We start from the raw sequence: 144,179 nt of genomic DNA on the forward strand, positions 1-144,179 counted from the left end.
TCCAGAAACTGCTCTAGAGCTCCAGAGATTTTACCAGTAATCACTTTACTAATTTAAATTAAAATACATGTTAAAAAAAACACCCAGGAGAGTGTTACATGGTTGCATTTGGGGATTGAACTGTAGTGTTATGTAGACACATTATAGGAGAACTATTTAGATCCTGCATATTATTTTATCATTCTGTGGCTGTATTATATTGTAATATTATGATGGTATTATGTAGATAGAGTATAGTAATATTATAAGAATATTTTTTTTTTGTGATATGATTCCAGCATTTGTGGTCAGAATTACCATATTTGGCATTGTATGACAATATTCTGGTATTTTTTGACTTATATGCCCCCTGATGCCCAGTTATTGTAAACGTACATGCATTACCTGTCAGCGCTGGATCGGCCGTTTTTATTAATACTTTCTGCTGAGACCCCCCGCGATCTCCATGCAGCACCCGCATTCTATGCGGGTGCTGAATCTCCAGTTTAGGAAACCTCCAGGTTTCCGAGACTGGTGACGTGAAGTCACGCCAAGCCCCCTCCATTCATGTCTATGGGAGGGGGCGTGACGCCCGTCACGCCCCCTCCCATAGAAATGAATGGAGGGGGCGTGCGTGACGTCCCCAGTCCCGAAAACCGAGAGGTTTCCGAAACTGGAGATTCAGCACCCGCATAGAATGCGGGTGCTGCATGGAGATCGTGGCGGGTCTCAGCAGCGGACCCCCCACGATCAGACATCTTATGCCCTATCCTTTGGATAGGGGATAAAACGTTTTTGCCCGGAATACCCCTTTAATTTTTTATTTCGGAAAATCATCTTTGACCATGACATGTTTAGGATTTACACTTACAGTATTGTATGTCCTGTATATCTATTTTGTTGCCAGAGGCGTTTACCAACATTGATCCTGTATACTTTTATAGATTTGCTCTTTCAAACTAAACGTATGCATTCTGATTATATTACTGGATTTTTTATTATTTTTGTCTTTATTTTTGTTTCGGTTAAATAGTGCAGCACAGTCTATTATTAGAGAACAATGAAGAGGTTCTTCTGTATGCCTTGGCATGAGTTTTCATCCAAACTAATCCCAATTTCTGAAACAAAATTATTTTGTTTGTGCTGCCCACATTTCCTATGATTCCTCTGGCTTTGCAGAGAGAGGGGGTGAAGTCTCATTACTGCAGTTCACCTCATGAGACAAATCTAATCGCCTGGCTTCAGCACCCAGAAGCTTAAACTGCTGAGACTGAGGCTTGGTGTCAGTTCACTTTACATGCAGTTTTTATGCATTTTCTTTTTCAAACTGCATTTATTTTGATCAATATTGTCATGAGGAGAAAGTGATTTGACCTATGATCGTAATTGAGGTGTTTTATGAGGATTTGACGCCTTGAGGCTGTGTTCACACGTTGCATTTTTGACAAATTTTCACAGTTTTATGCCTGTATTTTTGCTGCAATTTTCCACAACTGCTTTAAAAATGACAAGTTTTAACAGTGAATTACGCAATTGCGGTAAATAACACAACAAAAACAGAAATAGCTCAGCAAAGATGTGAACACAGCATATCAGGAGAGGTATATAACTGCTGTATATATCCTGAATCCTCAGGAGAGGTGTAAAACTGCTGTATATATCCTGAAGCCTCAGGAGAGGTGTAAAACTGCTGTATATATCCTGAAGCCTCAGGAGAGGTGTAAAACTGCTGTATATATCCTGAAGCCTCAGGAGAGGTGTAAAATTGCTGTATATATATCCTGAAGCCTCAGGAGAGGTATATAACTGCTGTATATATCCTGAATCCTCAGGAGAGGTGTAAAACTGCTGTATATATCCTGAATCATCAGGAGAGGTGTAAAACTGCTGTATATATCCTGAAGCCTCAGGAGAGGTGTAAAACTGCTGTATATATCCTGAATCCTCAGGAGAGGTGTAAAACGGCTGTATATATCCTGAAGCCTCAGGAGAGGTGTAAAATTGCTGTATATATATCCTGAAGCCTCAGGAGAGGTATATAACTGCTGTATATATCCTGAAGCCTCAGGAGAGATGTAAAACTGCTGTATATATATATCCTGAAGCCTCAGGAGAGGTTTAGAACTGCTGTATATACTGATCTCATAGAGATAGCAGCGGTATACAGGTATAGCAGGGTGGGGAGAGGTTTGGGGGCTGCCAGGAAGTCTGATGATTTCATCCTGTAGGTTACAGTTAGATTGCTGAGCCAGGACTGACCACTTCTCTGACACATCAAACACTGTGATTTTATGTGGGTCAGGCTGGTGATCACATGACCCAATTACAGTAATAAATGCATGGATGCAACTGTTCTCAGGGGTGTGGAAATTTTATTAAAAAAACTACTAGTCCACGGGACTAAAATGGAGCAAAATCTACTTGTCCCTCATGACGATCCACTTGTCTCGGCCAATTTTCGCTTTTACGCTCTAATTTTTTCCTCCTCGCCCTATAATAGCCATAACTACCTACTATAATGATACCTTTTAATTTTTCAATAACATATTCTCCGAAACAAAAAATATATATTAAGGGAAGTGAAATTGAAATAGTAAAAGATTATTTTGCAGATTTGGTGGTTTTTCTTTTCTGCGCCATTTACCTTGTGGTTGAGGCAACATGTTAGTTTTATACTTTAGGTCGCCTGATTACAGCAATTCCAGAATTGTATCGTTTAAGTCATGTTTTACTAATTCTGGACTTTTTCTAATTTTTTTAATTGCCATTTTTAACCCCTGTAGCTTTATTTTTTTTCCACATACCTGGCGGGCTCATTTTTTGCGCCATAATCAGTTTTTTGTATCGGTACCATTTTGGTATTGATCTGACTTTTTAATCGCTTTTTAACTTTTTTTTCTGGGATATTATAAAAATTGCAAATCTGTGGTTTGGTATTTTTTTTACATTTACCGTACGGGATACATAATGTTATATTTTAATAGGTTGTACAATTACGCACGAAGCGATACCAAATATGTGGGGTGATTTGAACTTTTAACATGGAAGGGGTTAATGCAGCGGTTTTCAAACTGTGGCCCTCCAGATGTTGCAAAACTACAACTCCCAGCATGCCCGGACAGCCAACGGCTGTTCTGGCATGCTGGGAATTGTAGTTTTGTAACATCTGGAGGGCCACAGTTTGAAGACCACTGGGATAATGTGTGTGTTTCAAACTTTTATTAAAACTTTTTTTTTTTTTTTTTACACTTTATTACATGAGGAATCATTAGCTTCCTCAGACAGATCAATAGAGTTCTATTGAACTCTATTGATCTGTGTGCTCTGTGATCCATTGATAGTCTGGTCCAGCCAGGCTCCATCAATGACAGAGCGGGACAGCAGGGAACAGAGGTAAGCCCTCCGGCTACCTCTATAGTAGATCTCCCCCCCAGATCGCGCTGCGGGGGGGGGGGGGGGGATCCACCCCACTAGCCCACCAGGGAGCATTCACATGTCCCTTTAGACGCCGCTGTCAGCTTTGACAGCGGCGATCTAAAGGGTTAATAGCCAGCCGCGGCAATCGCTGCATGCTGGCTATTAGCGGCTTCCCCGGCTACTGAGAACAGCCTGGGGCTGAAGAGTATGGAGCGGGCAGGAATCCCGAGCCCGCTCCATACATACTGCAGAGCGCCGCATGCATCTCCCTGTGCAGACGCGCCTCCTCCCCTCAGCTCTCCGAAGCTACAGCTGGGGGGAGCGAAGGCAGAGGACGCAGGTCTGCACGGGGAGCAAGAAGCCACGCCCCTTCATCTCCCCCCGCACGTCTGCAGAGCAGGGAAGAGAAGACAAATACACAGCTTCTCATCTCCCCTGCTCTGCTTCCGAGGACACAGGTTTTTACAGCCGGAGCTGCAGGAGTCGGCAGCCCGCTCCATACAGACTGCAGAGGTCCGGGCGACTTGTCAGGTCCGGCCCTGCTTGCCCGAAGCTGGGCTAAGGGCCGGACAAATTCACCTGCCCGGCGCCCAAAACTGCTTGTCCCGGGCGTCGGGCGATAGGAATTCCACATCCCTGTGTGCTAGAATGAAACAGATGACACTGTAGGACTAGCAATGGTGATTTTGCATGATATGGGAAAAAATTATATAAAAACCTGGAGCGCTTTTTTTTTTTATACCCCCTCCCCAATCTAATCTGCTATTTTCTGAATAGAGGTTGCTCAATTTAAAGGGTTATCCAGGAATAGAAAAAGAGAGCTTATTTCTTTTGAAAACAGCTCCACGTCTGTCCCCAGGTTGTGTGTGATATTACAACTTGGCTCCATTCACTTCAATGGAACTGAGCTGCAGAACCACATCCAACCTGGAGACAGACAGGGAGCTAGTTTTGAAAGAAATTAGCTTTGTTTTTCAATTTGTAGATAACACCTGAGGCAGCACCAAGTGTGAACACATCCTTGTAGTAAGATGTAACCGTGAACTTCATGCTCTGCAGCTGCATTCCTGACATGTTTCCTGTGCTGACTGCAAATAATTTACTCCTTGTCAGCGCTGGACTCCTGTGTCAGCTAATAACAGCCTTGACCTGAAGATAACAAGAATGCTGGGTGCACAGGAGCACAATAAGGATATCATTACTTTTATTTAAGAGCTTTGGGGAGCTGGGAGTTATGGTGGATCATTTTTTCGGAGGCAAAAGGGTCTATTCACCCAGCAGAATTTCCGCCTCAAATTAAAGCCCATAGACTTCTGGGATTCCGCACTCCCATTCACACTTCTGAATTTCCGCTTGTGGAATTCTGCTAGCGGAATACGGCAAGCGGAAATTCAGAAGTGTGAATGGGAGTGCGGAATCCCAGAAGTCTATGGGCTTTAATTTGAGGCGGAATTCCGGAGATGGAAATTCTGCTGTGTAACTAGACCCAAAGAGTGCACGCCATGGAGAATCCACATTCAAATAAAATGTGCATTGGGCAAGAACTTAACTGTGCCGATGATTTACGCCATTTGTAAATTGAATGTTACAGGTCTTTTTTATGTAATGTATGATTGGAGCTGTAGATCCTATTTGGGATCACTGGTCTGCTGGGTGTTATAGTACTTATTGTAGGGGCTGGTCTGATGGGAAGTATAGTTCTTATTTTGAAGCACTGGTCTGCTGGAGTTATAGTTATTGTAGAGCACTGGTCTGCTGGAGTTATAGTTATTGTAGGGCACTGGTCTGCTGGAGTTATAGTTATTGTAGGGCACTGGTCTGCTGGGGTTATAGTTATTGTAGAGCACTGGTCTGCTGGGGTTATAGTTATTGTAGGGCACTGGTCTGCTGGGGTTATAGTTATTGTAGGACACTGGTCTGCTGGGGTTATAGTTATTGTAGGACACTGGTCTGCTGGAGTTATAGTTATTGTAGGACACTGGTCTGCTGGGGTTATAGTTATTGTAGGACACTGGTCTGCTGGGGTTATAGTTATTGTAGGACACTGGTCTGCTGGAGTTATAGTTATTGTGGGACACTGGTCTGCTGGGGTTATAGTTATTGTAGGACACTGGTCTGCTGGAGTTATAGTTATTGTAGGGCACTGGTCTGCTGGAGTTATAGTTATTGTAGGGCACTGGTCTGCTGGGGTTATAGTTATTGTAGGACACTGGTCTGCTGGGGTTATAGTTATTGTAGGACACTGGTCTGCTGGGGTTATAGTTATTGTAGGACACTGGTCTGCTGGAGTTATAGTTATTGTGGGACACTGGTCTGCTGGGGTTATAGTTATTGTAGGACACTGGTCTGCTGGGGTTATAGTTATTGTAGGGCACTGGTCTGCTGGAGTTATAGTTATTGTAGGGCACTGGTCTGCTGGAGTTATAGTTATTGTAGGGCACTGGTCTGCTGGAGTTATAGTTATTGTAGGGCACTGGTCTGCTGGGGTTATAGTTATTGTAGGGCACTGGTCTGCTGGAGATATAGTTATTGTAGGGCACTGGTCTGCTGGGGTTATAGTTATTGTAGGACACTGGTCTGCTGGAGTTATAGTTATTGTAGGGCACTGGTCTGCTGGGGTTATAGTTATTGTAGGACACTGGTCTGCTGGGGTTATAGTTATTGTAGAGCACTGGTCTGCTGGGGTTATAGTTATTGTAGGGCACTGGTCTGCTGGAGTTATAGTTATTGTAGGGCACTGGTCTGCTGGAGTTATAGTTATTGTAGGACACTGGTCTGCTGGGGTTATAGTTATTGTAGGACACTGGTCTGCTGGGGTTATAGTTATTGTAGGGCACTGGTCTGCTGGGGTTATAGTTATTGTAGGACACTGGTCTGCTGGAGTTATAGTTATTGTAGGACACTGGTCTGCTGGAGTTATAGTTATTGTAGAGCACTGGTCTGCTGGGGTTATAGTTATTGTAGGGCACTGGTCTGCTGGGGTTATAGTTATTGTAGGACACTGGTCTGCTGGAGTTATAGTTATTGTAGAGCACTGGTCTGCTGGGGTTATAGTTATTGTAGGGCACTGGTCTGCTGGGGTTATAGTTATTGTAGGACACTGGTCTGCTGGAGTTATAGTTATTGTAGGATACTGGTCTGCTGGGGTTATAGTTATTATACGGCACTGGTCTGCTGGGGTTATAGTTATTGTAGAGCACTGGTCTGCTGGAGTTATAGTTATTGTAGGGCACTGGTCTGCTGGAGTTATAGTTATTGTAGGACACTGGTCTGCTGGAGTTATAGTTATTGTAGGATACTGGTCTGCTGGGGTTATAGTTATTGTAGGGCACTGGTCTGCTGGAGTTATAGTTATTGTAGGATACTGGTCTGCTGGAGTTATAGTTATTGTAGAGCACTGGTCTCCTGGGGTTATAGTTATTGTAGGACACTGGTCTGCTGGAGTTATAGTTATTGTAGGGCACTGGTCTGCTGGAGTTATAGTTATTGTAGGGCACTGGTCTGCTGGAGTTATAGTTATTGTAGGGCACTGGTCTGCTGGAGTTATAGTTATTGTAGGGCACTGGTCTGCTGGAGTTATAGTTATTGTAGGACACTGGTCTGCTGGAGTTATAGTTATTGTAGGGCACTGGTCTGCTGGGGTTATAGTTATTGTAGGACACTGGTCTGCTGGGGTTATAGTTATTGTAGGGCACTGGTCTGCTGGAGTTATAGTTATTGTAGGGCACTGGTCTGCTGGGGTTATAGTTATTGTAGGGCACTGGTCTGCTGGAGTTATAGTTATTGTAGGGCACTGGTCTGCTGGAGTTATAGTTATTGTAGGACACTGGTCTGCTGGGGTTATAGTTATTGTAGGGCACTGGTCTGCTGGAGTTATAGTTATTGTAGGACACTGGTCTGCTGGAGTTATAGTTATTGTAGGGCACTGGTCTGCTGGGGTTATAGTTATTGTAGGACACTGGTCTGCTGGAGTTATAGTTATTGTAGGATACTGGTCTGCTGGGGTTATAGTTATTGTAGGGCACTGGTCTGCTGGAGTTATAGTTATTGTAGGATACTGGTCTGCTGGAGTTATAGTTATTGTAGAGCACTGGTCTCCTGGGGTTATAGTTATTGTAGGACACTGGTCTGCTGGAGTTATAGTTATTGTAGGGCACTGGTCTGCTGGAGTTATAGTTATTGTAGGGCACTGGTCTGCTGGGGTTATAGTTATTGTAGGGCACTGGTCTGCTGGGGTTATAGTTATTGTAGGACACTGGTCTGCTGGAGTTATAGTTATTGTAGGATACTGGTCTGCTGGGGTTATAGTTATTGTAGAGCACTGGTCTGCTGGAGTTATAATTATTGTAGGGCACTGGTCTGCTGGAGTTATAGTTATTGTAGGATACTGGTCTGCTGGGGTTATAGTTATTGTAGGGCACTGGTCTGCTGGGGTTATAGTTATTGTAGGGCACTGGTCTGCTGGAGTTATAGTTATTGTAGGGCACTGGTCTGCTGGAGTTATAGTTATTGTAGGACACTGGTCTGCTGGAGTTATAGTTATTGTAGGATACTGGTCTGCTGGGGTTATAGTTATTGTAGGGCACTGGTCTGCTGGAGTTATAGTTATTGTAGGATACTGGTCTGCTGGAGTTATAGTTATTGTAGAGCACTGGTCTCCTGGGGTTATAGTTATTGTAGGACACTGGTCTGCTGGAGTTATAGTTATTGTAGGGCACTGGTCTGCTGGAGTTATAGTTATTGTAGGGCACTGGTCTGCTGGGGTTATAGTTATTGTAGGGCACTGGTCTGCTGGGGTTATAGTTATTGTAGGACACTGGTCTGCTGGAGTTATAGTTATTGTAGGATACTGGTCTGCTGGGGTTATAGTTATTGTAGGGCACTGGTCTGCTGGGGTTATAGTTATTGTAGGGCACTGGTCTGCTGGGGTTATAGTTATTGTAGGACACTGGTCTGCTGGAGTTATAGTTATTGTAGGACACTGGTCTGCTGGAGTTATAGTTATTGTAGGACACTGGTCTGCTGGAGTTATAGTTATTGTAGAGCACTGGTCTGCTGGAGTTATAGTTATTGTAGGACACTGGTCTGCTGGGGTTATAGTTATTGTAGGACACTGGTCTGCTGGAGTTATAGTTATTGTAGAGCACTGGTCTGCTGGGGTTATAGTTATTGTAGAGCACTGGTCTGCTGGGCTTATAAGTATGGAGTTCTGTTCACACGAAGTAGTAATTGATGTAATAAACAACAAAAATTTAAAACTTTTCACAGAATGTTTTAAGTGCAAAAAATGGCTACAAAATTGATTGAAAGAGTGCAGAGCTCTGGTGTGCTGGGACTTATAGTTCCTATTGTATCTTTCTTTTTTTCTGGGAGTCCTAGTTCCTATGTGGAGCTCAGACCTGCTGAGAACTAAAGTTCATATTGTAGAGCTCTTTTATATTATGCAGAGCTCTGTCAATGCTGGGAGTTGTAGTTCTTAGTGTAGGGCTCTTTCTTGCTGGGACTCATTTCTATCATGTAGAGCTCTTTCAATGCTGGGAATTATAGTTCTTTTTGCACAGCTGTCTTGTTAGAAGTTTGTGGTTGTTATTGTAGAGCTGCTTTGCTGGGAGTTATAGTTCTGATTGTACAGTTCTTTCTCACTGGCAGTTGTAGTTTTACCGTAAAGCTCTGTCTTGCTGGGAGTTGTGGTTCTTATTGCAGAGCTCTGCCCTGCTGGGAGTTGTAGTTTCTGTTGTAGATCTCTGTCTTGCTGGGAGTTGTAGTTCTTACTGTAGAGCTCTGCCCTGCTGAGTTGTAGTTCTTATTGTAGAGCTCTGCCCTGCTGGGAGTTGTGGTTATTTATTGTAGAGTTCTGCCCTGCTGAGAGTTGTGGTTCTTTATTGTAGAGCTCTGCCCTGCTGGGAGTTGTAGTTCTTATTGTAGATCTCTGCCCTGCTGGGAGTTGTAGTTTCTGTTGTAGAGCTCTGCCCTGCTGAGAGTTGTAGTTCTTATTGTAGAGCTCTGCCCTGCTAGGAGTTGTGGTTATTTATTGTAGAGTTCTGCCCTGCTGAGAGTTGTGGTTCTTTATTGTAGAGCTCTGCCCTGCTGGGAGTTGTAGTTCTTACTGTAGAGCTCTGCCCTGCTGGGAGTTGTAGTTTCTGTTGTAGAGCTCTGTCTTGCTGGGAGTTGTAGTTCTTATTGTAGAGCTCTGCCCTGCTAGGAGTGGTGGTTCTTTATTGTAGAGCTCTGCCCTGCTGCGAGTTGTAGTTTCTGTCGTAGAACTCTGTCTTGCTGGGAGTTGTAGTTTCTGTTGTAAAACTCTGTCTTGTTGGGAGTTGTAGTTCTTATTGTAGAGCTCTGCCCTGTTGAGAGTTGTGGTTCTTTATTGTAGAGCTCTGCCCTGCTGAGTTGTGGTTATTTATTGTAGAGCTCTGTCCTACTGGGAGTTGTAGTTCTTTATTGTAGAGCTCTGCCCTGCTGGGAGTTGTAGTTCTTTATTGTAGAGCTCTGCCCTGCTGGGAGTTGTGCTTCTTTATTGTAGAGCTCTGCCCTGCTGGGAGTTGTGGTTCTATTGTAGAGCTCTGTCTTGCTGTGAGTTGTAGTTCTTATTGTAGATCTCTGTCTTGCTGTGAGTTGTAGTTCTTATTGTAGAGCTCTTTTTCGGCGGCAGTGTTTGTTTGGAGGTTGTGTAGAGCCATATCTGACTGGTAGTTGTAGTCCCAGAGCTGTGTGTGGCTGGGAGTTGTAGTCCCAGAGCTGTGTGTGGCTGGGAGTTGTGGTCCCAGAGCTGTGTGTGGCTGGGAGTTGTAGTCCCAGAGCTGTGTGTGGCTGGGAGTTGTAGTCCCAGAGCTGTGTGTGGCTGGGAGTTGTTGTCCCAGAGCTGTGTGTGGCTGGGAGTTGTGGTCCCAGAGCTGTGTGTGGCTGGGAGTTGTAGTCCCAGAGCTGTGTGTGGCTGGGAGCTGTGGTCCCAGAGCTGTGTGTGGCTGGGAGTTGTTGTCCCAGAGCTGTGTGTGGCTGGGAGTTGTGGTCCCAGAGCTGTGTGTGGCTGGGAGTTGTTGTCCCAGAACTGTGTGTGGCTGGGAGTTGTGGTCCCAGAGCTGTGTGTGGCTGGGAGTTGTAGTCCCAGAGCTGTGTGTGGCTGGGAGCTGTGGTCCCAGAGCTGTGTGTGGCTGGGAGTTGTTGTCCCAGAACTGTGTGTGGCTGGGAGTTGTGGTCCCAGAGCTGTGTGTGGCTGGGAGTTGTTGTCCCAGAGCTGTGTGTGGCTGGGAGTTGTGGTCCCAGAGCTGTGTGTGGCTGGGAGTTGTGGTCCCAGAGCTGTGTGTGGCTGGGAGTTGTGGTCCCAGAGCTGTGTGTGGCTGGGAGTTGTAGTCCCAGAGCTGTGTGTGGCTGGGAGCTGTGGTCCCAGAGCTGTGTGTGGCTGGGAGTTGTGGTGCGCAGGTGTCTGTGGTAGTTGTCCTCCTGCCCTGAACGTTCTGGATGAGACTGACAACACGAATGAGTGTGTAGGGGCGTGGCCCCGATCTCTAGTCACATGACCGGAGTGTGTGAGGTGCAGACTACAGGTCCCGTCATGCCGTGCGGCGGCCGCTGAGTAGTTGGATTGAGCCGAGCACAGAGGGGGCAGCTCCGGGAGCCGGGAGTGTGGGATTCGGTACCCGGTGCGGAAGTGCTACGAATAACCGGAGCGGAGGAGGGGGGAGGCTTCGGGAGATGAGCGCGGTGCCTCGGCCTGAGGTGGCCGGTAAGGGACATGCTTCTCTGGGACTACTACCGTACTCAAGTGCCCGGCTTTGGCCTGGATTAAGCGCGGAGCGGCCGGACAGCGCAGTGACTGTGTGACCCCGGAGACAACATGACGTCCAAAGGTGAGTGAGAGCTGGCGGGGCACTGAGGGCGAGCTGCCCGCCTGACACTTACCTGGCACGGCCAGGAGGGGGCGCTCCCGCAGACGGCATGAAGTTTTGGTCCTGTGTAGAAGAGGATGGGGCAGGTACCTGCTCTCATGCCCGGGCACTGTGCTGCTTCCTCCGCTGAATCCTTTGTTGTTGGTGCCCAGGTTGATTGTCCACATGAGGGGGCACTGTGTGGGGCACGTTCATAAGTGGCATCAGGTCACAGGGCTCCTACCTACGACTGTGTTGGAAGTACAGATGTTGCAAAACTACAACTCCCAGCATGCCCAGACAGCCAACGGCTGTCTGGGCATGCTGGGAGTTGTAGTTTTGCAACAGCTGTAGGTCCGCAGTATGGAGACCACTCATGTAGGGTCAGGTCTTGTTGGCAGTGGGGTAACTGGTTGTGCCACTTGGCTGCCCCCTGGTGAAGGCCTTTCTTATGGGCGTCCATTGATTCAGAGATTGATCTTTTGTTGGTGGCATCCAGGTTGGGCTCGGAGTTCAGATTGGGGTTTTTAGGGGTTGATCAAGTAGTTGGCACCCAGGTAAGTGTGGGCGCTATTCTCTTACACGTAGGGCGGATGATTACCTATTAGTGGCCTCCGTCTTGAGCTGCTGCCTTGGTTGGTGGTGGCACCTTTGGCATGAGGAGGATCAGTCACCAAAGAGCACCCCTGCTGGTTGGTGGAGGATCTGCATGTTGTCTGACGCCCATTGTTGGGCAGCACCTTACGTCCATCGTTTCAGCTCTGCCCTCGTACCACAGGGTAGGACTATTGATGCCTTTATCCGTGACCCTTTTTTGTAAACCCTCCTGGTTTTGCCCTGGACTTTCTGCAGATTATGCACAAGTTTGTGGAGTAAAATGCCACCATATATGAATCCATGGCAAATGCGAGGGCATCTATGGACAGTAGCTGCAGCATGGCATGGCTGCCTCCGAGGAAAAGGTTCTACCAGCTCTTTGGTGTCATGGCGTTTTATTGCTGTTTGTTTTAGGTTGTTTGCTCTAAACCAAACGTCTCCTTTTATTTGTCAGGCTGGCAGAGCGTCCTTTGCCACCTGTATTCGACAGGTTGGATGCCGGGGGCTGTTTGAGCAGGTGTAGACGCTGTGATAAACCTTCCCCCACCGAGAACGCCACTGAACTCTTATTATCCGGTCGTATAATTGGACTCTTCAGGAGTCTGGGAAACTAATACTCCCAGCATGCCCTGACAGCCACATCTCTAACAAAAATAAATAAAATAATGGAAGCAACGTTATAATCAATCTTTAATAATCCTCTCTTACGATTTTACGTATGCAACTCCTGTGCAGATGTATCTGTTGCCACGGTTACCAAGTACAAACAACATAACTATGTGAATGGGAGGTGTGATCGCCCTTGTTGCGTCTGACTGGCATTGGAGCGTCATCACTCATATCATTGGATGGGTTCGTGCCCAAGACAGCACTTTTAGTTGGAAGGTCTCCTGAGGTCACGCTCCCATGTTGCAAATGGTGAGTAGATGCAATTTTGCAGATAAAGCTACCATGTTACGTGCAAAATTGCACATATACAGTCACGGCCGTAAATGTTGGCACCCCTGAAATCTTTCAAGAAAATGAAGTATTTCTCACAGAAAAGGATTGCAGTAACACAGGTTTTGCTATACACTTGTTTATTTCCTTTGTGTGTATTGGAACTAAACCAAAAAAAGGCAGGAAAAAAAAAGCAAATTGGACATAATGTCACCAAACTCCAAAAATGGGCTGGACAAAATTATTGGCACCCTTAACTTAAAGGGGTAGTCCAGTGGTGAACAACTTATTCCCTATCCTAAGGATAGGGGATAAGTTTGAAATCGCGGGGGGTCCGACCGCTGGGGCCCCCTGCGATCTCTCTGTACAGGGCTCTCCGGCCAGATAGCGGGTGTCGACCTTCGCACGAAGCGGCGGCCGACACGCCCCCTCAATACATCTCAATGGCAGAGCCGGAGATTGCCGAAGGCAGCGCTTCGGCTCTGCCATAGAGTTGTATTGAGGGGGCGTGTTGGACGCCGCTTCGTGCGGAGGTCGACACGCCCCTTTCCCGCGGGCTCTCGGGGCCCCATACAGGAGATCGCAGGGGGCCCCAGCGGTCGGACCCCCGCGATCTCAAACTTATCCCCTATCCTTAAGATAGGGGATAAGTTGTTCACCACTGGACTACCCCTTTAATATTTGGTTGCACACCCTTTGGAAAAAAATCAGTCGCTTCCTATAACCATCAATAAGCTTCTTACACCTGTAGGAGTTGTAGTTTTGCAACAGCTGGAGGCACGCTGTTTGGGAAATACTGCTAAACACGTAGATGTCCTTATTGAACGTTTAGCTGCATTGAATCCTTGGTCTCGCCCCGCGATTTCTTCTGCTCCAGCGAAGGCACCATTGGCATTCCTCAGACATGACTTCTTAGCCATGGTGTTGGGCAAACCTTGACTTTTCTGACATATCTTGACGATGAGAGAATCTCTCAATGATTCAGAGGGCGTGTTGTACTCTATTGCCGTCCTGAGGGGCGAAATCATTGACGAAATTGTATATACGTGTAACAACATTATTAGTATTCTTCCACTGTACATTGAAAACATTCACAACTCCGCTGTGTCAGTGAATGGGAACGCCCAGAAGCTAATATACAGCCACTGTAACAAACCATGGATGTTTGATTCACTGTCAGCAAGCGGAGGTTTTGAGGTTTCCATTATGCGATCGTCAAGCTTATTTACATAAAGCTAGAAAGGCGATAGGCAGCGTTGGCATGTGCCAACCACACACTGTGAAGCAGGGACCCCCGATGTGACCCCTGGTATATTGTCATGGGAGGAGGAGGGAGGTGGCATTGTGTAACATGTCATAGCTGTATAAATAGGTTAATGATAGTGATCACAGTAATAATAAATCTCATGCCCCGGTGATATCAACCACAGCAGAGATATTATGTAACCTGCAGTTATAGATTGGGAAACTGCATTAATGGCAGCCACCCAATATATCTTCACCCATATCCTGTGCCATTCAGGGCCTCAGCAGATCACTTATATTAGGACTTGTGCCCAGGCTGCCTTGGCATTCCACAGATTAGTCTGTTGGCTGTCCGGCCAATATATAAGTAGAGAACACTCCTCTATAAGGCTGGGTTCACACTATAGAATTCCCGTCTGGAATTTTGCTTAGGAATGCTTGTAATGTGTTTCCGCTGCCCAGTGCACACTACAGAATTTTTTAAATGGCCACTGTAAGATTCAAAAATGTTTTATATGTTGTACATCTTAGCAAAACATTTACCTTTCTAATATACTTCATAAGAAAATTTTATTTCCTTTTTTATTGAAATCATGGCTTTGTCCATGCCCGTGCTTCAGCTTGGACAAAGTCTAGTTAGTGAGGGTGGGACTAGTACTACTCTGTGCTCTCTCCTGTCTGATAGCACTCCTCTGTGCTCTCTCCTGTCTGATAGCACTCCTCTGTGCTCTCTCCTGTCTGATAGCACTCCTCTGTGCTCTCTCCTGTCTGATAGTACTCCTCTGTGCTCTCTGCTGTCTGATAGCACTCCTCTGTGCTCTCTCCTGTCTGATAGCACTCCTCTGTGCTCTCTCCTGTCTGATAGCACTCCTCTGTGCTCTCTCCTGTCTGATAGCACTCCTCTGTGCTCTCTCCTGTCTGATAGCACTCCTCTGTGCTCTCTCCTGTCTGATAGCACTCCTCTGTGCTCTCTCCTGTCTGATAGCACTCCTCTGTGCTCTCTCCTGTCTGATAGCACTCCTCTGTGCTCTCTCCTGTCTGATAGCACTCCTCTGTGCTCTCTCCTGTCTGATAGCACTCCTCTGTGCTCTCTCCTGTCTGATAGCACTCCTCTGTGCTCTCTCCTGTCTGATAGCACTCCTCTGTGCTCTCTGCTGTCTGATAGCACTCCTCTGTGCTCTGTCCTGTTTGATAGCACTCCTCTGTGCTCTCTCCTGTCTGATAGCACTCCTCTGTGCTCTCTCCTGTCTGATAGCACTCCTCTGTGCTCTCTCCTGTCTGATAGCACTCCTCTGTGCTCTCTCCTGTCTGGTAGCACTCCTCTGTGCTCTCTCCTGGCTGGTAGCACTCCTCTGTGCTCTCTCCTGGCTGACATCACTCCTCTGTGCTCTCTGCTATCTGATAGGACTCCTCTGTGCTCTCTGCTATCTGATAGGACTCCTCTGTGCTCTCTGCTATCTGATAGGACTCCTCTGTGCTCTCTGCTATCTGATAGGACTCCTCTGTGTTCTCTCCTGGCTGATAGCACTCCTCTGTACTCCCTCTTGGCTGATAATCAGACAGAGGAGTATTAGTCCCACCCTCACTTACTGGACTTTGTCTATGCCTGTACTTCAGCTTGGACAAAGCCGTGATTTTATAAGACAACATTTTTTTTCTAATGAAGTGTATTAGAAAGGTCAGTGTTTTGCCAAGATATACAACATTTTAAAAGTTTTTGTATCTGACAGTGCCCCTTTAAGCATCTTCTGTCAGTGCTGGGTGCACTCAGATGATCCCTGGGTGATCCCTAGTAAGCGCCGTCCCATTTACTGCAGCGTTTTGCCAGGACTTGACCATGTTGAAAGATTGAACATATGTTGAGTCTTCTGACAGAATCTGATTCTACATCTGGAGTTCTGCTGTGAAGCATCTGTAGTGTGCACTGCACAACAGACTCCCAAAGACATCAATGGGGGGCTGCTGCAAGTGCAATTTCTTTGCAGAAATTCTCTAGTGTGAATGGCCTTAGGTAATCTGGAGAGAGTGAAAAGAGGTGTCCAAGATCCCAATGGTCAACTATTAGTGCAGCACGCAAATTCTGGCGTGTGAACATAGCCTAAATGTTATGTGTGGAGATAACCAGGCACTGCTCATCCCTACAGTGAGGCATGGTGGGGGCAGCCTCCTGCTGTGGGGGTCCTTTTCAGCAGCTGGGACAGGGAGACTAATCAGGATTAAGTAAAAGCAAAATGGAGCAAAGTACAGAGAGATTCTTATTGAGAACCTGGTCCAGAGCGCTCTTGACCCCAAACTGGGCAAAAAGTTCACCTTTCAACAAGGCAATGACCCTAAACACACAGCCAAGGCAACACAGGAGCGGATTTGGGAAAACTCTTTGGATGTCCTAGTGGCCCAGACAGAGCCCTCACTGATCCAAATCAAACATCTCTGGAGAGACCTGAAAATGGTTTCCTTGGACGTTCTCCATACAACCGGACAGAGTCTGCAGAGAAGAATACCAGAAATCCCCAAATCCATCTGTAGACCGTGTGCAGAAGGGCCTTCATCTGAGTACTGAGTTAAAGGGGTACTCTGCCCCTAGACATCTTATCCCCTATCCAAAAAATTGGGGTTAAGATGTCTGATCACTGGGGTCCCGCTGCTGGGTATCCCCACGATCTCTGCTGCGGCACCCCAGACATCCGGTGCACGAATGACTGGCAATGCGGGTCAGAGGCTCGTAACGTCACGCCCCGCTCGTGACGTTACAGCCATGCCGCCTCAATGCAAGTCTATGGAAGGGGGCGTGACAGCAGTCACGCCCCCTCCCATAGACTTGCATTGAGTGGGGGGGGGGGGGGGGGGGTGGCCGTGACGTCACAAGCCTTCGGTTCTGAACCCGACGCTCTAAAGGAACGCCGGGTGCAGCGTGGAGATCGCAGGGGTCCCCAGCGACGGGACCCCCGCAATCAGACATCTTATCCCCTATCCTTTTGAATAGAGGATAAGTTGTCTAGGGGCAGAGTACCCCTTTAAGGGTCTGAGTACTTACATCACTGCAATATTTAAGTTTTTCCTGATCAATAAACTTGTAACATTCGGTTTTCACTTTGTCCTTATGAAGTATTGAGTGCAGAATGATGAGGGGGATTTTTTGTTTCTTTTAACACTTATTTTTAAAGGGGTACTCCGGTGAAAAACTTTTTATTTTTATTTTTTTAAATCAACTGGTGCCAGGAAGTTAAACAGATTTGTAAATTACTTCTATTAAAAAAATCTTAATCCTTCCTGTACTTATTAGCTGCTGAATACTACAGTGGGAATACTTTTCTTTTTGAAACACAGAACTCTCTGCTGACATCACGAGCACAGTTCTCTCTGCTGACATCTCTGTCCCTTTTAGGAACTGTCCAGAACAGCATATAATTGCTATGGGGATTTCCTTTTTATTCTGGACAGTTCCTAAAATGGACAGAAATGTCAGTAGAGAGCACTGTGCTCGTGATGTCAGCAGAGAGCTCTGTGTTTCAAACAGAAATTTCCACTGTAGTATTCAGCAGCTAATAAGTACAGGAAGGATTAAAAAAATTTAATAGAAGTAATTTACAAATCTGTTTAACTTTCTAGCACCAGTTGATTTAAAAAATAAATAAATAAAAGTTTTTCACCGGAGTACCCCTTTAAGTCTACAGCATAACAAAATGTGAAGAAAGTGGAAGGGTGTGAAGACTTTGTGAATGCATTGTATATTGGGGAATTACATCTTATGATGGAGTGAGCGTCCGGGCTGCGGCCTTGTGTGTAATGAAGTGAACGTGAGGTGTGGCTGCTGGATATAGAGGGGGTATAACACCGAATGTCCTATTCGCCCTGAGTATTCGGGTGGAGCAGGTGACCCCGGTGACGCAGCGTCTCATACCTTCTGGAGCTCCCATGCTTTCCTCCTGGACCGCACCTCTTCCTGGTTTTGGACTCTGCTCTGGGTTGTGTAATCCTGTCTTATCTTTATGACACAATAATATTGGCCGCCCACCCTTCTCCTTTACAATCCCTGTAAATCTGTGCCGCTGTACTGTCAATCATGTTTGCCTGCAATGGCAGATAAATGAATAATTTGGTATTCTGAAAGCGTATTACGTGTTTACCTTTAAAATCCATTGCCAGCCCTGAGGAACAGCCCTCATCTTGGTGTATAATGACCAGTCCCCTCTTCTAAGGCAGTGTTTCCCAACCAGAGTGCCTCCAGCTGTTGCAAAACTACAACTCCCAGCATACCCGGACAGCCAAAGGCTGTTGTAGTTTTGCAACAGCTGGAGGCACCCTGGTTGGCAAACACTGTTCTAAGGAGTAGATGGTGACTGGAGGGGTCAGGTTAGGTCAGTGTTTCTCAACCAGGGTGCCTCCAGCTGTTGCAAAACTACAACTCCCAGCATACCCGGACAGCCAAAGGCTGTTGTAGTTTTGCAACAGCTGGAGGCACCCTGGTTGGCAAACACTGTTCTAAGGAGTAGATGATGATTGGAGGGGTCAGGTTAGGTCAGTGTTTCTCAACCAGAGTGCCTCCAGCTGTTGCAAAACTACAACTCCCAGCATACCCGGACAGCCAAAGGCTGTTGTAGTTTTGCAATGGTTGGAGGCACCTTGGTTGGCAAACGCTGTTCTAAGGAGTAGATGGTGACTGGAGGGGTCAGGTTAGGTCAGTGTTTCTCAACCAGGGTGCCTCCAGCTGTTGCAAAACTACAACTCCCAGCATACCCGGACAGCCAAAGGCTGTTGTAGTTTTGCAACGGTTGGAGGCACCCTGGTTAGGAAACACTGTTCTAAGGAGAAGATGGTGACTGGAGGGGTCAGGTTAGGTCAGTGTTTCTCAACCAGGGTGCCTCCAGCTGTTGCAAAACTACAACTCCCAGCATACCCGGACAGCCAAAGGCTGTTGTAGTTTTGCAACGGTTGGAGGCACCCTGGTTGGCAAACACTGTTCTAAGGAGTAGATGGTGACTGGAGGGGTCAGGTTAGGTCAGTGTCTCAACCAGGGTGCCTCCAGCTGTTGCAAAACTACAACTCCCAGCATACCCGGACAGCCAAAGGCTGTTGTAGTTTTGCAACGGTTGGAGGCACCCTGGTTAGGAAACACTGTTCTAAGGAGAAGATGGTGAATGGAGGGGTCAGGTTAGGTCAGTGTTTCCCAACCAGAGTGCCTCCAGCTGTTGCAAAACTACAACTCCCAGCATACCCGGACAGCCAAAGGCTGTTGTAGTTTTGCAACGGTTGGAGGCACCTTGGTTGGCAAACGCTGTTCTAAGGAGTAGATGGTGACTGGAGGGGTCAGGTTAGGTCAGTGTTTCTCAACCAGGGTGCCTCCAGCTGTTGCAAAACTACAACTCCCAGCATACCCGGACAGCCAAAGGCTGTTGTAGTTTTGCAACGGTTGGAGGCACCCTGGTTGGCAAACGCTGTTCTAAGGAGTAGATGGTGACTGGAGGGGTCAGGTTAGGTCAGTGTTTCTCAACCAGGGTGCCTCCAGCTGTTGCAAAACTACAACTCCCAGCATACCCGGACAGCCTTCGGCTGTCCGGGCATGCTGGGAGTTGTAGTTTTGCAACAGCTGGAGGCACCCTGGTTGTGAAACACTGGGTTAGGTTAAAGGGGAATTCCGGGCAAAAACATCTTATCCCCTATCGAAAGGATAGGGGATAAGATGTATGATGGCGGGTGGCCCGCCGCTGGGACCCCCCCCGCGATCTCCCTGCAGCACCCGCATTCTATGCGTAGCTGCATCTGCAGTCTCTGAAACTGCCGGGCTTCCAAGACGGGGACGTCACGCCACGCCCCCTCCATTCATGTCTATGGGAGCGTTGCGGCCGTTACGACCCCTCTCATAGAAATGAATGGAGGGGACGTGGCGTCACGGAAGGCTGGAAGTTTCCGAAACTGCGGACACAGCTACGCATAAAATGCAGGCTGCTGCAGGGAGATCGCAGAGGGTCCCAGTGGCGGAACTCCCGCGATCAGACATCTTATCCCCTATCCCTTTAATAGGGGATAAGATGTTTTTGCCCGGAATACCCCTTTAACCACTTCACATAAGACTCAAGAATTACACTGGGAATGGTTAAAGCGTACCCGTCAGATCTAACAAAAAAAATACTTTTTTTTTTTATATATCACTCGGTACCTAATCCTGACCATGTACATCTTATTTTTATGTGTCTAGCACCTTTATTTATTTTTTTATTACACTTTTAATTTAGCTCACTAGTCTGAATTCCTCTCAAAGGGAGGGGGCGTGGCCTCACTGTGCAGGTCTCCGCCCCCTCCCCCAGTATACTGTCTGCTCACATCTCCCCTTGCATTATCAAAACTACAACTCCCAGCTTGTCCTCACTGACAGTAGCGGGACACAAGCTGACAGTAGGAGGATTTTCCCTCCAGCTGTGAGCCCTGCACTCACAGCTGTCAATCAAGGAAGTGTGTCCATGACATAGGTGATGATGCATGGACACAGCAGGACTAGTATGTGTCCAAGCAGGCAGGGGGGGGTAGTTGTTTGACTGGCTTTTCAGTAGGAAATACTGGAAATTTTCTAATGAAAGCAATTGCAAAACCTATAGGTTATACAGGCTTTACAACATATCAAGTGTTTGTATCTGACAGTGCCCATTTAAGTCTTTTACTGGGAATGTTAGGTGACAACTGATATGGTCACCAACAACTTGTTTAGCTACAGTCACACAGCTTTTTTGTCATCCTGAAAGGGAGCAAAAAGGTGTCATTGCTGCCTGGATCACGGCATTTGTAAAACGGTTCCTATTAAACCAAATGTGCATCCATAGGAGAAGCCTTCATCATCTTCAGAGCGGATCCTAGCACATGGCACTGCCCGGACGCTTGGCTGGTGACTCTCAGGGCTTCATAGAAGACGTTTCATAGAGAAGAATCTGCGTTGTTGCTATTTTCTGTGTTGTCATGAGCTGAGGCCCTGCTGAGCTTATACTTATATGGAGCAATTCTGCAGTGTAAAGCATGGCTGTCTGTTTACTATTTTCCCTTTATAACACGACGGCATTTAGTGGCTGAAGCCTTGTTGTGTAATGAGTCTGGGGTTCTCTGCTTAGACTTGTGCTGTTACACTGTGCCTCATGCTTTACACTGAAGCTTTGCTTTTCTGGCTGCTTAAAGGGGTACTCCGCCCCCTGGACCTCTTATCCCCTATAGAAAGGATAGGGGATAAGATGTCTGACCGCAGGGGTCCCACCTCTGGGGACCCCTGCCATCTTGGCTGTGGCACCCCAGACATCCAGTGCACGGAGCAAATCCCGCTCCGCTCCGAGCCGGATGACTGGTGATGCGGGGCGGAGTCTCGTGAAGTCACTGCCATGCCCCCTCAATGCAAGTCTATGGGAGGGGGCGTGACGGACGTCACGCCCCCTCTCATAGACTTGCATTAAGGGGGCGCAGCTGTGGCGTCACGAGCCTCTGGTGCTGCTCCCAACTCTAAACGAATGCCGGGTGCAGCAGGGAGATTGCGGGGGTCCCCAGTGACGGGACCTCCGTGATCAGACATCTTGTCCCTTCTCCTTTTGGATATGGGATAAGATGTCTAGGGGCAGAGTAACCCTTTAAGGTCATTTAAACATGATCTCGATACCAGAAGAAAGATGGTAAATCTCAGATACCGTGTATGAGTTTTTTGGGAAGCCACCACAAAGTTTCTATATTGTTGTGAACTGCAGATCTACCCAGTAATCCAGCCGTTCTGAGGAGAACATAAGCAGTATATCTGATGGTGGCGGAGGCCATATTGGTTGTCATCCAACTTTTTCTGAAACAAAGAAAAGAGGCAGCCGAATTCTTACCAAGGTCGCTGCAGAAGGGTATGGCCCCCGGTGGGGTTGGGGAGTTGGTTTTACATGTATGATCTGAGGGGGGCTCATACTTTAAGGTATGTACTGGATATCAGTCCAAGTGATGTATGCAGCGCGGGGTCCTGCTCCGTGACATAGACAGCGAGGTGTCGCTAAGCGTTGGCAGATAATTCAATCAACACATTGAGAAATCTATTTATAATAAGCTATTTGTGTCCTGGCCCCAGATTTCTCTCTGTCTAGTCTGAAGGGACTGGATCAGTACAACTAGTGCGAGAGTCCAGGTAATCCACCGCTTATGGCCTCTTCCAGGAGCCCCCCATAGATTTCAGCTATTATTACTGTATCTCATGTCTATATGCAAGAAAATTCACGGGACATGGGCCCCAACTTGTGCTGTGTTCCCCAATGGGTTTCTTTGCACCTGTTGCAAAACCACAACTCCCATCATGTCCTGACAGGTTGTAGAACACTGATCCTGAGCGTCTGCATCCTGAGTCCAGTTCAGGACTATAATGCTAAAACTACAGCACAGACCAACACTGTATCACTGTTGTCGAAGATGTGGCCCAGTGTCCGAAGACCTCGAATAGCGTATAAGTCCAATTGCCTCTTCTCTCTTTTTGCGCTGCTGCCAATTTCAGACTTCCTTTTGATTCATTATTAATGAACCAGGAAGCCCAGGATGAACAGAGTTAGGAAGAATGTTTTACACAGCTAAAGTGCAAGGAAAGGAGAGTAATGGTATCTCAAGCATAGTAATCATATTAGACTGGGATGGAGGACTGTCAATCGTGTCTCCTAAAGGGGTACTCCAGTGGAAAACTATTTTTATTTTTTTAATCAATTGGCTCCAGAAAGTTAAACAGATTTGTAAATTACTTCTATTAAAATTTTTTATCCTTTCAGTACTGATGAGCTGCTGAAGTTGTTGTTCTTTTCTGTCTAAGTGCTCTCTGATGACACGTGTCTCGGGAACTGTCCAAAGTAGAAGCAAATCCCCATAGCAAACCTCTTCTACTCTGTGCAGTTCCCGAGACAGACAGAGATGTCAGCAGAGAGCACTGTTGCCAGACAGAAAAGAGCAACTCCACTCCAGCAGCTGATGATTATTGGAAGGATTAAGATTTTTTTTTATGGAAGTAATTTACAAATCTGTTTAACTTTCTGGAGCCAGTTGATATAAAAAAAAAATATATTTTTTTCTTCAATCAACTGGTGCCAGAATTTGTAACGACTTTTATCTAAAAATGTTAATCCTTCCAGTACTTATGAGCTTCTTTATACAACAGTCGAGTGGGTGAAAAAAAAATCCCTGTATAGGCGCTGCTTCTCCCAAATGGATGATTCGAGTCAGAAGATCGATTAAAAGATGAATTTTATTGAACCAATGACCCGTTTCGGGTATTAACCCTTCCTCAGATTGGCACCTGAGGAAGGGTTAATACCCGAAACGCGTCATTGGTTCAATAAAATTCATCTTTTAATCGATCTTCTGACTCGAATCATCCATTTGGGAGAAGCAGCACCTATAGAGGGATTTTTTTTTCACCCACTCGACTGCATGCACCATGGAGAGCCCTGCACCGGCTTCCACTTCCCTACAGCTTCGCAGCGCTCCCGGGACACAAGTACCCCTTGCATTGGGGTGATATGCGCATATTTGTTGCGCTCTAGGTGAGCACAATATTAACCATCTCTTCTTACCTGATTGCTGTCTTGGGATAATGCACTAGGCGCCTGTGCGGTTTCTCTTTTTTTTTGTCTCCTATTTCTTTATACAACAGAGGAAGTTCTTTTCTTTTTGAATTTCCTTTTCGTCTGTCCACAGTGCTCTCTGCTGACACCTCTGTCCATTTTAGGGACTGTCCAGATCAAGATAGGTCGGCTATGGGGATTCTCTCCTGCTCTGCACAGTTCCTGACATGGACAGAGGTGTCAGCAGAGAGCACTGTGGTCAGACAGAAATTCAATCAGAAAATAACTTCCACTGTAATATACAGCAGCTGATAAGTACTGGAAGGATGACATTTTTTAAATAGAAGTCATTTACAAATCTGTTTAACTTTCTGGCACCAGTTGATTAAAAAATGTTTTTTTCTACTGGAATACCCCTTCAATGGCAAGGAGTACTCCTAATGCCTTGATGTCTGCCCAGGTACCAGCAGAGCCCCCTCCTCACCTCTCTAGGGACCTATCTCTTTCGAGGAAAAGGAAGATTGTACATGTCATGGTCGTTCAGCACACGTACACCAAGCCCCCGCCTGTCAATAATACGAGCAGCCTGACATTGTGAACGCTGTAAATGCTCCGTTTTCTGAACAGAACCGCCACAGGCTCGCATAGCTGGGAATCCAAGATGACAAATGTAGTGTTAAATTACTCAGATGCTAGAAGTCCCATGCAAGGAAACATTGGGAAAGATGGCCGCTATCGGGAGTCTGGCTGGTGACCTGCATTGAGCTTTAATTGTGTAATGAAAATTATTGCTCACTATTTTTCAAGATCTCTGCTTACTGTAAGAAGAATGAAGCATTTTTATTCACATCCTTAAAAACCTGTTTAGCCCTCATTTGTCTGACAGCTGAGGTCACCATTGTATTTAGCCTAGCGGACAAAACAGTGTGGACTCCAGACCTGTGCTGATACATTGTAACAGAGTTTGTGCAGTTTATGTATTAAGCCAGTGCTTCCCAACTAGGGTGCCCCCAGCTGTTGCAAAACTACCACTCCCAGCATGCCCGGTTTTGCAAAAGCTGGTGGCACCCTGGTTGGGTCAGTGTTTCTCAACCAGGGTGCCTCCAGCTGTTGCAAAACTACAACTCCCAGCATGCCCAGACAGCCTTCGGCTGTCTGGGCATGCTGGGAGTTGTAATTTTGCCACTGCTGGAGGCACCCTGGTTGGCAAACACTGTATTAAGCTCACAAAGAATTGTCTAGAATGTATACCCTTTTAATAAATCCTTAGGCCAGTGTGCTGTGTGCCTTCCACTGTTTGAAAACTACAACTCCCAGCATGCCTGGAAACAGATTAAAGGGATTATCCAGAGGGAGTTTTTTTTTTTTTAATAACTTAATTTTTTTTAAAAAATAAGAACAATGCCCATACTGCAGTACTTAGTAAAAAATAAATAAACGTGTTCTCTCCTCCAGAGTTCCCACGGTGCCTCTGGTGTCCTGAGCTGCAGCTTGACGGGGCACACTGTGTCAAACTGCTGCTAAATCATTGGCCACCATGACGTCCAGCCTCGGCCAATGATTGACACATGCAGTATGACACACTGGGCCCCAACATCGCTCCGGGCATCATGCTTTCTCTCAGGAAGAGGATTGGAGCCGGGGATGGAGCAGGACACCAGAAGCACCACAGGAGAGCTGGAGGTAAGTATAGGTTTATTTATTAAAAATATATATATACACACACACACATGTGTACTGTAGTATGGACAATGGGGGAGATTTATCAAAACCTGGTTATGAGGAGGAGATTTACGGCGATCCACTGCTGAAGTAGCCGGAGGGCTTACCTCTGTTTCTCTGCTGGTCCCGGCTCTCGCATTGATAAATTCCTGGCAGAACCAGGCTTTATCATTTGAGTGCAGAGCACACAGGTCAATGTAGTTCCATAGAACTACATTGACCTGTGTGCTCTGCACTCGATTGGTAAAGCCTGGTTCTGCCAGGCTTTATCAATGCGTATGAGGAATCTAATGATTCCTCCTAAAAGTCCCCTAAGGGGACTAAAAAAAATAAAAGTTTAATAAAAATGTAAAAAAAAAACACATTAACCCCTTACTTATTAAAAGTTTAAATCACACCCCCCTTTTCCCAAATTCCATATAAAAACGCAATAAAAATAAACATATTTGGTATTCTCACATGTGTATATGTCCGAACTATAAAAATATGTTAATTAAACAACATGGTCAATGGCGTAAAAAATAAAACAAAGTCCGAAATTGCATATTTTTGGTCACAAGTCCCATCAAAACAACAGATTATGGTGCAAAAAATGAGCCCTCATACCTCCCCGTTTAGGGGTCAAAAGAGGAAATTTTAAACCTACGAATTTTCATTTTCATAAAGTTATAATTCAAACCTATATAAGTTGGGTATCGTTTTAATCGTATGGACCTCCAGAATAAAGATTAGATGTCATGTTTACCGAAAAGTGAGACGAATGCACCCAAAGGTTACAAAATGCAGTTTTTCCTTCAATTTAGCCCCACAAAAAAACTTTTTTTCTGGCTTCACCATAGATTTTGTGGTAAAATTATTGATGTCATTACAAAGTAAAATTGGCGCAAAAACAAGCCTGTAGGTGGAAAATTGAAAGCGTTATGATTTTTAGAAGGTGAGGAGGAAAAAATGAAAGTGCAAAAAAAAAAAAAAAATTACCTGGGGTCCTTAAGGGGTTAAAAACAGCTCAGGAAAGGTGGCTGCCCTCATGTACTTTAAAGTAAAAAAAAAAATACAGTCAGAAAATAGAAACGCATTACAAAAACGAATCAGTAACAAAAATAAGAGGTAACACATTGACTTTAAGGGGCAGTGCCCTGTAGCTGCTGCCAGTACCGTGCCCTCCCCGCATTGCCATCTTCTGACTGTCGGTGGTGACAAGCCTTCTGCTGAGCTGCGGGCACACGCCCGGGTGTCATGCTGTGATGCAATGTGCGGTCATGTGTACCAGTCCTACAACACCCCGTGTGTCCTCTTTATTACTGTAACTTTCCATATGACATCAGTCCTGTAATAACTCTTCTCACCAGCCGTGTTATGGCATCTATGGCATGGCCAGTGTCTCCAAAGCAGTGTTTCCCAACCAGGGTGCCTCCAGCTGTTGCAAAACTATAACTCCCAGCATGCTCGGACAGCCTTCGGCTGTCCGGGCATGCTGGGAGTTGTAGTTTTGCAACGGCTGGAGGCACCATGGTTGAAAAACACTGACCTAACCTGACCCCCTCCAGTCACCATCTACTCCTTAGAACAGTGTTTCCCAACCAGGGTGCCTCCAGCTGTTGCAAAACTACGACAGCCTTCGGCTTTCTGGATATGCTGGGAGTTGTAGTTTTGCAACAGCTGGAGCCACCATGGTTGAAAAACACTGACCTAACCTGACACCTCCGGTCACCATCTACTCCTTAGAACAGTGTTTCCCAACCAGGGTGCCTCCAGCTGTTGCAAAACTACGACAGCCTTTGGCTGTCCGGGTATGCTGGGAGTTGTAGTTTTGCAACAGCTGGAGGCACCCTGATTGGGAAACACTGACCTAACCTGATCCCCTCCAGTCACCATCTACTCCTTAGAACAGTGTTTCCCAACCAGGGTGCCTCCAGCTGTTGCTAACCTACGACAGCCTTTGGCTGTCCGGGTATGCTGGGAGTTGTAGTTTTGCAACAGCTGGAGGCACCCTGATTGGGAAACACTGACCTAACCTGATCCCCTCCAGTCACCATCTACTCCTTAGAACAGTGTTTCCCAACCAGGGTGCCTCCAGCTGTTGCAAAACTACGACAGCCTTCGGCTTTCTGGATATGCTGGGAGTTGTAGTTTTGCAACAGCTGGAGCCACCATGGTTGAAAAACACTGACCTAACCTGACACCTCCGGTCACCATCTACTCCTTAGAACAGTGTTTCCCAACCAGGGTGCCTCCAGCTGTTGCAAAACTACGACAGCCTTTGGCTGTCTGGGTATGCTGGCAGTTGTAGTTTTACAACAGCTGGAGGCACCATGGTTGAAAAAACACTAACCTAACCTGACCCCTCCAGTCACCATCTACTCCTTAGAACAGTGTTTCCCAACCAGGGTGCCTCCAGCTGTTGCAAAACTACGGCAGCCTTCGGCTTTCTGGATATGCTGGGAGTTGTAGTTTTGCAACAGCTGGAGCCACCATGGTTAAAAAACACTGACCTAACCTGACACCTCCGGTCACCATCTACTCCTTAGAACAGTGTTTCCCAACCAGGGTGCCTCCAGCTGTTGCAAAACTACGACAGCCTTTGGCTGTCTGGGAATGCTGGGAGTTGTAGTTTTGAAATAGCTGGAGGCACCCTGATTGGGAAACACTGACCTAACCTGATCCCCTCCAGTCACCATCTACTCCTTAGAACAGTGTTTCCCAACCAGGGTGCCTCCAGCTGTTGCTAACCTACGACAGCCTTTGGCTGTCCGGGTATGCTGGGAGTTGTAGTTTTGCAACAGCTGGAGGCACCCTGATTGGGAAACACTGACCTAACCTGATCCCCTCCAGTCACCATCTACTCCTTAGAACAGTGTTTCCCAACCAGGGTGCCTCCAGCTGTTGCTAACCTACGACAGCCTTTGGCTGTCCGGGTATGCTGGGAGTTGTAGTTTTGCAACAGCTGGAGGCACCCTGATTGGGAAACACTGACCTAACCTGATCCCCTCCAGTCACCATCTACTCCTTAGAACAGTGTTTCCCAACCAGGGTGCCTCCAGCTGTTGCTAACCTACGACAGCCTTTGGCTGTCCGGGTATGCTGGGAGTTGTAGTTTTGCAACAGCTGGAGGCACCCTGATTGGGAAACACTGCTTTGGAGACACTGGCGCAGTGTAAAGGGGACCCATCAACTATCAGCAAGTTCCCCATCTTCCTGTCGGAATTTTCCAACATTTGGGTCAACAAGAGCCACCTGTTCCCTGCCACAGTTTCCTACTAATCAAGTGGTAATTGTAAATATATATTTGCGTCAATCGATACCCAGCTTTCCCAGAAGCAGATAAATGCCATAAATGTCTAAAGAGGTCATCTCAAGGACTTGTATGTATGTGAATGAGGCTGCAGAGAGTTGTTGGAGCAATTGAACCTAACTAGATCCAATCTAGACTCCATAATGTCCGACTCCTTGATGCTCTGTGTCGGCACATGGACCCTTGTTCCGGTGCTGCGGGGGATGAGTGCAGAAATGCCATTAGCTTGAGACAATCTAGCAGGCTCCTGAGGTATTCTGGGCATACTTGGACTCTGATCTCATAGATCAGGGGAGGACTGCTGACCTTTCTCGAGATTCCTGGCCGCTTACCACTTTTAATGTTTAAAGAGCGAAAAAAAAAACAAAAAAAAAAAAAACCCTTTTTTTGGGAAGGAAAACTACGTGTCAGGATTATGTACTTAATGGGAAATCACTGGGTAAAACGGACATGGAGTCAGGAAGTTTTAGGCTACGTTCACACTAGGGATCGACCGATTATCGGTTTGGCCGATATTCACGATTTTGGACATTATCGGTATTGACAATTACCTTGCCGATATGTCTATAATGCCCCGTCCCCCTGCCCCGCCTCCACAGTTAGAGACCACCAACGAGACAGCCGCTGCCCCATTGCCTCCCCCATCCCCGGTTTTATAATTACGCGCTACTTCTGGCTGCTGCGCAGCGCAATGACAAGTGACGTCCTCAACGCGACGTCACTGCGCACAGTAACGGCTCAGGACGACGTTGGAGCCAGAGGTAGCGCGGACCCCGGGAACAGGTAATTATAAAACTCAGGATCAGGGAGGCAATGGGGCAGCGGTGGTGGTTGGACTAGGGAGGACCCCAGGACAGGGAGGGGGAGAGAAGTGGGTGGCGGTGGCGGTCTCTGGCCCCGCAAAAGCCGCTGCAGTTCAATGATTTCAAGCGGGCGCTCTAAATCAATGATCTGCGTGGGGGAATAGCCGATAACTTATAACGATATTCCGGTATAAGTTATCGGCTATCGGCCTGAAAGGCCGCAGATTATCGGTATCGGCCCTAAAAAATCGATATTGGTCGATCCCTAGTTCACGCTACATACTTTACAAGCAACATTCTGCTTAGAAATCCACTTCTAAACTCTGGTGAAGCAGCCTCCTAATGTTTTCAATGGGATTCTGCTGCATCGTTCATATTGAAGAATTTCCATGGCGGAGAATTCTGTCATTCTGCTGGATGAATGAACATGATCTGACATCCAGATGGTCTGAAATGCCGTCAGTGGTGACAGTATGTGTCCGCGCTGCCCGGGCATTGAAGGATTTAGGAAAATGTAACCTTAAAGGGGTATTCCAGGAAAAAAAAATGTTTTAATATATCAACTGGCTCCAGAAAGTTGGAACAGATTTGTAAATTACTTTTACTAAGAAAAAATCTTAATCCTTCCAATAATTATCAGCTGCTGAAGTTGAGTTGTTCTTTTCTGTCTGGCAACCGTGCTCTCTGCTGACACCTCTGCCTGTCTTGGGAACTTTAATTTGAAGTGGAATTCTGCTGTGTGAATAGACCCAAAGGCTAGGTTCACACTAAGGAATCTACGGGCAGAAAATTTCCACCCCGAGATTCCGAGTGCGGCCAGATTCAGTTGCGTCTCCAATAGACCGCAATGTCTTCCGCGAGAATTTCCACCTGAAGAATGAGCAACGCCATTCTTCATGCGGAAATTTTCAAGCTGATTTTCTGTTCATAAATTCCGCTTCACAAATTCCGAAACCCTTTCACTATACAGTACATTTTAGTAAGCGGAATTACTGCCTGCACTTACAAAGCGGAATTGCAGGTGGAAATTCCATAGTGTGAACCTAGACTTGGGGTATGTTCACACTAAGGAAATGCAACAGGATCATTTTCTCGCTTAATTTCCTCTGCGCTGCTCTAAAATGGTACAGAATCGGCGCTTATACAGTGGTCAAGTTACAATATTAATTGGTTCTGGAACAACCATTGTATGTTGAGACCAGAACTCTATGGAAACCTGGTAATTGGTTCTAAAGGCACCAAAATGTCATCCAAAAATAGGAAAAAGTGAGGATTAAAGAAAAATAAGTAGATAACTAATATAGCTAAAGCAAATCCTTACATATAAAAGTAAGAAAGATCTGCTGAGAGCTGTAATCACTGTCTATTTCAGTGTTTCCCAAGCAGGGAGCCTCCAGCTGTTGCAAAACTACAACTCCCAGCATGCTGAGAGTTGTAGTTTTGCAACAGCTGGAGGCTCCCTGCTTGGGAAACACTGGTCTATGTAGAGGACAGGAGCTTCTTCAGGGTCCTGTACAGAACACATAATGTCCTAAAAAAAAAAAATTGGAGTCGCCCTCACCTGGTGTCCAAAGGAGCAGGTAACCCTGGTACAGGTAAAGTGTACAGAACATGTAATACCTCCCTGTACTGTAGGGGGCGCTACCAGACATCAGTCAGTGCATACACCTCAGTAATACAGGTAAAGAGTACAGAACATGTAATACCTCCCTGTACTGTAGGGGGCGCTACCAGACATCAGTCAGTGCATACACCTCAGTAATACAGGTAAAGAGTACAGAACATGTAATACCTCCCTGTACTGTAGGGGGCGCTACCAGACATCAGTCAGTGCATACACCTCAGTAATACAGGTAAAGAGTACAGAACATGTAATACCTCCCTGTACTGTAGGGGGAGCTACCAGACATTAGTCAGTGCATACACCTCAGTAATACAGGTAAAGAGTACAGAACATGTAATACCTCCCTGTACTGTAGGGGGCGCTACCAGACATCAGTCAGTGCATACACCTCAGTAATACAGGTAAAGAGTACAGAACATGTAATACCTCCCTGTGCTGTAGGGGGCGCTACCAGATGCTTCAGTTAAAGAAGATGGAGTCCAGCGTCTGATAACTCAGAGGATGATATTTATTTCACCAGATGGTAACAAGGTACAGTGACGCGTTTCGGCCTTAGAACAAGGCCTTAGTTATACACAACCAGGTGCTACCAGATGCTTCAGTTACACAGGTAAAAAGTACAGAACATGTAATACCTCCCTGTACTGTAGGGGGAGCTACCAGATACCAGTCAGTGCATGCACTTCAGTAATACAGGTAAAGAGTACAGAACATGTAATACCTCCCTGTACTGTAGGGGGCGCTACCAGACATCAGTCAGTGCATACACTTCAGTAATACAGGTAAAGAGTACAGAACATGTAATACCTCCCAGTACTGTAGGGGGCGCTACCAGACATCAGTCAGTGCATGCACTTCAGTAATACAGGGGTTTTACCAGTGAAATATCCATTCTGATTGGTCAGTTCTTCCGGCCATTGACACGTTTCACAGATCCCATAGCATTGTATGTTGAGTCTGGTTTCAAGTTACAATGTTCCAGAAAAGACCATTGTATGTTGAAACTATTGTATGTTGAGGCCATTGTAAGTTGAGGGATCACTGTATGAGGGTCTATTCTAACCTCTATGGGTTGGGGATTTATCAAAACTGTTTGCAGAGGAAACGTGGAGCAGTTGCCCATAGCAACTGATTATTTTGCTTCCTTCATTTTTCAGAGGCCTTTGTTAAAAATAAGAGAAGCGATCTGATTGGCTGCTGTGGGCAACTACTACATACGTACAGTGCACTGGAAAAGCTGAGTAACAGCTAATATCGCCCATCTTTCCTAGAGTCCAGAACAGCAGATATTCCTACCTGTGCAGTAGTGAGGCGGTGTTGACATGTATTATCGCCGTTCAGAAGCTTGAGAAAGCTGCTTACACCCCAAGGTTGTGTATGTGTCTCGCTTGGTGTCGTATATAATTGATGTGGTTTTCTCTGGACTGCTTTCAGGTGTAGTTATCTCTACGCTGTAGTTTGGTGTAGGATTTCAGTGTCTGAATGGAAACAGGAATTTTCTTATTCACTGACAGCAAGCAGGAGGCTTAAAATGGCATAAAAGTAATAAAGGTAAAACCCAGTTATTAGTTTGAGGGTTTAATTATACAATGATTGTACTTAAAGGACATCTGTAGTGCAATATAACTTATCCGAAGGATTGCGGGGGGTCAGAGAAGAGTACTGCCCCCCCCCCCCCCCCCCCCCGGATCTCCTGGACGGGGCCGCGGCAGTATGCTGGAAAGGGGGCGTTCCGTCCCCACATGACGCGGCAGCTTACACGCCCCCTCCATGTACCCTATATAGATTCATGAAGGGGCGGGGGTGTCTGCCGCGGTTTTTTGCTGGGGATGAAACTGCACTTCCTGCAGACTGCCGCGGCCCCGTCCAGGAGATTCCGGGGGGCCCCAGCGCTCGGACCCCCCGCGATCTATAACTTATCCCCTGCCCTTTGGATAGGGGATAAGTTATGTTGCGCTGGAGTACTCCTTTAATTTGGGGGAGATTTATCAAAACCTAAAGGAAAAGGTGCTGAGTTGCCCATAGCAACCAATCAGATCGCTGCTTTCATTTTGCAGAGGCCTTTTCAGAAATGAAAGTAGTGATCTGATTGGTTGCTATGGGCAACTCAGCACCTTTTCCTCTGGACAGGTTTTGATAAGTCTCCCCCAATGTATATAGGCCCAGATTTATCAGAGAATGTCTACGGTAGAACTATTTTCCCATGTTTATTTGGGTGTTGGGTTTGACTAGCGTGCATCTTATTTATCTAGAAGGTGCAGCAGGAGGATGAATTTTGCGCAGCTCTGCTGTGGTGGGAGAAGCTCTACCACATAAACTTTATCTAGACGCTTGTGAGGGAGGGAAGTAGTAGACACTTTCCCGGGTCCTGAATTTGGCAGGTTAGGTGTTTTTAATTACTTTCACAGAGCTGCCGGGACATTTTTACTCGCATTTTAGATGCTACAATCAAATTTGATTGCGGTGTCTAAGGGGTTAAAGCCGGGCATCGCCGTGATCAGTGATGTCTGACATTAGAGATGGGTCCTGGTGGCAGATAGCTGCCAGGACCCCCCAGCTATGACCTGCGCTCAGCTCCTGTCATAGAAGGGGAGTGGGATGCTGTCGTCCACAAGGGGTTAAAGGTTTAATTGGGGGAAAGTAGAAATTATTCTCACGCCTAGTGGTAGGTGGTGTAGCTTTGCGCCTAAAAAAAAAAAGTACCTTTGCGCGCAAAATAGCGACTTTTGACAAAAGTTGCAAATGGTAAATACGTGACCACTGCAGGGTCAGAAAAAAAAAAGTTCTACGAGTAGGAAAAAAGAGTGAAACGGTCTATATCAAAAGACGCATAAAAGGCGCCAAATATGCTGCTTGCGCCTGAACTGCGCCAAAACATAGGGAAAAAAATGCTCTAAAAGCAATGATAAATCTCCCCATAAAACCTGAACACCATCTCCCTCCCTTTATGTACATCTTAGGACAGCTCACTAAGACAGTACAATAGAGGCCAATGGTGGGGGGTGCATAACCTTGGACCCCCACTGTTCACATTAAAGGGGGTTGTCCCACTCCAGTGAATGGCCTGTATATTCATAAGCCCCTTCATTCTCTTGATCAGCGGGATGGTCCTAGCTCACAGAACTCCTCCTCTTCTGATGTCCCCCTCGATGTCGTCCTAATGATGATTACCAGCGTTCCCATTTTGAGGGTTTAAAACAGTGTTTCCCAACCAGGGTGCCTCTAGCTGTTGCAAAACTACAACTCCCAGCATGCCTGGACAGCCTTTGGCTGTCCAGGCATGCTGGGAGTTGTAGTTTTACAACAGCTGGAGGCACCCTGGTTGGGAAACACTGGTGTTATATTAGCAGAAAAAAAGTTATAGCTCTTGGAAGGAAAGATGAAAAAGCAAAGAAAATTGCTTGGTCATTAAAGGGTTAATACTGGGATAGGCCATGACTCCCAGCTCATTAAAGGGTCCGCTTTCTGGCGGGCACAACTCCTTTAGTCTGATTTTTTTTAATACAAGATAGATAGATGGAAGGATATAGATAGAGATATAGATAGAGATAGAGATATATATATATAGAGAGAGAGAGAGAGAGAGAGAGAGAGAGAGAGAGAGAGAGAGAGAGAGAGAGAGAGAGATCTATGTAATTATTATTATAATTTTTTTAATCTGTAAATTTAATTTTTTTTTAATAGTGTGGAAATCGCAGAGTTAGCAACTTTATAATAAAAAGAATAAAAAGCTTAATGATTGGAGGCCATTCATGGATATGGGGTATCTGGGCCGGTATTCTAGCATTCGATGTAGTCAAATTACTACCTTTATTGATGGATATGGGGTACCACAAAATTCTATGGCAGCGTTTCTCAACCAGGGTGCCTCCAGCTGTTGCAAAAATACAACTCCCAGCATTCTGGGAGTTGTAGTTTTGCAACAGCTGGAGGCACCCTGGTTGGGAAACACTGGTTTAAAATGAAGTATATGCATGTGAAATAGCACATCCCTCAGGACAGATAGACTGACTCAGGGGTACGTTCCCACACGGCGTATTTTGCTGCGTATTTGGTGCTGCGTATTTTCCTACCCATTGACTTCAACAGAGAAAATAAAATACGCAGCAGCAAATACGCCGTGTGGGAACGTACCCTTAGGGCGCGTTCACACAGCGTCTGTCCCCATTTTTTATTTTTTTTTATCCCCGTTTCTGTTCCGTTCTTGCAGGCTGTAAACGGATTAAAAACGGTCTAAAAAAAAATCCCATTCATGTCAATGGGATTTTTTTTTTGTTTACATCCGTTTGTACTCATTTCGTTTTTTTTTTTTAAAGACTCATCCGTTTGCATCAGTTTTTTCAATCCGTTTTTTACTTCTGAATGTGCGCAGAACAAATTTTTTTGGGTTTATTAAACTGAACAATAACTGATCCAAGCGGATAACATTTGTTGTTGTACGTTTTTTTTATTTTTTTTTAAATATTTTAAAGTCCTGTTTTTATTTTTGACGGGAGAAAAACGGGACGGGTCTAGATGGCCGTGTGGACGCAGCCTAAGGGAAATCACCTGCCTGACTCTTCTCTTTGCTGGACCTGGGGGCGGGCTGTTGGTTATGGGCGTTACTTGGCACCGATAGTCGTACATTCTGGACGTGTTAGTAAACATTACACCTGTTTGGTCATGAAGCTGTCGGACATGATTAGGTGGACAACACGTTGTGCTGCGGGCGGCAGAGCCTTGTCATTGATATAAGCCGCACCGCAGCAGCTAGACGACCATTGTACAAAGGGTTAAGTACATCTGTGCTTCAGGGAACAAGGTGTCCAGCTTGTGTGCGCCGTGTATTACGTTTCCGGTGGTTAAATAGCAGCATGCCATCTGCTGCGGGCAGGGCCAGTTGTGGTCACTTGCAGGCTAAGCTGATTTACCACCACCCCCCCAGGGCCAAAGCTGCAGCAGAGCCCCGGGCTTGGCGATCCGCTTCTTGTTCAGTGACATGAATAGGGATTATATCTACTTTTTCATGTGTGAATGATGGGACGGGCAGTGGGGGGATGCTAATTGTGGAACTGGACAATAGTGGACACAGCCCTGGCCATCTGCTACGCACAGCGACCCCTTACAACTGCGGCCCTCCAGATGTTGCAAAACTACAACTCCCAGCATGCCCGGACAGCCGTTGGCTGTCCGGGCATGCTGGGAGTTGTAGTTTTGCAACATCTGGAGGGCCACAGTTTGGACTCCACTGCCTTAGAGTGTAGATATCTACAGAATGCTGACATATAATGAAATCCTAGGTGCATCATAGGTCGTGGGCCAGGTCTCTTTAAGGGGTACTCTAATAAAAAAAAAAATATATATATATATATATATATATATATATTTTCACCAAAGTGGTATTCCATGAAAAAAATTTATTTATATCAATTGGCTCCAGAAAGTTAAACAGATTTGTAAATTACTTCTATAAAAAAAAAATCTTAATCCTTTCAATAATTATCAGCTGCTGAAGTTGAGTTGTTCTTTTCTGTCTGGCAACAGTGCTCTCTGCTGACATCTCTGCTGGTCTCGGGAACTGCACAGAGTAGAAGAGGTTTGCTATGGGGATTTGCTTCTAAACTGGGCGGTTCCCGAGACAGGTGTCATCAGAGAGCACTTGGACAGAAAATAACAACTCAACTTCAGCAGCTCATAAGTACTGAAAGGATTAAGATTTTTAAATAGAAGTCATTTACAAATCTGTTTAACATTCTGGAGCCAGTTGATATATAATAAAAAGTTTTTTCCTGGAATACCCCTTTAATGTTCTGCTGGGGCGTGGGGGAACCATAAAAAAAATAAAATGATGCTTCCAAAGCCCTGATTCCCCCGTAGCTCTGCCGCAAACCCCGTTCTCCGTGCAGTCTGGTGTCTTATGGGCCATACAGGACCTTCCTGTCCTGAGACATTACACCTCTGTGGCCACTGATTGGCTGAGCGGGATAAGATGGCTTATGTCAGCCTAAACTGCTAGGAATTAAAGGGAACCTGTTATATTAAAAATGCAGTCCACTGTCCACTTATAGAGAAGAAGGAACTGAGCAGATTCATATATAGTTTTGTGGCAAAAGTTCTAGGATAACTTCATTTATTCATATAAATCTCTACTTGGTACTCCGGTGGAAAACTTTTATTTTATTTTAATTTTTTAAATCAACTAATGCCAGAAAGTTAAACAGATTTGTATATTACTTCTATTTAAAAAAAAAATAAAAATCTTAATCCTTCCAGTACTTATAAGCTTGTGCATACTACAGAGAAAATTCTTTTCTTTTTGGATTTCTTTTCTGTCCCGACCTCAGTGCTCACTGCTGACACCTCTGTGCATTTTAGGAACTATCCAGAGCAGCATAGGTTAGCTATGGGGATTTTCTTCTCCTCTGCACAGTTCCTGACATGGACAGAGGTGTCAGCAGAGAGCACTGTGGTCGTGACAGCAAAGAAATCCAAAAAGAATAGAATTTCCTCTGTAGTATGCAGCTGCTAAGAAGTACTGGAAGGATTAAGATTTTTTTTTTTTTAATAGAAGTAATTTACAAATCTGTTTAAACTTTCTGTCATTAGTTGATTTAAAAAAAAATAAAATAAAAAAGGAATTTCCACCGGAGTACCCCATTAAAGGGTACCTCTCATCAAAAAAACTTTTGATATATTATAGATTAATGTGTGCAGAATAACTTTACAATTGCATGTTATTGCATCTATTTAATTTTCCACTTTGAAGAAATGACCACTAGGGGTCTCCCTACCAGTCCTGGCAGCAAGCATTTCAGACTCATGCTGGAGTCCTAAACACTACGAGCTGCCAGTCTGCTTTGTTCACAAAGGAGAACACTCAGAGCTGCCAGCCTGCTTTGTTCACAGCCTGTTTGGCTGTGAACAAAGCAGGCTGGCAGCTCTGAGTGTTTAGGACTCCAGCATGAGTCAGAAATGCTTGCTGACGGGACTGATCGGGAAAAATACAATAGAAAGACGCCTATTTTTCATTAACATGCTATTGGAAAGTTATTCAACATTCATTAATCTAAAATATAGCAAAAGTTTATCTGATGAGAGGTCCCCTTTAAGCCCAGAATTAGTAGAGATTTATATGAATAAATGAAGTTATCCTAGAACTTTTGCCACATAGCTATCGATCAATCTGCTCAGTTCCTTCTCTATAACACAGTGGGCTGCATTTTTAATAGAACAGGTTCCCTTTAATTCCTAGCAGTTTAGTCTGACATAAGCCATCTTATCCCCCCCCCCCCCCCCCTGTTATCACTGGAGCTCATCAGTGTTGTTTGGGTTGTAGACGGTCCTCTTCAGTGCTGCGTGGTGTGCGCCCAGCACAATAGCCGTCATGTGCTTAAGATATGCCCCAGAACAGAGATTTATTTGTCCGCCTCATGGGCCCATCCACTAACCCATTGTAAACCCGAGTTGTAGAATGCGCCATCCTCACAGCTCCGCCAGCACGTTCATAGTCCAGATCCTGACATTCTTCACCAAGAGGGAGGTTTCCAGTCACCGGGTGTGCCGGCGGGATCAGGAGTAGGAGGCTGCTGCAATGTCATTTATTGCTCTGCGTCCTCCAGTCTGCTGCGGAACATATAGAAGCAAGTGTAGGTGTAGGTGCCAGAACCCATATAGTAGAGATAAACAACAACAACAGGACGCGCTCCGTAGTGTAAGACCAAACCGCAAGGTGTAAACGACTCCATCCGAGTACAACCATGGCAAGAACGGGTGTCTGCAGCCGCTCCACGCCAAAAGGATTCAGATAATAAAGGGATTTCATCCAACCCCGGCAGAGTAAAACAAAGCTGAGACCAGGATAAAAGTAAGGGATATTTTATTTCCCACAATGCAGCGCGTTTCGCGGGAGTTCAGCTTCAGGCGAAACGCGTTGCAGTGCAGAACCCATATAGGGCAACCTGACTCGCGTTGAGGGGCTCTAGTCCTGACACTAGCAGGAATTTTAGAGCAGCGTTTCCTAACCAGTGTGCCTCCAGCTGTTGCAAAACTACAACTCCCAGCATGCCCGGACAGCCAAAGGCTGTCCGGGCATGCTGGGAGTTGTAGTTTTGAAACAGTTAGTGGCATAAGGGTTAAAGGGACATTCCGGTGAAAAACCTTTTTTTTTTTTTTTTTTTTTTCATATCATCATCTGATTTATAAGTTACTTCTATTAAAAAATCTTAATCCTTCCATTACTTATGAGCTGCTGAAGTTGAGTTGTTCCTTTCTTTCTGACCACAGTGCTCTCTGCTGACACCTCTGTCCATGTCAGGAACTGTCCAGAGCAGGATAGGTTTGCTCTGGGGATTTGTTCCTACTCTGGACAGTTCCTTAGACAGACACAGGTGTCAGCAGAGAGCACTGTGGTCAGACAGAAAGGAACAACTCAAATTCAGCAGCTGATAAGTACTGGTAGGATTAAGATTTTTTTTTTTTTTTAATAGAAGTAATTTACAAATCTGTTTAACTTTCTGGAGCCAGGGGATATGGGGAAAAGGGTACATTCACACGGACGGAGCCACAGCGTATTTTACATTGCAAATCCGCCGTTGAAGGACCCCTGCATGGTGGCTTTACATGCACTATTCCACTACGAGCAGACATACTGCGATGTGCGAGTCGCAGCGCGCATGCGAAGTATTCTCGCACATCGCAGCAGCTCTCGGCCTAGCTCATGGAGTAAGGGGAGCGTCCGCAATGTGTGCGAGTACACCCGCATACGCAGCTACTCACACATCGCAGTGTGTCTGCTGGTAGCCGCGTATTTCCGTTCCGAGCAGGCACATGTAAAGCCACCATTCAGGGGTCCTTCAGCAGCAGATCTGCAACGTAAATTATGCTATGGGTCCGCTCGTGTGCACGTACCCAAAGGCTACGTGCACACGGCAAAATGTCAGTACGGAATTCTGCTGGAATATTCCGCTGCAGCAGAGTCTCATTGATTTCAGTGGAGCTCTGCTGCACTCTGCACCTGTCTATTCTTTCTGCAGATTTGGCTCACAAATGCATTGCAGCCCATGAGACAGGACATCTCAAAGGGGGTCCTAGCTCCCGCCAGAACCGGACGGACATTCCTCATATATGACTACTGTGTGAACATTAAAAAGGGAGGAGAAAAAGGGAACAAAAGACCAGCGCACCCTGTGCCGTTACCTCGTGGGGACAAGAGAAAAAATGGGGGTGGGAAGTTGCTCACCTTATTGCGTCGCGCTGCGAGCGCGACACCGTTGTGGGCTTGGTATCGAAATAGTGCGATCCGCGGCAGCCTGTATCCTTCCGTTTCTCGAGATGGCCGAGGCGGTTTTGTCAAGATGCGCGTTCTGTGCCCATGGCAGAGGTCACAGAATAGAAAATCAGATACTCATCTGGCGCTCGCAGGATCCGTCCAGGTGGTCAATAAGGTAAAAGACTACAGGTGTGGTAAAGAGTTCAGTCTTTATTTCTTCATAAAGGACAGACAACGCGTTTCGAGGGATCGCCCCTCTTCCTCAGGTCATGGGTACAGAGACAGGTAACATAATGCTTTTTATATGCTCAAAAAGACCGCGAAAATCGGCTGGTTGGGTGACGTCACAGTCAGGTGTGCTGGTCAGGGAGGGGCTACTTGCTACTTTTTCGGGATATGAAGCAGGACATATGTACGATAATGTTTCCGTTTTGGGATATGAAGCAGATAAACGGAAACATTATCGTACATATGTCCTGCTTCATATCCCGAAAAAGTAGCAGGTAAAAAGAGGGAGGGGAGAGAGAGAAGAGGAAAGAAGGGAAAAAAAAAAAAAAAAAAGAAAAGAGAAATTATTTTTATTTTCTTTTTTCTTTACCTTTCCCATTGCCCCTCCCTGACCAGCACACCTGACTGTGACGTCACCCAACCAGCCGATTTTCGCGGTCTTTTTGAGCATATAAAAAGCATTATGTTACCTGTCTCTGTACCCATGACCTGAGGAAGAGGGGCGATCCCTCGAAACGCGTTGTCTGTCCTTTATGAAGAAATAAAGACTGAACTCTTTACCACACCTGTAGTCTTTTACCTTATTGACCACCTGGACGGATCCTGCGAGCGCCAGATGAGTATCTGATTTTCTATTCTGTGACCTCTGCCATGGGCACAGAACGCGCATACTGTGTGAACATGGCCTTAGAGGTCCAAGCACTGTCTGTCTGCCCCACGCCTTCAGCATTTACCTGGTGCTACGGCCTTCGGTGGGTGCTGTGTGGAAGGCCTGGAAAAAATTGGGGAAAAAAAAGAAACATGATTTTATTTTTTTTTCTGGTATTTTTTTCTGTTTACTAGCAAAATAGTATAGAATGTTGTATTTTTTCTAATTATTATTTATTTTATTTTTTTATATACATACTGATAAATATAATTAGATTTTTTTTTTTTTTTCGGGTGGAAAAAAAAGCATTTATTTATTTATGTTTCATTTCCCGGAAATTCTACATCTCTAGTGCTGCCATCCCAGTAATGATTTTAATACAACTATTGTGAAACTACAGCTCCCAACATGCATTAACAGCTGTCTGAACATGCTGGGAGTTTAGTTTTGCAACAGCTGGAGATCCACATGTTGTAAACCACTGCTGTATACGGGAACTGCTACCTCTTTACATTAGGACTATCTATGTGATGGTCTAATCCTTTCCCTCACGTGGCTCCATAGGCCATTTTCTTTTCACATTATAGACTGAATTACTCTAAACCTCGGACCTTCCATCCCGTATAAGGTAATACATATGTCGGAAGTGATGGTCAGATAATCATTATTAATTTGGCTGAACGTATAGGGCAGCGGTGTCCAAACTGTGGCCCTCCAGATGTTGCAAAACTACAACTTCCAGCATGCCCGGACAGCCAACGGCTGTCCGGGCATGCTGGGAGTTGTAGTTTTGCAACATCTGGATGCCTGCAGTTTGGACAGCACTGGTATAGGGGGTTGAATGGGTAATAAAATCCTATTAGATTGTCCCGTGATCCCATCAATCATTGGGATCTAAGAAACACCAGACCCCAGGGCCATAGCCCGGGGTGAAATCCTCCTATTAGACTTCCCCTAAAATATTCACACGTACAGTATTCTGCGCAGATTTGATGCTGCAGATTTCAATGTGAACTCAATGACTGAGCACAGCTTCAAATCCTCCGCATCAAATCTGCACAGGATACTGTACGTGTGCAGAGACTCTAAGGGTGCGTTCACACGCTCTTTGTTTTTGCGGGTTTTCCGCTGCGTATTTGAAAGGGTGCAGGCTCTACTCGGCTGTCCGCAGCAGATTTTCCACGGAGGAATTTACGCTGCGGAAAATCCGCCGCAAGCCCCATTGAAGTCAGTAGGGACTTCGGCGGATTTTCCGCAGCGTAAATTCCGCCGCGGACAATCTGCTATGGACAGCCGAGAAGAGCCCGCCCACTTTCATATACGCAGCAGGAAAACCCGCAAAAACTAAGAGCGTGTGAACGCACCCTAAAGGGGTTCTCCGGTGGAAAAACTTTTTTTTTTTAAATGAACTGGTGCCAGAAAGTTAAACAGATTTGTAAATGACTTCTATTAAAAAAAATCTTAATCCTTCCAGTACTTATTAGCAGCTGTATGCTACAGAGGAAATTCTTTTCTTTTTGAATTTCTTTTTTGTCTTGTCCACAGTGCTCTCTGCTGACACCTCTGTCCGTATCAGGAACTGTCCAGAGTAGCATAGGTTTGCAATGTGGATTTTCTCCTGCTCTGGACAGTTCCTGATACGGGCATCAGGTGTCAGCAGAGAGCACTGTGGTCAAGACAAAAAAAGAAATTCAAAAAGAAAAGAATTTCCTCTGTAGCATACAGCTGCTAATAAGTACTGGATGGACAAATATTTTTTTAATAGAAGTCATTTACAAATCTAACAAGCTAGAAACACTATCCGGCACTGCTGTAATGGGAGTGAACATAAGTCCGCACATAAAGTGCAAGTGTGGATACAGTCCTAAGGGTGGTGCTCAATCTTGCAGAAATGTAGAAGAAATGATGGCACTCACCCGAAAACGGACTTGCAAGGATGACTTTTATTTTGTGCTTGTCAACCAAAGTGCATGTGCATGGCAGCGTACAGCATTCAGGCAGGTGGAGCGGGCAAGGACGCCGGGGGTTACAGCTGTCTCGCACTTCCGTGCTTCATGAGACCGGGTGAAGTGCCAGAGGCTCGTTCCGTCACGGCCACACCCCCACAATGCAAGTCTATGGGAGGGGGCATGACGTCCATCATGACCATTCCCATAGACTTGCATTGAGGGGGAGTGGCCGTGACATCACGAGCCTCCGCATCGCCAGTCATCTGGCATGGAGCGAAGTTTGCTCCGTGCGCCGGATGTCTGGGGTGCTGCAGCCGAGATCGCAGGGGTCCCCATCGGTGGGACCCCCGCGATCAGAAACCTTATAAGATGTCTAGAGGCGGAGTGCCGAATGTTGTCAGAAGCTAGTACGTTTAGCACCTTAGCTGGCATGTACTGTTTTTCTGTAAAACTAAAAAGTGTAGTTGGCCACAATTTTGAGTCCCACTAAAACCAATAAACTCTCCGAAATGTGCTAAATGAGGTTACTTTTAGACTACATGTGGCAAATTCAAAAGAATGGATCCTGGCGGGGTCCCACTGTGATATGAGAAGTAGGAGGAGTAAAAATGGGGGGGTATGTTGAGAGCACTGTTGTCAGATGGCGAAGGTTGGAGTCAAGAAACGGTGTGAGCCAGCACTTATGCAGGACTAAATTTTATTGACAAAAGAAGTCAAGACAGTAAAAACAGGACAACGCGTTTCGGCGCTCGCTGGCGCCTTCCTCAGGTCCACAATTATAAATATGTGCAGTCCTAGCCGGAGTTCCGCAGGAACTCCGGCTAGGACTGCACATATTTATAATTGTGGACCTGAGGAAGGCGCCAGTGAGCGCCGAAACACGTTGTCCTGTTTTTACTGTCTTGACTTCTTTTGTCAATAAAATTTAGTCCTGCATAAGTGCTGGCTCACACCGTTTCTTGACTCCAACCTTCGCCATCTGACAGCAGTGCTCTCAACATACCCCCCATTTTTACTCCTCCTACTTTGCATGTTTGTCCGTCCTCCTTGGAAAGACGGAATAATAATGGGTGAGAGCAGCAGACTGTCGCCATTTGCTTCCCACCACCATTTTGTACTATCGACTCAAGGTCAGTACGTTACCATAGGTGTTGGTGACGGGTATTTCCATTTTTTGCTTTTCCATAAAATACCACACTGGGAGCACCCCACTCTTTATCTCCTCCTCTCTACTGTGATATGAGGGCCTCCCATTCTGCTCGGCTGACTGTGTATACCACAAACGTTTTCATTGGATAGGGGTCAACCCTACCTTACTTGAGTACAGCTCCCACACACACAGCCAATGGACATGAGGGGAGATGTTTCCCAAACCTGGATAAGTTGGGCTGTTTATATCCCTCCCATTTGAATGGAAAGCGGTCACCTATAAATACGCTCCTGTCTGCCGGCCCCAGGTTATAGAGCAGGAGGAGCAGAACAGATGGATTGTAGAGTGTGGGGGGAAAAGGCTCCTGGATAACTTGTTTATTTATAGAAGTCTCTGCTCATTCTGGGCTTAATAGTCAAGTGGGCGGTCCTACTCCATGATTGACAGCTCTCTGCACGCATACTTATACACAGTGCAGAGAGCTGTCAGTCACAGAGTAGGACCGCCCACTTGACTATTAAGCCCAGAATGAGCAGAGACTTATATAAATAAATGACAAGTTATCCAGGAGCTTTTTCCCCTCCAATATATACGGTCGGGATCAGTTATTTTGCACTGCAGTATTCCTTTAATGGGGCGGACTTACTTATCAGGGGCCCTATCCACCTAATGGGGTGACATACTGGTCTTCCTATCAAGTTTTTATTAATAAAGACCTTATTTACATACTATATTGGTAAAAATTATTTTGTACCAGGACAAGTGGATCGTTACGAGGGACAAGTATATTCTTCTCTGTTTTAGTAGATTTTTTTCTCTTTTAATTTCCACCCCTCCCCCCGACACAGATAGCTGTCAAGCACTGATAAGCACCGCCCACTTGACTACTTAGTCCAGAATTTGCAGAGATTTAAAGGGGTTAGCCAGGGAAATTTTTTTTTTCTTGTGTATCAACTGGCTCCAGAAAGTTAAACAGATTTGTAAATTACTTCTATTAAAACATCTTAATCCTTTCAGTACTTATGAGCTGCTGAAGTTGAGTTGTTCTTTTCTGTCTAAGTGCTCTCTGATGACACGTGTCTCGGGAACCGCCCAGTTTAGAAGAGGTTTGCTATGGGGATTTTCTTCTATACTGGGCGGTTCCCGAGACACGTGTCTTCAGAGAGGACTTAGACAGAAAAGAACAACGCAACTTCAGCAGCTCATAAGTACTGAAAGGATTAAGATTTTTTTAATAGAAGTCATTTACAAATCTGTTTAACTTTCTGGAGCCAGTTGATATATAAAAAAGTTTTTTTTCCCCCTGGATAACCCCTTTAAAGGGGAATTCCGCTGCTCAACGTATGGAACAAACTGTTCCGAAGGCTGGAGCTGGCGACATCATAGTCACACCCCACCCCCTCAATGCAAGTCTATGGGAGGGGGCGTGACGGCTGTCACGCCCCCTCCCATAGACTTGCATTGAGGGGGCGGGGCGTGACATGAAAGGGTGGGGTTTATGACGTCACAAGCACCCGGCGCCAGCTCCAGCGTTCGGAACAGTTTGTTGAGCAGCGGGGTACCCCTTTAAATAAGTTATACTGAATATTTCCCCACAAAGTGATATATCAATCTGCTCAGCTCTCCCTGCTCCACAACATGACACCTGCAGATTGGACTTCATGTTCAATGCGACAGATTCTCTTGTAAAAGGTGTTTGCAAAGATTCTCAGAACTGGAGATAAAGTGATGATCATGGGGGGTTGAAGAGTTTGGGGGGGGGGGTCATTTCCTTAAATTCCTATTAATTACATTATTGCTAATTGCTACCGTCTGATACCAGGGGACAATAGATGTCTCGGCAGCAGAGAGAGAGTGAGTTTTGGATGCAGCGTCCCTTTAAGCGGCGCAGGCCGCGGACACGGGTACGCGTTGTTTTGAGGACGGCAGCACCTGTAGGAGTTAGAACAATGTCCCCCTTCTGAGCGGGGAGGCGGGGTCACACACAGCGCTTTTGTGAAAAATGTGAACAAAGGGAAACCAGAGAGCGTCTTCAGCCAGACGAGATCGCCCAGAGGGGTTATTTATATCCCGCTCGTGCTTTGTTTGTCATTGGGCTTTTTTTTTGTTTTTATTTTTTTTAATTTATTTTTTTGTTTTTTTTTTGTTTTTAACTCTGTATTTGAAGCAGCGCAAGTGACACGGAGCGTCCTGCCTCGTACGTCTGCCGGGTGTGTAACACAAAGCTTCTGTGCATTCTTTCAACCGTAGATTGAGGAGCTAAACTTTGATCTATGACCAATCGGTGTCCTCCATCCGCCCGAAAGGAGTTCATGATCACATGACCTGTGGACATGGATCTCGTCCTGTCAGATTTTGTGCGTTCCACCGGGGCGGAGCCTGGGCTGGCTAGAGATCTTCTGGAAGGTAAGGTTTGGATGGTCGCTGATGTGTTCTGCTTTAGCCGGGGCGGGGGTTACCTGCTGTTATTGGTAACAAAAATAAAAAATCTGCAGTAGAGAAAAGTCCTTGAGTTGTCCTCTTATACATTCCATTCTGCGGTTCCTGGAAAAGCTGGGTGACAACTACAATAGCTGACGCCACGTCTTCCAGAGTCTTCAGTCACAGTTCTACTTAAAGTAAAAGAAGCCGGCACCACCTGACCTGTCTGTTTTAATAATTTTTATTTTATTTTTTTCGTGAAATAACAATCTTGGATGCGGTCTGCTGGTCCTGCGTTGTTCCTCCTGGAAATGTATGTATAAATTGACAATAGGGTGAAACCATTCCCTGTGTCTAATTGGTTTGTCCAATCAGCACAGATTGGACAGTGTCAGACTGTGTAGAGTAGTGTTTCCCTTACCAGTGTGCCTCCAGCTGTTGCAAAACTACAACTCTCAGCATGCCCGGACAGCCAAAGGCTGTCCGGGCATGCTGTGGGTTGTAGTTTTGCAACAGCTGGAGGCACACTGGTTGGGAAACACTGCTGTAGAGGCTCATCCAGTTTTCTGCAAAACTACAACTCCCAGCATGCCCAGACAGCAGAATCTGTGCTTGCTGTAAATTTTAGTTTTGCAACAGCTGGAGGCACACTGGTTGGTAAACCCTGTTGTAGAGGCTAATCCAGTTGTTGCAAAACTACAACTCCCAGCATGTACAGACAGCCGTATCTGTGCTTGCTGTGAGTTGTAGTTTGGCAACAGCTGTAGGAACACTGGTTGGGAAACCCTGTTGTAGAGGCTAATCCAGTTGTTGCAGAACTACAACTCCCAGCATGCCCATGCAGCCAAATCTGTGCTTGCTGTGGGTTGTAGTTTTGCAACAGCTGGAGGCACACTGGTTGGGAAACCCTGTTGTAGAGACTAATCCAGTTGTTGCAAAACTACAACTCCCAGCTTGCCCAGACAGCCGAATCTGTGCTTGCTGTGAGTTGTAGTTTGGCAACAGCTGGAGGCACACTGGTTGGGAAACACTGCTGTAGAGGTTCATTCAAACACAGTCTGCACCAGGTTGCCCAAGAAAGTTGGATGGCAAATCCAAGTCACATTAGAGACACCAGGTCGAAGAAGTAGCTGCCATATTTCACTCTCCATGGTTCTCGCTGCTTAAGTAGGTCTATTTCCCATTCAGGAGCCAGGGAAAGTTGGATTACAGTTAACTGATGACAGACACAGTGTTCTCTTTCTTTACTTTTCCAGAAACTGCTATAAAACAATGTTTACCCTGGTACCAAGTGCGCTTTAAAAATAAATAAGAACAATAACGAGCTATTAAAATTAAGGCAAAAGACAACTTAATGACGACCTGTGGAATCTCCTTTTATTCAGACCTGTCTTTACACAGTGGACCATGGAATCTGCAACAATCAGCAGTGTGTGAACATACCCCAATACAGAAAGTAATTCAGCAATCAGCACAGAGCTGTACTCACTATTCTGCTGGTGAGGTCACTGTGTACATACATTACATTACTTTTCCTGTACTGATCCTGAGTTATATCCTGTATTATACTCCAGAGCTGTACTCACTATTCTGCTGGTGAGGTCACTGTGTACATACATTACATTACTTTTCCTGTACTGATCCTGAGTTATATCCTCTATTATACTCCAGAGCTGTACTCACTATTCTGCTGGTGAGGTCACTGTGTACATACATTACATTACTTATCCTGTACTGATCCTGAGTTATATCCTGTATTATACTCCAGAGCTGTACTCACTATTCTGCTGGTGAGGTCACTGTGTACATACATTACATTACTTATCGTGTACTGATCCTGAGTTATATCCTGTATTACACTCCAGAGCTGTACTCACTATTCTGCTGGTGAGGTCACTGTGTGCATACATTCCATTACTTATCCTGTACTGATCCTGAGTTATATCCTGTATTATACTCCAGAGCTGCACTCACTATTCTGCTGGTGAGGTCACTGTGTACATACATTACATTACTTATCCTGTACTGATCCTGAGTTATATCCTGTATTATACTCCAGAGCTGCACTCACTATTCTGCTGGTGAGGTCCCTGTGTACATACTTTACATTACTTATCCTGTACTGATCCTGAGTTATATCCTGTATTATACTCCAGAGCTGTACTCACTATTCTGCTGGTGAGGTCATTGGACCATTACAGGATAAGTAATGTAGTGTATGTATACAATGACTCCACCAGCAGAATAGTAAGTACAGCTCTGGAGTATAATACTGGATATAACTCAGGATCAGTACAGGATATGTAATGTATGTACACAGTGACCTCACCAGCAGAATAGTGAGTACAGCTCTGGATCAGTACAGGATAAGTAATGTAATGTATGTACACAGTGACCCCACCAGCAGAATAGTGAGTACAGCTCTGTAGTATAATACAGGATATAACTCAGGATCAGTACAGGATAAGTAATGTAATGTATGTACACAGTGACCTCACCAGCAGAATAGCGAGTACAGCTCTGGAGTATAATACAGGATATAACTCAGGATCAGTAGAGGATAAGTAATGTAATGTATGTACACAGTGACCTCACCAGCAGAATATTGAGTACAGCTCTGGAGTATAATACAGGATATAACTCAGGATCAGTACAGGATAAGTAATGTAATGTATATACACAGTGACCTCACCAGCAGAATAGCGAGTACAGCTCTGGAGTATAATACAGGATATAACTCAGGATCAGTACAGGATAAGTAATGTAATGTATGTACACAGTGACCTCACCAGCAGAATAGTGAGTACAGCTCTAGAGTATAATACAGGATATAACTCAGGATTAGTACAGGATAAGTAATGTAATGTATGTACACAGTGACCTCACCAGCAGAATAGCGAGTACAGCTCTGGAGTATAATACAGGATATAACTCCGGATCTGTACAGGATAAGTAATGTAATGTATGTACACAGTGACCTCACCAGCAGAATAGTGAGTGCAGCTCTGGAATATAATACAGAATGTAATTCAGGATAAATTTAAATGCCAAAATTGCTAATCATTTCCCTTTTTTTTTTTTTTTTTTTATAAAAAAATGATTAGAAAGTCAATATGCTAGAACTTTAAATCCTGTCTCCTGACTCCTAAGTAATGTATACACAGAGAGTGCAGCTTTCAGGATCAGTATAGGATAAGTAACGTATATACTAGATTCTGTATGTTGTGTCTCAGATCTACAGTACAGCAGTTTATGTTGCAGATTAGCTGCAGTCAAAAATCCTCAATAAATCTGCCGTGATTTTGCTGTTGGAACGGTTTATATGTCACAGCAAAATCCTCAATTGCAGACTTTTAATAAATTTTACTTTCATTTTTTTAAAGTTTTTATGGAAGATAACGCTATACACTACTTGTAAACTATAAGATGGCGTATGCGCTGTAACCTTACTTTGCCCTTGCCATAGATGGCCGTGCCATAGACTGTGTGGAATAATCAGTTTCTCTGCCTGGTGTTGGTTTTTCTACTTTTGTGTGTTTGACCCTTTGGAGCCGCTATGATAAGACTTCTGTACTTTGCCTCTCGGAGCTGCAGGAATGCAGGGTACATATTACTTTCCAAGAACAGTCGTCCATTAACCCCTAAAGGACGCAGCCCATTTGGGCCTTAAGGATAGACCTGTCCCGTTCTTCTCCCGTCAAAAAAATAATAACGACAATAACGGATTAAAACGAATGTTATCCATTTGGATCCATTATTGGTCATTTAATGTTCAGAGCATGCTCAGAAGTAAAAACAGATTGAAAAAACGAATGCAAACAGATGACATTAAAGGCTTCAATGTAAAATTTACTGTATCCGTTTTTTTCAGAGAAGAACAAAATACTGCATGTGCCATTTTTTCTGCTGTCCAAAAAAAACGGAAATGAGTGCAGACGGGTACAAACGGATGTAAAAGGATTGTAAAAAAAATCCCGTTGACATGAACGGGATTTTTTAAAACCGCTTTTAATCCGTTTACAGCCTGCAAGAACGGGACCAAAACGGGGATAAAAAAACGGGCACAGACGGCCGCACGAGCGCACCCTAAATCTGGGCCATAGTATTTATTAGATTACTCCATTACTGGCCTCACTATACAGCCGTATTGGGTCTCTAAGGTTTTCAGCTTCAAGATGCAAATAGAATGTTTTAATTTACAGCAAGCAGAGATCTTGAAAATGGTGAGCGTGTGAAACACACAGTATATTGGAAGTTTGCTGAATCCTTATCTGCTTTAACCTGGGAAACGTTAACTGCGGTGATTTTGATAGGGAACTGTTCACACATGCTGGTTTTGTGGCGATTTGCACTAATTGCTGGACAAGAAGCCACAAAACGAATGGTAATTCTAGTCCTGTGTATTGTGGTGTTTAGACCTGTAGCCTTTCCTGACCTGCTTCTTTAGTAAGTTGTTGTATTGCGCATGAAATAGGATCCATAAAACATCTCTTCCTTAAGCTCTGTTGTGCCTTATATCTGTTCCTAATGAATCAGTCCGCAAAGGACCACCTCAGATGACGTGCAGGTCTCCGTCCAGTTTGCCAAGGCCGGACTAACATACCAAATTCTCCAAAGAAGACGCAGCGCTGAGCATGAGGTCCAGTGTACAAAAGAGCTAGAAATTCATTGTTCCAAACTAAAATGCATGCACCCTTTCGACTTAAAGGGGTATTCCAGCCCTAATAGGGGATAAGATGTTTGATCGCGGGGGTCCCGCTGCTGGGGACCCCCACAATCTCTCATGCAGAATCATCAGCCTCACTGAGCAAAGATCCCTCATTTACCATCACGGGGCTGTATCGTGACGTCATGCCCCGCGCCCTTGTGACGTCACGCCCCGCCCCCTCAAGCAAGCCTCCCGTAGGTTTGCATTGAGGGGGCGGGGCGTGATGTCAATAGGGGGCGGAGCCGTGACATCACGATACTCCGTCCCCGTGATCATGAATCAGACACTGAGTGATCTTCGCTCCGTGAGGCTGATGATAGGGGGTGCTGCATGAGAGATTGCAGGGGTCCCCAGCAGCGGGACCCCCGTGATCAGACATCTTATCCCCTATCCTTCGGTATAAAACAGAGAAATTTGTGAATTTCTTTTCTGTCTGACAACAGCGCTCTCCCGTGCCAGGAACTGTCCAAATTAGAAGCAAATCCCCATAGCAAACCTCTCCTGCTCTGGACAGTTCCTGACACGGACAAAGGTGTCAGCAGAGAGCACTGCGGTCAGACAGAAAAGAAATTCAAAAAGAAAGAACTTCCTCTGTAGCATACAGCAGCTGATAAGTACTGGAAGGGTTAAGATATTTTTTTTTAATAGAAGTGATTTCCAAATCGGTTTATCTTTCTTTCAGTTGATTTAAAATATTTTTTTTTCCACCCGAGTACCCCTTTAACTCTAGATGACTGTGGCATCTAGATAGTTACTTGACAGGTGCTGTGCCTATTGGATACTGATGGGCACCCCCCCCCCCCCCCCCCACAACAGTATCATGTGCTGCTGATTGGTCTTCATGGTAACCAGTAAGGTCTACTATTATAGCCAGAATACTACAGCTGAAATCACAGTTCTTCCCAATGCTATGGTATTGCAGTGAACTATATAACACAGTGTTTACCAACCAGGGTGCCTCCAGCTGTTGCAAATCTACAACTCTCAGCACGCCCGGACAGCCAAAGGCTGTCCGGGCATACTGGGAGTTGTAGTTTTGCAACAGCTGGAGGCCCCCTGGATGGGAAACATTGTTATAATTAATCACAATAATTACTAATAATATAAATATATCCTCAATAAAAACTTACATTACCCCCTTCTTCCCATTTTCTATCGAAAAAACTGCATCCCAAAAAATTAGCTTTTTGGTATTGCTGTGATCTAGTACAACGAACGCCCAAAAAAATGTAATTTACCCCCCAAAACAAAAAAATTGGTGTTTATCAAAACCTGTGCAGAGGAAAAGTTGCTGAGTTGCCCATAGCAACCAATCAGATCGCTTCTTTCATTTTTCACAGGCCTTATCAAAAAGGAAAGCAGCGAGCTGATTGGTTGCTATGGGCAACTGGGCAACTTTTCCTCTGCACAGGTTTTGATAAATCCCCCCCCATTGACAATAAACTTTAAAGGCGTACCCTGCTGCCCCAGCATTCGGAACATTTTGTTCCAAATGCGTGGAGCCGTGGGGGGAGGGGTGTTGTGACTTCATGGCCACACCCCCTTAATGCAAGTCTATGGGAGAGGGTGTAAGGGACGGCCACGCCACCTCCCATCTACTTGCATTGAGGGGGAGTGACCGTGACATCTCAACCCCGCTGCCTGCACCCAACGTTCTAAACCAACGCCGGGTGCTGCACAGAGATTGCTGGGGTGCCAGTGGCGGGACCCCTTGCGATAAGACATTTTAGTCCCTATGCCCTTTAAGGTGCCAGTTTCACCAAGCAGGGTAAGTGACGTAAAAACAATACCGCCTCCAAAAGGGCATGGGCAGTAGAAAACTTGCGTCAGCCCCTTCATTCTCAGGATCAATGGTGGTCTCATCTGCATAGATCGGAGTACTCTTTTACCATATGTGCTCATAGTGACATCAACTGTCCCAGAACGGCGGGGGGCTGTAGATTTATTTGATCTTCAGGTGGTCTCAGGCCAGGCTTTCAAAGTGGGATTGACCTGAGGTTACTTTATTGGATATTCCTGGTTGTTGAATGATTATAGAAGAATTCATATAGTTAGGGATGTCCCGATACCGATACTGGTATCAGTATCGGGGCCGATATTAGCCATTTGCATGGTAACCATGCCAGATACCTGGTGCCGCTCTGTCGCCCCGTTCTCCTGTCCGTACCATAGTGTTCCATGGAGGAGCATGTGACACACACGTCACTCACTACTTATGTCTACAGGGGGGCTGCTACTTATATCTACAGGGGGGCTGCTACTTATGTCTACAGGGGGCTGCTACTTATATCTACAGGGGGGCTGCTACTTATGTCTACAGGGGGCTGCTACTTATGTCTACAGGGGGGCTGCTACTTATATCTACAGGGGGGCTGCTACTTATGTCTACAGGGGGGCTGCTACTTATGTCTACAGGGGGGCTGCTACTTATGTCTACAGGGGGACTGCTACTTATGTCTACAGGGGGCTGCTACTTATGTCTACAGGGGGCTGCTACTTATATCTACAGGGGGGCTGCTACTTATATCTACAGGGGGGCTGCTACTTATATCTACAGGGGGGCTGCTACTTATGTCTACAGGGGGACTGCTACTTATATCTACAGGGGGCTGCTACTTATATCTACAGGGGGGCTGCTACTTATGTCTACAGGGGGGCTGCTACTTATGTCTACAGGGGGGCTGCTACTTATGTCTACAGGGGGGCTGCTACTTATGTCTACAGGGGGGCTGCTACTTATATCTACAGGGGGGCTGCTACTTATGTCTACAGGGGGGCTGCTACTTATGTCTACAGGGGGGCTGCTACTTATATCTACAGGGGGGCTGCTACTTATGTCTACAGGGGGGCTGCTACTTATGTCTACAGGGGGCTGCTACTTATGTCTACAGGGGGCTGCTACTTATGTCTACAGGGGGGCTGCTACTTATATCTACAGGGGGGCTGCTACTTATATCTACAGGGGGGCTGCTACTTATGTCTACAGGGGGGCTGCTACTTATGTCTACAGGGGGGCTGCTACTTATGTCTACAGGGGGGCTGCTACTTATATCTACAGGGGGGCTGCTACTTATGTCTACAGGGGGGCTGCTACTTATGTCTACAGGGGGCTGCTACTTATGTCTACAGGGGGGCTGCTACTTATATCTACAGGGGGGCTGCTACTTATGTCTACAGGGGGGCTGCTACTTATGTCTACAGGGGGGCTGCTACTTATGTCTACAGGGGGCTGCTACTTATGTCTACAGGGGGCTGCTACTTATGTCTACAGGGGGGCTGCTACTTATGTCTACAGGGGGCTGCTACTTATGTCTACAGGGGGGCTGCTACTTATGTCTACAGGGGGCTGCTACTTATATCTACAGGGGGGCTGCTACTTATGTCTACAGGGGGCTGCTACTTATGTCTACAGGGGGCTGCTACTTATGTCTACAGGGGGGCTGCTACTTATGTCTACAGGGGGCTGCTACTTATATCTACAGGGGAAGCTGCTATCTACAAGGGGGGCTGCTGTCTACAGGGGGGGGGGGGGGGGCTGCTACTAATGAATGCCAGGGGGCTGCAGCTAATATCTGCAAGGGGATACTACCTAATATTAAAGACAATCTTACAGCAGAGTCACCTGCACTAAGTTGAATTTATAGGTAGATAGGTCAGGTGATCCGGTTTCTACCGCTGCTCATCATGTGATCATCGTTCTCACCGCCAATGCAAATTCCCTGTTCTGTCCAATGGAGAAGAGAGAAATCTTGGCTCCTACTACAGCAGCCGCCTCCATTGTACACAACAAGGACCCACATATCATACGGTAAACAGCGCCAGAATCCGCGTCACCCTGCTGTCAGATTCCCTTTAAAATATAAGTACTCGTACTTGGTATTGGCGGGTACTAGAATTTAAGTATCGGTACTCGTATTTGTTCTTAAAAAAATGGTATCGGGACATCCCTACATCTAAAATACAGTACCTGGTGCGATCCCTTTAGTCTTTATCATCAGGAGCCTCATATCTGCGCAGTCTCAGGGTCCTAGGAGGCTGCTGGAAGTATTTGTCTGTAATATATGAGATTACAAAGAGTGCAGGACTGTAGTATATACTGCACAGATAGTGATCAGGGGTGAGTGTCCTATACTGTCATATATCCATCCTGTAAGATAAGAACTTGTGACACAATTGTAGTATACCCACTTGTATCATTATATGTAACCCTGTTCTTAAAGGGGATGTCCAATAAGTCAATCCTACTGTTCAAACATATATGTGGTGGTGTTGTTTATGGGGATCCATGGTAAACTAGAAAGAGAGCTGATTATTGTATCACTTGTCCACACTTGGAAATAGAGGGGGCCCTCAACGACACCTCCCCTTATAGTCACGTCCATGTCCCATATTAGAGAGTTCTACATTGTGAAATGTGCATTACCCTCACTGTATGTGCTGGACACTCAGGACAAAAAGACTTTATTAAGGATTTCTTTATACAGGTAATTTCTGATGATCTTTAGAACCTCTAAAGTGCAGGGTAAATGGTATTCTAGACCTCCGGAATAGAGAATTGTATATGTCCTTGACAACTTATCCCTTATCCAAAGGATAAGATGGCTGATCAGGGGGTCCTGCTGCTGGGGCCCCCGTGATCTCTGTGCAGCACCCGGCATTCATTTAGACCCCCGCCAGCCGCTCCAAGTGTTCAGAACAAAATGTTCTGAACACTGGGCAGCAGAGTGCCCCTTTAATCTCAGCATCTCACCTCAGTTTTATCACCTCAGCAAGATCCTATATGTCTAATAAAGAGGTTTAGAGATAATGGGGGAGGGGCTGTCCGCGTCCTGTATGTCTTATAAAGATATAGAGAGATTATGGGGGAGTGGCTATATACCTTCTATATGCCTTATAAGGAGAGAAGTAAATAATAGAGGAGGGGCTGTAAACCTTCTATATGCCTTATAAGGAGAGAAGGAAATAATAGAGGAGGGGCTATATACCTTCTATATGCCTTATAAGGAGAGAAGGAAATAATAGAGGAGGGGCTGTATACCTTCTATATGCCTTATAAGGAGAGAAGGAAATAATAGAGGAGGGGCTGTATACCTTCTATATGCCTTATAAGGAGAGAAGGAAATAATAGAGGAGGGGCTGTATACCTTCTATATGCCTTATAAGGAGAGAAGGAAATAATAGAGGAGGGGCTGTATACCTTCTATATGCCTTATAAGGAGAGAAGGAAATAATAGAGGAGGGGCTGTAAACCTTCTATATGCCTTATAAGGAGAGAAGGAAATAATAGAGGAGGGGCTGTAAACCTTCTATATGCCTTATAAGGAGAGAAGTAAATAATAGAGGAGGGGCTGTAAACCTTCTATATGCCTTATAAGGAGAGAAGGAAATAATAGAGGAGGGGCTGTATACCTTCTATATGCCTTATAAGGAGAGAAGGAAATAATAGAGGAGGGGCTGTATACCTTCTATATGCCTTATAAGGAGAGAAGGAAATAATAGAGGAGGGGCTGTAAACCTTCTATATGCCTTATAAGGAGAGAGGGAAATAATAGAGGAGGGGCTGTATACCTTCTATATGCCTTATAAGGAGAGAGGGAAATAATAGAGGAGGGGCTGTATACCTTCTATATGCCTTATAAGGAGAGAAGGAAATAATAGAGGAGGGGCTGTATACCTTCTATATGCCTTATAAGGAGAGAAGGAAATAATAGAGGAGGGGCTGTAAACCTTCTATATGCCTTATAAGGAGATAATGGGGGAAGGGCTGTCCATATTTTGTATTTCTTATAAAGATAGAGATATAATGGGGGAGGGGCTGTCCATATTCTGCACTCTAACTTCAAATCCTGACTGTTTAAAGGGGTATTCCAGAAAAAAAATAAAAAATGTTATATATCAACTGGCTCCAGAAAGTTAAACAGAGAGCACTTAGACAGAAAAGAACAACTCAACTTCAGCAGCTCATAAGTACTGAAAGGATTAAGATTTTTTAATAGAAGTAATTTACAAATCTGTTTAACTTTCTGGAACCAGTTGATATATAAAAAAAAGTTTTTTTCCAGGATAACCCCTTTAAGCACTGCCGTCACTGCATAAAATTGTCCATATTAACTCTCCTAACTTTTATTTTGGTGGATGGGATTTGCTAAGAGATTTGCTGCACTACAGCAGAATATAAAGTCCTTCTCTCCTGGAGGAAAGAACAAAATGTTGTTATAAATACAAAGAATCATTGTGAAGAAGAGTGGACCTCAGGGATTAGCGTCGGCTCACTCCGGCCTCTTGTCTCTTCTCTGTATTTAGGAGGGATAATGCTGCAATGAGGCACCCTATAGGCTGTATGAGCGGTGGCGGCTTTTACTGGACCCTTACACTATTGTTATGTTTTGTTTTTTTGTTATGTGTTTGGCTTTGAATAGTAAAGAATCATTGGTGGGATTCCTCTGCTGATTCTCCATTTGGTAGGTCTAGCTCTTCTGGGTATTTTAGTGCTTTGTTTTCGAGGTTACTTTTTTTGTTCTTGATTTTATGCCAGCTTTGATCTACTGATAGGGTCCCACACCCCCTGATGAAGCAGAAGAGAGTGAAACGTACGTTGGGTTGCATATGTGATGGTGGTTAGACTTTGTGCCTCGCTGGTAGACCTTTCACATGATGATTCTAGATTAAAGGGATTATCCAGGAAAAAACTTTTTAATATATATCAACTGGCTCCAGAAAGTTAAACAGGTTTGTAAATTACTTCTATTAAAAAAAATCTTAATCCTTTCAATAATTATCAGCTGCTGAAGTTGAGTTGTTGTTTTCTGTCTGGCAACAGTGCTCTCTGCTGACATCTCTGCTTGTCTAGGGAACTGCACAGAGTAGAAGAGGATTTGTTTGTAAACTGGGCGGTTCCCGGGACACGTGTCATCAGAGTGCACTTAGACAGAAAAGAACAACTCAACTTCATCAGCTCATAAGTACTGAAAGGATTAATATTTTTTAATAGAAGAAATTTACAAATCTGGAGCTAGTTGATATATAAAAAAAAGTTTTTTTTTCCTGGCTAACCTTAGCTTTAACTTCTTTGTGCATTCTTGTGCGAGGACCTTATTATAAGTGCAGCACCTTGTAGTTCTTACTTGCGATGGTCACAGTAAATCACTGCCGTGTTGCTATAGGTCAAGAATTGCACCAGATTTGTTGTAAGTCCTTGTGGTAGAGGCTGCAGAGTGGCGGTGCATATCTCGGAGTCCTTGGTGACTCTATGACCATATAATAGACCTGTAGTTGATAAATATGGCCGCTGTAATGTAGCCACTTGCTCGGCCTTCAGCCTCTTCCCCCGCTCTGTTTATTTCTCATCCGTCGCCTTTCTCTTTTAGGCCTCCTCGCTGTCACCTTGTGCTCTCTTGTAAATGAATGGTTAATGGCCGCCTCATTACCGCTCCTTTTCTTTGACTTGTCGGGGCCGAGCGGTGACTTCATCTCTTGGCTGACTCCGGAGGTGCGGGGACTTTCCAGCAAGTCCAGATGGGAGGTGAGACTAAATTCCGCTTCTCACTGAAGGGCCAGACATCGGAGCGGATGGAAGCAGAGCCAGCTTTGTCGGCTTTCTTTGTCGCACTTTAACCTTTTTTGTGAGGTTTTTAGAATTTTTAAATTGCAGCTGTGTATTTCAGGAAAATTTATTTTTTATGATAATTTAAAGGGGTACTCCGGTGGGGGGGTGGGGGGGTGGAGGATATATATATATATATATATATATATATATATATATATATATATATATACACACACATATACACAACAGTCACTAGAGGGGCTTCAGCACAGGACGGCTCTGGTGTGGTGCGGCGTAACCCCCAGTGTGCCACAATGGATCCACATAAATCTTCCTCATATATATATATCTATATATATATATATATATATATATATATATATATATTTAAATCAACTGGTGCCAGAAAGTTAAACAGATTTGTAAATTGCTTCTATTTAAAAATCTTAATCCTTCCAGTACTTATCCGCTGCTGTGTGCTCCAGAGGAAGTTCATTTCTTTTTGAATTTCTTTTCTATCTGACCACAGTGCTCTCTGCTGACACCTCTGTCCATGTCAGGAACTTTCCAGTGTAGGAGCAAATCCCCATTGCAAACCTTTCCGGCGCTGGACAGTTCCTGACATGGACAGAGGTGTCGGTCAGACTGAAAAGAACTACACAACTTCCTCTGGAGCATACAGCAGCTAAGTACTGGAAGGATTAGGATTTTTAAATAGAAGTAATTTACAAATCTGTTTAACTTTCTGGCATCAGTTAATAAAAAAAAAAAAAAAAAAAAAAAAAGTTTTTTTTACTGAAGTACCCCTTTAATGGAGGAGGCGCGTGTGGCGGACATCATTACATCTGTGTAGGTTGTGAAGGGCCTCATAGTTTTGGGGCCACAGTGATTCATATTTGTATTGTGACGTATACAGTGTGCCTCCAGCTGTTGCAAAACTACAACTCCCAGCATGCCCGGACAGCCGTTGGCTGTCCGGGCATGCTGGGAGTTGTAGTTTTGCAACAGCTGGAGGCACACTTTAGGTTTTACATTAAAGGGCTACTCCAGTGGAAAAACATATATATATATTTTTTTTTTTAAATCAACTGGTGCCAGAAAGTTAAACAGATTTGTAAATTACTTCTGTTAAAAAAAAAATCTTAATCATTCCAGTACTTATTAGCTGCTGAATACTACAGAGGAAATTATTTTTCTTTTTGGAACACAGAGCTCTCTGCTGACATCACGAGCACAGTGCTCTCTGCTGACACCTCTGTCCATTTTAGGAACTGTCCAGAGTAGGAGAAAATCCCCATAGCAAACATATCCTGCTCTGGACAGTTCCTAAAATGGACAGAGATGTCAGCAGAGAACACTGTGGTCATGATGTCAGCAGAGAGCTCTGTGTTCCAAAAAGAAAATAATTTCCTATGTAGTATTCAGCAGCTAATAAGTACAGGAAGGATTAAGATTTTTTTAATTGAAGTCATTTACAAATCTGTTTAACTTTCTGGCACCAGTTGATTTAAAAAGAGTTTTCCACCGGAGTACCCCTTTAAGGGGGTTTTATGTTATCCTGATCCTATATTTATCCTCATTCAAAGATAAGCCCCCCCTTTCTTGCTGGTTGACACCACCACCTTCTTCTCCTGCAGGTAAGAGGTTCTGGAGTAATGATTTCCAATCAATGTTGGGAAACTACAAATCCCAGCATGCCTGACAGCCACAGGTTGGAAGTCACTACTCAAGGGGGTTGTTCACCCTTCCTTTCCATGTGTCCGCGTCCCCTCTTGCTAACTGTCCCCGCTGGTCCACACTACCTTGCCCCAAACTCTCTGCTGGGGCCCCTTGTGTATGGGCCCTATCCCAGCTCCGAGGACCTTCTTTATGACCGTCGCACCTTTTTCAGGACGCGTGGTGGAGCGCATACAGCTGGCTGCCGCACATCGACTTGGCCGAACGTATCTGCGTTCCTGCTGATGGGAGACGCTTTGTTTTCTGACGATATAAATCAGGCGGCTGACGTCTCCGTAAATACAAGATTAAATCATCCAGCGCTATTCAGCAGTGTCAGACGGGGACTCTCCGAGCCCCTAAGTGGCTGGAAACTGTGCGCTTGAAACGTTTCACCGGTGGTTTGATGGAAACTATAATAGATATAGAATGAGAGCTGAGATGTGGAGTCGTTCTTCTTATTTGTTGAGGCCCATTACATCTGGCATAAATCGGACTCTGAGGTAGAGATCGGCGTGATCTTGAAACGCGTTATACTTTACAACAATAAATGTTTTAATAAAGTGCTTTGTTTGAAGTGCCTATTGCCCCCCCCCCCCCCCCCCAACGCTTCATAGTACCTGTTAATAACCTATGGTGGGCTCTGTTTTATTTTATTACTTCTTATTAACTTTCTAACCAGGCATCAGAAAGACCCTAATAACAGACCTACATAGAGCTTGGGTGCCCAGTCCTTTTGGCCTTTATGAGAGTTCTGTGGAGCAGGACAACTTAGGGGATAAATGTCTGATCGTGGTGGGTGAGTCCGACTGCTGGGACCCTCAGCGATCTCCTGTACGGCGCCCTGGCTCTCTGCAGGAACGGTGCTATGTCGACCCCCGCACAAAGCAGTGGCCGATGCGCCCCCTCCATGCATCTTTATGGGTGAGCCAGAGATTTGTGTATATTCAGGTCTTCCAACGAGATACATGGAGGGGGCATGAAGACAACCTCTTCGTGCGGGGGTCAACAGTCTCCTTGCACAGAGCGGAGATCATTCCATGCAGGAGACCACGAGGGGTGCCAGTGGTCAGACTTATTAGGGGATAAGATGTCTAAGGCTGGAATACCCCTGTAAATGGGTTCTCCATATGAATCATTTTATCCCCAATCCAAAGTTAAGATGTTAGATCGCAGGGGTCCTGCCACTGGGGTCCCCCACAATCTCTGCTGCGGCACCTCGTCATTCGGTGCACAGAGTGAACTCCGCTCTGTGCCCGATGACTGGCGATGCAAGCCGCCACTCCCCCCTCCATACACTTCTATGGGAGGAGGCGTGACGGCCCCCTCCCATAGACATGAATGAAGTGGGCATGGCGCAATGCCGGGCCGGAGATCGCCTCACACCGGCGTCCCCAGCGGCGGGACCCCCGCGATCTAACATCTTATCCTCTATTTTTTGGATAGGGGATAAGATGTTTCCAACGGAGTAACCCTTTAAGTCTTCCATAACGGAGGGATAGTTTTGGATGTCTGCTTAGTTTACATACTAGATACTATTGTGTTGTGAGTCGGGAATCCTGTTAAGTTTCTTATTATTAAGGGTACGTTCCCACACAGCGTATTTTGCTGCGTATTTTGCTGCGTATTTGGTGCTGCATATTTTCCTACCCATTGACTTCAACAGAGAAAATAAAATACGCAGCAGCAAATACGCAGCAAATACGCCGTGTGGGAATGTACCCTAATAATAGATAAAACTCCGGATCACTACAGGATCAGTCACATAAGTCTTTAGAACATTTCACTTTTTCCACAATGTTATGTTGAGGCCTTATGCTAAAATAAAGTTTCCCCCATTGTTCTGCACTCAAACCCCCATAATGACAAAGTTTAAACAAGGGGGGGGGGGGGGGGGGATTTATCATTGTTGTCTGTGGTCGACGCGTTTTACAGTCCATAATGTTTAGCTGTGTAAGTGCTGACGTACATCATATTTATGACCCGGCGCAGAGCATATGATAAATCTAAGAAAACTTACCTCAGCACCGTCACTTCTGTAAGTGTCTGTGATAAGTGCTACGTGTTAACCCTCTACTGACCCCCTATTGCTTTCTTAATTTTCTCTGCTGACCCCTATAACTTTCTTATTTTTCCATACATGGGGCTGTATGAGGGATGATTTTTTTTGTAATGAGAGCGCGGTGCCGCAGCGGGGATCCCGGGGGTCCCCAACAGCGGGACCGCGGCCATCTGACATCTTATCCCCTATCCTTTTGGATAGGGGATAAGATGTCTAGGGGCGGAGTACCCCTTTAATGGAACCCTGAGGAGTTTTTGCTGAGATACAGTGGTCCCTCAAGTTACAATGGTCGTCCTGGAACCAATCAATATTGTATGTTGAAACCATTGTATGTTGAGACCAGAACTCTATGGAAACCTGGTAATTGGTTCTGAAGACACCAAAATGTCATCCAAAAATAGGAAAAAGTGAGAATTAAAGAAAAATAAGTAGATAACTAATACAGATAAAGCAAATCCTTACATATAAAAGTAAGAAAGATCTGCTGGGAGCTGTAATCTCTGTCTATGTCAGTGTTTCCCAACCAGGGTGCCTCCAGCTGTTGCAAAACTACAACTCCCAGCATGCCCGGACAGCCGTTGGCTGTCCGGGCATGCTGGGAGTTGTAGTTTTGCAACAGCTGGAGGCACCCTGGTTTGGAAACAATGGTTTATGTAGAGGACAGGAGCTTCTTCAGGGTCCTATACAGTACACACAGTGTCCCAAATGGAGCCGCCCTTACTTGGTGTCCAAAGGAGCAGCTAACCCTGGCACAGGTAAAGTGTACAGAACATGTAATACCTCCCTGTACTGTAGGGGGCGCTATCAGACACCAGTCAACCAGCCATGATCTGTATTTTTTTAGCAGTGCAACTTTTGCCTATATCTAATGTTTTGTTCACTTTTTTTGCCATGATTTTGGGATATGAGAAATCGGGTATTTTTTCCCACTTACACCGTTGACCGCAACATTTTACGTTAATAGTTTGGACATTTCCACCCATGGCGATACCAAATGTGTGTGTGTGTGTGTGTATGTATATATATATATATATATATATATATATATATATATATAATATAATATAATATAATATAATATATATATATATATATATATATATATATATATATATATAATATACACATATATACATATACACACTGAAGAAAAGGACAGGCGTCCTGCACTAACCGCGTAAGATCTGGTTATCCGGCCTCTGAGCGCCCCGCGCCGTCTTGAAGTCCCTACCGGAGGAGCAGCCCGAGATGGGAGCCGGATAACCAGGTCTTACACGGTGAGTGCAGGACGCCTTTCCTTTTCTTCAGTCTTTCTATTGCTGCTTACTGTTTGCATTGTCCTAGCACCGCCGTGTATGGTTTAAGCTGGTTGCCTACCTGGAGTGAGTATATCCATCTCGTGGTTTTTGTGGGCTAAAGGTATCGGTGCCACTGTTTGTTCTGCATATATATATATATATATATCTATCAGCTCTAGGGAGAGTCCCAGTTGATCCAGACTTCTTCCCTATTAAGAATGTATTGTATTATGGAGGCCACTGTGCTCTTGGGAACTTTTAGTGCAGCAGAATTATTTTTGCCCTCGTCTAGACCTGTGACTCCACACAATCCTGTCTCTGAGCTCTACAGGCTCCCTTTTCCCCTCATGGCTTATTGTCAGCTATGATACCTTTATATAGACAGAGCGGTGTCTTTCCAAATCCCATCCAATCACCTGAATTCACCACAGATGACTCCAGTCAAGGTGTAGAAACATCTCAAAGATGATCAAGAGAAATGGGAGGAGCCAGAGCTAAATTTCAAGTGTCAAGGCAAAGGGTCTGACTCCTTATGTCCATGCAAAATTATTATAGTTTTTCCTTTTTTTAATAAATTATCAAATTAGAAAATGTCCTATTCTGTTTTTACGTTCATCCAACCCCCAATCCAGTGGCCCTCCTAGGTTTCCTTCCTTATCAGTTGTGTCTGTTCCAGGAACGTTAAAGGGGCACTCTGGTGGGAACCTTTTTTGTAATTATTTTTATTTTTTCAAATCAACTGGATTCGTAATGGATTTGAAAATTACTTCTATTTAAAAATCTTAATCCTTCCAGTACTTATCGGCTGCTGTATGCTCCACAGGAAGTTTTTCCTTTTTGGATTTCTTTTCAGTCTGACCAAAGTGCTCTCTGCTGACACCTCTGTCCATGTCAGGAACTGTGCAGAGCAGGAGAAAATCCCCATATCAAACCTATCCTGCTCTGGACAGACAGAGGTGTCAGCAGAGAGCACTGTGCTCAGACAGAAAAAAATAAAATAAAAGAACTTCCTGTGGAACATACAGCAGCTGATAAGTACTGAAAGGATTAAGATTTTTAAATAGAAGTAATTTACAAATCTGTGTTTGATTAAAAAAAAAAAAAAAAAAAAAAGTGTTTTCCACTGGAGTACCCCTTTAACTAGAATAATCCCTAATACTTCCAGTAATGCGGAATATATTTTTGTCTCCTAGGTAAACAATGGGACGTCAGCGCCGCTCTGAATGACTATGATCAGCTCCGACAAGCCACTGTGGGTGGACTGGCTCATAACTTCAATGACACTCGGAGCTTTAAACCCCCAGAAGCAGCTCGCCCCATGAGACCGGCCCTGCAGAGGCAGGAGGACATTGTGCAAGGTAATTGTTACATGTTGTTTTAGGACATTCTGCATCATGTTACTCTTATTGGAGGTTTCTCTCCTTCCAGATGGTTGGTCTCTTGCTACTTTAAATGAGGAACTCTGTCATGTCTTGAGGACATTTTATCCTGCGGAATCCTTACTTATGCCTCATTCACACGTGAGAGATCTACAGCCAGTTTTTCCCTGTGGGAATCTCTGTTAATCCCCACGGTGTGAGCGCGTACCCTTAGGGTCTATTCACACGTACAGTATCCTGAGCATATTTGATGTGCAGAATTTGAAGCTGGGTTCAGTCATGTAGTGAACATTAAAGCGTTACTCCGCCCCTAGATACCTTATCCTCTATCCAAAGTATAGAGGATAAGATGTCTTCCCTCCATGCCGGATGACTGGTGATGCGGGGCAGAGGCTCGTGACATCACAGCCACGCCCCCTCAATACAAGTCTATGGGAGGGGGCATGACTGCTATCACGCCCGCTCCCATAGACTTGCATTGATGGGGCATGGCCGTGACGTTACGAGCCTCCGGCACTGCACCAAACGCTCTAAACAACCGCAGCAGGACCCCCGCAATCAGACATCTTATCCCCTGTCCTTTGGCTATGGGATAAGATGTAGGGGTGTGAATCGCCAAGAATTTGGTGATACGATTCAAATCGCGATACCAGTGTGGCGATTCGATATATCCCGATATATATCGCGATACCATCTAGGTGACGATACATCGCGATATATCCCGATTCTGTCTAAAAAAAACAATGTTAAAATAGCCGATAACGTATACCGGAATATCGGTATAAATTATCGGCTATCGGCTCTAACCTCCACCGATTATCGGTATCGGCCCTAAAAAATCGATATCGGTCGATCCCTATTGAAGACCACTGCTTTATACTATGATGCTTACATATGTCGTCTTTATGTATCTCAGCACCTCCAGCAGTGTCTTCCAAGATCCCAATAAGGAGTACATACATATAACAATACAAAAAACAATAAATAAACAGTTATATAAAAAAAAACAGTATATACACGGACTGTCAGATTTTCATAGTGCCCTTTGCTTATTTATCTTCATTTAGCTTTCATTTGGAGAAACATTTAGAGATTTAATTTCATTGAGGTAGGTTTATCTTGGCTCCAGCGCCATTCTTCTAGGGGATTGTCCATCTTAAAGATTTCCCTTTCCAAGCACGCTCCCAGTCCCAGGCTGTATACACATTTATATACAATTACACCTGCATTCCTCCACCGTGACCGGCTCTTGCAGCATCGATGGCTCTTCTTTGCCGCGTACGTTCTGAGTAAACAAGCTGCAGTCTGACCTTTCCATCTGACTTCAGCCGCAGACATGACAAGCTTATTACAACACTTGTAGCTGCGGAGATCCCCGGTGCTGACAGTACGACAGGAATGTGTCATTGTACCCTCACCTGCAGGCTCACATTCTGGGATGTCAGTGTCCCTGTTAGTTAACAAAACTTTTGACGTTTAGAAGACTTGAGTGTTCAGACCTTTGTAATCTTTAACATGAGAGGCGAGTACCTCACAGCTGTGTGCTTCACTCCCTGGCTCGCTGAGATCTCCATCCAGTTACTCCAGACAGACTCCATTATAAATATCAGACAGATGACAGGAAGGTGGGGAGAGACACACAGTCACACACTTCTCTAGAGATCGCTGGGGATATGAACACTCAGACCCCGATTAATCTGCAACATGCCAAACAGTTTTATTTTTATTTTTTTGTCTGTTTTGTTTTAATAATACAAATTTCCTCCAAACAGGCAGAGATCCTGAAGGCGCTGGAGATCAGATAAAATGCAGCTTTTCTTTATTCCCACAATGCAACGCGTTTCGCGGAAGTTCCGCTTCATCAGAAACGCGTTACATTGGGGGAATAAAGAAAAGCTGCATTTTATCTGATCTCCAGCGCCTTCATGATCTCTGCCTATTTGGAGGAAATTGTGAAGCGGAGCAGTTGCTGAGACCTTACTCTCTTCCATGGTTGTACTTGGATGGAGTACAACCGCATCTGGTAAGCGCTAATTCACATTGAGCCTTACCAAATTTTATCTGGGTATCACACAAGGGAGCGCATCCTTTTGTCCTCTTTTTTTCTTTAGTTTGTTTTAATAATGACACATGAATCATTATGTAATGAAAAGTTCTGCAACGTTCAAATTTTGTTTTTCCATTCTTTACCATTTTCAAGATCTCTGCTTCCTGTCTGTGAATGAAAACAGCCAGGGGAGTAAACCCTGTAAAGACCTAATGCATCCAATGAGGGTTTCCTAGAATTTTCTAGCTGCAAATTGAGCTCTTGAAACCCCAAATACTTTAGAAAGTTAAAGAATGTTTTCTTTTTACAAGGATTAGTCAGAAAACCTTTGTATTTGTGGCTTTATCCTTTTTTTCTTTTCTTTTTTTACAATACACTGTTCTATGAAATAGTAAAGTTTATTATGCTATCTCATACATCTGTGTGGCATCCATCAGGTTAAAGGGGTACTCCGCCCCTAGACATCTTATCCCCTACCCAAAGGATAGGGGATAAAGATGTCAGATTGCCGCGGTCCCGCTGCTGCGGAGCCCCAGGAATCGCTGCTGCGGCACTGCGCTCTCATTACAGCACAGAGCGAGTTTGCTCTGTGCGTAATGACGGGCGATACGGGGGACGGAGCAGCGTGACGTAACGATGCTCCGGCCCCTGTACTGCGCATCATTATGTGCAGAGCGAACTCGCTCTGTGCTGTAATGAGAGCGCGGTGCCGCAGCAGGGATCTCGGGGCTCCCCATCAGCGGGACCGTGGCGATCTGACATCTTATCCCCTATCCTTTGGCTAGGGGATAAGATGTCTAGGGGCAGAGTACCCCTTTAATGGAACCCTGAGGAGTTTTTGCTGAGATACAGTGGTCCTTCAAGTTACAATATTATTCGGTTCCAGGACGACCATTGTATGTTGAAACCATTGTATGTTGAGACCAGAACTCTATGGAAACCTGGTAATTGGTTCTGAAGACACCAAAATATCATCCAAAAATAGGAAAAAGTGAGGATTAAAGATAAATAAGTAGATAACTAATATAAATAAAGCAAATCCTTACATATAAAAGTAAGAAAGATCTGCTGGGAGCTGTAATCACTGTCTATGTCAGTGTTTCCCAACCAGGGTGCCTCCAGCTGTTGCAAAACTAAAACTCCCAGCATGCCCGGACAGCCGTTGGCTGTCCGGGCATGCTGGGAGTTGTAGTTTTGCAACAGCTGGAGGCACCCTGGTTGGGAAACAATGGTTTATGTAGAGGACAGGAGCTTCTTCAGGGTCCTATACAGTACACACAGTGTCCCAAATGGAGCCGCCCTTACTTGGTGTCCAAAGGAGCAGCTAACCCTGGCACAGGTAAGGAGTAGTACAGAACTTGTAGTTCCTCACTGTACTGTAGGGGGCGCTACCAGACAGCCAGTCAGTGCATGCACTTCAGTAATGCAGGGGTTTTACCAGTAAAATGCCCATTCTGATTGGTCAGTTCCTCCAGTTGGGAAATGTCTCACACATCTGGACTATCTATAGTATTGTATGTTGAGTCTGGTTTCAAGTTACAATGGTCCAGAAAAAAACATTGTATGTTGAAATTATTGTATGTTGAGGCCATTGTAAATTGAGGGATCACTGTATTTTGGTTATGTCTGTGTTGTTGTCCTCTGTTATCAGCTGTTTTGTACTCTGATCTATATGATGTTGTTACTAATTTTCAGAGAAGCGCCTGTCCCGAGGCATCTCTCACGCCAGCTCTTCTATAGTCTCCCTGGCTCGCTCCCATGTGTCCAGTAATGGCAGCAGTGAGCACTCTCTGGAGCCCCCCATCTGCACCTTCCAGCTCCCTGACCTAACTGTGTACAGCGAGGACTTCCGGAGCTTCATCGAGCGGGACCTCATTGAGCAGTCCATGCTGGTGGCTTTGGAGCACGCTGGTAAGTATTGGTGTGAACAATCCTAAGGATTCATCTTTTACATGATCAGATGAGGGCCGTCGATTTAATGGACACAACCAGATTAAAAGGGGTTGTGTCCATTAAATAGATGGCCATGTGCTTGGAAAGTGAATGTAGCAACTGTATTCATGTGTTACTGAGGGGTGGCTAAAAGTATATAATCTTCTCACACAGTCCACATCTTTTCCTATCGTATTAAGCCGGGAGTAACATGTCCCAATGGTCCAGTGTGTGTGTGTGTGTGTCTTTTTATCTTGATTCTTTCCTTTGCTTCTGCATTCAGATACTTTAAAGGGGTACTCCACTGGAAAAACATATTTTTTTTTTTCTAAATCAACTGTTGCCAGAAAGTTAAACAGATTTGTAAATGACTATTTAAAAATCTTAATCCCTCCAGTACTTATCAGTTGCTGTATGCTACACAGGAAGTTCCTTTCTTTTTGAATTTCCTTTTTGTTTGACCACAGTGCTCTCTGCTGACACCTCTGTCCATTTTAGGAACTGTCCAGAGCAGGAGACAGATCGCGGGGGTCCCAGCTGCAGCACCCCGCTGTCAATTACTGCACAGAGCAAACTCGCTCTGTGCGTAATGATAGGCGATACAGGGGCCGGAGTATCGTGATGTCATGGCTCCACCCCTCGTGATGTCACGGCCCACCCCTTAATGCAAGTCACGGGAGGGGGCGTGCTGCTCCTCAGCGGTGTGAACCCCGCGATCAGACATCTTATTCCCTATCCTTTGGATAGGGGATAAGATTTCTAGGTGCAGAGTACCCCTTTAAGGACGCAGGGTTTTCTGTTTTTGCACTTTCGCTGTCCGGGCATGCTGGGAGTTGTAGTTTTGCAACAGCTGGAGGCACCCTGGTTGGGAAACACTGTTGTAAGCAATGGGAATGCTGAGAGTGCGTTACAATAGATGAAGAAATGTGAGGAGACTGCCGTGCTGTGCAATGCTCCTTGGGGAAAAATAATGGGAAGTAGCCGTCCTGCAGAAGAGCAAGTTCTTTATCTTTTTGGATTTTGCCCAGTTCATGAAGAGACTTGTAGTGCCACACAGCAGCTTGGACCTGTGTATCCCAAAACTGCGTCTTTCCCCCCTTTCTGGTACATGAGGCTTGAGCCATTGCTGTGAACAGTCCAGTCCCAGTCCTTGAGGTTCATAAAGCCGAATTTATCCTTGTGTGGGAGCGACACAACCTGCCTTTGAGCAGATTCCTGGAGGCTGATGTCACTTCTGTTGTGCCCTGCGCTGCCTGCTGTGAATTCATCAGGGGGGGCACCGGCAGACAGCAGAACTTTGTGTTTGGGGTAATTATAACACTTCTTCATTATACCGTATAATTCATGGGAATCACAAGCACTGCTTATTACAGAGATTCACCCAGCCTGAAGCCATCATTACACCTTATTATGGGGTGGTCTGCTTGTTTTTTGTTTTGTTGTTTTTTTTTGGAAGCTGTGTGTGTTTGTTTCTTGGGAAATTACAGATTTAAAGGGGTACTCCGGTGTAAAACACTTTTTTCTTTCTTTTCCAATCAATTGGTGCCAGAAAGTTTAACAGATTTTGTAAATTACTTCTATTAAAAAATCTTAATCCTTCCAGTACTTATCAGCTGCTGTATGCTCCGGAGGAAATTCTTTTCTTTTTTAATTTCCTTTCTGTCTGACCACAATGCTCTCTGCTGACACCTCTGTCTAGAGTAGGAGAAAATCCCCATAGCAAACCTACTGCTCTGAACAGTTCCTAAAACGTACAGAGGTGTCAGCAGAGAGCACCGTGGTCAGACAGAAAGGAAATTTAAACAGAAAATAACTTCCTGTGGAGTATACAGCAGCTTATAAGTACTGGAAGGATTTTTTTTTTTTTATAGAAGTAATTTGCAATTCTGTTTAACTTTCTGGCACCAGGTGATTTAAAAAATTAAAAAATATTTTCCAGTGGAGTATTCCTTCATCCCCTTAACGACCATGGACTTAAATGTACGTCCTGGTGCAGAGGTACTTAGCGCACCAGGACGCACATTTACGTCCTGTGTATGACCGCGAGCATCGGAGCGATGTTCGCATCATACACTGCAGGTCCTGGCTGCTATCAGAAGCCGGGGACCCGCCGGTAATGGCCGACATCCGCGATCGTGCAGATTTCTGCCATTAACCCCTCAGATGCTGTGATCAATACAGATCATGGCATCTGCGGCAATGCGCATGTTAAAATAGATGATTGGATCGCCCGCAACGCTGATGCGGGGATCCAATCATCTGTAATGGTGGCCGGAGGTCCCCTCACCTGCCTTCAACAGTCTCCTCTGGTCTTCTGCTCTGGTCTGAGATCGAGCAGACCAGAGCAGAAGATCGCCGATAATGCTGATCAGTGCTATGCCCTATGCATAACACTGAACAATATTAACAATAAACTGATTGCTATTGATTGTCCCCTATGGGGACATAAAAAGTGGGGGGGAAAAGTAGAAATATGTAAAAATAAAAAGTAAAAAAAATATAGAAAAATACCCTCCCCCAATAAGAATTAAAATTGTCCCTTTTTCCCATTTTATCCCGAAAAAAGCGTAATTTTTTAACATTTTTATAAACATATTTGGTATCACCGCGTGCGTAAATGTCCGAATTATCAAAATATAACGTTAATTATCCTGTACGGTGAACGGCGTAAACGTAAAGAGTTAAAAAGAAAATGCTGCTTTTTTTTTAATCACATTTTATTCTCAAAAAAATAATAAAAAGTGATCTAAAAGTTTTATATATGCATATGTGGTATCGATAAAAAGTACAGATGACGGCGCAAAAAAGGAGCCTTCATACTGCCCCATATATGGAAAAATGACAGTTATAAGGCGTTTTGTACAAAAGGGGTTAATATTGGGCTGAGGTCAGGGGGGGGGGAAGACTGTTTTCTTTATGACCCCTTTTACCTACATGTGATGTCAATTCTAGTAAGGCTCTCTCTATATCAGTGTTTACTAACCAGAGTGCCTCCAGCTGTTGCAAAACTACAACTCCCAGCATGCCCGGACAGCCGTTGGCTGTCCGGGCATGCTGGGAGTTGTAGTTTTGCAACAGCTGGAGGCACCCTGGTTGGGAAACACTGTTCTATATACAGACACAAGTGACGTAGGATCCCTGGAATAGATCCAGACTCTTGGGAGAACTTGTGCCAGTTGTTATTTTGGTTACTGCATGAATGAATATTCATAAGGAATGAGCCCGGGGCCGGGGACATGACGCCATTGCTCAGAAGTCCGGGCCATTGATTGGGAACTATTGTCATGAGTGATTGATGGAAGGCAGAGAAAACAGAAGATTCCTCAAGGATGAGCTACATTTCATTGACATGTGATATGGACAGAGTAAGGCTACGTTCACACTGCCAGTTGTGAAGTCCGTTATTTTAGGATCGAGAAAAGCCGGAGAAAATAGTGCTTGCACCGTCTTTTTCTCCGGCTTTTCTCTCCCAAAGTAACGGCAGCTATTGAATACAATGGGGTCCATCCGGAACAGTTATTTGCTGGTATGCGCCGGCAAAATGACGACCGGCAAACTGCTAAAAAAAAAAAAAAAAAAAAGGGGGAAGTTGAACGACCGAATTTGCCGGAGCATACCGGCAGTGTGAAAGGGGCCTAAATAATAATCCTTGGTCTGGGTGTCCACAAGCCTTGTCCTGAGGCGTCTCACCATGCAGGGCTGGAAATGAATGCCGCCATGTGTAAAGAACAATTCATATACATAATGGACGTACAATAATGCTGCAGTACCATCTGTGACAAAGCCATGGCATCATGATACTAGCCATACAACCTGACGTAACCCTGGTACCCCTACTGGAGCAATAGAGTTGGTATGTTCTTCTTGGGCTTGTGTTGGTGTACTGACTGATGGACTGTCTGTCTGTGTTTATTAGGCTGGGTTCACGCCACGTTTTTGCAATACAGTTCCCGTATCAGGTTTTTGATAAAAAATAAATACATTTAAAAAAAAATCGTATTCCTCAAAACCGAACTAAACCGTATCAAAACGCATGTAAAAATGTTTAATCCGTATACGGTTTGAAAAATGATGTCCGGTTGCATCAGTTTTTTAAGGAAAAAACTTATCCGTTTTTAACACTTCATTCCATTATGAATTAACTTAGGCTGAGCAAGACAAGGCAGGCACCAAAGCTGGGATGTCAGGGGTTAAGGACACGGTGTGGAGCGTGGAACAGCGCAGAGGTGCCAATCAAAAAGTTCAGAGCTATTAAATGCAGTTCGCAAGTAGAAAAGAAGTAGATTGCACTCACCCACTAGTGAAGTTAAAACGTCTTCTTTATTGGAACATCGTTAAAAGCTGCTGAAGGGAGGGGTAGAGAGATGCAGTCAGCGTGAGCCTTGGCCGGTCAGTCAGTACCCCTCCCTTTTTTTTTTAACGATGTTCCAATAAAGAAGACGTTTTAACTTCACTAGTGGGTGAGTGCAATCTACTTCTTTTCTACTTGCAAACTCCATTATGAATAAAGTTTCACTTGTTTGATTGAAATTCCAAGAAAAAAAACTGTGCAAAGTCAAAAAAAACGGATGGTGAAAACCGGATGGAACTGTAAGCCCATATGGTTCTGTATGGTTCCCATTGACTCCAGTGTTTTTAAAAAAAAAAGTATACGTTTCAATATGGTTTTTCACCCGGACCAAAACCCATGGTAGGCTACGGTATTGGGTACAGGAAAAAAACTGACAAAACCGTACAGGATGCAAAACGGACACAACTGGATGCATAGTTTGGCATACGGTTTTCAATGGAGAGTCAATGTATACGGTTTTTAATACGGTTCTGTACGGTTTTCAAATTGAAACGTATACGGGGAACTGTAGTGCAAAAACGTGGTGTGAACCACAGCCTTAGAGGTGATACAGATGGCCGCTCCCCCTCAGATGCCCAGAGAATTTCGGCAGTTCCCCATTCAGTGAGGTTCTTGCTGGGTATGATGGTGTCCTCCAACAAGAGATTAATGTATTTGGGGCTAATATAGTGCTACTCAGCGACATCCCATTGTTCACCCCTTAAATTCCTTCTTATAATGGTAATTCCGGTGTAGTGAAGGAAACTGTGCCCTGTAGCGGAATGTGACCCTCCACACAGGGACGCGGGAAGATTTGTCAAAAGGCTTCCAGAGGAAATGTTGCCCATAGCAACCAATCAGATCGCTTCTTTCATTTTTCAGAGGCCTCTTCAGAAATGAAAGCAGCGATCTGATTGGCTGCTATGGGCAACTCAGCAGCTTTTCCTCTAGACAGGTTTTGATAAATCTCCCCCTGTGACCGTTTTCTGCTTTACAGCCCGCTCCCTCTCACTCTGTCCCCGCTACCCTCTGTTGTGTGCGGCGCGGGCGACAGAAAGGCTGGGGGATGTGCGGAGAAGATTTGTCCCTATCCCCCTAAGGCTGGGTTCACACCATGTTTTTGCAATACAGTTCCCTTTTTCAATTTGAAAACCATATGCATTGACTCTCCATTGATAACAATATGCCAAAAGATGCATCAGGTTGTGTCAGTTTTGCACCCTATACAGTTTTGTCATTTTTTTTTTTCCCATACCCAAAACCGTAGCCTACCTCGGTTTTTGTTCCAGGTGAAGAATTGTATTGAAACGTATGTTTTTTTTTTTTTTAACATGGGAGTCAATGGGAAGGAACCGTACAGAACTGTATGTCCATACGGTTCCATCCGATTTTCATCATCCGGTTTTTGACTTTGCACAGTTTCTTTTCTTGGAATTTCAATCAAACAAGTGAAACTTTATTCATAATGTAATGAAAAGTTAAAAACGTATACGTTTTTTTCTCAAAAAAGGGATACAACCGGACATCATTTTTCAACCCGTATACGGATTAAAATGTGTACACACGTTTTGATACAGTTTAGTCCGGTTTTGAGGAATCAGTTTTTTTTTTTATTAAAAACCTGATACGGGAACTGTATTACAAAAACGTAGTGTGAACCCAGCCTAAGAGAGGGTAGCGGGAATAGAGTGGGGGCAGGTTGTAAAGCAAAAAAAACTGTGTCCCTATGCGGAGGGTCACATTCTGCTACAGGGACACAGTTTTCTTCAGGACAGACTCATAATGTAAGTCTATGGGACCGTCCTGGTGACATAGACACAGAGCGGGGAGAGAAACGGAGCAGTGTTATTAAATGTATTCTCTGAGTCAGTAAAATTACACTGATACCAAATTTATATACTTTTATTTATTTATTTATATATATATATATATATATACATATATATATATATATATATATATATATATATATATATAATAGATATTATTATTTTTTTTATTTATTGATTTTTATAAAATTAGTGATTTGCATAAATTAGTTCAGCTTTCCGGTGCTCCGGTGGGCTGGAAAAGGTGGATACAGTCCTAGAAGACTCTTTCCTAGGACTGTATCCACCTTTTCCAGCCCACCGGAGCACCGGAAAGCTGAACTAATTTACGCAGGAAAAGTCAGCGAATCGAATTTACTGTAAGTTCGCTCATCTCTAATAAATACCAATATATGTTTATAGTTCAGGTACTTGCAGCCATGGGGATGTACTGTATGTGCAATGTATCATGTATACAGTATATTATGGGCACATACGGGGCGGCCCTGGGGGGGCCCTTAGTCTGACGTCTCTGGTAGTCGCTTCTCTGCACCTCTTGTAAATGTTTCCATCCGACAGTAGTAAAACCCTGAGATCTGTCAGCACCGAAGCAATTGTGAGGAAAGTATCTGTCACATTACCACATTCCCAGAATGCCTCTGTTGGTCACATGACCTGGAGGACAGGGCCCGGTCAATGCCTGCACTGGCTCATAAATACATTTCATCATGCTGCTTCATGTCGAGTCAACACAGGAGGCAGGAGCTCTTGGAGGACGTGTCTGGTTACTCAAACAGATGGTGCTGCATTTTGACACAACATGTGACTTTGGAATGGAAATTACGTTTTCTCCTATCGGAAATAATGGCTACAACTTGCAGTTGTTGTCTAGTAACTAGAATCAACTACTGGGGCTCCACCATCTAATATCTGGAGGACAACAGCGGGCAGAGCAGCACCACCCCTCCAGGCGACCTGTGTCTAAATCAGTGTTTCCCAACCAGTGTGCCTCCAGCTGTTGCAAAACTACAACTCCCAGCATGCCCGGACAGCCTTCGGCTGTCCGGGCATGCTGGGAGTTGTAGTTTTGCAACAGCTGGAGGCACACTGGTTGGGAAACACTGGTCTAAATGAAGCATTAAAAAACGTTGTGTATGTTGGGAGGGGATATTTCTATTATCTATAGTTTAGACAAGTTGCAGAAGATATGACAGTTGTTTATAGTCTCTGCTACCTTCACCTCACTCTATGGTATATTCAGAACTGTAACTTGGTTTACATACTGAATTACTCTGTGTATGAAGAACTGCCACTCACTATTCTGCTGATACAGTCACTGTGTTCATATATTGCTGTACTGATCCGGAGTTATATCCTGTATTATACTTCAGAGCTGTACTCACTATTCTGCTGGTGAGGTCACTGTGTACATACATTACATTACTTATCCTGTACTGATCCTGAGTTATATCCTGTATTATACTCCAGAGCTGCACTCACTATTCTGCTGGTGGGGTCACTGTGTATATACATTACTTATCCTGTACTGATCCTGAGTTATATCCTGTATTATACTCCAGAGCTGCACTCACTATTCTGCTGGTGGGGTCACTGTGTATATACATTACTTATCCTGTACTGTATATGTAAAGTTAAGGAACATCCAATAAGGCAGTGATACAAAAATAAAATATAACTTTTATTCTGATTCTGTATCTAAAATACGAAAATTGTAAAAGTCCATAACTGGCAGTATAATTGGTCAACACAGGACCGTGCTCAAAAGATGGGTATAGGGTAACAGGTGAATACCTATATCTAAATAGTCCTACCTCATCCTAGGACTATCCCTCACTACGTTTAGTGTGGGTGGGGGTAGGGTTTAGTGATTTCCACTCGCAGGTGGTTGGCTAATTATTCTCTCATACTCCTGTCCAACGCGTTTCTCCCACTTGTTTTAGGGGTTCATCAGGGAACCGAGGAGGAGATACTAGGCTACCAATATATAATCATATCACACCAGGGTACATAGAAATAGGTATATATGGACTAAGTTCAAATCAGAAGATAGTCAAGATCAATAGATGGTCTAATACCGACCAGATAAGTATTAGATAGAAGAGATAGATGTGTCAGTCAGTCACTGGCATCCAGTGATGCCCAAGCACCTAGAGGCCAAGGATAGGGCCCCAAAGTGGAAGGTCTAATTAGACCTTAGATGGTAATCTGTCAGTACATCCACCAGGGCATTATCATTTGCTGGGATCACATGGTCCAGAGTATAAACAATAAACACCGCCAGTCTACATAGGAGAAATAACCACCCAAGCCCTCATACATGGTTATTCAAAACCAAGTTTATCTACACATGCATAGAACCTGAGTGGCACTATATTTTTGTGTGGAAGTAACAACCACTCTATGTCATTGCCAATATTGGAACCTACATGGATGCGATGACACATATATGGCTGTGGTGTTACATATAAATAATCTTTATGTTTTACTGAATTTAAAATTATGACATGGTGGCTTGTGGTTATTAGACTGACTTTGGACTCTTTGACGGTGTATACAGCACTCCGAATGACTGTTTCGGACTGCAAACTTACCAATCTGGACATCAACTGTGGTTCCAACTTGCCAGTGACTGACTGACACATCTATCTCTTCTATCTAATACTTATCTGGTCGGTATTAGACCATCTATTGATCTTGACTATCTTCTGATTTGAACTTAGTCCATATATACCTATTTCTATGTACCCTGGTGTGATATGATTATATATTGGTAGCCTAGTATCTCCTCCTCGGTTCCCTGATGAACCCCTAAAACAAGTGGGAGAAACGCGTTGGACAGGAGTATGAGAGAATAATTAGCCAACCACCTGCGAGTGGAAATCACTAAACCCTACCCCCACCCACACTAAACGTAGTGAGGGATAGTCCTAGGATGAGGTAGGACTATTTAGATATAGGTATTCACCTGTTACCCTATACCCATCTTTTGAGCACGGTCCTGTGTTGACCAATTATACTGCCAGTTATGGACTTTTACAATTTTCGTATTTTAGATACAGAATCAGAATAAAAGTTATATTTTATTTTTGTATCACTGCCTTATTGGATGTTCCTTAACTTTACATATATAGCATAATTTTTCTCTCCAAGGGCATCTTTATCAATACACCCTATTAGTGAGAAGTCTCATGGGGAAAGGGGTGTTCTTATTGAAGAATAATTTCCCAGTGATATATTAGTTATCCTGTACTGATCTTGAGTTATATCCTGTATTATACTCTAGAGCTGTACTCACTATTCTGCTGGTGGGGTCACTGTGTATATACATTACATTACTTATCCTGTACTGATCCTGAGTTATATCCTGTATTATACTCTAGAGCTGTACTCACTATTCTGCTGGTGAGGTCACTGTGTACATACATTACTTATCCTGTACTAATCCTGAGTTATATCCTGTATTATACCCCAGAGCTGTACTCACTATTCTGCTGGTGGGGTCACTGTCTAAATACATTACTTACGCTGTACTGATTCAGAGTTACAATGGGGTCTTTGTGTGGAGCGCAGTCTTATCCAATCATAGCTCATCTCACACACTGAACTGCTCTGGGCTGTGTGTAGCAGAGTGAGGGAGGAAGTTCTCCCCTGTATGGCTTCAGATGATGTCACGCCTGCTGGGGAATGCCCCTTCCCAGTCTGTCAATCTGACTGAGCAGAAAATACAGAGCAATATCAAGATAGAAAAGGATAAAATAATAAAAATAAAGACAGAGGGGGGGGGGGGTTTATCATGAATGGGGACAGTGAACTGGGAGGATTATAACATTTAACAAGATCATGACAGGTGTTCCAATGGGCAGACCCATGCCTGATACACGCGCCCATCTAGCGGATGAGTGCCCATGTAGTAAACCTTTGACAAGGCCCAGTGATTGTGAGACCTCTGCCTCTGGAGCAGTGGCTTTGTGGATCATGTGTCCTGTCACTCACATCATTATCAGCTGCACATTCCATAGGGAGATAAGTGGCGGAACAAGTCATGTTTAGGGACACAAAATCCCAGAAATAGGCTGATAAGCGGGTGATAGCTTGTTCACCCGCCCACCCCTAGGTCTTTTAGATGGGGCAATAATCTCTCTTTGTAAAAGGCATTTTAAAGGGGTAGTCCAGTGGTGAAAAACGTATCCCCTATCATAAGGATAGGGGATAAGTTTGAGATCGCTGGGGGTCCGACCGCTGGGGCCCCCTGCGATCTCTCTGTACGGGGGCCAGGCTCTCCGGCCAGATAGTGGGTGTCGACCTCCGCACGAAGCGGCAGCCGACACGCCCCCTCAATACATCTCAATGGCAGAGCCGGAGATTGCTGAAGGCAGCGCTTCGGCTCTGCAGTAGAGTTGTATTGAGGGGGCGTGTCGGCTGCCGCTTCGTGCGAAGGTCGACACGCCCCCTTCCCGCGGGCTGTCGGGGCTCCGTACAGGAGATCGCAGGGGATAAGTTGTTCACCACTGGACTACTCCTTTTAAGATGATTGTGCAGTGCCTGGTGTAAAGGCTTCACCTCCCTGAATATACTCTGTGTAGACCGGTGTTTCCCAACCAGGATGCCTCCAGCTGTTGCAAAACTACAACTCCCAGCATGTCCGGACAGCCGAAGGCTGTCCGGACATGCTGGGAGTTGTAGCTTTGCAACAGCCAGAAGCACCCTGATTGGGAAACACTAGTGTAGACACTGAACATGTTTAAAGGGGGTGCTCCACTGGAAAAAATTATAATAATAATTTAAATCAACTGGTGCCAGAAAGTTAAACAGATTTGTAAATTACTTCTATTAAATAATCTTAATCCTTCCAGTACTTATCAGCTGCTGTATGCTCCAGAGGTACTCCACTGTAAAACATTTTCTTTTAAATCAACTGGTGCCAGAAAGGTAAACAGATTTGCAAATGACTTCTATTTAAAAAATCCCAAACCTTCCAGTACTTAGCTGCTGTATACTAGAAAGGAAGTTCTTTTCTTTTTGAATTTCCTTTCTGCCTGACCACAGTTCTCTCTGCTGACACCTCTGTCCATGTCAGGGACTGTCCGGGGTAGAAGCAAATCCTCATAGCAAAGCTCTCTTACTGTGAACAGTACTTGGACACAGACAGAGGTGTCAGCAGAGAGCACTGTGGTCAGACAGAAAGGAAATTCGAAAAGAAAAGAACTTCCTACAGCAGCTAAGTACTGGAAGGATTGGGATTTTTTAATAGAAGTCATTTACAAATCTGTTTACCTTTCTGGCACCAGTTGATTTAAAAGAAAATGTTTTACAGTGGAGAGTACCCCTTCAAGAGCTGCAGTTTGTGCTCCAGAGCTGATCTTCCTTTTGTGACCGGGGACGGGAATTTGCAGCCATAATGAAACATTTTTAAAGTTTTGTTCTATTTCTCCTCCGCTCCCTTCTCTGCAGACAAGTATCCACAAGTACATTCACCCTCTGCCTCCCTCCATATCTGTCACACACAGAGCTGGCACTGGAGCCACAGTCAAGGGTCTGATTGTCACCATGGTGGCCTTAAATATCAGTCTATAATAGGGTATGGGGGGGGGGGGGGGGCATTGACTTTCTCATAGTGGCACAATGGGTTAATCTACGTGTCTTGGTGCATGTACTTCTTGTCCTCTCTCGCTGGATTCCATCCATTTGGCTGTGAATGTGTTGACTGTTTTCTGTGTGGATCTATTGTCTCCTCTCTGTGGACCAGGGCGACTCTTCCTCTTATAGTTTCCATGTTTCTTCTGGCCCAGTCAGCACTGGAGGCTTCTGGTTCTGGAACAGCAGTGTGGATGAGCTCTGATGAGCTTGGTAACATTAAAATTGAGGCTCACTATACCTCAGTCCTGTCCTTTTTGGGTACTCCCCTGGAAAACCTCTTTTTCTAAATCATCTGGTGAAAGAAAGTTAAAGGGGTATTCCAGAAAAAAACTTAAATATAAATATATATATATATATATATATATATATTTATATATCAACTGGCTCCAGAAAGTTAAACAGATTTGTAAATTACTTCTATTAAAAGATCTTAATCCTTTCAATAATTATCAGCTGCTGAAGTTGAGTTGTTGTTTTCTGTCTGGCAACAGTGCTCTCTGCTGACATCTCTGCTTGTCTAGGGAACTGCACAGAGTAGAAGAGGTTTGCTATGGGGATTTGCTTCTAAACTGGGCGGTTCCCGAGACACATGTCATCAGAGAGCACTTAGACAGAAAAGAACAACTCAACTTCAGCAGCTCATGAGTACTGAAAGGATTAAGATTTTTTAATAGAAATAATTGACAAATCTGTTTAACTTTCTGGAGCCAGTTGATATATATAGATATATATATAGATAGATATACAGATAGATATAGATAGATATACATATATGATATAGATAGATATATATAGATCTATCTATATCTATATCATATATGTATATCAACTGGCTCCAGAAAGTTTAACAGATTTGTAAATTACTTCTATTTAAAAATCTTAATCCTTCCAGTACTTATCAGCTGCTGTATACTACTGAGGAAGTCCTTTTCTTCTTGAGTTTCCTTTCTGTCTGACCACAGTGCTCTCTGCTGACACCTCTGTCCATTTTAGGAACTGTCCAGAGCAGGAGAGGTTTGCTATAGGGATTTGCTCCTGCTCCAGACAGTTCCTAAAACGGACAGAGGTGTCAGCAGAGAGCACTGTGGTCAGACAGAAAGGAAATTCAAAAAGAAGAGAACTTCCTCTGTAATATACAGCAGCTGATAAGTACTGCAAGGATTAAGATTTTTTAAATAGAAGTAATTAACAAATCTGTCTGCCTTTGGCTGTCCGAGCATGCTGGGAGTTGTAGTTTTGCAACAGCTGGAGGCACCCTGGTTGAGAAACACTGTACTAGGGGTGTTCTTTTCAGGACTCCTAGAAAACTGGGTGACATATTTGGCATTTTTAAAGGTTATCACTCAACTTTCCCAAGAGCAGGGACCCAGCTGATAAGGAAAAGGGCATTAAAGGGGTTATCCAGCAATAGAATAACATATTCTACCTGTCCTTAGGTAGTGTTTGTTGGCTCACTTTAATGGAACTGAGCTGCAATACTACACACAACCTGAGGACAGGTGTGGTGCTGTTTTTAGGATACATCAGCCTATTTTTCGGTCAACAAGACAAAACCCATAGAATGGTCGCTAATCCACATATAGTAATAGAAAGCTGAATACGGTCAGACCGGGGTCACTAGCTGAAATTCATCCTCCAAATCCAGGCACCGGAGCCCCAATAAATGGTGTGAATTCAGCCTTATCCATTTTATGTCAACTTTGAACAAACTTTCTAAAGCTGTTTCACTAAGATGTATGAAAAAACCTTAAAGGGGTACTTCCCTGGAATTTTTTTTTTTTTATCAATTGGGGCCAGAAAGTTAAACAGATTTCTAAATTGGTTCTATGAAAAAATCTTAATCCTTCCAGTACTTATCAGCTGCTGTATGATCCACAGGAAATTATTTTCTTTTTGAATTTCCTTTCTGTCTGTCCACAGTGCTCTCTGCTGACACCTCTGTCCGTTTTAGGAACTGTCCAGAGCAGGAGAAAATCCCCATAGGAAACCTCTTCTGCTCTGGACAGTTCCTGACATGGACAGAGGTGTCAGCGGAGAGCACTGTGGACAGACAAAAAGGAAATTAAAAAAGAAAACAACTTCTTGTGGAGCATATAGCAGCTGATAAGTACTGGAAGGATTAAGATTTTTAAATAAAAGTAATTTACAAATCTGTTTAACTTTCTGGCGTCAGTTGATTTAAAAAAAATGCTTTCCACTGGAGTACCCCTTTAAGTGGGAACTAGGGTTGCATTAAAGGCATGGTTTAGAATTTGGCCAGGGAAATATTATCATAATGGTTCCTCTTATGTTTTTATATAGGTTAGATTGGTTATACTCTACCCGGACACCACTTGATCACTATGGGGGAGATTTATCAAAATCGGTGCAGTTGCCCATGGCAACCAATCAGATAGCTTTTTTCATTTTTCACAGGCCTCTTTAAAAATGAAAGAAGCGATCTGATTGGTTGCTAGGGGCAACTGCACCACTCTTCCTCTGCACAGGTTTTGTAAATCTCCCTCTAAGTGATGGGCAAATCTTGTCTTGATCTTGGGCAAATCTTGTCTTGTCATTTGTTTTTGTAGTGAATACATTGGCATTGAGAGTCTTTCCTTGTCCCCCTCACAGGTCGTCTCAATTGGTGGGCACAAGTCGACCCATCCTACCAGAGGCTTCTCCCATTGGCAACAACGGGTGATGGAAACTGCTTGCTGCATGCAGCTTCTTTAGGTAAGCCATAGCAGAGAACCGGAGGGTGGTGAGGCGGTGATAACCTGTAGAAAGATATTGAAAGAGCTTTATTTGTCATTCAATCGTCATACAATAAATTACAATCACACAAAGCATTGACAGTACAATATACAGCACAGGTTCCCTAAGCTATACACCGTACCACATGCTACGCTAACACTCCGCTCCAAAACAACAACACATTACAGTCTGTAATCGGGGAGGGACGTGGGATCAGTGGGGGTAGGGCGGATCACAGGGCCAAACTACTAGGCAAATGTATGTGAAGGTAGGGAAAGCAGAGGGGTGTTAATCCTCTTATTCCGGACAGTTCAAGATGGAATAGTCTCTACGCCGGCTGTGGACCAGCCTGCGGCAGTCCTGGACGGACATGTCCTCCCTGTTGTAGATGAGGCGTTTCCTGGCCAGCCATATAGCGTCCTTAAAACAGTTCATAAGGCGCCAGGCCTCCTGGATGGCCTCTACATTGTGAACCCCAGGAAAAAAATCCATAAAGCACCGAATGATACGATAGGTAGTTCCTGGGTACCGAGTCTCTAAGTTCCAGTTCCAAGGCGTTCAACAGACCCTGCACAAAGGGGCACTGCCAAAAGACGCACATAGATGTTTCCTGCACATAGGGGCAGTACCTGGTTTTGCACAGGCCACGGACATCCATGAATGACCTCAGAAGTAGTCCCCCCTGAATCCACGATAAGTCCTTGTGTCCATTGGTTAGCCTTGCAGAGGTTACATTGTCCCAAACAGTCTCTGCGGTGGCCTTAGGGAGCACTGGAACGAGCTCCGGTAAGTCCTTAGCTCTGATGAGCAGATAACCTGTAGAAAGTTCTAACAGTCCGTGTGATTTCAGGGATGTGGGGCTTTCATGACCGGGACCTCATGCTCCGCAAGTCTCTCTACACTCTGATGGACAAAGGCGCGGAGAGGGAAGCTCTGAAGCGGAGATGGCGATTTCACCAAACTATGCAGAATAAAGAGGTATGAGCGGGCGCAGCACTGCTGGCATCTGGTGGGTGGGATGGTATCAGCCGCTGCCTAGGTTTACAGACGTCCTCTCTGACTATAATGTAATGTAAAATTCATCTGGGTAGAGTGTGATAGTGACAATACAAGCTGCATGTAAGGGGTTATACACAGCGAGGGAGTCATAGTAGTCATTTGGCATAGAACAGTCAGTGTTACATGGAATGATTCATACTGATGAAATGTCTATTAAATCTGGTTACTCTACCCCCCCCCCCCCCTTCATTAAATGAGTGGTGTAATGTCTGGTCTTAAAGGGGTATTCCAGGAAAAAACTTATTTTTTTAAAATATTTATATGAACTGGCTCCAGAAAGTTAAACAGATTTGTAAATTACTTCTATTTAAAAAAAATCTTAATCCTTCCAATAATTATGAGCTGCTGAAGTTGAGTTGTTCTTTTCTGTCTGGCAACAGTGCTCTCTGCTGACACCTCTGTCTGTCTCGGGAACTGCATAGCGTAGAAGAGGTTTGCAATGGGGATTTGCTTCTACTCTGGACAGTTCCCGAGATAGGTGTCATCAGAGAGCACTTAGACAGAAAAGAACAACTCAACTTCAGCAGCTAGTTAGTACTGAAAGGATTAAGATTTTGTAATAGAAGTAATTTACAAATCTGTTTGAACTTTCTGGAGCCAGTTGAGATATATATATATATATATATATATATATATATATATATATATAAATAAAAATAAAGTTTTTTTCCCTTGATAACCCCTTTAAGACCCCCCAAAAATTTGTTGTGCCAGGTCCCAATTGTGTGAGCGTTATTACCTATTTAGGTCTTTTCCTACTCTGTTTAGAGTCCAGTCAGTGCTGTGTGATGATCATTGGACTGTTGTAGTTTAGTATCGATATTTGTGACATTATTATACTATACCATATACCAGTGTTTCCCAACCAGGGTGCCTCCAGCTGTTGCAAAACTACACCTCCCAGCATGCCCGGACAGCCAACGGCTGTCCGGGCATGCTGGGAGGTGTAGTTTTGCAACAGCTGGAGGCTCCCTGGTTAGGAAACATCCATATACCATAAAAACTTATACTGGCACAACCCTGAACTGACCTCTCTTGACCCCCCATTTTTTTCATGTCAAGTGATAGCAATTGAAACCAAGTACTGCCCAATATCTTTGATAAAAAGGCAGCAGGAGCAGACAGATTTGAAGCTTTAGCTTTAGTATCATTTGTGGTCTCAGCTGCTGCAGAACCTCATAAAGCATCCAGCAGCTGTTGTCTAATCTTTTTTTTTTTTGTAAATGAAGCGGTCAATGCAGTTCTGCAGCAGTTGAGGATGTGAAATCTGTTGGCTCCTTGACAGGCATACCCCACCTTTCTGTCAGCATGGATTAGTAGGATGTCCCCCAAATTGCTCTTCACGAATTTTGGAGGACCCCTTTTTTTAATACAACGGTTCTCTTCATTTGCTTGCAGTCCGGTCTTGTCTACACAGAAGAGGAATGGCAGAGGGAGTGGAACGAGTTGATAAAGCTGGCGTCTAGCGAACCACGGATGCATTATGGAGCCAATGGTTCCAATTGTGGGGGGTAAGTAATGATGTTTGTGGTGTTAAATGGAAGGAGGGGGCTTGAAAATAGTAGAAATAACATTATCTTCAAAGAAAATGCAAGGCGAATCTAACCAATCCTGATCTACATCTGGCTGTGTTACATCGTATGGAAGAAACAGCAGAAGTGATCATTGCATCAGAACATGGCATCAAGGCAGTGTTGTCCAACTAGTGTGCCTCCAACTGTTGCAAAACTACAACACCCAGCAAGCCCAGACAGCCTTCAACAGTGTTATTGAGGAGGAGAGGAGGGCACTTCTGTAAGTTACTGTAAAACAGTGTGTCTCCAGCTGTTGCAAAACTAAAACTCCCTGCATTCCCGAACAGCTGTCTGCGCATGCTGGGAGTTGTAGTTAGGCAACAGCTGGAAGTACACTGATTGGGAAACACTGCTCTAAGGTCAGCCGGATCTGCTGATGGGGACTTCTACAATTTCTCGTATCTCATCACAGTGTCAGCGGCTGGATTAGAGCCCCAACGTGTGCTAGGTTGCTCTATATCAGTGGTCTCAAACTGTGACCCTCCAGATGTTGCAAAACTTCAACTCCCAGCATGCCCGGACAGCCGTTGGCTGTCCGGGCATGCTGGGAGTTGTAGTTTTGCAGCATCTGGAGGGCCACAGTTTGAGACTGCTGCTCTATATGAAGGCATATATTCCTCCTATAGAAGGCATCTTTTACATCTGAGCCGTCCTTCAAATGTATAGCTGGGATATTGTCCAACCTATACATGTGAAGGAAGGCTCCCATGTATACCACTGTATGGGCTAACAGAGGTATGTTTAAAATAATAATAATACAGTGATCCCTCAACTTACAATGGCCTCAACATACAATAGTTTCAACATACAATGGTCTTATATGGACCATCGTAACTTGAAACCAGACTCAACATACATTGCTATGGACAGTCCAGATCTGTGAGACATGTCAATGGCTGGAAGAACTGACCAATCAGAATGGGCAATTTACTGGTAAAACACATGTATTATTGAAGCGTATGCACTGACTGATCTCTGGTAGCGCCCCCTACAGTACAGAGAGGTATTGCATGTTCTGTACACTTTACCTGTACCAGGGTTACCTGCTCCTTTGGACACCAGGTGAGGGCGGCTCCGTGTTACTTTTTTAGGACACTGTGTTCTGTACAGGACCCTGAAGAAGCTCCTGTCCTCTACATAGACCAGTGTTTCCCAAGCAGGGTGCCCCCAGCTGTTGCAAAACTACAACTCCCAGCATGCCCGGACAGCCTTTGGCTGTCCGGGCATGCTGGAAATTGTAGTTCTGCAACAGCTGCAGGCTCCCTGTTTGGGAAACACTGAAATAGACAGTGATTACAGCTCCCAGCAGATCTTTCTTACTTTTACATGTGAGGATTTGCTTTATCTATATTAGTTATCTACTTATTTTTCTTTAATCCTCACTTTTTCCTATTTTTGGATGACATTTTGGGGGCTTCAGAACCAATTACCAGGTTTCCGTAGAGTTCTGGTCTCAACATACAATGGTTTCAACATACAATGGTCGTCCCAGAGCCAATTAATATTGTAACTTGAGGGACCACTGTATACCCATGTGTCTTATTAAGGCCGGGTTCACACCACGTTTTTGCAGTACAGTTCCCGTATATGTTTTCAATGTGAAAACCCTACGGAACTGTATTTAAAAAACCGTATGCATTGACTCTTCATTGAAATCCGTATGCCAAAAGATGCATCAGGTTGTGTCCATTTTGCACCCTATACAGTTTTTTTTCCCGTACCCAAAACCGTAGTCTACGACTGTTTTTGGTGCAGGTGGAAAACTGTATTGAAACGTATACATTTTTTTTTTTTTTTTAACATGGGAGTCAATGGGAACCATACAGAGCCGTGTGTGCATATGGTTCCATCCGTTTTTTTTTTCTTTGAATTTCAAATAAACAAGTAAAACTTTATTCATAATGGAGTGAAAAGTTCTAAATGTCTAAAAAAAAAATTCTTAAAAAAACTGATGCAACCGGACATCATATTTCAAACCTTATACGGTTTTCAACCGTGTACGGATTAAAATTTGTACACGTGTTTTGATACAGTTTAGTCCGGTTTTGAGGAATCCATTTTTTATCAAAAACCTGATATGGGAACTGTATTGCAAAAATGTGGTGTGGACCCAGCCTAACAAATAGCGGTCTCTTCTTCCAAGTGCTGCAGTGAACTTGCGTGTTTACTTTGTAGCAGGGAGTTCCTTCCTTCCGCTTCTCATGAGGTCCTTGGAAGGCTCCTGCCAGTGTCTCAGGTCATTCCCAGGGCTTTCACCAGAAAACTTGGCCAAATCTAGTCATTTTACTCACAGCATGAGATCCCCCTTTAGCAGATAATGTGTGCATTTTCATGTAGCTTTAGTTGCCTTTACATGAAATAAAACCGGGTGAGGTGAATTGTACTATCTGGTATGCAGTTTTATAGCTGCTGATGCTAATTCACAGGGGTATTCTAGGAAAAAACTTTATTTTTTATTTTTTATATCAACTGGCTCCAGAAAGTTAAACAGATTTGTAAATGACTTCTATTAAAAAAAATCTTAATCCTTCCAATAATTATCAGCTGCTGAAGTTGAGTTGCTCTTTTCTGTCTGGCAACAGTGCTCTCTGCTGACATCTCTGCTTGTCTCGGGAACTGCACAGAGTAGAAGAGGTTTGCTATGGGGATTTGCTTCTAAACTGGGCGATTCCCGAGACACGTGTCATCAGAGAGCACTTAGACAGAAAAGAACAACTCAACTTCAGCAGCTCATAAGTACTGAAAGGATTAAGATTTTTTAATAGAAGTCATTTACAAATCTGTTTAACTTTCTGGAGCCAGTTGATATATCAAAAAAAGTTTTTTCCTGCATAACCCCTTTAAGATAAACAGAATACTTTTTTTATTCTTTGAAAACAGCGCCAAACTTGTGCAGTGGCTGTCTTTGGTATTGCAGCTCACCGTTTTCAGTTGAATATTGCCGTAAGAGATGCAGCATGTAGACAAGAGTGGTGCTTTTTTTTTCCCCCCTCTATGACGACCCTTTGGCTTCTTTTAGCTAAGAAATGGGGGAAGTCATGCTTGTGACTATTCAGGCTTACCGTATATACTCGAGTATAAGCCGACCCGAATATAAGCCGAGGCCCCTAATTTTACCCCAAAAACCCAGGAAAAGTTATTGACTCGACTATAAGCCTAGGGTAGGAAATACATCATCCCCCCCATGTAATCATCCAGACCCCCGTCATCATCCAGACCCCCGTCATCATCACCGCCTGTCAATCCCTTCATCAGTGGTCTTCAACCTGCGGACCTACAGATGTTGCAAAACTACAACTCCCAGCAAGCCTGGACAGCCATCGGCTGCCACCCCCCCCCCCCCCCTTTTGTTTTGTACTCACCCCCCCTCGGCGGGAAGTTAGGGTGAGCTGGTCCGGGCCATCTATGCTGCAGGGACTGTCCGGTGGGGATGGTTAGTCGTTGCAGGCTGTCCATTTTCACCGGGGGGGGGGGGGGGGGGGAAGACTATTAACGTTGCCTTGACGACGACGCACAGGGACGTTGCGCATGAACGTCCCTGTGCGTTGTTGTCAAGGCAACGTCACTACTCCATGCCCGAAGCGCGGAGAAGAGGCCCCCCCCCCCACGGTGAAAATGGACAGCCTGCAACGACTAACCATCCCCACCGGACAGTCCCTGCAGCATAGATGGCCCGGACCAGCTCACCCTAACTTCCCGCCGAGGGGAGGGGGGGTGAGTACAAAACAAAGGGGGGGGGGGCTGGCAGCCGATGGCTGTTCAGGCTTGCTGGGAGTTGTAGTTTTGCAACATCTGGAGGTCCAGGTCAAGACCAATGATGAAGGGATTGACAGGCGGAGAGTTCACTTGAGTATAAGCCGAGGGGGGCGTTTTCAGCACGAAAAATCGTGCTGAAAAACTCTGCTTATACTCGAGTATATATGGTAACAATCTTCTAACATGTCAAAGATGTAAGAGAAGATTGCTTTGATGAAGCTGAGGCCCCCAATAAAACCTACTGTAGGTACACTGGGACACCCCAGGGCCATTGACTGGGTCATACATTTTGCTTCAGCTTCCTGTGAAATCTACAGTAATGGTGTCTTTTGGATACCCCTGGCTTTAGGGAGCAATCCCTAAGTGCTGTAGGGAGCCATAAGACCCCAAGTCATATGACTTTTATCTTCAGTATCGTAGAGTATGACCCCAGTGCTGACTTTATTTGACTGTTTTGCAGAGTGGAGGGTTCGGAGGAGCCGGTGTATGAGAGTCTGGAGGAGTTCCACGTCTTTGTACTTGCTCATGTACTCAAGAGGCCCATCGTGGTGGTGGCAGATACGATGCTCAGAGACTCGGGAGGAGAAGGTAACCGTGGCTTCCTAGAGCGGTCTATTGTTGTCTCTCATTTCCTGGTCTGAAATGGATTTATTTATTTATTTTACGTTACTATCCTTTTTAATTGTTTTTAATGCACTTTTATGTAGAATCAGAAAGGTGACCCTCATTTCAGCAGTGAAGTAGAGTATGACACCTCTATTGGTGGGAATGCATAGCAATAATGGGATCAGTGTGACCTACAGAACAGGCCTCACCTGAAAGATGCTGTTCAGTTTTTGTCACCAGTTCATAAAAGGGACGTGGAAGAGCTGGAGAAGGTGCAGAGATGTGCGACTAAACTAATATGGTGCATGGAACATCTTAGCTATGAGGAAAAATGAAAAGAATTATATTGTTTAGTCTTGAGAAGAGACGTTTAAGGGGGGATATGATCAACGTGTAGAAGTATATAAATGGCCCATACAAAAAATATGGGGAAAAATTGTTCCAGGTTAAACCCCCCTAAAGGACGAGGGGGCACTCCCTCCGTCTGGAGAAGAAAAGGTTTGGTCTCAAGGGGCGACACGCCTTCTTTACCATAAGAACTGTGAACTTATGGAACGGTCTACCTCAGGAACTGGTCACTACAGAAACAGTTGAAAGCTTTAAAACTGGGTTAGATACGTTCCTAGAACAATAACATTAATGCTTATGTAGAAATATAATCACACCCCTTCCCTTCAATTCCTTGGTTGAACTTGATGGACGTATGTCTTCTTTCGACCGTACTAATTATGTAACAGTAACAACTAGTCATCGGATAGGCAATAAGTCAACGTCCAACCGCTGGGTATCCTTACCGAGCACAAGAACAGGTGAAGCTAAAAGCTACGGCCACTGGGGGGCACCAGCAGCCCAGAACATAAACAAGTAGCATATTCCATATATAATTAGTGTTTGCTGATAAAATAGTTTTCATTTGAGAACCTCAAGTCGTATACATTATGTAGTGAAGTAGATTTGAGCGTGCCTGTATATTTCACTGTGAATAAGCTTATTTAGACCCCAGAGGGGACAAAGGATCAGGCATGTGTAAATCCCACAAGCCTGATCCTCCTTTCCCTGACATCTTCAGGCAGTCTGTACACCGTAAGACACATTTAACTATTGTCGTCTAATGTGCATAGTCCTCTTAGGGTCCCTGTAACTGCTGTTCTGTGTCTGTAAATATATGGGTAGGGTATTGGTGGTCGGCCAACATCTTTTACCAATAAATCAGAAATTAAAGGAAATTACCACCAGAGGGTCACTTCAATATTTCAGCTAAGATGCTAGGTTGGACCACTGATTAAAGGGGTACTCCGGTGGAAAGCCATTTTTTTATTTATTTATTTTTTTAATCAACTGGTGCCAGAAAGTTAAACAGATTTGTAAATCACTTCTATTAAAAAATCTTAATCCTTCCAGTACTTCTTAGTGGCTGTATACTACAGAAGAAATGCTTTTCTTTTTGGATTTCTCTTCTGTCACGACCACAGTGCTCTCTGCTGACCTCTGCAGTCCATTTTAGGCACTGTCTAGCGCAGCATATGTTTGCTATGGGGATTTTCTCCTGCTCTTGACAGTTCCTAAAATGGACAGCAGAGGTCAGCAGAGAGCGCCGTGGTCGTGACAGAAGAGAAATCCAAAAAGAAAAGCATTTCCTCTGTAGTATACAGCCACTAAGAAGTACTGGAAGGATTAAGATTTTTTAATAGAAGTGATTTACAAATCTGTTTAACTTTCTGGCATCAGTTTTCTAGCGGAGTGCCCCTTTTAAGCAGCCTGTGGGCCCTTTCACCACTGCTGCCATGCAGTGTTTTTATGGGGGTTTCCTAACCAGGGTGGCTTCAGCTGTTGCAAAACTACAACTCCCAGCATGCCCGGACAGCCACGGCTGTCCGGGCATGCTGGGAGTTGTAGTTTTGCAATAGCTGGAGGCACCCTGCTTGGGAAACACTGGTTTATATGGTACAGTATGCCCTTATTTTCTGGGATGTATACATAAATACTGTCAGCCATGATTAGACACTTTTCATACACCTCCTCTCCACAATAAGAACGGATTCACCACGTTTTCATTAGGGCCAGGGCTATGTAGAGACTTTTTTGTTGTACGGATTCACCTCGTTTTCATTAGGGCCAGTGCTATGTAGAGACTTTTTTTGTTGTACGGATTCACCTCGTTTTCATTAGGGCCAGTGCTATGTAGAGACTTTTTTTGTTGTATGGATTCACCTCGTTTTCATTAGGGCCAGTGCTATGTAGAGACTTTTTTTGTTGTACGGATTCACCACGTTTTCATTAGGGCCAGTGCTATGTAGAGACTTTTTGTTGTTGTACGGATTCACCTCGTTTTCATTAGGGCCAGTGCTATGTAGAGACTTTTTTGTTGTACGGATTCACCTCGTTTTCATTAGGGCCAGTGCTATGTAGAGACTTTTTTGTTGTACGGATTCACCTCGTTTTCATTAGGGCCAGTGCTATGTAGAGACTTTTTTGTTGTACGGATTCACCTCGTTTTCATTAGGGCCAGTGCTATGTAGAGACTTTTTTTGTTGTACGGATTCACCTCGTTTTCATTAGGGCCAGTGCTATGTAGAGACTTTTTTTGTTGTACGGATTCACCTCGTTTTCATTAGGGCCAGTGCTATGTAGAGACTTTTTTTGTTGTACGGATTCACCTCATTTTCATTAGGGCCAGTGCTATGTAGAGACTTTTTTTGTTGTACGGATTCACCTCGTTTTCATTAGGGCCAGTGCTATGTAGAGACTTTTTTGTTGTACGGATTCACCTCGTTTTCATTAGGGCCAGTGCTATGTAGAGACTTTTTTGTTGTACGGATTCACCTCGTTTTCATTAGGGCCAGTGCTATGTAGAGACTTTTTTTGTTGTACGGATTCACCTCGTTTTCATTAGGGCCAGTGCTATGTAGAGACTTTTTTGTTGTTGTACGGATTCACCTCGTTTTCATTAGGGCCAGTGCTATGTAGAGACTTTTTTGTTGTTGTACGGATTCACCTCGTTTTCATTAGGGCCAGTGCTATGTAGAGACTTTTTTTGTTGTACGGATTCACCTCGTTTTCATTAGGGCCAGTGCTATGTAGAGACTTTTTTGTTGTACGGATTCACCTCGTTTTCATTAGGGCCAGTGCTATGTAGAGACTTTTTTTGTTGTACGGATTCACCTCGTTTTCATTAGGGCCAGTGCTATGTAGAGACTTTTTTGTTGTACGGATTCACCTCGTTTTCATTAGGGCCAGTGCTATGTAGAGACTTTTTTGTTGTACGGATTCACCTCGTTTTCATTAGGGCCAGTGCTATGTAGAGACTTTTTTGTTGTACGGATTCACCTCGTTTTCATTAGGACCAGGGCTATGTAGAGACTTTTTTTGTTGTACGGATTCACCTCGTTTTCATTAGGACCAGGGCTATGTAGAGACTTTTTTTGTTGTACGGATTCACCTCTTTTTCATTAGGGCCAGGGCTATGTAGAGACTTTTTTTGTTGTACGGATTCACCTCGTTTTCATTAGGGCCAGGGCTATGTAGAGACTTTTTTGTTGTACGGATTCACCTCGTTTTCATTAGGGCCAGTGCTATGTAGAGACTTTTTTGTTGTATGGATTTACCTCGTTTTCATTAGGGCCAGTGCTATGTAGAGACTTTTTTTGTTGTACGGATTCACCTCGTTTTCATTAGGGCCAGTGCTATGTAGAGACTTTTTTGTTATACGGATTCACCTCGTTTTCATTAGGGCCAGGGCTATGTAGAGACTTTTTTGTTGTACGGATTCACCTCGTTTTCATTAGGGCCAGGGCTATGTAGAGACTTTTTTGTTGTACGGATTCACCTCGTTTTCATTAGGGCCAGGGCTATGTAGAGACTTTTTTTGTTGTACGGATTCACCTCGTTTTCATTAGGGCCAGTGTTATGTAGAGACTTTTTTGTTGTACGGATTCACCTCGTTTTCATTAGGGCCAGGGCTATGTAGAGACTTTTTGTTGTTGTACGGATTCACCTCGTTTTCATTAGGGCCAGTGCTATGTAGAGACTTTTTTGTTGTACGGATTCACCTCGTTTTCATTAGGGCCAGGGCTATGTAGAGACTTTTTTGTTGTACGGATTCACCTCGTTTTCATTAGGGCCAGTGCTATGTAGAGACTTTTTTGTTGTACGGATTCACCTCGTTTTCATTAGGGCCAGTGCTATGTAGAGACTTTTTTGTTGTACGGATTCACCTCGTTTTCATTAGGGCCAGTGCTATGTAGAGACTTTTTTTGTTGTACGGATTCACCTCGTTTTCATTAGGGCCAGTGCTATGTAGAGACTTTTTTTGTTGTACGGATTCACCTCGTTTTCATTAGGGCCAGTGCTATGTAGAGACTTTTTTGTTATACGGATTCACCTCGTTTTCATTAGGGCCAGGGCTATGTAGAGACTTTTTTGTTGTACGGATTCACCTCGTTTTCATTAGGGCCAGTGCTATGTAGAGACTTTTTTGTTATACGGATTCACCTCGTTTTCATTAGGGCCAGGGCTATGTAGAGACTTTTTTGTTGTACGGATTCACCTCGTTTTCATTAGGGCCAGTGCTATGTAGAGACTTTTTTGTTGTGCTACTTGATACAGTGACAGCTGCAGTCTTACCATAATGCTGCTCAATGCAATCCTCCGTACTGCGGCTGTAGCACACACATCTCCAAGTAAATATTCTCCTGGATTGTTATCCTATAGATAATACAAGGATGTACTACAATAGAAAGGTCAGGAGAGGGGACAGCTCTGTAAATCCAGTGACGTCTTCTCTGTTTGGGGTCATACCGTTTCTTTTCCCCCATGCTAGGCCATGCTAGACTATTACAGAGTTTGCCAGCGTCATTGGTCTCTCTGTTCTGCAGCCATCTCCATTCTCTATAGGAACACAGATAAATCCTGACCCGAAACTAGAAGACTAAAATAATGCAGAGCAGATACTGAATGAATTCAGACCCATGAGCAGATCCTTAGATTGAGCTGCCATTTGTTTGGACCTGTCTGTGAGCCCTACAGACCTTTCCTTACTGTGCTGTAACCAGCTTCTTCATCCAGTGCATAACCCCTTTGTACTACAGTCAGTCTGAACGGCCTGAGCTTCTGTTCTGTAAAGTTTTCTTTAAAATGTGGAAGCTTTACTTTAAAGGTACAAGATCCGGCAGCATCAGGTAGTAACGGAGTAAGGACTTATTCATGTGGAAAAATACATTTTCTATGTGAACGTTAAAGGGGTATTCCGCCCCTGGCATCTTATCCCCTATCCAAAGGATAGGGGATAAGATGTTAGATCGCCGCGGTCCCACTGCTGGGGACCCCGGGGATCGCTGCTGCGGCACCCCGCCATCATTACTCTGTGCGTAATGACGGGCGATACAGGGGCCGGATCATCGTTACATCACGGCTCCGCCCCTCATGACATCACGGCCCGTCCCCTTAATGCAAGTCTATGGCAGGGGGCGTGACGACCGCCTCGCCCCCTCCCATAGAGTTGCATTGACGGGGGCGGGCCGTGATGTCACGAGGGGCGGAGCCGTGATGTAACGATGATCCGGCCCCTGTATCGCCCGTCATTACGTGCAGAGCAATCTCGCTCTGCGCAGTAAGGACAGCTGGGTGCTGCAGCAGCGAGCCCCGGGGTCCCCAGAAGCGGGACCCCGGCGATCTGACATCTTATCCCCTATCCTTTGGATAGGGGATAAGATGTCTAGGGGCGGAGTACCCATTTAAAGGGGTATTCCAGGGAAAAACTTTTTTTCTTATATCAATTGGCTTCAGAAAGTTAAACAGATTTGTAAATTACTTCTATTAAAAAAGCTTAATCTTTTCAATAATTATCAGCTGCTGAAGTTGTGTTGTTGTTTTCTGTCTGGCAACAGTGCTCTCTGCTGACATCTCTGTTTGTCTCGGGAACTGCACAGAGTAGAAGAGGTTTGCTATGGGGATTTGCTTCTAAACTGGGTGGTTCCCAAGACACGTGTCATCAGAGAGCAATTAGACAGGAAAAAAACAACTCAACTTCAGCAGCTCCTAAGTACTGAAAGGATTAAGATTTTTTTATAGAAATAATTTACAAATCTGTTTAACTTTCTGGAGCCAGTTGATATATATAAAAAAGTTTTTTTCCTTTAACGTTCACATAGAAAATGTCTCATTGCATGATCATAAGAATAAAGCAATGTTTGCATATACATGCTGTTATAAAAAATTAACAATTGAAGAGTTAGGACATACTGTTGCATAGTATGGCACCACCTGGTATTCAGAGGGTATATCACTTAGGCTGCATTCACATAACTATTTAGGGATACGGCAGCCGTTAGGGGTTATCCAGGAAAAAACGATTTTTTATATATACAACTGGCTCCAGAAAGTTAAACAGATTTGTAAATTACTTCTATTAAAAAATCATAATCCTTTCAGTACTTATGAGCTGCTGAAGTTGAGTTGTTCTTTTCTGTCTAAGTGCTCTCTGATGACACGTGTCTCGGGAACCGCTCAGTTTAGAAGCAAATCCCCATAGCAAACCTTTTCTACTCTGTGCAGTTCCTGAGACAAGCAGAGATGAGAGCACTGTTGCCAGACAGAAAAGAGCAACTCAACTTCAGCAGCTGATAATTATTGGAAGGATTAAGATTTTTTCTTAGTAAAAGTAATTTACAAATCTGTCCTGGAGCCAGTTGATATAAAAAAATAAATAAAATAAAATTAAAAGTTTTTCCTGGAATACCCCTTTAAAAACCGTCTGCTGCCTTATCCCCACCAGGCACGCGCCACACTCCATTCTTTTGTTGCCGGGTCTGCCGTGTAAGTCATAACTCATCAGTATATTCTTTTTTTAACAGCATGTAAGTTGCATTTTTTTTCCTTTTTATGATCTACGCGATGGATGATATGTATTGGTGGGACAATCCTTTTAATGCACTTCCTCACTGTCCTCTCCCGCAGTGTATATATGTATACACTTTCCCGTATGTGTCCACTTTTGCAACAATGGGACTTTGCATATGGTCAAAAAAGGCTGCAAACGCTGTAATTATAGAGATGCCTTTCGCTTACATACATTCATTAGATAGTAGGCCCGTCCTCTGCTGTCTGTCACTAAGGGCGCATTTACACAAACTAATTTCCACCTGGAGAATTTCTCGGGTGAGATTCCAGTGCAGAAGCTTCCCATTGTCTTCAGTAGGATTCTGCTGCATTGTGCACACTGTGGAATTTCTGCTGCTGAAATTCCAACTCTGGACTCCTCCAAAAGCAAGAACATGGTTATTCTTTTGTCAGAATTCAACCCGGGACTGCATTGTCGTCAAAAGAGAATTGCACATCATGTCTGCGGGGTCACAGCACTGATTCATTCTGGCGTCACCTGCTGCATACAGAATTCTGTAGTGTGCACGGGGCCTTACTGTATGTGTGATTCTCACTGTGTTCTCTGTTTTCTTCCAGCATTTGCCCCAATACCATTTGGAGGAATCTACCTCCCTCTGGAGGTTCCACCTAGCAAGTGCCACAGCTCTCCGCTTGTCCTGGCGTACGACCAAGCCCACTTCTCTGCTCTTGTATCCATGGAACAGGGAGACCAGAGCAAGGACCAAGGTACAGTCCAGGCTTGTTAAATGTCATGTTTTCAGATGGACTGAACGTAGTCTATAAAAGTCACTATGGTCGTGTGTATACAGACTTTTTGCAGGACTCAGTGTGGTCACCAGGAGTCTACGTTGGTATGCTGTTCTTGCAGCTTGCCAATATATACCACAAAATGTGTCAGATTGCATGTGATGAAGATACCACTAAATGAAATTATTCAGCTGTGCTTTGCTTTGAAGTCATTGAATTGGTTAAATCAGTTTAGTCTGATATTAAAGGGGCACTCATTATTAAGAAGAACTTCCGCTATGTCATGCAGACCGATCACTAGAAGGAGCTGGGAGACGTAAGGGCTTAGCGCATTCTCTCCCGGCGCTGTGTCACGTGACAAATTTAGACTCTCAATGCAAGTCTATGGGACCTTCTCGCTCACATAGACGTAGAGAGCGGGGAGAAAAGCGTGCAGTAGAGATTTTTGTTCTAGCAATCAGTCAGGGTCTGAACACGAATGGCGATAAAAATTTTTTGACTGTGCTAAAGCCTGATGACGTAAACTTTTCCTGTTCTGTCAAATCATAGCACAGAGAGAGCGGGTACCCGCACTCACCGCTGGGCTGTTGTGACTCGACTTCTTCGGCTATCATGGACGCTCCGGTATCAGACTGGTAGCAAGGCGCTCTGAGCGCCTTGCTACCAGTCTGATACCGGAGCGTCCATGATAATAGCCGAAGAAGTCGAGTCACAACAGCCCAGCGGTGAGTGCGGGTACCCGCCCTCTGTGTTATGATTTGATATATAACTTTGGGTTTCTGGTTCCAATCACCCCCGGACTCGCAGGCAGGAGCACCATGATCCCCCGCAGTGACGTCACTTGGCATAGTTACCTAGGTCACTTACTACAATAGTGCCACTCAGCAGTGTTTTCCTGTTCTGTGTGTGTTTTTTTTTTTTTTTACCCCCATGTGTACTATTGTCATGGGGATCTTGAGCAGATCATTGTTACCACATATACACACATGCCGCTGCCTCTAGAGTGGGGGACTATGTAGATATTGTCATATCTGGTAACTTAAAGGGGTACTCCGGTGGAAATTTTATTTTTTATTTTTTAAATCAACTGGTGCCAGAAAGTTAAACATATTTGTAAATGACTTCTATTAAAAAAATCTTAATCCTTCCAGTACTTATTAGCTGCTGAATACTACAGAGGAAATTCTTTTCTTTTTGGAACACAGAGCTCTCTGCTGACATCATGACCACAGTGCTCTCTGCTGACATCTCTGTCCATTTTAGGAACTGTCCAGAGCAGCATATGTTTACTGTGGGGATTTTCTCCTACTCTGGACAGTTTTTAAAATGGAGAGAGGGGTCAGCAGAGAGCACTGTGCTCGTGATGTCAGCAGAGAGCTCTGTGTTCCAAAAAGAAAAGAATTTCCTCAGTAGTATTCAGTAGCTAATAAGTACTGGAAGGATTAAGATTTTTTTAATAGAAGCAATTTACAAATATGTTTAACTTTCTGGCACCAGTTGATTTAAAAAAAATAAATAAAGTTTTCCACCAGGGTACCCCTCTGAATCCATAAAATCTTCTTCATAACACTGCACCTGAGAGCAGTCGGGGCTTGATGTCATCAGTGGTACAGCCTCAGGCTTTGTGCCTGTAACTTTAAATGATCTCCTGGAGAGTCTGAAGTGACAGAATAAGTTCTGCTGTTGCTCTTCATATGGGATCACACAGAGCTGTTGCTCTTCGTGTTTCAGCACATAGTAGAAACCTTACTACTGCAGCTGTGGGATTTGTCAATTAGGAAATGTACTTAAAGGGGTACTCCGCTGCTCAGCGTTTGGAACAAACTGTTCCGAACGCTGGAGCCGGCCCTGGGAACTTGTGATGTCATTGCCCGGCTCCCTTATGACGTCACGTCCCGCCAATGCAAGTCTATGGGAGGGGGCGTGACGGTCGTCACGCCCCCTCCCATAGACTTGCATTGGCGGGACGTGACGTCATAAGGGAGCCGGGCTATGACATCACAAGTTCCTTGCCCTAGCGTTCGGAACAGTTTGTTCCAAATGCTGAGCAGCGGAGTACCCCTTTAACCCCTTAAGGACTCAGCCCATTTTGGCCTTAAGGACTCAGACAATTTAATTTTTACGTTTTCATTTTTTCCTCCTCGCCTTCTAAAAATCATAACTCTTTTATATTTTCATCCACAGACTAGTATGAGGGCTTGTTTTTTGCGCGACCAGTTGTCCTTTGTAATGACATAACTCATTATATCATAAAATGTATGGCGCAACCAAAAAACACTATTTTTGTGGGGAAATTAAAACGAAAAACGCAATTTTGCTAATTTTGGAAGGTTTCGTTTTCACGCCGTACAATTTACGGTAAAAATGACGTGTGTTCTTTATTCTGAGGGTCAATACGATTAAAATGATACCCATTATTACATACTTTTATATTATTGTTGTGCTTAAAAAAAATCACAAACTTTTTAACCAAATTAGTATGTTTATAATCCCTTTATTTTGATGACCTCTAACTTTTTTATTTTTCCGTATAAGTGGCGGTATGGGGGCTCATTTTTTGCCCCATGATCTGTACTTTTTTTTGATACCACATTTGCATATAAAAAACTTTTAATACATTTTTTATAATTTTTTTTTTAATAAAATGTATTAAAAAAGTAGGAATTTTGGACTTTTTTTTATTTTTTTTCGTTCACGCCGTTCACCGTACGGGATCATTAACATTTTATTTTAATAGTTCGGACATTTACGCACGCGGCGATACCAAATATGTCTATAAAAAATGTTTTTTACGCTTTTTGGGGGTAAAATAGGAAAAAACGGACGTTTTACTTTTTTATTGGGGGAGGGGATTTTTCACTTTTTTTTTACTTTTACATTTTTTTACATTTTTTTTTACACTTGAATAGTCCCCATAGGGGACTATTCATAGCAATACCATGATTGCTAATACAGATCTGTTCTATGTATAGGACATAGAACAGATCAGTATTATCGGTCATCTCCTGCTCTGGTCTGCTCGATCACAGACCAGAGCAGGAGATGCCGGGAGCCGCACGGAGGAAGGAGAGGGGACCTCCGTGCGGCGTTATGAATGATCGGATCCCCGCAGCAGCGCTGCGGGCGATCCGATCGTTCATTTAAATCGCGAACCGCCGCAGATGCCGGGATCTGTATTGATCCCGGCACCTGAGGGGTTAATGGCGGACACCCGCGAGATCGCGGGCGTCGGCCATTGCCGGCGGGTCCCTGGCTGCGATCAGCAGCCGGGATCAGCCGCGCATGACACGGGCATCGCTCCGATGCCCGCGGTTATGCTTAGGACGTAAATGTACTACGTCCTGGTGCGTTAAGTACCACCTCACCAGGACGTACATTTACGTCCTGCGTCCTTAAGGGGTTAAAGAGAAAAGAAGTTTACTTTGATATTGTGTATCTGACTTTTCCTCCTTCATTTCCTTGTATACAGCGCCTTTCATCCCCCTGACTGACTCTCAGCACAAGTTACTACCGGTGCACTTTGCCGTCGATCCTGGAAAAGATTGGGAGTGGGGCAAAAACGACTCCGACAATGTCTGCCTGGCTGGGTATGTCTAACACACACCTCAATACTATGGTTGTTTTGTTTTTGTTTTTTTGTTGTTTTTTCTTTTTTTCTTAGTTCACATGCACAGACAATGCTGCTGATTTTTATGTGTGGATTTTAGCAAAAAAAAATAAAAAATCCCCACTTTCAATGTAGAGAGGTGACATCCACAGGGGGTCTCCAGTTTACTTCTGATTGTATATGGGGGTATACAATTTCACTGTCCTACAAAAGAAAGAACATTTCCACAGTAACCAAACCAGACTTCTTGAAAAGGAAGTGTTGTCCATCAGTATATAGTTGTTTCTGGGTTTTAACCCTTTATCAGTACAGAGCATAGTAGTAGTTGGCTAGAGAGATGCCTTAAATGCAAAGAGTCATCCATCTGTGCTGCATCCAAAGGTGGGCATACATTTTATATAGCCGAACATTCTAGTTGGTCAACAGTTACTTCTCCGGAGGGGTAGACTGCAGCCAGAGTGCTCTGGTGAAGGCTTATGCCTTTTGGGCCGATAAGGTTTGGTGGTGAAAACCCAACATGCCCAACCGATGATGAATTAGGAGTCCGCCATACAATACATTACAGATGGCCAAAGCTACCGAACACAGCAGGTTCAGTCAACTTGATTTTAAGGTGTTTGAGCACTAGAGATGAGTGAACTTACAGTAAATTCGATTCGTCACGAACCTCTCGGCTCGGCAGTTGATGACTTATCCTGCATAAATTAGTTCAGCTTTCCGGTGCTCCCGTGGGCTGGAAAAGGTGTATACAGTTCTAGGAGACTCTTTCCTAGGAATGTATCCACCTTTTCCAGCCCACCGGAGCACCGGAAAGCTGAGCTAATTTATGCAAGAAAAGTCATCAACTGCCGAGCCGAGAAGTTCGTGATGAATCGAATTTACTGTAAGTTCGCTTATCTCTATTGAGCACCTTCAAGCAGCCAGTGCCCTGCCCTATACTGATGAGAAGAACCCTGAAGCAGAGGTCTACAGATAGTCTCCCCCAAAAGGATAAAATCTATCGTGACTAATGAGGTTCGCTTCCTTCCTCTGGGATAGCAAATTTGCATACCTTTCCCCCCATGGAGCATTGTCTAAAAAGTAAGTCTACATTGCACCACTGATCTTCAGGAAATGCTGGGAGTTGTAGTTACGCAACAGCTACAATGCGCATTCCCTTTATGTATGGGACGTTTCCGAAAATGGATCTGCTTCCTTAAAAAGGGTACTGTTCCGAACGCTGGTGCCGGCGCCGGGAGCTTGTGACGTCATAGCCCTGCCCCCTCATGACGTCACGTCCCGCCCCCCTCAATGCAAGTCTATGGGAGGGGGCGTGACGTCCGTCACGCCCCCTCCCATAGACTTGCATTGAGGGGGCGTGGCGTGACGTCATGAGGGGGCGGAACTATGACGTCACGAGCTCCCGGCTCCAGCGTTCGGAACAGTTTGTTCCAAACGCTGAGCAGCAGAGTACCCCTTTAATGAGTAGTGAATGTTCAGGCCGAATCCTCTCCCCTTTTCCTATGACAACTAGCACAGTACTTGTTTCTCAGCCTATTTAGCCTAGTAAAGAGCAATGTGGTCGCTTATGTCTGTGCCCCTGTAGAGTTAGGAGACCACCTCCTGCTCACTCTGAATGTGCCTAGACATGCGGCGGCATCGATGCAGGACTTTATCTAGCCTTTATCTATCTGGGTACAAGCCGCGGCCATAATGGTTGTCACCCCGACCTTTCCTGGAAAAAGATATACAAGAACTTAGAACCAGCTGAATGTGTAACCACCTGATGTCATTAGAAGTCAAGGATTTAATGTATAATGGGTGAATATTTATCATCCTGTCTCCGGGGGTGGGGAGGATATGTTGTCTTGTGGACATTGTGCCCCCACCCGGGACACTGCATCCTCTCTTTCCAGTCCATTATGTCATCTTATCGCCTATAAATGTTTCATTAGCCGCTCCAGCCTTTCAGCTCCTGGGTGATGGGTGTAATATAATCTGCATTTCTCCTCCATCTGCTGCAGACACTTACTACATGAAAGTAGTCATCCAGACCAAGACGTGTTCTGTAGTGTATCACTGTGGTAGGAACCATACACTGCAGATATATGGGGGCACATCCCACCATATGGCCTTGTTATATGGCTAATCTCAGACACAGCTCACTATTAGAGATGAGCGACCTTACAGTAAATTCGATTCGTCACGAACTTCTCGGCTCGGCAGTTGATGACTTAGCCTGCATAAATTAGTTCAGCTTTCCGGTGCTTCGGTGGGCTGGAAAAGGTGGATACAGTCCTAGGAAAGAGTCTCCTTGGACTGTATCCACCTTTTCCAGCCCACCGGAGCACCTGAAAGCTGAACTCATTTATGCAGGATAAGCCATCAACTGCCGAGCCGAGAAGTTCGTGACTAATCGAATTTACTTTAAGTTCGCTCATCTCTACTCACTATGATACATGCAGTCTTGACAGCTTATTTAGGGAAGGGGTCACGTGCCGTATTTTGCTGCATATTTGTCGCTGCATATTTTCCTACCCAATGAAGTCAATGGGTAGGAAAATATTCCGCTGATTTTTCTATCCATTGACTTCACTGGGTAGGAAAATAATCAGCAACAAATGCGCAGCAAAATACGTCACGTGACGCCGCCCTTCCTCTGTATACTTGTTGTCAGTATTGATCTCCATGTGCTGTGTGGGTGAATGCATTGAGGTGCTGCAGCTTTTAATAGTGGTGATCGGTGTATCGCCATTAGTGGTTAGGAGAATAGTCAGAATAGTCAGAATAGTGTTGTGTTTAGTAACCTACCTCTTGAAGCTTTTGTTACTGTTCTGTGGTTAGTTCAATTGTTCAAGGTTTTCCTGTTAAAACATTTGAGTATTGTTTCTTAAAATTAAAAATTTAAGGGGGGATATGATAAACGTATATAAGTATATTAATGGCCCATACAAAAAATATGGAGAAAACTGTTCCAGGTTAAACCCCCCCCCAAAGGACGAGGGGGCACTCCCTCCGTCTGGAGAAGAAAAAGTTTAGTCTCAAGGGGCGACACGCCTTCTTTACCGTGAGGACTGTGAATTTATGGAATGGTCTACCTCAGGAACTGGTCACAGCAGGAACAATTAACAGCTTTAAAACAGGGTTAGATACATTCCTGGAACAAAATAACATTAATGCTTATGAAGAAATATAAAATCTCATCCCTTCCCCAATATCGCGCCACACCCCTACCCTTCAATTCCCTGGTTGAACTTGATGGACATATGTCTTTTTTCGACCGTACTAACTATGTAACTATGTAACTAGTAGATGAACGGTTAATATGATAATCGATGTATATAGGTGAAGCGACTGGAAGATAAGTGTTAAACCAATCTTGTGAACATGGAAGTAATGGCCGGCAGTCCTGATGTTATGCTGTGACACCAGGCGTTATCTGATCCGGAGCCGCCATGTCACATTATTAAGCGCTGAACACTTATTCATGTGTAATCTTTATAAGACAATTGTCCATAGCAACCAATCAGATTGCTTCTTTCATGTTTCAAAGGCCTTTATAACCCCTTAAGGATGCAGGGCGTACACCTGTGCTCCCTCCCCTTTTATGACGCATGCTCAGGAGTGCGTCATAGCAGGATGACCCCAGCGGCTATCAACCTGTGGCTAATGCTGGACATTACCGTTTGCGGTGATGCCCGGCATAGACCCTTTAGACACCACGATTAAAGTTAATCAGTGGTGCTGATCAGGTCCACCACTGTGTCCCGATCAGCTGGGAGGGCCCCTACCTACCTCCTCGCCATCCAATCTGTGCTGGAGCAATGGAGCACCGATATAACACTGATCAGTGCTATGCTATGGAATAGCATTGTTCAGTATATGCAATCTATTGATTGCATGTTATAGTCCCCTATGGGGACTAAAAAAGATTTTTTTTTAAATATGTAAAAAAAAAGTTTGAACCATCCCCCTTTTCCCTTAAAAAAAAAAAAATTGTAAATACATTTATGTGGTATCGCTGCGTGCGTAATTCTCCTAGCTTTAAATATAATGTTAATTAAACCACACAGACAACGGCGTATACCTAAAAAAAAATACCCAAGTCTAGAATTGCACATATTTATTCACTTTGTATACCCCAAAAAATGTATAAAAAAAGCTATCAAAAAGTCCCATCAAAATAAAAATGGTACCAATATAAACTACACACAATGCACAAAAATTTTGCCCCCCCACATCCCTTTATACGAAAAAATAGGGGTCAGAAAAGAACAATTTTAAACATGATACTTTTTGTCATCTTTTACAGAAAAAAGCTCTGCGTAAAAGTGGAAGCCCCCAAAAGTTCCAAATAGTTTTTTTTTTTTTTTTTCCAGTTTTGCCACACAAATATTTTTTTTTTTTGTTTTGCCGTAGATTTTGTGGTGATATGGTTGATGTCATTACAAAGCAAAATTGGTGGCGCAAAGAACAAGCACTCATATAGGTCTGTAGGTGGAAAAATGAAAGCGTTCTGATGTTTAGAATGTGAGGAGGAAACAACTAAAGTGCAAAAGTAAAACAAAAAAAAAAAAGTCCTTAAAGGGGTACTCCACTGCTCAGCAATTGAAACAAACTGTTCCGAATGCTGGAGCCTGCGCCGGGAGCTTGTGACTTCATAGCCCCGCCCCCTCATGACGTCACGCCCCACCCACTCAATGCAAGTCTATGGGAGGGGGCGTGACTAACGTCACGCCCCCTCCCATAGATTTGCATTGAGGGGACGGGGCATGACGTAATGAGGGGGCGGGGCTATTACGTCACATGCTCCCAGCTCCAGCGTTCGGAACAGTTTGTTCCAAATGCTGAACAGCAGAGTACCCCTTTAAGGGGTTAAAAAGGAAGTAATCTGGTTGCTGTAGGCATCTGCACCACTCTTCCTCTACACAGAGTGATTTCTTTGCAGTGGGAGATGATTAAGTCTGTGTTCACACGGCTGGATTTCTTATACCTAGGTTTTTTTTGCAAGATGTTCCATAGTGAGAACATAGTACAAAGGGGACAGCGTACACGTACCATTATGTATAGGAAAAGACACGAGCTGTAGGAGATGAATAAAGAGCCGGATCAACAAAACAAGAGCACAGACCCATTTGTGGCAAACAAGAACCTCCTCTTGAGGAAGACCTCTTCAGACATGTCTGATCTCACAAGGATATGCATCAAATCTGACAACAATATGCATCTCGTGCTTGTGAATGGAGTTACCCCAATCCCTTTCACTTGCAATGGGAAATTTCTGCCATTCCCATGGGGAAAGGTTCACCGCAGAAATGAATAGCGTGCTCATTCCTGTGTGATCTGCACAGAAAAACACAAGGATCCTTTTATTTTTTTTTTTTTTTTTTTTTAGAAATATGAGGGTTAGCCTCAGATTTTCAGTGTGTGTGTAAATACTCCCTAAAGGGGTACTCTGGATGAAAACTTTTTTTTTTTTAAATTAACTGGCGCCAGAAAGTTAAACAGATTTGTAAATGATTTCTGTTTAAAAATCTTAATCCCAGTATTTATCCGCTGCTGTATAATCCACAGGAAGTTGTGTAGTTCTTTTCAGTCTGAGCACAGTGCTCTCTGCTGACACTTGTCTGTATCAGGAACTGTCCAGAGCAGGATAGGTTTTGCTATGGGGATTTGCTCCTGCTCTGGACAGTTCCTGGCATGGACAGAGGTGTCAGCAGAGAGCACTTTGGTCAGACTGAAAAGAACTCCAGAAAGAAATACAACAACCTCTGGAGCATGCAGCAGCTGATGAGTACTGGAAGGATTAGGATTTTTAAATAGAAATCATTTGCAAATCTGTTTAACTTTCTGCCACCAATTGATTTAAAAAAATAAAAAAAAAGTGTTTTCCACCGGAGTACCCCTTTAGGGCTGTCTATAAATATGTGATCTGGTTCTGAAGATGCTGACTAGGTTTGGCATCCCTTTAGTACTGTTATATTGTATGTATAGACCTGTATATAAAATGTTGTTGTTTTTGTTCTTAGGGTCACATTATCATTGGAAGCCAAGTTAAACTTGCTACACAGTTACATGACGGTCACGTGGCTTTCCCTGCCATGCGAAATGCAGGTGAGTAAAGTCATTAAAGCACATTATAGGAACATGCCCTTTACAATAGGTTGTAATAGGCCCAACCTATGACTAGAGTGTTATTTTATTTTTTTGCATACCCTTTTTTTTCATCTATATTGAATAGTCACTTCTTAATACAGTAAATCCCGCAATAAATAATAATAATAAAAAATATATATATATATTTACACATACAGAATGCAAAGCAGCACTACTCTAACCAGTTTGCAGTAGATGAATGCCAGCATCCCTGGTTCGATCACGATCCTCTTAGCTGTACACAATGGCACTGCGCTCCAGATAACCTAGAAATCAAATCATGGTTTATTTAACTCATGTCACAGCAGCAACGTTTTAATTCTCCTGCTTAAAGGGGTAGTCCAGTGGTGAAAAATGTATCCCCTATCCTAAGGATAGGGGATAAGTTTGAGATCGCGGGGGGTCCGACCGCTGGGGCCCCCCGCAATCTCTCTGTACGGGGCCCCGGCTCTCCGCCGAGATAGCGGGTGTCGACCCCCGCACGAGGCGGCGGCCGACACGCCCCCTCAATACATCTCAATGGCAGAGCCGTAGATTGCCGAAGGCAGCACTTCGGCTCTGCCATAGAGTTGTATGGAGGGGGCGTGTCGGCCGCCGCTTCGTGCGGAGGTCGACACGCCCCCTTCCCGCGGGCTGTCGGGGCTCCGTACAGGAGATCGCGGGGGGCCCCAGCGGTCGGACCCCCCGCGATCTGCAACTTATCCCCTATCCTTAAGATAGGGGATAAGTTGTAAACCACTGAGTCACCACTGGACTACTCCTTTAAAAATGATTCCAAGGGCTCGTTCACACAAGTGGATTTTGTTTCAGACTAGCAGCAGGTTTCCCGCTGTGAGTTTGAAAGGGGTGGGCTCTCCGCGGTAGATTTACAGCAGCAAAATCTTCACTGTTGAAAATCCACCTCAGACCCCATGGACTTCAATGGCGTCTGTGGCGGATTTTCTGCAGCAGAGAGCCCCCCCCCCTTTCAAACTCACAGCGGGAAACCTCCTGCGAGGTTGAAGAAAAATCCCCTCGTGTGAACGAGCCCTACTGGAGAATAGATACTATGTTGCTGTGACATAAATTAAATAAACCATTCTTTGATTTCTAGGTTATCTGAGCGCTGCGCCATTGTAAATCTTATCAAAGGCAAATGTAGAATATGTATGCAATAGAAATGACTATGTATATAGACAGATATATCATCGCAGACTGCAGGCTATTACCCCCTAGATCTTATTGCTGTAGGTGTAAATCTACTTACATCCCTATAGGAGATACAGGCAGAAACGGTGCAAGAGGAAATCTAGAGATTGCAGGAAAAGTCTTCTGTGAATTTAGCATTAGTTTATGGCAAATCCAGTGATCCCACTGCAGAATCAAAATCCACTGCTGGTATTTTGCTACAGATTTCACCATTTGCAACATTGGAGATGGTAAACTTTTCAGTATGTCGTTATATCTAATGATTTTCCCAAAATAGCCATCAACACATTTTAAAAACGATCAATGTACAGTAACCCCATGACCTACGATGGCCCCGACATACGATCATTTCAGCATACGATCACTCTCAGAGGCCATCGCATGTTGAAGGCAGCATCAACATCTGATTCTTTTGTATGTCGGGGCCATCGCATAAACAGCTATCCGGCAGAGCAGACTGCTTCAGCTGCCACCGGATAGCCGTTTACGGTGCCCCGTGTGGTCCGCTGACGATCACTTACCTGTCCTCGGGGCTCTGGCGCGTCCTCTTCGGGATCTCCTGCATCGTCGGCGCTCTCCATCGTCGTCATCACATCCCTGCGCACGCCGTCCCGTCATCCAATGAGAGCGGCGTGCGTAGCGACGTGATGGCAGCGACGGAGAGCGAGGATGCCGGGGAAGCAGAGGCCTTGCTGGAGTGTTGGTGACACCCCGGGGAGGTGGCGACAGCGATGGAAGGCGACATCCCGGGCAGCGGCAGGGACACGTGAGTACAACTTTCTCTAACAATGGTCTTCAACCTGCGGACCTCCAGATGTTGCAAAACTACAACTCCCAGCATGCCCGGACAGCCGTTGGCTGTCCGGGCATGCTGGGTGTTGTAGTTTTGCAACATCTGGAGGTCCGCAGGTTGTAGACCACTGTCCTATACTTTACATTGCATGGATCCCTCAACATGCGATGGTTTCAACAAAGATGGTCCATTTGGAGCGGATTACCATCGTATGTTGAGGGACCACTGTATATCGTTCTGTGAAATGTTGTGGAATCTACAGTGATAATCCACCAAAGATCAGTCCCTTCTAAACAAGCCCTACAGTACCTTCAGAGTTTCCAAATCCCATAAGAAAGTGACATTTTGTTTTTAATTTGACTCCAAAACAATTTCCAGGTTGTAATAGATGGCACAAGGTCATAACTGTGGCTCATGGATTGGGCAGTCAGGTCTGATGGTCAGTGTGTTATTGGTAATGATCTGCTTGGAATGGCAGTCTGGTAAGGGCTTGTTGGGATTCCGTAGAATAATATGTAACAAAGGACATGATACGTTCTACCTCTTGTGCTTATTATGGAGCTGATATTTTTATGTATATTTGCAGGCTCCCCTTGCCCAGCCAGAGTCTCCAACTGCATCCGCTGGTGATGATGCCCGGTCTGCAGCTGAATCTGGAGAGTCCGACAAAGAGTCTGTATGCAGCAGCTCAGCGAGCAACGGAGGCAGCAAAACTGGAAAGGAGAAAGACAAGGAAAAGGAGCCAAAGTCCAAAAAGGAGAAGGACAAGGAGAAAGATAAGAAGCGAGCAGACTCTGTGGCCAACAAGCTTGGCAGCTTTGGCAAGAGCTTGGGTAGTAAGCTAAAGAAAAACATGGGTGGCTTAATGCACAGCAAGAGTGGAAAGTCCGGCATGAGCAATGGACAAGGGGACACACTGGAGAAGAAAAAGAAAGGGTCCTTAAAGGGCCGAAAAGGCAGCAAAGAGGACTCCTCACAAGGGGATATCTCTACATCATCTGAGAAGTCCTCCGTCAAGTCAACGACAGACAAGGCCCAGGGTGATCCTTACAAATACAGTCACGATGTCAAACTGAGTCTGAGCATCTTGCGAGCAGCCATGCAAGGGGAGCGGAAGTTTATCTTCGCCTGCCTCCTAAAAACTAGTGACCGTCAGCCTTACCAGAAGCAGATGATCCAGAGGTATCTGGCTGACGCCCATGAGAGGTTCATAGCCGAGCAGAAACAGAGAGAAGCAGAGAAAAAGACTCTTCTGAACTGCGGCACAGCAAAGAGACTAGAGCACGACATGGCGCAGCCTAAAGCCGACGATCATCTTCTTCCAACCTATTCCCAAGTGACTAATAATTATGGGATGCAGAGTATGGAATATGGTCCTGGCATAAAAGGAGCTCTACCTTCCAGTTATTCTGGGGGCTTTACCATCCCCCGACCTTCGATAGTAAACACATCAGACAGTTCCCACGCACACAGCTACCAGGACAGTAGACGTCAGGTAGCCGGTGGCTCTTGCAATAATCTGCCATCCTATGCCACTCTTCCCCGGCACTGCATGCAGACCCGGCCTCATCCATACCAGTCCAGCCCTCCACACATGGGTAGGCTTTCTCCTTCAGAGTCAGAACTTCCCCCAGTTTATCCCACAGAAGAGCAGACTGTTTGCATTGTGCACAGCAATGGCTACCAGGAATACACAGACCCCAGCCCCCTGTCCAGAGCAGCGACCTCTGACAGCAGCAAGGTCCGGACACACTATAACATCCAGCAGACCAAGTGTAAGCAAACGCACTGCAGTTTTTACGGACATCCTGAAACAGGCAACTACTGTTCGTGCTGTTACAAAGAGGAACTGAGGCGGAAAGAGAGGGAAAAACAGGCTTTAATACACAGGTTCTGAGGGGATGGCAACGATCCTGGATTTAAGAATCCACACAATGTTCCAATAGGGGGCAGCACTGGGGAGGATGCAATATGTTTCTACGGACTTTAAGTGTTTTATGATTGTTTTTGAACTATGAAAATGAGGTGCGTAACAGCTGTACAAATTCTAGATGACGTCTAAAATGACCCGGAAAGCACCGGATTAGTTCCTAGATCAGAAGTGAAGATTTTCAGGAGAAAAAAAAAAAATAATGCAAATTTAGTAATTTTGTAAGTGATGACAACTTTTAACAACTCTGCATCCTTAGCACTTTAGGTAATCCCCCCCCCCCCCCCTCAAATCCGTTCCTGTTATTAAAATTCATGACTCCCATTCCCAATTGTGGTATGGAAGGGGTTAATCCCTCGTGCGCTGGAAGTGCTCTTAGGACTCTTCATTCGTTTGGAAATTGGGCCGTTTTCTCCAGACAAGGGGTTTTCTACAGTAGTTAATCAGTTAACTGCATTGTCATTGCTTTGCGATCTGTTCCTTTTTCTTAGCTTTTTATTTTTTTTGATAAATAATTGGCAATTTATTTATTTTTTTTTGCTTAAAGGAGTACTCCGCCCCTAGACATGTTATCCCTTATACAAAAGATAGGGGATAAGATGTCTGATCCCTGAAATTTAGGCTGCGACACCCCAGACATCCGGGTAAAATTTGCTCCGTGTCGGATGATTGGCGATGTGGGGCAGAGGCTCGTGAGGTCACGGCCACGCCCCGCCCGTGATGTCACGGCCACACACCCCCTCAATGCAAGTCTATGGGAGGGGGCGTGACGGCCGTCACGCCCCCTCCCATAGACTTGCATTGAGGGGGCGTGGCCGTGACATCACCAGCAGGGCGGGCCCGTGATATCACGAGCCTCCGATACTGTAAACGAACGTCGGGTCTAGCAGTGAGATCGCGGGGGTCCTCAGTGGTGGGACCCCTGCGATCAGACCTCTTATTCCCTATCCTTTTGGATAGGGGATAAGATGCCTAGAGGCAGAGTACTCCTTTAAGGACAGGGGCGCACACACAGAGCTACCTGGCTGCAGCAGGGAACTCACTCTGCAGTCCCTCTGTGACTGCCGTTGGCACATCTGCAGCATGAAATGCGCAGCAGATGTGACCCTGCCCTTAGGGTGTATTCACACCTACAGGATCCTATGCATATTTGATGCCGCAGATTTCAATGTTAACTAAATCATTGAACACATTTTCAAATATGCACAGAATACTGTACGTGCGAATACACCCTATAGGGGGATTTTTGGGGCTTTAACCCCTTAATGACCACAGTACATCTTTGTCCACAGGGCAGAAGTAGGCTGGAACTGGCCTCCTGTGTGTATATATATATATATATATATATATATATATATATATATATATAATATTGTGGGAGCTCGGTTGTTGCATGACAGCAGGGATCCTGCTCTAACTACCCGGAGCAGAGAAACCTCCGATCTCAGTAGTTTAACCCCTTTAGATGCCGTGGTGAATTGGTCAAATTTCGACATCGAAGATGAATTTGGGCATCTGTCAGCATATTGGCAACTGGGCGACACTATTTGAAAAAAACATCCCCAGAGCCAATAATGTCACTTAAGGGTGAAAAAAATTGCTAAAAGTAAAATGCCATGTAGATATGGCATTTCATATCCCCTATTGACTCCCTGCTAACAGGGATTATGTAGAATGGATAATGCACTGTACTACAGTGTTTCATATGTGTATTATTTGAACGATTGGGAGGTTGAATGTCCATCCCTTTGTGGGACAAATAAAAAGTAAAAAGTTTGGCAAAATATAATTTTATTATATTGAAAAAATAAATCCTCTCTATCCACTTAAAACTACACACTTTCTCCTAAAGATAATAAATAAAATGATTAAAGAAAACAGGTAGATTTGGGGGGTATCACCAAATTCTAAATTATAAAATGATCTTGTTATTTATCCCACATGGTAAACATTGTAAAAAAAAAAAAAACATCAAAAAGTCAGATGGATCCCAAAATGAGGTATTATTGAGAAGTACAAATAACGAGCAGTCCTGTGTTTATGTTAACAGAAAAAAAGTTATAGCTCTGGGAAGGCAAGATTTAAAAAAAAAAAATAGGAAATTGCTTGGTCATTAAAGGGTTAATATTGGGATAGGTCGGGTCTGCCACTTTCTGGTGGGCATAACTCCCCTTTAACAGCGCTGTGCATTTGGTAGTGATAGGCTGGGTATAAGCAGCTTAGTTTCCACCAGGCCCAGATACTGCCGTCTAGTTTAAAGGGGTATTCCAGGCAAAAATATTTTATCCCCTATCCAAAGGATAGGGTATAAGATGTCTGATCGTGGGGGGCCCGCTGCTGAGACCCCCCGCGATCTCCCTGCAGCACCTGCATTCTATGCGGGTGCTGAATCTCCAGTTTCGGAAACCTCCAGGTTTCCGGGACTGGGGACGTGACGTCACGCCACGCCCCCTCCATTCATGTCTATGGGAGGGGGCGTGACGACCGTCACGCCCCCTCCCATAGACATGAATGGAGGGGGCGTGACGTCACGAAATCCGTAGGTAGAATGCGGGTGCTGCAGGGAGATCGCGGGGGGGTCTCAGCAGCGCCCCCCCCGCGATCAGACATCTTATCTCCTATACTTTAGATAGGGGATAAAAAAAATTTGCCCGGAATACCCCTTTAACTATTTTTTTAATACATTACACTTGGTAAAATTGTGGTAATAAATAGTGAAAGAAGAATAAAAAAAAAAAAAAAAGTCATGATTGGAATTCCGAAATCGGAAACTTTTTGTTATGAAAAACTGCTACCCATAGCAACCAATCACATTGCAGCTTTCACTTCTTATGGTGCTTTTAAGAAATAAAACCTGCACCAATTTTCATTCATAAATTTTCATTATGCAATATTTGGTTTATTAAAGAAGGGTCATGCTTAAAAACTTATCCCCCTATTCAAAGGATTGCAGGGACCCCCCACGATCTCCTGCACGGGACCCCGGCTCTCCCTGTGGATGGAGCGTGTTGACCCCCCGCACGATGCGGCGGCCATCGTGCCCCCTCCATGTATCTCTATGGGAGAGTCGGAGATTGCTGAACGGCTCCCATAGTGTGTCGACCACCGCTTTTAGATAGGGGGTATGTTTTTTTGGGCATCATATATCTCCTTTAAGGCTGATTTCACACTGCATTAATGCTGTATGTCCCAGCTATACATTAGGATCCTGTCAAATTAGGGGGTCCGAATAATTTAATGGCCAAAACTTAGTCAGTTAGTGACTACATTCAGGCAGCTTCCCGCTCGCACATGTTTATTTTGGTGTACCCAATAAAATGGTATTGACCACCGAGCAGGGACAACCGCTCATACTAGTACTAGAGAGTTCATGCCGCCCTTTACATCACTGATCACTGGCCCTATTACATAGGGCAATATAAGCCGATAACTTACCCGTGTTATATGGCCTTAAAGGGGTACTCCGGTGGAAAACTATTTTTTTTAATCAACGTGCCAGAAAGTTCAACAGATTTGTGAATTACTTCTATTAAAAAAAAATCTTAACCCTTCCAGTACTTAACAGCTGCTGTATACTACAGAGGAAGTTGTATTTCTGGAATTATTTTCAGTCTGACCACAGTGCTCTCTGCTGACACCTCTGTCCATGTCAGCAAACCTCTTCTGCTCTGGACAGTTCCTGACATGGACAGAGGTGTCAGCAGAGAGCACTGTGGTCAGACTGAAAATAATTCCAGAAATACAACTTCCTCTGGAGCATTCAGCAGCTGATAACTAGTGGAAGCATTAAGATTTTTAAATATAAGTAATTTAAAAATCTGTTTAACTTTCTGGCACCAGTTGATTTAAAGAAAAAAAATGTTTTCCACTTTAAATGTGTAGAAGCCAGAAGGGAATAGAACAAAGTCACTATACTACAACCAGGGCATTTAAAGGGGTTTGCCGGTGAATTATTATTATTATTATTTTTTTTTTTTAAATCAACTGGTGCCAGAAAGTTAAACAGATTTATAAATTACTTCTATTAATACATCTTAATCCTTCCAGTACTTATTAGCTGCTATATACTACAGAGGAAGTTCTTTTCTTTTTGGATTTCTTTTCTGTCACGACCACAGTGCTCTCTGCTGACACCTCTGTCCATTTTAGGAACTGTCCAGAGCAGGATAGGTTTGCTATGGGAATTTTCTCCTGCTCTGAACAGTTCCTGACATGGACAGAGGTGTCAGCAGAGAGCACTGTGGTCAGACAGAAAAGAAATCCAAAAAGAAAAGAGTTTCCTCTGTAGTATACAGCCGCTAATAATGTAAGAAATGACACTCTCTAGAACAGTGTTTCCCAACCAGGGTGCCTCCAGCTGTTGCAAAACTACAACTCCCAGCATGCCCGGACAGCCGAAGGCTGTCCGGGCATGCTGGGAGTTGTAGTTTTGCAACAGTTTTGAAGCACCCTGGTTGGGAAACAATGCTGACGTTTGTGGTACCCCATATCCATGAATGCCCTTGAATCATTAAAGGGGTACTCCGGTGGAATTTTTTTTTTTTTTTTTTTTAAATCAACAGGTGCCAGAAAGTTAAACAGATTTGTAAATTACTTGTATTAAAAAAAAAAAAAAAAAAAACTAATCCTTCCAGCACTTATTAGCGGCTGTAAACTACAGAGGAAATTCTTTTCTTTTTGAATTTCCGTTCTATCTGACCACAGTGCTCTCTGCTGACACCTCTGTCCATGTCGGGAACTGTCCAGATCAGGAGAAAATCCCCATAGAAAACCTACGCTGCTCTGGACAGTTCCTAAAATGGTCAGAGGTGTCAGCAGAGAGAAAAGAAATCCAAAAAGAAAAGAACTTCCTCTGTAGTACACAGCAGCTAATAAGTAGTGGAAGGATTAAGATTTTTTTTAATAGAAGTAATTTACAAATCTGTTTAACTTTTTGGCACCAGTTGATTTAAAAAAAAATAATAATAATTCCACCAGAGTACCCCTTTATAAGCCTTTTTTTTTTTTCTCTTTTTTTATTATAAAGCTGCTAACTCTGCGATTTCCACACTACCTCTGTTATGGCAGATAAATAAAAAAATTATATATATATTGTATAAAAAAATCTGAAAAATGTATAGAATATCTAAATCTCTATGGCTATCGCTCTATTGTGAAGAGCCGGGGACGTTGTCACTCACCACGGGAAGGAAAAAAAAGATGGAAAATATATTTTTTTATATTTAAAAGTTTTAAGATGAACTTTTTTGGGAGAATAATAGAATTATTTTTTCTTTTTCTCTTTAAAGGGGTTATCCAGGAAAAAAACTTTTATATATATATATATCAACTGGCTCCAGAAAGTTAAACAGATTTGTAAATGATTTCTATAAAAAAAAATCTTAATCCTTTCAGTACTTATGAGCTTCTGAAGTTAAGGTTGTCTTTTCTGTCTAAATCCTCTCTGATTACACGTGTCTCGGGAAACGCCCAGTTTAGAAGCAAATCCCCATAGAAAACCTCTTCTAAACTGGGCGGTTCCCGAGACACGTGTCTTCAGAGAGCACTTAGACAGAAAAGAACAACCTTAACTTCAGAAGCTCATAAGTACTGAAAGGATTAAGATTTTTTAATAGAAGTAATTTACAAATCTGTTTAACTTTCTGGAGCCAGTTGAGATATATATATATATATATAAGTTTTTTCGTGGATAACCCCTTTAAATTTGGTTTTCTCAGAGGTCTCCATCCTAGAAATGCCTTCTGCGTGACATTTCATCATCTCGTGATTTTGTTTGGATGGTTTTCAGACATCATTTGTTTGTTTTTTTAAGCCATTGAAAACATTCTGTTCACATGACTACGACATTAATGGTTATTTTATGCAATGCTTTGAATGTTTGTTTTTTGCTGAATTAATTGTTTTTTGTTGTTTTTTTTTTCGTTTTTTTTTTAAGAAAAAGAAAAGTTTGTAATATTAAAAGGCACTTTCTCAAGTATGTACATTTACGGACTCTAACTAACTGCAAGGTGATTTTGTATACCCAGATAAGTAATATGCTTTGCCTGTATGTGTCACCCGCACGTAGCGGAGGCCGCCATTCTGTAGACCACACCCACATTTATAATACAATATTTTATTTTTATTTTTTTATTTTTTTTTAGGCAGAGTGGCCAGATTTTTTTGGTTCACTTTATATATATATATATATATATATATATATATTCCCCCCCCCCCCCCCCATTTTTGCATGTACCAACTATGATGGCGTACGCCAACCTGCATCTCTGTAGCTACTGCATGATGGGAGTTGTAGTCTTGCAGTAGGGAGAATGCTGACCTACAGTGCAGTGCTAGTATTTTTCTTCAAATGAGAATGTAATTCATATATTTAATAGGACCTTCCGGTAGTTAATATTTACAAAATGGCCGCCTCCAGCCGCGTGCGGGCAGTGGATTAAATTCACAGTATTTTTTTTATTTTTATTTTTTTACATTGTATCCAACTATGTACTAATGCTTTTAGATTATTTTGTTATTTTTTTTTCTCTAATGCAATGATGCATTTTGAATGTTGAAATATGCAAATCTTCCAGTGTAAGTTTATGTACAGATTGTAAATGTGTTACGGGAAGACAGAGAGGATCACACTGGCTTCTGTTATGTGTATATATATATATATATATATATATATTATTCCTGTCCTCTTCTGAACTGAACGACACAATCAGCAGAGACGCCCGTAACGCGGTGAGACTTAGCAGTATTTGCACAAACCTTTCTAACTGTAGAGCACAATGTGGCGGCATTCGCTTGTCATGACAACGTGTATTGTAATGGTGTGTTTAACCCATTCCCCCCCCCCCCCCTTTCCTTTTTTTTTCTTGACAAAAGCTTTAATAACAAACTCTTGTGTTGGGAGCGGCAGCGCCACTTACAATGGATTGCAATAAAAAAAATCATTAAACTTAAGGTTTTTGCCATTTTGCAGAATTTCATTGGTTTTTCTTGTTAGACCCCTGCCCCCCCGCGCCCCCCAGTGGCGGAGGCGATCATTACATGGAAAAGTTGGTCATTAGTTAAAGTGCCTTCAATAAACTATATTACGCAGTAGACAATTGTGCTTCCATGTCACCTTCATTCATGGGTTGCCTATCTAGAAATAAAAACCGCTTTGTGTGTGTTTGTCTTGCTTTGTTGTATTGTCTGATTTATGGGGCTTTTTGTGATGTACACAAGCACCTTACTGCACAAGTGGGTTTAACCCCCCCCCCCCCCCCTCCCACACATGATCATTGGGAATGGCCCAGTGGTCCTAGGTAGCATTTAAATAGGGCACCATATTGACAGGTCTGCTTTAAAGGGGAACTCTGGTGAAAAAAAAAAAATGTTTTCAAATACACTGGAGCCAAAAAATGTAACAGATTTGTAAATTACTTATATTTAAATCTTTTGATCCTTCTGTATACTACAGAGAAAGTTTTGTAGTTCTTTCCAGTCTGACCACAATGCTCTCTGCTGGCACCTCTGTCTGTGTCAGGAACTTTCCAGAGCTGGATAGGTTTTCTATGGGAATTTGTTTCTACTGTGGACAGTTCCTGACGTGGACAGAGGTGTCAGCAGAGAGCACTGTGGTCAGACTGGAAAGAACTACACAACTTCCTCTGGAGCATACAGCAGCTTACAAGTACTGGAAGGGTTAAGATTTTTAAATAGAAGTAATTTACAAATCTGATAACTTTATAACTGTATAACTGTACTCCAGTGGAAAACAAATGTAATTATCTGTCGCATCAAAAAAACGCAGAAAAATAGTTATTTCCATATTAGCAGTTCAGACGTGTCCGGATAGTATTCTGCCCTTATATCCAGTTCTGTGTTTTATCATAAGCATCAGTGTGATCATCGCATCAACTTTCATTCCCTGGAAGACAACAAGGAACCTTGTCCTTTGCTCTGCCTCCTCCTTAAAGGGGTACTCCAGTGGAAAACATTTTTTTTTAAATCAACTGGTGCCAGAAAGTTAAACAGATTTGTATATTACTTCTGTTAAAGGGGTTGTGTGCTGCCCTGCAGTTCGGAGCGCCGCTCACAGCGTCCGGAAGTTCATTACTCCGAACGCTGTGTGCGGGCTTCCGTGTTCGCTGCCACCGGACGTGACGTCACACCCGGCCCCTCGTGACGTCCCTCCCGCCCCCTCGTGACGTCTCGCCCGCCCCCTCAACGAAAGTTTAAGGGAAGGGGGCACGACCGCTGTCACGAGGGGGCGGGAGAGACGTCATGAGGGGCTGGGTGTGACGTCACGTCCGGCGGCCGCGAACGCGGAAGCCCGCACACAGCGTTCGGAGTAATGAACTTCCGGACGCTGTGAGCGGAGCTCTGAACTGCAGGGCAGCGCACAACCCCTTTAAAAAATCTTTTGTGGTCGGTGCTATAGAATAGCGAGCCGACCTAACTAAAACTAACTCAGCTAAGACTAGGCAGTCTGAATTGTGCCATATACTGCCGCGTAAGCGTACACCTTGGAAAATAAGAGGGCAAAACTCAGAAATCAACACACAAAGCTTTATTAGACATTACAATACAAGCGATTCAAAAGCATATTGCATCTCCACCTTCGGGTTTGGAACATAACGCATATACGTGCTGGACTTCCAGCGACCTAACTTCCTGATAACATGAGCAGGAACACCATGACGAGAGGCCGATGCTGCTGCTCCTATCCAAAGCGAATGACCGGATATAACTGAAGCATCGTGACCTAAGGATTTAACTAAAACACGTAAATAACATACAAAAACAGAGGAAGTAAGAGAAGCATTATTAAACAACAACAACGGGCTCCCTAGACTGTCATGAACACGGAGAGCAAATAATGCGTTGAAGACCAACACGGAGAGCAAGTAATGCGTTGAAGACCAACACTGGACACCACTTGTGAGAGGTTTTAAAATATTTAACGTGCACCTCCTGACCGGGAAGTGACGTCTTTGTGTCGCGCAATACGAGAGTGAAATGATCCGTAGCTCGCTGCAATTGCCCAAACTTGAGAAACGGTGCGGTGCTAGTTTTGCACGTGAACTCGCCCGGTCTCAGAAAGCCATAATAACCTAAGAAGAGGGCTGCCTTTAGTGTCAAACGGGGAGTGATCCAGGGCATCTGCCAGCTGCCTAAACAGAGACCCTGAATTGGGGTGCCTACCTGGAGGCTTTGGTACTCTGCTTTTAGCAACCCCTTTAAGGGCAGCCTTGACTGCATGCGATGTAAACAGTGATGCCCTATCCGGGAACTTCAAGGTAACAAAGTGTTGTATGCCTGCCAAATACATTTTTATGGTGTTATATGCCAGCCGTAAGGAGGAGTGGCAAAACCCTATAAAGGCTAAAAGAAAAGACACAGAAAGGAAGTCGTCATGCGGGTGAGACTGACAGAATTTGGTAAACAGATTAAAGGCCGTACGGTAAACTTTCAGAGTGTTACGGGAAAGTGAACTATTAATCAAATCCTGACCAACAGACATATAGGCATTTAATTCAAAATCAAATCGTGGAACGCTGGAACCGTGCATCCTGACGGATCGGCCTCTGGCATCACCTGGAAGAAGAGTGCAAAATTGAACCTAGATAGTGCATCGGCAGCCGTATTTCTAACACCATCTATATGAGCACTAGAGAAGTGAAAATTATGCGACAATGACAACCATACTAGTTTACGCATCAAAGGCGCATAACCTGTGGGGATGTGGATCTACCTTTAAGTAGAATATTCACTGTAGCTTCATTGTCAGAAACGAACAGAACTGACTTCCTAAATCACAGGTGACCCCACACACTGGCAGCTGGAACTATAGGGTACAACTCGAACAATGCTGATGACCTGCTAAAACTTAGAGACAGGGACACTTCGGTTGGCCAAGCACTAGCCAACCAATGGTTTCCCCAAATAGCTGCAAAACCCACCGAGGAGGAGGCATCAGAGAAAACTAAAGGGCATTGTCGATACCAGGGGTGAAAAAGGATACCCCATTCCAGTCAGCCAAGAACGTATGCCACATAGCGAAATCAGCAAGCGCGTTTGTCAAACATGACTACATCGTTTTGGCCAGGAACAGAATTCATAGCGTCTAACAACCTGGACACAAAACTCCTACCCTGTGGAATTACACGCATGGCAAAGTTCAACATGCCGAGAATGGATTGGAGTTGTACCTTGGTCACCCTTGGTGAATAGGCAAGAACATGCATGGTCTGTCTAATACGTGAGAGCTTGTCAAGCGGTAATCTGGCTTCCATGGCCTGTGTGTCCAGAATAATACCTAAAAAGGTCAGTGACTTGCAAGGGCCCTCAACTTTTTTTTATCTGACACCGGAACAGCCAGTTGCTGAAATACTGCTAACGAGGTCTTCAAATCTCTGGGGCACACGTTACCCGGTTCGATAAACAAAAAGTCATCCAAGTAGTGGGTAACATGGGAACAGTCGAACCTGTTTTCCAAGAGCCAGTGTAGGGACTGTGCAAATTTATCAAACAACCAAGGACTGCTTCTAACGCCAAAAGTTAATTTCACAGCAAAATAATACTTGTTACGCCACCTAATACCGTGCCACTTCCATAACTAAGGCAAAATGGGCAGGAGCTTAAAGGCATCGGATATGTCGATCTTGGACAGCCACGTGTTACCGCCCATGCTCAGGAGGACCGCTATTGCCTCATCTATGGAAGCATATTTCAAGGAAAATTCTCCTGCGGGGATAAGAGAATTTAAGCTAGGTGTGTGTGCAGAGTAAGGGGCGGACAAATCATAAATTAAACGTAGTTTATTGCTGAATTTCCCAGCCACCAACCCTAGTGGACTTACTCTCCAAATGTCAAAGGGGGGCTCATCAAATGGACCAATGACAAAACCCTTGTCTACTTCTGCTTGTAACAGGGTATCTACAACCATAGGGTCCCTTAGAGCAGAGCATAAATTGTCACATTCGTACGTAGCAAAGGGTAAAGTAACAAAACCTGTATGGAAACCTGACCGGAAACCATTAATCAAAAATTGAACAAAACTCTTATCTGGGTGATCAGCGAGAAAATATTCTAAACAGAAGACATCTATCACAGCTAGTCATGCTTTCGACTTTTGTGAACAACTGGACTTAGGATGGGCTCTGAAACAGACTGCGCAGACATGTAAAAGTCTACACTGGTTATAATTGCAAGACCCGAAATTGAAATTATTGCAGATTTGCGATTTACCGAGATATTTAATGGGTCTACCTAGTTTGTCAATCAAGCTGGCCTGTTTCTGATTCCTAGGCTGAAATGTGGGTGAGGACGTACCGGGAGTCACTTCAGCTGGGGAATTAACGGTATTATACCACTCGGTGGTATGGGTGATGGATTGACACCGAGAGCAAACTGGGGCTTTAAGACCAGCAAAATGATTGCAGAAAATCTCAGTGTCAACCAACGCCCAATTGACTGTGTAGTTATACTGTACTAGAGCAGCCGCTGCCTTAGCTGAAAACGATTTATGATAATCATAAAACGTGGACCCACCATATTTATGAGCTAATTCTGTGACTTTGTACAGATACATGTCAAGCTCTTCACGTCTCTCTGGCCTGACTGAGCACAAGACGTCACGATAAATGGCGAACGCCATACTGAATTCAGCTAGTGTAAGCTTGCGACTTAACCTTATGTCCTTAGCTTTCGGGATCACTGACACCTCACCGCAAGCAATAGTCTTGTTCTCGGAAACATCGTGAGATGCAATAAGCAAGGAAGCGAGGTTAACGTCCTTACCATCGAGAATGTCCTTCTTCAGATTAGCCGGGATGAAATGAGCTGGTGCGATATTAGGCACGAGCATGTTAAGTCCAACCGGTAACACTGAAGCCTGCGGAGTAGCAGGAACCTGAGAGGGACCAGACGTCTGCAGAACGGCAGGAACCGAACCAACTACTGGGGCAGAAGCGGGAACTTCTGAATTCTTACACTCCAAAGTGTCAACTCTAGAACACAGCCAGTTAATTAAAGTATGCAACTGCAGGATGGACGTATTAAGTGTCTGCATGGACACTTCACCGCTGCTAGTGCCTGCTTGATCACAAAGTCCCGACTGCTCCGAGACCAATAAGCGATAAAGTTCCGCCTTGCGGGCAGTGGCCGGGAACGGGATGCCTTTGCGGACGAGTTCAGCTGTCAGCTTGGGAATAGTCCAGTTGCGAAGTGAGGGGACGCTACCCAGATCCGATGTTCTAGCGACGTTGTCCAGAACAGAGGCTGCATCTTCAATGTCTGAAGCGTGAGACATTTCTAAAAATTAGACACATAACAATCAAACCCTGACACCGGAAGGCAGCAGCCCACCATAGTGAAATTCACCTATCAGCGCAAGACCAACTCGGAACCAAAGCCACGGATGCCACACAACAGTAGTGAAGGAACTAAGTAAAACGTAATTAGACTAGAAAGTGAAGGGTGACGTGTAGTGACGAAAAAAATGCTAACTGCGTGACACGTGAGAGTTACTCGTGACAAACGAAGCCCTGGCCCAGAGACGTGGTGGGCAGGGGGTAAAGGCATACCCAAGGACGTGATGGGTAACAAACTAAAACGTGAATACCTGTGCTTCTCGAAGTTCCAAACAGACTGTGCCTAAAAGAAAAAACAATAAGAACCGCAATCCTACTTAAGACAGCGCCTGGAGGAACAGTCTACCCATCTTGATTACTGAGCGACGTAGGTCAACCTTGACACGAACAGAGCGCCGGACCAACGTAGAGGCTAAAGTGAGATGAGACCACCGGAGTGAATACTGTGGGCTCAAAGGAGAGCCGCACAAAGAGAACATCTAACATAACTCACCAACAGTGTAGACTGCACATACATGTACGAAGATGGATATGCTAACACGACGTTGATGACGGCAGACGTCAAGCCACTAGAGCGAGCGTGGACAACTGCTAGATGAAACACACAGGCATATAACTGAAACACCGGCTAACACGGACCCACACGAAGACCCAAGGACGAGTTGAGTCAGTGGGAAGGATATGCACCGAGCCCCGAAGGCGAGATGGGGAAAACAGACCAAGCTGCACGTTAACTAATACCTCTTATTTATTAACCCTTTTTTTTTTCATACCTTCAAAGCGACCGAGCCAAGGACAAGGGAGTAACGGACTCACGCAAAGACGAACTTCGAGCCTAGACCGTTACCCAACCAATGCTGAATGAAAAAGATGACGCTCTAATGCAGGAGGTAGACTTCTGGCAAATATACTGAAACAGAAAAACATGCGTAAACTCACAGCTTGACCTAGACAAAATTGTAAGGAACAACTGCATGTAGGCAACCACGAGTACCAAAGATACTTGCGACTGGGGTACTGAACGCGAGTAAGCCACAAAACACGACAACGATTAGGAACACAGTGAGGTAAGAGAAAAATAGACTAGTAAGGAAAGTGGCGGGAACAACAAGACAAGTACTAGGTACACAGAGGGCGCCTAATTAGACAGCGAATAAGGGCTAGAGAGGGGAGAAGCTAAATGAATGAATAGAAACAAAACAAGGTAAACAAACCACATGACTAAATAAGAGCCGGCGTGGACCGTCACCCAACAGAGCATACCGGGAGACCACGGCCAGCAGACATAACAACACACTTAACCAGTTAACAACAAATACCATTGCAGTACAGCCCACGTGCAATGCACCTTGGTGACAAGGCTACTAGCCGACTTAGCAAAACAATGAATATGGTAACTACTATGACTAGCAATAAACGCCATAAGGAGACCAGGCCATAACAATGAAGTAAAGCAGCAGAGGAAAACCGACAATGTGAGACCGAGTTATAATATCATACATGCAGCGGAGTAGTAGTAGTAGTGAATCAGCAACGTATGAAGTGGGAACGTAACCTGGGAAGCTAAGCACACGGTGATTTATTAGTAACCGTGAACTAAGAAAAGCAGCAGGGAAATGATACCACGACATACAAATTAAACCGTATAGACCAATGAAACTAAACGTCCACTATTTTACACCCCTCTATTTTTTTTTTTTTACTAAAACAGAAGCCCCCCCCCCCCCACAGGAAACCAAACAGCATTAACACCACCTACTCTTTACTCTCCCCCTTTTTTTTTTTCTTTACCAAACTACCGGCAAAGACTAACAATACTGTAAAGAGCAAGTAGCGTACTAACAAACCGCAGCAAAGACTCATGAGCTATAACTAAACGGTTTAAAAAGTAAGTAGCAAGCAGCAACAGAAAAAATACATGAAATGAGAAATCGCATTGGGATTCGAGAAGTGATTGAGAAATAAATAGCCTAAATGGTAGAATATACAGGAACGAGGCAGAGTTAATTTGTAAAGGCGAAACACAAACAACAAGCATTCAGACTAGCAATAACGAGCACTGTTATCTCACAACATGACTGAGAAAACCTACTGAGGCTAGAAGCAACAAGCAGCGTAAAACAACAGAGGCAGCCGGCTGGGACTGTAGAACACAAACCACGCCGGCATGAATCAGGCAGCGGTACGGGACGGGAGGTAACCGCGGAACCCCATAGAAGACCTGAGCGCCAAAGACACCTCCATCTGAAACACCGCCCCCCCCCCTCCCCCCCCCCCCCCCCGACGTGCAGAGCCGAGCAGCCGGAAGCGTGCGACGACGTGCAGAGCCGAGCAGCCGGAAGCGTGCGACATCTGACAGCAGCCCGACGTGGCCACTAAAATGTGACAGGCAGGGTACCCGGCATCTGTCAAGCAGCAAAGACATGCCCCCCGGAGTGCAGAGCTATGCAGCCGGAAGCGAGTGCACATAACAGCACGGGGGGTCACCACGGAGCCCAGCGAATACCTGAACACCAGCGGTGAGAATAAATACGTGGATAAATTCCTCTCAAGAAGGCGCTGGTACCCAGGGATGGAGATAAACTTCTTTATTGGCAACGCGTTTCGATCCGAACCGGGATCTTCGTCAGGCTTGATGCCTGACGAAGATCCCGGTTCGGGATCGAAACGCGTTGCCAATAAAGAATTTTATCTCCATCCCTGGGTACCAGCGCCTTCTTGAGAGGAATTTATCCACGTATTTATTCTCATTGCTATTTACCGGACTGATGGACGTCACACCGGGTTGTTCCTCGTGGCAGCGGTTTCCCTTGATTTCTACGCTACTATAGGTGTTGTGCTCTAAGCACAACACCTAGGGGTTTGTTTTTTCTCGTTTTTATATTATTGAACACCAGCGGTGACCCTCCGCCGACACCCCCTAATCCAGCGCCTTTTACTAAAATGCGACGAAGCTTCAACAGGGGAATTTCCTCTGGAGTCTGACGTCACGGACCCAAACAACGCGAGGGCCGTGGCGTACTGACCGAGGGGAGCCGCGGCTTTTAAGAGTGAGTGCCGCCCCTCCCACAAACACAGGTTAAATGAGTAAATCAATTAACCTTCGCACATATATAAATGAACTGGCTCCAGAAAGTTAAACTCATTTGTAAATTACTTCTATTTAAAAAAATCTTAATCCTTTCAGTACTTATACTGAAGTTAAGGTTGTTCTTTTCTTTCTAAGTGCTCTCTGATGACACGTGTCTCGGGAAACACCAGGTTTAGAAGCAAATCCCCACAGTAAACCTCTTCTAAACTGGGCGGTTCCCGAGACAGGTGTCATCAGAGAGCACTTAGGGTATGTTCACACTGAGGAATTGGAGAGGAATTTCCACGAGTAATTCTACTCGCTTTTTCCTCTCCAAATCATTCAGCAGTGAAATCCCCATAGAGCTGTGCAGAATTTCTGCCCCTCAGTTCACACTGAGGAATTTCCTCAAGCAGAATTCTGACGAGGAAGTCTGTTCCGCTTGAAGAAAGAACATGTTCTTTCAGGCAGAATCAGCGTCGTTCTCCCATAGAGATCAATGTTATTTTTTTTTCAGTCAGAAGCATTTCCGTGCGGAATTGGCGCGGAATTTCCGCATGAAAAAAAGAGGATAATATATATATATATTATACTCCTCCTCCTCTACTTAAAATGTTCATTTCTGCTCGAATTCCACTCCAATTCCGCGCAAAATCTCTTGTGGAAAAGTAGAGTTCTTGTGGAAAAGTAACAATATTTTGAGGCAGAAAATTTCTGCCTGATTTCCACCCCAATTCCTCAGTGTGAACATACCCTTAGACAGAAAAGAACAACCTTAACTTCAGAAGCTCATAAGTACTGAAAGGATTGTTTTTTTTAATAGAAGTAATTTACAAATCTGTTTAACTTTCTGGAGCCAGTTGATATATAATTTTTTTTTTTTCCTGCAATACCCCTTTAACCCGATAACGACCATGGACGTCTATACTCGTCCAATGGCCGTTACCGGGGTATGACGCGGGCTCCCGACTCGAGCCCGCGTCATACCGGCCAGCCCCCAGCTGATTCCTGTAGCTGGGGGCCGGCGTTAATAGCCGACATGTGGGCGGCTATTAACCCTTTAGATCGCCGCTGTCAAAGTTGACAGCGGCGTCTAAAGGTGCCTGTATTAAGTCCCTGGTGGTCCAGTGGGGTGTATCGCCCCCCGCAGCGCGATCGCGGGGGAGCGATCCACTACTGAGGTAGCCTGAGGGCTTACCTCTACTGCTGCGGCGGCTCCGGTGCTCTGAATGATAAAGCCTGGCAGGACCAGGCTTTATCAATCGAGCGCAGAGCACATGGATCATTGTGGTTTTATGAAATCACAATGATCTGTATGAGGAATCTAATGATTCCTCCTAAAAGTCCCCTAAGGGGACTAAAAGTGTAAAAAAAAAAAAAAAAAAAAGTTTTAAAAAAGTTTAAAAACACACACATTAACCCCTTCCTTATTAAAAGTTGAAATCACCCCCCTTTTCCCAAATTCCATATTAAAAATATGTAACCATAATAAAAATACACATATGTGGTATTGCCACGTGCGTAAATGTCTGAACTATAAAAATATATCATTGATTAAACCGCACGGTCAATGGCGTACACGCAAAAAAATTCCAAAGTCCAAAATAGCGTATTTTTGGTTACTTTTCATACCATAAAAAAAGGAATAAAAAGCGATCAAGAAGTCCAATCAAAATAAAAATGGTACCGATTAAAACTTCAGATCACGGCGCAAAAAATGAGCCCTCAAACCGCCCTGTACGTGGAAAAATAAAAAAGTTATAGGGGTCAGAAAAGGACAATTTTAAATGTATAAATTTTCCTGCATGTAGTTATGATTTTTTCCAGAAGTACGACGAAATCAAACCTATATAAGTAGGGTATCATTTTAATCGTATGGACCTACAGAATAAGGATAAAGTGTCATTTTTACCGAAATATGCACTGCGTAGAAACGGAAGCCCCCAAAAGTTACAAAATGGTGTTTTTTCTTCAATTTTGTTGCACAATGATTTTTTTTTCCGTTTCGCCATAAATGTTTGTGTAAAATGACTGATGTCATTCTAAAGTAGAATTGGTGGTGCAAAAAATAAGCCCTCATATGGATTTTTAGGTGCAAAATTGAAAGGGTTATGATTTTTAAAAGGTAAGGAGGAAAAAACGAAAGTGTAAAAACAGAAAAATGCTTGGTCCTTAAGGGGTTAAACAGGCCAAACAATGTGAGCATAGCACCTATAGAAGTGAATGGAGACTTCCTGTGCAGCCTTACATACATATTCAGATGCTGTATATACTAAACCTGCTGTTAGGTTCGGCCAACTGCCCAACATCATCTGTCAGTGGAGAATCGGGAGGCTGCCGTACGACAGCCTCCCGATTCTCCACTGACAGATGATGTTGGTGGAAAGAAGGGTCTGGGGGGTGTTGGATTTTAACTGCCTGACCTTGTTCTGGGAGTAGTAACCCAGTGCCAGAGCTGTCTGGCAGCGTCCTACACCTCCCATAGACAATGCAGAAAAATTGGGCTGCACTGAATGGTCACTTGTTTAGACTAGTCAGAGTTCATAACTCATAATATTTTAGTTTGTTTTTATTTTAATACAGCCCAGAACTGAAAATGAAAATATAAGTACCCCAGTCGGGCCAAGACTTGCGGCCATAGTACAGACACAGAACTGCGTCAATATTTTGCTTGTCTTTAAAAATAATTTAAAAAAATAAGGGTATGTACACGTAAACAATCCACTGCGGCTTACCCGCAGCTGAAGTTCTTTCTGTTTGCAGATTTTCCTCTGTGGAATAATACAAGTGTAATTTCCGTAGCGTAGAGTCAGCCGGCGGTTCATGCTGCCCATTGACTTTAAAGGGGTACCCCGGTGGAAAACTTTTTTTTTTATTTTTTTAAATGAACTGGTACCAGAAGGTTAAACAGATTTGTGAATTACTTCTATTAAAAAAAAAAAAAAAAAAAATCTTTATCCTTCCACTACTTATTAGCAGCTGTATGCTACAGAGGGAATTCTTTTCTTTTTGAATTTCTTTTTTGTCTTGTCCACAGTGCTCTCAGCTGACACCTCTGTCCGTGTCAGGAACTGTCCAGAGCAGCATAGGTTTGCTATGAGGATTTTCTCCTGCTCTGGACAGTTCCTGATACAGGCATCAGGTGTCAGCAGAGAGCACTGTGGACAAGACAAAAAAAAAGAAATTCAAAAAGGAAAGAATTTCCTCTGTAGCATACAGCTGCTAAAAAGTACTGGAAGATTAAAGATTTTTTAATAGAAGTAATTTCCAAATCTGCTTAACTTTCTGGCACCAGTTGATAAAAAAAAAAAAATATATGTTTTCCACTGGAGTACCCCTTTAAGGAGGTTTAAACCCGCAACGAAAAATTTGCCGGTAACCCACCTGTGTGAACGTACACTAAAGAGCTTTATGTTTCTTCTACATAGTGCACTAGATAATGAATGGGTGAGCCCTACTAAGAAAGTACCGTATTTTTCGCCGTATAAGACGCACTTTTTCTTCCCCAAAACTGGGGGGGAAAGTCGGTGAGTCTTATACGGCGAATACACCCCTATCGCGGCGGTCCCTGCGGCCATCAACGGCCGGGACCCGCGGCTAATACAGGACATCACCGATCGCGGTGATGCCCTGTATTAACCCTTCAGACGCGGCGATCAAAGCTGACCACTGTGTCTGAAGGGAAAGTGACACTGACCCGGCTGTTCAGTCGGGCTGTTCGGGACCGCCGCGATTTCACTGCGGCGGTCCCGAACAGCCCGACTGAACAGCCGGGTTAGTGCTTACAGGACACCGGGAGGGACCTTACCTGCCTCCTCGGTGTCTTCTCCGTTCAGGGGTCCCCTGTATGGCCGGCGCTCTCCTTCCTCGTCATCACGTCGTCGCGTACGCGCGTCGGCGTGCATAACGACGTGATGGCGCGACGGAGAGCGAGGATACCCGGCCGGCAGCAGAGACGTTCCGGAGCGACGGGGACGCGGCGACAGCGATGGAGCGACATCCAGGGCACTGGTGACGGGTCCGGAGCGGCGGGGACACGTGAGTATTACTTCCTATGCAGTGGTCTTCAACCTGCAGACCTCCAGATGTTGCAAAACTACAACTCCCAGCATGCCCGGACAGCCAACGGGTTGGCCACTTTTGGGTTCAAAATCTTAATTTTTTTTGATTTTGCCCCTAAAAATTGGGTGCGTCTTATACGCCGGTGCGTCCTATAGGGCGAAAAATACGGTAATGGTCAGGTGAAAAAGGGAAAAGATCTAATTTCTATAGGTGTAAGTGTCCACATCAGCTTATGCCAATTGTCCAAACCAAATAATCAAACATTATTCTAGTCCTGGGATATATTCTGTAGACATATGACATGACCACTAGGTGGTACTGTTTAGTCACTGGCATGTCACCAAGCTCACAGCTCTGGGCACACAACTAAAATAGTAGGCCCTCTAATATCTTGGGCAGTTTTCTGAAAAATAACATTGCAAAAAATGTTTTTTAATTTGACATCTATTTGTAAATCAGCAAGTTATACACCGTATTTATCGGGGTATACCACGCACCGACCTATAACACGCACCCTCATTTTACCAAGGATATTTGGGTTAAAAAAGTTTTTTACCCAAATATCCGTGGTAAAATGAGGGTGCGTGTGTGCGCATGTATACCCCAATATACACCCAGGAAAGGCAGGGGGAGAGAGGCCGTCGCTGCCCGCTTCTCTCCCCCTGCCTTCCCTGGGGTCTAGAGCCCTGCTGCCGGCCCTTCTCTCCCCTGGCTATCGGCGCCGCTGCCCGTTCTCTCCCCCTGACTATCGGTGCCAGCGCCCCATTGCCGGCGCCGATAGCCAGGGGGAGAGAAGGGGCAGCGGCACCCATTGCCGGCGCCGCTGCCTCGTTGCCTTCCCCCATCCCCGGTGGCATAATTACCTGGGTCGGGTCCGCGCTGCTCCAGGCCTCCGGCGTGCGTCCCCTATGCACGGCGCGGCGCACTGACGTCATGCGCCGCGCAGCGCATAGCAACGACGCCGGGGACGCACGCCGGAGGCCTGGAGCAGCGCGGACCCGACCCAGGTAATTATGCCACCGGGGATGGGGGAAGGTAACGGGGCAGCGGCGCCGGCAATGGGTGCCGCTGCCCCTTCTCTCCCCCTGGCTATCGGCGCCGATACCGATAGTCAGGGGGAGAGAAGCGGGCAGCGACGGCCTCTCTCCTCCTGCCTTTCCTGGGGCGGTATCGGCGTATAACACGCATATAGACTTTAGGCTAAAAATTTTAGCCTAAAAAGTGCGTGTTATACGCCGATAAATACGGTACATCTGTGCACCGCTCCCCCAGAGTGTCTCACTCCATCTCCACCACAGCTGTCCCCAGTGCCCATAGAATCACGTTACACAAGGTGTGGAGACAGTGAGGAGATTTATCAAAACCTGTGCAGAGGAAAAGTTGCCCACAGCAACCAATCAGATCGCTTCTTTCATTTTGCACAGGCCCTTTTAACCCCTTAAGGACCCGGGGGTTTTCCGCTTTTGCACTTTAATTTTTTCCTCCTTACCTTTAAAAAAATCATAACTCTTTAAATTTTGCACATAAAAATCCAAATGAGGGATTATTTTTTTCGCCACTAATTCTACTTTAATCATTTTACCCAAAAATCTATGACGAAACAGACAAAATAATCATTGTGCGACAAAATTGAAGAAAAAACACCATTTTGTAACTTTTGGGGGCTTCCGTTTCTACGCAGTTAATTTTTTGGTATAAATGACACCTTATCTTTATTCTGTAGGTCCATACGATTAAAGGAGTACTCCGGCACGCACTTTTTTCATTTTATCCCGTCCGGGCTGCAAAATAAAAGAAAACACACTTTCTCTTACCTGCCAACGAGCCCCCGGAGCTCCGGTACACTCCGGTACAGGCATTCGGTCCCCGGGCTGTATTCTTCTTACTTCCTGTTAGCCCGGCACGTCACACGGCGCTTCAGCCTATCACTGGCCGAGGGGGGACATCGCTGTGGCCAGTGATAGGCTGAAGCTCCATGTGACGTGCCGGGCTAACAGGAAGTAAGAAGAATACAGCCCGGGGACCGAACACCTGTACCGGAGCTCCGGGGGCTCGTTGGCAGGTAAGAGAAAGTGTGTTTTCTTTTATTTTGCAGCCCGGACGGGATAAAATGAGAAAAGTGCGCGCCGGACATCTCCTTTAAAATGATACCCTACTTATATAGGTGATTTTGTCGCACTTTTGGAAAAAATCATAACTACATGCAGGAAAATGTATACGTTTAAAATTGTCATCTTCTGACCCCTATAACTTTTTTATTTTTCTGCGTACGGGGCGGTATGAGGACTCATTTTTTGTGCCGTGATCTGAAGTTTTTAACGGAACCATTTTTGCATTGATAGGACTTAATGATTTTTTCATGATATAAAAAGTGACCAAATATACACAATTTTTGACTTTGAAATTTTTTTGTGCGTACACCATTGACTGTGCGGTTTAATTAACTATATATTTTTATAATTCGGAAATTTCCGCACACAGCGATACCACATGTTTATTTTTATTTACACTTTTTTTTATTTATTTTTTATGGGAAAAGGGGGGTTATTCATACTTTTATTAGGGAAGGGGTTAAATGATCTTCACCTTTTTTTGCAGTGTTATAGCTCTCATAGTGGGCGATAACACTGCACACACTGATCTTTTACATTGATCAATGGTTTCTCATAGGAAACCATTGATTGTCACGATTCGGCAGGCTGGAGGTGGATCCTCTGTGCCAGAGAGGGATTGGCGTGGACCGTGTCGGTGGACCGGTTCTAAGTTGCTACTGGTTTTCACCAGAGCCCGCCGCAAAGCGGGATGGTCTTGCAGCGGCGGTAGCAACCAGGTCGTATCCACCGGCAATGGCTCAACCTCTCTGACTGCTGAGATAGGCGCGGTACAAGGGATAAGGCAAGAGCAAGGTCGGACGTAGCAGAAGGTCAGGGCAGGCAGCAAGGATCGTAGTCAGGGGCAACGGCAGGAGGTCTGGAACACAGGCTAGGAACACACAAGGAAACTCTTTCACTGGCACAATGGCAACAAGATCCGGCGAGGGAGTGCAGGGGAAGTGAGGTATAAGTAGGGAAGTGCACAGGTGAGAATACTGATTAGGCCTGCTGCTCCAATCAGTGGCGCAGTGGCCCTTTAAATCGCAGAGACCCGGCGCGCGCGCGCCCTAAGGAGCGGGACCGCGCGCGCCGGGACAACACAGACGGGGAACGGGTCAGGTACGGGAGCCGAGATGCGCATCGCGAGCGGGCGCGTCCCGCATCGCGAATCGCATCCCGGCTGGGAGCAATATCGCAGCGCACCCGGTCAGCAGGTCTGACCGGGGCGCTGTGAATAAGAGAACGCTGCGAGCGCTGCGGGGACCCGGAGCGCTCGGTGTAACATTGATCAATGATTCTGCCGCTTGACTGCTCATGCCTGGATCTCAGGCACTGAGCAGTGATTCGGGGATCAGACACCAGGAGGCAGGTAAGGGACCCTCCTGCTGTGTCACAGCTGTTCGGAATGCCGCGATTTCACCGCTGCAAACCCGAACAGCCCCCTGAGCTAACCGGCATTGTTTTACATTCAATTTAGATGCGGCGTTCAACTTTGAACGCCGTGTCTAAAGGGTTAATAGCGCAAGGCACCTCAATCAGTGCCGCACGCTATTGGCCACGGGTCCCGGCCTCTAACCAACCCGCTAGACCGTGCGCTATTAGCCGTGCCCCCGCCTTATATAAAGGGAAAGGACTCAGGATGTACTGGAACGTCCTTGGTCCTTAACAGGTTAAAAATGAAAGAAGCGATCTGATTGGTTGCTATGGGCAACTGGGCAACTTTTCCTCTGAACAGGTTGTGATAAATCTCCCCAACTTAGTGAGCAGCGGGGAGAGCAGCACCCTGTTACAGGCATTTAGAGGGGTACTCTGGCGCTAACACATCTTATCCCCTATCCAAAGGATAGGCGATAAGATGCCTGACCGCGGGGGTCCTGGCGCTGGGGACCCCCGTGATCTTCCAAGCCGCACCCCGTTAGAATCAGCCCCCGGAGCGTGCTCGCTCCGGGTCTGATTACTAGCGATCACAGGGATGGAGCAGAGGGACGTCTCGGCTCCGCCCCCTCAATGTAAGCCTATGGAGGGGGCGTGGCAGCGTCCATTGTGCTTTGTTCGCGCCGAATGGTCCCTGAACGAGTCGGAGCACAACGCTGATGTGAACCGAGCCTGAGGTGCATGTCCTGATCCAAGGGTTGGTCTTGGAAGAAAAGAAGTTTGGTTGACCAGACAGAGGTAAAAGGGAGCTGTGGGGAACTAGAGCCAGGTAAGTACAGTGGTCCCTCAAGTTACAATATTAATCAGTTCCAGGACGACCATTGTATGTTGAAACCATTGTATGTTGAGACCAGAACTCTATGGAAACCTGGTAATTGGTTCTGAAGCCACCAAAATGTCATCCAAAAATAGGAAAAAGTGAGTATTAAAGAAAAATAAGTAGATAACTAATATAGATAAAGCAAATCCTTACATATAAAAGTAAGAAAGATCTGCTGGGAGCTGTAATCACTGTCTATTTCAGTGTTTCCCAACCAGGGAGCCTCCAGCTGTTGCAAAACTACAACTCCCAGCATGGCCCGGACAGCCAAAGGCTGTCCGGGCATGCTGGGAGTTGTAGTTTTGCAACAGCTGGGGGTACCCTGCTTGGGAAAAACACTGTCTATGTAGAGGACAGGAGCTTCTTCGGGGTCTTGTACAGTACACAGTGTCCCCAAAAAAGTAACATGGAGTCGCCCTCACCTGGTGTCCAGGTAAAGTGTACAGAACATGTAATACCTCCCTGTACTGTAGGGGGCGCTACCAGACATCAGTCAGTGCATGCACTTCAGTAATACAGGGGTTTAACCAGTGAATGTCCATTCTGATTGGTCGGTTCTTCCGTCCATTGACACGTTTCACAGATCTGGACTGTCTGTAGTATTGTATGTTGAGTCTGGTTTCAACTTACAATGGTCCAGAATAGACCATTGTATGTTGAAACTCTTGTATGTTGAGGCCATTGTAAGTTGAGGGATCACTGTAGTTCTTTCCATTCTTGCCATTGTCCTAGCTCTATAGACATCTCTAAAAAGTCTTTCAACTAAACTTACATATTTGCTAACCCAGAATAATTCCTGAGACTTTAACAAATGTCCTAAAGCTTTTCTGACCCTTTTTAGGAGACGTGATTGTCCTGACCTATATTAACGCCTCTGATATTGGCTGAGGGATGTGCGCTCACATGTGGCTATGGGAAGTAGGCGAAGAACTAGTTCTTCCAGCCTGGTTCTGTTCTGTGGTCTCATTTATGTTCATTCCTAGTTTTAGAATGTGCCAACCATTATGTGTCTGTAATGTAATGCCAAGCCTAGATACCAGGTTTCCCTCTGTAATCTCTTAGTACAGTGGTCCCTCAACATATGATGGTGATCCGCTCCAAACGGACCATCGTTTGTTGAAACCATCGCATGTTGAGGGATCCGTGCAATGTAAAGTATAGGACAGTGGTCTACAACCTGCGGACCTCCAGATGTTGCAAAACTACAACACCCAGCATGCCCGGACAGCCAACGGCTGTCCGGGCATGCTGGGTGTTGTAGTTTTGCAACATCTGGAGGTCCGCAGGTTGTAGACCACTGTTAGAGGAAGTTGTACTCACCTGTCCCCGCCGCTCCGGACCGTCACCGCTGCCCGGGATGTCGCCTTCCATCGCTGTCGCCGCGTCCCCGGGGTGTCCCCAACGCTCCGGCAAGGCCTCTGCTTCCCCGGCATCCTCGCTCTCCGTCGCCGCCATCACGTCGCTACGCACGGCGCTCCTATTGGATGACGGGACGGTGTGCGCAGCGACGTGATGACGACGATGGAGAGCGCCGACGATGCAGGGGATCCTGAAGTGAACGCGCCGGAGCCCCGAGGACAGGTAAGTGATCATCAGCGGACCACACGGGGCACCGTAAACGGCTATCCGGGGGTAGTTGAAGCAGTCTGCGCTGCCGGATAGCCGTTTATGCGATGGCCCCGACATACAAAAGCTTCATATGTTGATGCTGCCTCTGAGAGGCCATCGCATGTTGAAATGATCGTATGTCGGGGCCATAGTAGGTCGGGGGTCACTGTATATATGGCATAGTCGCTAATGGAGAAGTCTACACTGTAAAAGCTTAATACATAAAAAAATAAAAATAATATATATATATATATATATATATATATAACCTAATGGGCAGAACTTCATTGTTCATGTCGGTGAACTATTTTGTCCACCTTTATTTTGTGCTAATGTGTATACATCTCTGTATTAGGAAAAATAAGAAAGTTAATCGTGGTCACAAAGGGACAATTTTAATCATACTTATTTTGTTAAACAAGGTTGATTTTATATATATTTAAAGCAGTACAATAAAAGTAAAGCCTTTAAAGGGGTACTCCGCTGCTCAGTGTTTGGAACAAACTGTTCCGAACGCTGGAGCCGGTGCCGGGAGCTCGTGATGTCATAGCCCCGCCCCTTCATGATGTCACACCCCGCCCCCTCAATGCAAGACTGCCGTCTCGCCCCCTCCCATAGACTCGCATTGAGGGGGCGTGGCTATGACATCACGAGCTCCAGTGTTCAGAACAGTTTGTTCCAAACGCTGAGCAGCTGAGTACTCCTTTAAAGGGGTTATCCAGGGAAAAACTTTTTTTTTTCATATCAACTGGCTCCAGAAAGTTAAACAGATTTGTAAATTACTTCTATTAAAAAAGCTTAATCCTTTCAGTACTTATGAGCTTCTGAAGAAAAGGTTGTTCTTTTCTGTCTTAAATCCTCTCTGATGACACCTGTCTCGGGAACCGCCCAGTTTAGAATAGGTTTGCTAATGGGGATTTGCTTCTAAACTGGGCGGTTCCCGAGACACGTGTCATCAGAGAGCACTTAGACAGAAAAGAACAACCTTAACTTCAGAAGCTCATAAGTACTGAAAGGATTAAGATTTTTTAATAGAAGTAATTTACAAATCTGTTTAACTTTCTGGAGTCAGTTGATATATAAAAAAATAGTTTTTTCCTGGATAATCCCTTTACGTTGTGATAACCTGACACACAACTTAAAATGCTTCATTTCATTTATGCTAAATCTTCATCTCCATTGTATTTCCAGCCTATGCAAATACATCTCCTCGCCTCCGTCTACAGCTCCCGCGCTTCACATTTCACAGTATAAAATGCTCCAACTATTTTGTGATTAGCAATAATTTCCCATATCTGGGCTGTAGATGAAGGGAGTATTAATGGATATGCCAAGCTATCTATAGGGCCATATACCCATCGTAAGCCAAAATAATTTAGTTTCATGCAATGGCATCCTAGATAACAATATTCCATATAAAAGTATACAGTAAAATAATATCTACAACACACCACATTTTTTACTATGGGGACCAATGGGCAGGGCCATATATACAGATCTTGCTGCCCTTGCACTCACGGTGAGCAATCATATTAATAACGGGTAAATGTAAACGTGTACCTGTCATTAAAAAAAATAAAAAAAGATTGAGATGTTACAGAGACATGTGAAACATTTAATCGGTCAGGGTTTCATTGCTGAGACCGCACCGATCAGAAGAATAAACTGGGAGAACTCCTTTTCTGGACAGCTCCATAGACTTATAGTAAGGGCTCATGATGGAGATTGCTGCAAGTCAGGGATTGATGCATACTACCATGTACTTATTCCTACCTATTCTCCTGATTGGTGGGGGTCCCAGCACTGAGACCCTGACGGATCAAAAGTTTTAACATGTCAGGGTCTCAGTGCTGGGACCCCCACGAATCAGGAGAATACATTAACAAAGGAAAGGATTAACAATAAAACTATAACTTCTTATTGAGCAGTTGTGATTTTTATTGTGTGGTGTCCCGGTACTGGATTTGGTCCCGTACCTTTGTTGTAAGTCCCCACAGTCAGAGTTCTTCCATGCTGGAAGGGCTTTCCAGGTGGGTTCACCCCTAGTCGCCTCTTAATTCCATTCAGAAATGTATATATTTAATATATTTTATAGTGTAATTTATGTACAGGACCTGTGGTCACGTGATATGTATAGATAATTGTGTTATGCTAGGTTTAAGGACCTTTTGAGTCATGTGATGTACCATAATGCCTTGGTTTAGGACTGACAGGTTTGGGGACCAGTAAGCTTTGATCCTGCCCCTTCAGTATATAAGGGCGCTCTCTTTTGCTCCTGCTCTTTCCCTTGGGATCTCAAAGTAATCAGATCTGTTATGGCAGTGACCAGACAATCTAGGCCTGAAGCCTCCACTTCAGCCGCATGCTAAACCGTGAGTTAATCCAACTCCATCCTACCAAATCCTACGTGACTACTGAACCTAAATATACCCCTAAATTCAGTGGAACAGCGTACAGCAAACATCAAAGCTTATTAGAGACAAAGTCCCAGCCAACCTGTGAGGAGCCTAAGTCCCGGTCCTCTGCAAAAGACTGTTTGTTATTCATCCTGCATAAAATCTGCAGTAAAGTTATTTCAAGTTTATTATAAATCCGGCTGTGGACAATTCTTTATTCCTCCCTATCGCTCTTGGGATGGGTGGCAGTAGGACATATATAACTAGAGGAAGCCCTCACCCTGGCGTCACGACAATAAAGAGTTAGTCCTATACCCAGCAACACTACATTGCAACACCCCTGTTCACCCTTCATCCCCGAGCACCACAATTGGTAGCACTATAAATATACACAACATACCATGACTGGATAACACCACCACAGGTTTTAGTCCTCCCCATAGTAAGGTACAAAAAAAAAAAAACAAGTGTTGGCCCATTTTTTGTCACCCTGACTCTCAGAAGCCTAAACTTCCACCCTTACAGTCACCAATACCGTATTTTTCGCCGTATAAGACGCACTTTTTCTTCCCCAAAACTGGGGGGGAAGTTGGTGCGTCTTATACGGCGAATACACCCCTATCGGGTCGGTCCCTGCGGCCATTAACGGCCGGGACCCGCGGCTAATGCAAGACATCACCGATCGCGGTGATGCCCTGTATTAACCCTTCAGACGCGGCAATCAAAGCTGACCGCCGCGTCTGAAGGGAAAGTGACACTAACCCGGCTGTTCAGCGCTCTCCTTCCTCGTCATCACGTCGTCGCGTACGTGCATCGGCGTGCGTAATGACGTGATGACGGCGACGGAGAGCGAGGATACCCGGCCGGCAGCAGAGCGACGGGGCACGGCGACAGCGATGGAGCGACATCCAGGGCAGCGGTGACAGGTCCGTGAGTATTACCTCCTATGCAGTGGTCTTCAATCTGCGGACCTCCAGATGTTGCAAAACTACAACTCCCATCATGCCCGGACAGCCAACGGCTGTCCGGGCATGCTGGGAGTTGTAGTTTTGCAACATCTGGTGGTCCGCAGGTTGAAGACCATTATTGGGTTCAAAATCTTTAATTTTTTAGATTTTGCACCTAAAAATAGGGTGCGTCTTATACGCCGGTGCGTCCTATAGGACGAAAAATACGGTATGTTTCCCCCAAGTCCCAGCCCTTGTCTCCCCAGTCTAGGTCCCCACCATATGGTTTGGTTCGATGAAGCATCACCTGAGTATTGAATGTGAATTGCCTTTCTATAAACCTGCACTTCTGTCTATTGCCATGAATCTGCAGATGGCGCCAAGGTGCTACATCTACTCCCATTTATTGCTCACGGTTTCCACTTCTTGGGAAAATCATCACTTTAGTCTAATCTTTCAGAACTCCCTAGAACCTTCTGGTATAAAGGTCGGGCTAGTATATTTTGCTTGTGGTATAAGCCTAACTTAAAGGGGTAATCTAGTGGAAAATATTTTTTTTTTTTATTTGTTTAAATCAATTGGTGCCAAAAAATGTAACAGATTTGTTAATACTTCTATTTAAAAATCTTAATCCTTCCAGTACTTATCAGCTGCTGTATGCTTCAGAGGAAGTTGTATAGTTCTTTTCTGTCTGACCACAGATTTTTTAATAGAACTAATTTACAGATCTGTTTTAACTTTCTGCCACCAATTGATTAAACAAAAAAATTGTTCCCCCCCCCCCCCCCCCCGGAGTACCCCTTTAATGTCAAAAGTGCATAAGTTAGTTGTAAAAGACTACCAGGATTGCGTGTACTCTCTGGAACTACTCATCTGACCACCTTAAAGGGGTTATCCAACATTATATGCGGGGCTGCGTCTCCAGTCTCGGAAAGCTCTTTGTTTTCGGGACTGGAGACGTGACACAACGCCACGCCCCCTTGTGCCATCACACCACGCCCCCTCCATTCATCATTCATGTCTATGGGAGGGGGCATGACTGCCGTCGCACCCCCCCCCCCATAGATATGAATGGAGGGGGCCTGGTCAGATGAGGGAGGTGGTCAGATGAATAGTTCCAGAGATTCATTGATCCCCCACGATCAGACATCTTATCCCCTTTCCTTTGGATAGGGGATAAGATGTCTTTGGCCGGAGTACCCCTTTAACTTCACATGGGTTATCTCCTTCTGTACCATCCGTCATTATATGTACTGTGCTGAAACTGTTTAAAGGGGGCCTCCGGTGGAAAACTTTTTTTTTTTTTTTTAATAAACTGGTGGCAGAAAGTTAAACAGATTTGTAAATGACTTCTATTAAAAAATCTTAATCCTTTCAGTACTTTTTAGCAGCTGTATGCTACAGAGGGAAATCTTTATTTTTGAATTTCTTTTTTTGTGTTGTCCACAGTGCTCTCTGCTGACACCTGATGCCCATATCAGGAACTGTCCTATGCTGCTCTGGACAGTTCCTGACACAGACAGAGGTGTCAGCAGAGAGCACTGTGGACAACACAAAAAAAGAAATTCAAAAAGTAAAGAATTTCCTCTGTAGCACACAGCTGCTAAAAAGTACTAAAAGGATTAAGATGTTTTACTAGAAGTGATTTACAAATCTGTTTATCTTTCTGGCACCAGTTCATTTAAAAAAAAAAATAAAAGTTTTCCACCGGAGTACCCCTTTATTAAGGAGGAACTGCAATGGTGATATGACAAATGAATATCGTGTAGCATTTTAAAAAGAAATTATCTATATTTTTAATTTGGTGCCTAAATGCCTCAAGGAGTCGCCTTTCTCCCTCATATCCAGTACAAGACCCAGTGCCATAAAATCACATATGATATGACAAATGAATATCGTGTACTTCATCGCGGGCCTCTGCTCTCCTGTTGTCCCGTCTGACCCGGTCACTGCTGTTTCCTGCAGGTACACTGTCCTATTCCTCCAGCAGCTGTCTACTAAGGGGTCTCAGTAGGGTTGCCACCTTTCTTGCAAAAAAAAATAAAAAATACCGGCCATGCTAATTTGCATAATTAATTATATATGCGAAGGACCACAGGATACACATATGGGGGGAAATTTGGTCCTATCTGACCCCTATAACATTATTATTTCTCCTTATATGGGCCTGTATGAGGGCTAATTTTTTGCGCCTTGATCTGTAGTTTTTAACAGTGCCATTTTTGTTTTGATGTGATTTTTTTGATCGCTTTTTATTTTTTTAATAAAATTCGGGAGTTGCAGTTAGTTACTAACTACAACTCCCAGCATGTCCTGATACAGCCTGTGGCTCATCAGCTGCCACAAACAAAAACTACAACTCCCAGCATGTTGGACTATATAGTCGTATATAGTATGGGTCAGTGTTTCCCAACCAGGGGTGCCTCCAGCTGTTGCAAAACTACAACTCCCAGCATGTTGGACTATATAGTAGTATATAGTATAGGTCAGTGTTTCCCAACTAGGGGTGCCTCCAGCTGTTGCAAAACTACAACTTCCAGCATGTTGGACTATATAGTAGTATATAGTATAGGTCAGTGTTTGCCAACCAGGGGTGCCTCCAGCTGTTGCAAAACTCCAACTCCCAGCATGCTGGACTATATAGTAGTATATAGTATAGGTCAGTGTTTGCCAACCAGGGGTGCCTCCAGCTGTTGCAAAACTACAACTCCCAGCATGTTGGACTATATAGTAGTATATAGTATAGGTCAGTGTTTCCCAACCAGGGGTGCCTCCAGCTGTTGCAAAACTCCAACTCCCAGCATGTTGGACTATATAGTAGTATATAGTATAGGTCAGTGTTTCCCAACCAGGTGCGCCTCCAGCTGTTGCAAAACTACAACTCCCAGCATGGCCATCACGCCCCCTCCCATAGACTTGCATTGAGGGGGCGGACGTGACATCATGAGGGGGCGGGGCTATGACATCACGAGCTCCCGGTGCCGGCTCCAACGTTCGAAACAGTTTGTTCCAAACGCTGAGCAGCGGAGTACCCCTTTAACATATGGAACATGTGATTTACTGATCTTTTCCCGTACTAAACTTAGGTCCCCCATTGGTTATAAGGCTGATGACAAACTATCATCCTTGCTTTCATTTTAAGGGGTTTGCCATAGACTTTCATTGATAGGGCAGGCCGTGACGTCACAAGGGGGGCGGGCTGAACACGGGAGCCCGCACACAGCGTCCAGGAACTC

The 144,179-nt window shown here is 44.6% G+C and overlaps 1 protein-coding gene across 7 annotated transcripts; it reads left to right on the plus strand.

Moving 5' to 3' along the window:
• Positions 1-10,684: 10,684 nt before the first annotated feature.
• OTUD7B (OTU deubiquitinase 7B) lies at positions 10,685-112,885 on the plus strand. 7 transcript variants are annotated; one of them, XM_056546401.1, is made up of 11 exons: positions 10,685-11,243; positions 65,196-65,360; positions 69,124-69,339; positions 83,767-83,868; positions 84,740-84,867; positions 86,347-86,459; positions 90,739-90,866; positions 98,340-98,489; positions 101,980-102,097; positions 108,126-108,210; positions 110,820-112,885. In XM_056546401.1, exons 1-11 carry the CDS (start codon positions 11,231-11,233, stop codon positions 112,128-112,130), a joined length of 2,529 nt encoding a protein of 842 aa, XP_056402376.1. In that variant the 5' UTR covers positions 10,685-11,230; the 3' UTR covers positions 112,131-112,885. The 7 variants fall into 7 exon arrangements, with proteins under 7 accessions (XP_056402376.1, XP_056402375.1, XP_056402374.1 ...); XM_056546400.1 differs by lacking the exon at positions 10,685-11,243 and adding an exon at positions 25,197-25,270; XM_056546399.1 differs by lacking the exon at positions 10,685-11,243 and adding an exon at positions 46,447-46,657.
• The last annotated feature ends 31,294 nt before the right edge of the window (positions 112,886-144,179 follow it).

Source organism: Hyla sarda, chromosome 11 (assembly GCF_029499605.1).
Source record: "Hyla sarda isolate aHylSar1 chromosome 11, aHylSar1.hap1, whole genome shotgun sequence".
Classification (NCBI taxonomy): Eukaryota; Metazoa; Chordata; class Amphibia; order Anura; family Hylidae; genus Hyla; species Hyla sarda.

Coding starts and splice junctions, on each gene's coding strand:
- OTUD7B (XM_056546400.1), top strand. CDS start 25,198: ATGCTTTCTCTCAGGAAGAGGATTGGAGCCGGGGATGGAGCAGGACAC. Junction 69,340..83,766: donor GGTGGCTTTGGAGCACGCTG/GTAAGTATTGGT, acceptor TCCCCCTCACAG/GTCGTCTCAATTGGTGGGCA. Junction 108,211..110,819: donor CCCTGCCATGCGAAATGCAG/GTGAGTAAAGTC, acceptor GTATATTTGCAG/GCTCCCCTTGCCCAGCCAGA.